The sequence below is a fragment of the Coloeus monedula genome (genome assembly GCF_965178545.1).
Source record: "Coloeus monedula genome assembly, chromosome: 4".
NCBI classification, from domain to species: domain Eukaryota; kingdom Metazoa; phylum Chordata; class Aves; order Passeriformes; family Corvidae; genus Coloeus; species Coloeus monedula.
Window position 1 is genome coordinate 41,288,491 of NC_138784.1, and position 128,712 is coordinate 41,417,202.

Sequence of the window (128,712 nt, forward strand, 5' to 3'; positions counted from 1 at the left end):
ATAAAGAGTGATTACTACTATGTCTCATCTGGGCTTGCCCTAAGGCATCCCCACTGCCACCCTGACACAAGCACGGTACTTAATGCACTTGAAGTCCTGGTCTGTACTGTTCTGTGAGTCCTATGTCTTTAAAGGCAATAGGCAAAGTGTTATAAAGCTGCTATAAATAAGACTCCATTTCACCGCTGGTCTGATTACAGTGCCAAAGAATATGCTTCAAATGACAGCAGTATTGGCTGGACCATGTACTTTCCTTGCTGTTAGTGCAGCTGAACTGAGCCGTGTGCTGCACGGTGAGAAACATGAGCAAAAAACTAAGGTAAACAAGACCTTGTCCCATTCATCAGTTAAGGAATCTAGGCCGCATTCCAGTCAATAATTGAAACTTTAATTATCCTGACAGCTTTCCACTGAATGTGAAAGAATCCTGTTTGGCCAGTCCTGCAGGACGTAGCCACAGACAAATAATGTTCTTTGTGGCACATTCCCCATGGCATCCACCAAGCGAGAAGTTAATTGAGAGCAAAATAATATGAGAAAGACGATGTCAGAAGGCAAATGTATCAATGCCGTTCGTCATAAAGTAAATACAGTACCTATAAATACTAATATCTTCTAAATTACTTTCCAGTATGTAAATCTACGCTGACTACAATGGGGTTTAGGCAGAAAAAACGGCTACAGAACATCATCATCTATGGCTTTTCTGGAAGCAATCTGAAAACCAAGAAACCATAGTGCAAAAAATGGAATATTCAAACAGCAGTATAACTTGAAATTGGTTGTAAAAAACCCAAAAGAGCAGAGATGTTCAGTTCAAGGAGCTCAAACTTTAAATTATTTAATTTGCTAATATTGACATGAAATAGAATCCAGGTGGTGCTATCAGAATGCAGGTTTGACAAATTAGAAGATGCATCAGAAAGTTTATTAAAAACAGGGTTGCAAAAGAGACATGACAAGTGGAATCAGAAGTTGAAAACAACCTATTAAGACATAGTAAACCAACAAGAGTCTATAATTAGGATCTGTAATCCTATAGTTCTTAATCCTGTACAATGACTGTGCTTGGCATGACAATCTGCTGTCTTAACCAGATTAGACATCTTGCATTTCAAGAAATAAAAGCAATACAGTTCCAAAGACATTTGACTGTGCTAAAATTAATCACCAACAGATTTATTTTGTCAAAGTACTCCTGTATTTTGCTGTGTGTAATACTTTAAAGAGTCAGGCAGCAACAAACCACAGAAAGCATCATTTACATGGTTAAAATTAAAAGCTAAAATAAATTGAATCAATAAATTGAATTAAATCTAGAGTAATAAATAAGAGAAAGGAACATTTTGCGAGGGGCAGGGGGAGAAGAAAAATATATTTGCTCCTTTAAAAGGCCTTTGCTCCTTCCCGAGCTGCACATCAGTGTAAGGGCAGAGCTACTCCTCCAGGCTTCATGAACTGAGAGCCAAGGTCACCAATGAGGACACAGTCAAGAGCAGGGCCTGGTGGCAATAGCAACCAGCTTTGTCATATACCAGTGACCATCACTCAAGGTGAGATGTCAAATCAAGCCCAGGATCCATTCAGGGAGTCTTGTCAGGAAGAGCAAGAGGCAGTATTGGAGACATACATGTATGACCTATGTGCAGACCTACACCTGTAATGTAGGTCTGAAGCTCATGCAAGGAAGGATCGTCCAACACAGACTCACACAAGACAAAGTACAGTTTGTCTGTTTGCTTTGAGCTCCCTAGTGTGGTTAAATGGCCCAGATCAGAAATTCCCGTTCTCCAGCTAGATAGAACACTGAATAGTACCTTGGCACAGACCTGGCTGGAGCAATCTGTATACTAAAAACTGAGTCTCACTTGCATAGCTTCTCTCCAGTCATACTGATGCAAGGTGTGATAAAAATCATTGCAAACAGTACCTGCACTGCACAGAACCCCCTGAACTGCAGCTCTGTCTGTCAATGTCTTCTGTCACATTTGAACCATCTGTCTGAGAGATTGTATCTTCAAATGTGGTTGGTTGCTTTCCTAATAGTTCACTCAACCTAAGAAACCTGTTTCAGGGAGGAGAAAACAGAAGAGACAAGGCTGTTTCACAGAAGGTAGTACCAGGCCATGGCAGGCCTCTCTGTTGAAGGCAAGAATGGCTGCTGGACTTTAAAAAAATCAAGTGCATAATTTTTCTTTGATCTGAATTTAGTTAAAGTTTCTCATTTCTACACAGAAGCATGAATGCCAGCTAATGTAATTTTCGCCCCTACAGGTTGGGAGGAATAAAAGAATGAGATGGTTGTTTCCTTTGAAGATGTTCAAGTGTTTGGTAGGGGAGGATGTCCCAACAATTTCATGGATAAATAAAGCAAATAAACTTTGAAATCTCATTTTCTACTTGCCTGTGGTACTTCTTACTTGTTTATTTTAATAATTTTTTTTATATTGAATAAACTGTAATTATTACCTGCCTTTTTGTGAAGATGTTATAAAACAATAAACTCAAGAAAACCAAGGGATGAATCTATTAATAGTAGTCACACATGCGTTGAAACCCCAGAGTACAGTGAAAAAAACCAAATAATGATCCACTATATACAAAAAAAGTTAGAGAGACTATAAATTTTATCTATTTTAGAAGTTTCCCCTCCCTTCTACTAGCTCAGTTGAACCAGTGCTAGCAATATTGGGAACTGTATTTCCCCATGCAGGCATATTTCTTCAATGTTCAGCTAAGCAAATGTTCAGGAAAGCAAATCCAATCAGTAAATTGGCATAAATAAGCTTCCAGCTTATTGGAGCCCTAAAACCTATCTCTATGCTGCCCTCCTTGTTCAACTAATAGAATGTTAAAACCGGTGAGGTCTGTGTTATTTTTCAAATCTACACGCTAAAAAAAGGCCCAGAATGACAGAAGATAAGCAGGATTGATATTAACTGCTCCTGAAGCTCTTTCTCAAAACTTCCAACTGTGAAAGACAGCACAGCCGCCCTAAACAGCGCATTCCAGTGCTGAACTAACCTTGGAGTTACAAATGTCTTCCAAAGTCTAACCTCATCTCCCTTGCTGCAGTGTAGAAGAGGTAATGAGCTTATCTTAGTGGATACCGGAAGCAGCAATCTTCAGGGCATTTGATAGCATCATCTATACACTCAATTTTGTCGAAGAATAAACAATTATTTTAAACTTTCCTCATAGGTGATGTTTTTTAGATCCCCAATTGTTTTTATTGTTCTCTCTGGGTTTCTTCTTGTGAGTCTTTATCAGAACAGTGCTCAGTTCCAGGCACATCACTCCAGATGAGGTCTGACCAGCACTGGCTTTAAAATATCACACATCTGCTTATACATCCCACCAAAGATCCTTTGCTTTTATGGGAGCAGAATGCTGCTTCACCAGTCCTTCTTCAGCTTGTGTACAACCTCACTTGTGAATTTTCTTCTGTGTCCATTTATTCTTACTGAATTCTAATCTTGTTCTGAAAAAAAAATGTTTAAGACCCTTGATATCTTGCAGATTTGGTAAGAGCATTGTCTATTCCATCAGCCAAGTAATTAATTAAAATACTGTATGTCATCAGATCCAGAATGATCCTCCGACCTGAGATGCTCTTGTTGAAAAACTTACCTTCTAAAACCATGGTTTGAGTGGGGTTTTCATACCCATCTTGTATTGTTTTTACAATAGCTTATGCTGGACAGCATGCCCCTCCCTTTCTTATGAGATGTCACAGGAGGGAATTTCAAAAGCCTTACCAAACTCTGTCTGTATCGCATATATTGATTCTTTCCTATTTGTCTTCAAAAGATATGCTCAAATCACAAAACAAATACATTGCAGCATCAAAACCTCAAACTGTTTCATAGTCTTCACCTCTGTTATCAATGTTATTACCTCTGTTGTCCATGCACTAAATCAATGTCAGAAACGAGCTTAAAATTATTTCCAAAAAGAGAATGCTCATTGAAGTCCTGTATTCATTAATTGAAAGTCAAGGCTTGAATACTAAAAAATATAAACTTGGCAAATAAATTCCTTTTATGCACAGCATATGTCTATACACAACCTGTAGAACTTACTGGCACAGTATTAAAAAAACGGTACACTCTTTACTGATTTTAAAAAAATAAAAACAACACTATTTCATAAATACACAGAACACAGCCTAACCAGGGAAAATACAAATTAATGAAGAATATGAATTCTTTGTTAACTATTAAAATGACAAGCATTAAAAAGAAATTTCCCCTTCAAGCGTGATAGATTACAATTGTTTGCTTTGACTGTAAGATTGATTCTGCAAACAAGCTGCCCAACTAGACCGATTCTACTGTTGAATATGAAATAAATAATGCCTCTAGATTGTTTTGGAGGTACTTATAAATGTAACAATACTAAGTAGAAGAAACACAAAAACTGAAACGGCCTTACCAACTTATGTAAGGACTGACATGTGGCTTTGTTTATCTTTAGAAGCAAGCCAGGAATGGATCCAGAGTGCGATTAAAAATAGTACAACATGTTCATCCCTAGCTGGAAAACAGCAGATACCAAACCTGAACTCAGAAAACAGAAAATAAAAATACAAAATACATTTTCACATGAAAGTTAACTCTCCAAAAATCCAAACAAACTTTGTAGCCCTGACAAATCTGTTGTTGAAACTCAAGAATTCTTTTACTTGATGAGACTCCAAAAACAGCTCCACCAAATACCAAAGATAAAACCAGTGAAAGGCATCACGTGAGAATTCAGGAATCCTGGGTTTTATTCACAAGCCTGCTTTGGACCTGGGTACCTTCCCTGTGCCCTAATTTTTCCATCTCTAAATGAAATCCATGAAACTTCTTCCTCCTTCCCCATAACATGTACAAAAATGATAAAGTTTAAATAAATAATTTTTCAAAGGTCTTCATTCTTTCAGACTGAAGTTGCTATGAAAATGGAATGTGTGGCTTTAATGGGCTATTTTTTCTTAATTTTTGCTCAGTGATGCAGAGATTCAAAATCAGACTTCAGTCAAGCCTACCGGTTATTGCTGAGTTCTGCCCTATAAGGTTAAGCTGATCTTACGGAGAAGTTTTTACAGGTACCAGGCATTTCCCTGTGTGATAGAAATACCATTTTGTTCACCTTCTGCTTAGCGTTACCTAGTTGGTACAGGCATCACTCCACTGGGCATAGGAATGCCTCCCAGTTTAGAGTGGCCTTTTCTTCTCCTTGTCTTCTTCTGTCTTCTCCAGATCAGCACACTCATGATGGCAAGTTCAGCGCAGCAGAGAGGCATTTCTGAAAAGTAATCTGAATTCTTTACTCAGTTGCATAGATGGTAAAAAATGCTTAAGTAGTATTGAAACCAGAGCAGTTTCAGTTGCACAAAATAGAGGGATTACTGTTACACTTCCCAAAGTGACCTTAAAAGTGCTAGGCCTCCCAGTAGTCTAGTCTCCAGTATCATATACATCTCTGTTACCTTGATTGGAAATGTTCTCTCACGCTCACCGTGGTAGGAAACATTTTCTGTCACCTCATTAAAATAGTCAAAGCATGGATTTACCCAGAGGAGAGTGAAGGATAAATTCCCCAGCTAGCATCATTCAATGCCTGGGCATGTTCTGGGCCACGCACTGGCTCAGCAGCAGCACAGCAAGCAGAAGGTTTGTTTCATCTGCTCTTGGCTAACAGATTGAACCTCATGTCTGGGGGAACAATGAGACTTTACATGCTGTTCAGGCATTTTTTTCTAAGTGAAAAGTTGCAGAGAGCAGAGAATGAGAGGGTTTGTTGAAATTCAGGTGGAAATGACCAGGCTCATTATTCATAGAAAAAGGTTTGTTGTTTATCTCTGTCGGTTCACTAAACTCAGTGTTCTTTTTCCTGCATGCTACTTGGTCTTTTTACACTCTTTTTGTTTTTTCTCCTCTTAAGCAATATCTGAAAAGTGGACAAATGAAGTTCTAAGGGAAATGTATAGCATTGAAGTATGCAAGAGAGTAAAGCCAGAGTTAGCTTTAATACAGGACTGGTAGGACCACCTGGCTGATGGAGTAAAGTCCTCAGTTTTATCCTTTTCGCATGTGTATTACTACTACTTTGAATACCAGAATGTATTATTAGGGTTCTTTGAATTAAAACTAGTTAAATAAGAAAAAACTCATGTGAGTTGTTCCCTTTAAAAAAAGGAAATTAATGGTGGTTAGCCATCTCAATGTAATCCTTTTTTAGCACAAATACCAATAATCCTATTCTCACAAATACAGCAACAACTATTCCAAATTCTTTCTAGACAATAACTAACTCAAAAGAACTCACCTTTTCTAGACATATTTCCCTGGAAATGCTCTTCTGTTCTTAGTTGCTATCTTGTTCTTGGAATCTCTTCTGTCTTATCTTTCCCTTTGTCTCTCATACAAGTAGAGACTCCAACAAACCTCTCTGCCCAAGAGACAACTCAAAAAAATCCTCCATCCTTACAGTCCTGTTTGCATTTGCTGGTACCACGAGTCTAAATTTTGGGTTGAGGTCCCCCTTAATTTGAATAGAGATAATGAAGGGTGTACTTTCTCCCACCAGTTGCAGCATGGTTTAATCATGCCTCTAGCAGTGTTATATATGGTGAATTGCTCCACAGTTTTGTATCGCTCATCACTGCATGGTGTTATTATCTTAAGTAGTGCACTAATCTGGATCATCATTCTTGTAGGTGGATTTTCATAGACACAAACCAAAATATAATCATATGAAGAATTTCTCCAAATAAGCAAAGCTGTCCTTATAAATTGTAAAGTGGGAGAAACAGAATGGCTCAGTTGTAGTGTTATGTGTATTGTCCATTTTTACACACTATTTTTATTATTGTTGTTGTTGTTGTTATTATATTTCCATACAGGGCACAGGGGTCATCATTTGCTGTTCTGAGATGTAACATCCCTCACTGAAAACCTAGGACATTAAGCTATAAAGAGCATGAATTTATGAGGCTTCCAGTGATACCTCAAAAATCTTGACTGAGAGCACAAACATGCCTGTTGTGCAAACAAAGATGCATTATTAACTCTAATACAGATGAATATTTTTTGGTGTAAAATAAACATTTAAATGGGAGAAAATATTTGTCTTTCTCTAATTTAACTCCCTAAGAAGTGCAGGAGACATTAGTATATATTATGAAGCACAGACTATCAATATTCTTCAATGTCAAGAACAATACAAAATTTTGTTAGTATGACTTATTCTTTAAAAAGGAAAGAAATTACAGTTTTGCAGCATCTGCATGTAAAAAAAAGAGAATTATAATGTAAATGGTTGCGCAATCAGCTGCATTTTTAGGTAAGTAAGGAAATTATCTAATATCTAACATTTGATAATGTGCAAGAAGTTTTGAAACTCTGGTCATATTGCAAAGCAGAATGATACTGACTTCAGAAAAGCCAGTCCATAGAGCAAAATCAAGCACCACTCCTGTGATTGCCTTTTAACCATTTAGCTTTCACTTAAGCTAGATAGCATATATTGAATAACCTACCCAGACTGTTTCAGATGAGCATGATAAGGAGCACTTTGGAGACATAAGCCATGAGAAAGCTCTCCCAGTCAATCTAGGCACTGGCTTTTGAATCTAGTTCCTGGACACCTTATTCCTGGATGCACTGTTGATCTGATCATCTGTCTGATAAGCCCCATGGTGACATTGTGTGTCTGTGCCTTTTGCCAATAAAAAGGATTGTTGAGGCTGATAAGAGTCACAGTAATAATAGTTCTAATAGCAAACTCAGCACTACTGCATAACAAATGATGTTTATTTCATTACAAGGAAGTTGCAAAGCATAGTGTTTCTGATTGCAGTTTTACAGTACTCAGAGAATTAATCTGTCAGGACAGCAGGCTTTATCCTGCAGACAAATTCATTTGTAATCCTCTCAAGTATTCTACCATGTGACTTCAGGAGATAAAAGAGCCTCCTTTAAAGTATATTTCCATAACCCACATTGAGTGATGCTAAGTACAGTGGTATCTCTCCCACTAGATTAACTTTTAATTATTGCAATTTCTCTCATGAAAGAGACTGTTAGATAGCACAGCAAGTCTCTACACATTCATTCTATGGGCAGAGGACATTTTATGTTAATTTACTGATTTATTGTAGACAGGAATTCCAGCAGCAAGTGACAGTAAGTAGGAAAGTATAACAAAACTCAATTTATTCTCATTTGAGAAAATCTGACAGCAGGTTCTTTAATACTGCTCTCTTCCCAACACTTAAATTATTCACTTCCTTCCAATAAGAAAGTTCTTTCATGTTGTTCAGACCACATTTTAACGTATTTTATGGCATTTCTTTGGATATTGGCATTGTGTGTTGTTGTTACAGATACTGAAGTGCTTGTTTGAAGCTTCACTAGCACACAATATGTATTAATGTCTCTTCCAGAAATCTCCCAGTATAAATGGGCTCAAAAATCCAGAGGAAAGAGAAGCTGGAAGCATAAATATATTAAATAACTTTTATTTGATGGATTTCTACTATCTGTTGCACTGAGCTGTCTTGTTAAACACCCATGGATGATACTAGCAGAAACCTGTCTTGTTACATCATGCTCTGGTTTTGTCTCTCATGTGTGTTCAAAGTACATCAAGAGAAAATGAATGCAAAATACACCATTATTGGTGATCATTAGTAGAACTGCATATAGAAAGGAACTTCTGAAAACTGTTTTTGTAGATGAAACCACATTTCCCTAGAAGGAAACAGAGGAAGAGAGGTAAAAACATTGCCTATCTTTGGAAATATCTGACAAGGAATTAGGGACACCTTAGTAATCAAAAAAGGAGTACTTCCTACAGAACCAGTCACAATGGAGCTACACAGCTGGAAACCTGTATTTATTTCTGCTTCTGAAAACATAGGAGCTCTAAATCTCATGCCTTCTGCAAAACAGCTCAGAGCCAGTAGAACAATCTCAGCCACTTCAATCTGCAGGACAACTGAAGAGCCACCAGGAAAACCACCTGATACCCACTGACACACAGAGGTGCTATTATTTACTGCTCAGTGAGACCAGTAAACGATTATGCTCAGCAAAGAAAAATGTTTTAGCTTTAAGTAATTATTTTACCAATGACCTTAAAATATCCCTGTTGTTAAGAATTTTCCCTTCACAGGGCAGTCTCTGTAATAGGATCAGGCAGTATGTTTCTTCATGCCAAGTCACTGAATGCTAAAATGATTTGTCATCTTTCGCCACAGGCCACTGCCTGACACACACATGCCAAAGTCTAATATCTCGCCTGCTTTGACATCAAAGTGTCTTCCTTCGGCCATTAACAACAAGAAGAAAGGCAGACAATTGCAGAAACTTCCATTCTTTCTGAGACAGTTTTAATTAAATAAGTGGCCTCAAATAGTTTAATGGGACTAAGGCGGGGGGAAAACCTTTCATCATAAAATGAATTAAATCTATAAATCTTGCTTATTCTCTTACCCTGCATTTTTTAAAATTTATTTCACAGTCACATTATTTCATTCTCTGTTGAAGTTTATGACAACATTATGTGATATCTCCTGGGCTTTCACAGTCTATCACCTTTTACAGCTCACTCTTAATGCCCTGTGTCATAAACGACAGAGTGCATCTCATTTTACAAAGGGGAAGAGGGAAAGAAGTCCTATGTAAAAACTCCAGTTGCAAAGGGTTTTCACATGCTGAAATATACAATTGTGAATAGGTCCACTGAGACTTTTGGTAGCAGCAGCTCTGCCTGTTTTGAGGCATGAGTGATTTCTACAGCATACCCCAGAGACCCTATTTCCCAAATCAAATTAGCAAAGCAGAAATGCAGCAACATCTGTGCTCCAGGGTGGGATCAAGGTGCAGATGGAGCACATATTCAGGTTTGGTGGGGTTGTCTCTGGTCTTCCTATTTAGATGTATTTATTCAGTGCTATTCACTGATGTGTCTTCACAGGACCGTGCTAGAGACATAACACTTTTCAAGAGAAGTCGCAGAACAAAATGCTCTCTTCTTGTCCATCCCATTTTGGAGGAAATAAAATGCAAAAAACTGTATGTGCCAGCCAAAACCATTGCAAGATTCTTCATTCAAATGAAAGAGGTCCTTCCGATGGCAAGTGGCGTTATAATTATAGACTAGAAAAGAGCAAGATCAGCAGCTGCTGCTGCTGCTGCTGCTTGCGTTTGTTCCCTGTGTAACTGACAGGACAGAGTACTTGGCAAAAACAGACTTCCAGAAGTGGAAAGACATTTTAACCCCTGTTCTTGTCAGTCCACTCCTCTTAGGGCTCAGCAGCAGCAACCCCTTGCTTCAGGTTAAGGGAAGAGCAAGGTGATTATTGCGGATCTGAAGGGGACTTGGTTTAGGACGTCTGAGAAAGAGGAAGGGTCCAGGATTTGCCTTTGGGCTTGGATTGCTGAATCAAAATAGCAGGTCAGTGAATACAACATAAGCTTAATATATTTTTATAGCTGGCTTAACTCAAATCTCTCTCACTCACTTTCTCTTCTATGCCATAAACTAAAAAATAAGGTAAACAATGATAAGGGGTAGGTCTGCCTTGAGGTACTATTTATTTATACATTCTGTAATGTGCCTTTCGTGGTCAGTTAGGAAACACTGATAGCTGTTATTTTTTACTGTGGTTTCTCTCTGAATCCTAATGCATCCTGAAATTCTCAGCCAGGCAAAAATCCCATTTACAGTTGGGTTCGATATTAATGGAGAGGACACACTTATATTTTAGCTGTTTATGCCTTAAGTCTTTTGATGATCTTAGCAAAAGTGGAGTAATATATAACTCAGCTTTCAGTCTGTGCTTGAGAAAGTTTCAGAAAGGAAATAAACACTGAGTAAAAAAAAAGCAGCATTGTAGATATGAGTCAAGGTCTCTACAGGCATCAAATGGGCATAACTTATGTTATGTCCTCAAAACTCACAAATCCATACCAGCAAAAAGCCTAGCCCTATAACTGCTGATGAATTTAAGGGCAATGTGATTAATAGGAACGTTTTTCATGACACCGGTGCCTGTGGTATCTGATCTAATGTACTCTGTCCTTCTTCTGCCCTGGCCAAAAGAGTGCTCAGGAAGGAATGTGCTGGGGGGCATCATTATGCTTTGCTCTTCCTGTCTGTCTCAATTTTAGCTTTTTAATTTCCTGTAGCCATAAGTAATGTAGGAAGGACTCTCTGCCAACATGCTCCCCGTGAACCAAGGGCTTGGGACCCACTGTGCAACAGCCAGAGTCAGTGCAAGGCTTTACACCAAAACTTGTCGTTGCAAAGGGAGGCCGTACCTAAATGGTTGTAGTTGTTCTCAGAGAAAAAAAACACGAATGCAGATATAAATTTGTGTTTGTTGTCTTGAGAAATCTAACCAGACAAACACATAGCTGTCTTTCATAGCTTTGTATAGGCTAAATTGTTCTATAATCACCTAATCTGACCTAATGTATATTTTAAGACATTGAATTATATTATCCTGAAGTCCCTATATGAACCCAATGGTAAATGTTAGGGAAAGCATTTGCTTAGCAGGAAGATAAAACAGAGTGTACCACAGGCAAGGCAAGGCAAAGAAACAAAGGCACCAAAACCTAAATTTGCTGTAACAGTCCCACTTTTCTTTGCCCCATTTCAGAGGCAGAAAGAAAAAGCAGGGGCAGCCAGTATCTTCCAAGAGTTTCTGTTCAGAGTCAAGGGCATTAAGTCCTAAGGGATGGCTGGAGTGTGATTAAGTGAAACATAATTGCTAGAATCAAGCAGACAAATTGCATTTCATGGATAAAACTCTCTTCTCCCAGTCTAATGTGTGGGGAAATATTCTTAATCCTGATTCCTGTTATCACCACAGCTCTGCATTTGTGCCCAAAGCCCATCCACTAGGCCTTGCAAGACAGGATTTGCTTCAGGTCTGTAGAGAAGGTAGACCCATTTTGTCCAGCTTAACTACTGGCTACTTAGTTTCTGGCTCTTTGCAGTCTCAGATACCTGGGAGGAATGAATCCTTCCTGAACCTCCTATGCAGAAACCAAGGGTCATGGTTTTGACACTAATCACTGCCTTCCTGCAGCGCTGCAGATTCTGCGAAGGTGCTGCAAGCAATCTTTTTTCATCTATGGCCCACAACACAAGAGACCTCATAGAAAGTTTAACAGATGCCCAGATACCAGGGAAGACCAGCAGAGCCCCTCAGCCCCTGTATGTCTCAGTTATGTGAATTTTTCCTGAAGGTCGTCTTCTGTCCTACGATTTGCCCTCAGCTTAAAGATCCTAAACAAGAGGGTGACTATCCAGTCCCCTGTTCTGATATTTGGCTGCCCCCACAGTTAGCAATGTATGTTTTGTTTCATCCTGCATTTGTCTAACTTCACCCTCTCGTTGTGGCCCTGTGTTGTGCTGAGGGTCCGGGTTCTTGCCAGGCTATAAACCCTCCCATTATCAGACATCTTTTCTAGATCTGAGTCCCTACACTCAGTCATTCCTACTGGAGATTTCCATTACAAAGTGGATATTAATGGGGAGATAGAGACACACTTGTTGGTGATATGGCTTAAACACATACTCCACAGCATCAATGTGCGAAGTCTAAAGGCTCCTACAGCAATTCCAGGAAGCACAGTGTATTTTTAAACATTTTTTTTACCCCATTCCTCCCCTATAGCCTACCCACAGATTTCTTTCATTGTTTATAAAGCCCCACTCTGCTGGAGAATGGAAATATTTGCCTCCATTTTCTTAAGCACTGCGTCCTGACCACAAGTTTTTTAGCAGACAGGACTGCATTTCCATGCCAGTCTGACAGGTTGGCTCTTGCATTGAACTTCTTGGAGTACAACAATGACAACAAAAAATTTAAAGGTCTGTGCCAAGGCTCAGGAAAAGAAAAACTATCATTTGGATTCTAAACACCAAAACCCATACTTCTTTAAAAAAAAACAAGCCCAAAATAATCTTCAGGCCCATGCTGGCAAATATCGAGTAGTCATTCTGCAGAGGAAAAGAGACAGTATGTCAGCAGTACAAGGCTTATGGTGTCTTTTCCCTGCTGATTTCCTTGGTGACTACAATAAAAAGTGGCACTTTTACAGCTGAATTTTAATGGCTTACTTTATGCTCTGCATCAGAGACACAGCCAAGATGCACAAAATACTACCAAGTTATCTGTTAACTAGGAGTTCAGATTTTTCTCCTCCCTCCCTCCAATAAATTTGCTACAGTGGCATCACAAAAATATAGACAAGAATCATATTTGTGATACACAGTAACTTTCTTGAGATTTTGAGCTTGTCTTAATTACTCTCTTTCTTGCATGCTGTATAAAACTTCTTCCATCCACATTTGGAGTTAGGATTTGTGTTGTAAGCACACAGAATTTCCTGTAGCATTTCCCTACGCTGGCTAAGCAAGTACCAAACCCAGCACAATTTACCTGTGTATTTTCAGTAGTACTTTAATTACACTGTGTCTCACCCTACCTACCCAAGAAGCCCTATGGCTTGTTTTGCATGGCCATGCAATGCTGAAGTCTTGACGAGTGAGTCTAGCTGCCAAGGAGAGAAATAACAGCATTCCTCAGCTGATTTCAGCTGCTGTCGTAACTGTTAATGAAAGAGGCAGTCTCCAAATCTCATTTGGTTTTGAAATGATTATAATTACTGTAGCCAGCTAAAAATACTGGCTGGAGATGTACATGCATTTGTGGAATTTAGCTTTACTTCTCTTACCAAGAAGCTGAAAAGTTTTGAAAAAAAATTTTAAGCAAATTTGCTTCCCATTCTTCATTCACGCTAGAGTGGAGCAAACTGAAAGTAAGCAGAGATTTCAGAGGTGTAACATGTCCCTGCCACTGCCACCCAGGAAGGTGGCCACATTCAGTGCTAACTGCTGGGTTTGGGTGGTCATTGACGTAAAGCCCAAATACAGCCTTGCATCAGTCGATCTCAACAGGGCTTGCAAGATTTTCATTTTTTCCCTCCCTTTCTATATATATATGAATACAAACACCATGTATTTGTGTACACATTCAATTATATATTTAAATTTACATGTATATCCATGTATCTATCTATACAAGGGTACATTCAGGTTAGGATATGCTGTCTAAAATGTTGTTGGTGTCCTGCTTCTCTTCTACCGTTTCTAGGCCCAGCCTACCAAGACGATGACAGTCACTTATTCCAGCAAAGTAGCAAATGCCACTTTCTTTGGATTTCACAGATTACTCCTAAGGTGGAAAGGCAGCATCTACAAATTGCTGTACAGAGAATTTATTGTTTTTGCTACTCTTTACACAGCGATAAGTGTATTATACAGGTACACTCTTTCCAATTCACATCTCATTAAATGTTATACTGAAGTTTCAGACCTCCTTGTGTTAGGCTGATGAATGATGGGGGGAGGTTACTATTTACTTATTGTCTTTTTCTTGAACATTTTCTAACGTGCTTACCTTTCCATGTTTACTTTAAGGTTCCAGAGGAAGTACCTAAGGTGTCAATACTGTTTATCATATTCAGCTGATTGTACTTTTAGCCTAGCATTGAGCAACCATCCTACTGAAGGACAAAAAACCTCAAAGCTATCCTAGGTTATACAGCTTTTGTCATTCTGACATTGTGACATGAGCATGCCTCCCTGCTTTAGGTCATAGGTATAAACCTTTTGTTCTCCCTGCAGAACTCTGTTTTGGTTGCTCGGTGGGAATATAACAACCTTGAGAGGTAATAATTTTAGAGTGAAGTTATATAGCCAGAAAAAGCAAAGTTTTGCTTAAAGCTAGGAAGGCATGCAAACTTGATTTTTAAGCTTGCAGAGAACCAAGGAAAACTGCCTGGAAGCCAGACGTGGTTATTATCTGTGTGTCATCCAGCACCCAGGAGGAACACAATAGAAGAAGAATTGCTTTTTCCACCAAGGTGTGAATTAAACACCTGTATGACAGATGCAATGCATCAATTAGTACAGTGAAACTTTTAATTGATGAAGTACATTACATAGAAGTATCAAAATTATGGTTCCATTCTTACCATGATCTGTAATTAGATCTCTGCTTTTTATTGGAAGCAAGGAGAAAATGAGCTTCAGTTTGTCTCTGATTAATCACTATTTTTTGTTCAGTAATCTATACCTGTAAACAAAGAAAGAAAATTATGGCATTAATATATAAAGAAATAACAGAATCTCACGGTTATTTAAATTAATCTAGTTTTACTGAAATGTCAGGCAATAGAAGACCATGGTAAATACACCACAGAAAGCTTTCTATATGTGCTCCAGTTTTTATTGCACAATTGTAAGCAAAACCCACCAAGTACTTGTTATATGTTCCTTTTATAAGAAATGAAAGAATAACTGTAATACCTACACAAATGAAAAAAAAATTATATTGAAGCTTGTATTTCACTAGGTATCTTTTCCCATGGGCAGAAGCTGCTATGGTCCATTTGCTATCATTTGGTGAATATTTTCCTCATTGCAAAATAAATACAGTTGTATTTTAATCTTGTGGAAAAGAAAAATTTCAGAGTAAGAATAAAAAAAAGTGTTGCAGCAATGTAGCATTTTCAAATCGGAGGAACTATATTGGTAACTTTTTGCAATTCAAGCAGACCTGAACGTTTCCATTAAGTACCACTCTGAAAAAGGAGAGTAAGCTCTACTTGAAGACTTAGACCTCTTTGGTCAGTATGGGACAGCAAACTGATTCTCCAGGCATATTGATCCAGTTAGTAGTGCCAGTCAAATTAGTCCTGAGAGAACTAAGAAGACTAGGGAAAAATACTGTTGTCTCCTCCAGGCTCCTTAATACATGCTAAAGTGTTCAGCCTTTACCTTTAAGAATTTGCTTGAAGACATTAGCCAAGGTTGCTCCCCAGTGCACATATCTGATTATTTATACATGTTTGCACTTAGTAGCTAGTGCCAGAATATTATGCAAGGACAGATACATTTTATTTTTGCTGCAGATTTTTTCTTACAGGTAGCCAAAAACGGTTCTTTGAAAAATTATCAATTTACTGTGACAAATATGCTGAACAAATCCCAGTAACTTTCGTGCTTGGTAAGTACCAGTTAAATGTGAAATTATTCTCCAACTCTGTTCAGGCATTTTGTGAATGTTGGTGCATGGAAGTGTTTCAGAGCTGAGGGGCTTGTGGGAGGTTAGAGGTTCACAATAAATCATCTGCTTCCAACAGGTCTCCTCAAGTTCAAGCTGCTTTTGTCACATCAACATTTATGCTCATGTTCTTAATATATATTCTTATATAGCGAAATAGATTTCCCTATATTTAGATCTAGACACATATATCTAGATCTAGATCATGCCCACTAACACTGATACCTTGTACCTGATCTTTTGATGAACTAAATCCACCCTAAGTTTTACTACAGAAGAGGAAATTTGGAAGTTCGTGGGTATGAGATACTCAGCTGGAATGTACTGTTACACTGCAATGTCTATTAAATAATTAGTATTTATTGTATCCTGGGTTTTGGCATTGCTTATTGCATTTATTCTGGGAAATGTAACAGCTTAGCTGTGTGAACAATAGTCTGCAAACTAAAATCAAAGTAACTGAAATCCTGATAGGCACTGGACGTTTTTTCCTTCTAACTCTCAGGTTTCTACGTTACTTTGGTGGTGAATCGCTGGTGGAACCAGTTTGTGAACTTGCCATGGCCAGATCGTCTGATGTTCCTCATCTCCAGCTGTGTCCAGGGCAGAGACGAGTATGGGCGCTTGCTAAGGAGGACTCTCATGCGTTATGTGAATTTAACATCTCTGCTGATCTTTCGCTCTGTGAGCACAGCTGTGTACAAAAGGTTCCCTACCATGGACCATGTGGTAGGAGCAGGTACTGGAGTTTGCCTCCCCACAATTGTTTTCCTTTCCCTCAGAGGTAGGGGCTCAGGGAGGGAAGGAGCCAGCCTCATTTTTCTTTCCTGTGGCCCCATGTGTGCCTCATACTAACCCACGTCAAAGCAATCACCTTTTAGTTAGTGACTTAAATGACGTAACCTTAAGAGTGCATCTTTAATGTTCTTAAAGTCTTCATCTAGCAACACTGTTGCAGAATTATTGAGGGATCAGGGGCATGGATCATTGATAGAATTATGGGATCAATAAAAGAACTATACAAGCAATAGGCCTGCAAGCAAAAGGCCTGTGTGTGAGAAAAACTCTGCATGAGGAAAATCCCTGTGAGAACCAAGCTGGGAACAAGAAGGGAGTCTTGAGAAGGTACAGCTGTGTAGATAAGACTGGGAGAGAAGGGAGGTGAACTCTGAATTCTTTTAATCATAACATAACTGTAGAAGCTTGCCAATGTAAGTCCAATTATGTAGAAGCAGAAATGCGCTTTGATAAGTTTTGGGCCACTTAAGAGTTAACAAGCTGGTATACTATATAAGTGCCTCTGGATTGCTAATAAACGGAGTTTGCTCTTATCAGCCACATTGGTTTTGGACTGCAATTTTCTCCCTCTGCCGGAGCCACCGGGCCTTTTTTCAATTCCAACACAACACCATAGAAATCAAACAAGTTTGGCACTCTTACATGAATCTGCTTTCAGACATCATGGAGGCAATAGGCCTGCCCCAAACATTCAGGTGTATGGAGCAGGTACAACATTCTCTAAAGCACAAATATAACAAAGTTGCGATATAGCATGATGCAGTAGGAATGGTGACTTGTTATATGGCTTTGTCTCAATGTCTGGGCTATAACCTGGTCTGGTGTATCAGAGACTGATCTCTGAAGGCACTTCACAAGTACAGCTTTATCTCAATTTTTTTAAGTAGACTGTATTTTAAATAGATTGCACATTTTAAGTGTTGTGATTTACTCAAAAAAACCCTCAACCCCAAGGGTTTTTTATTTAAATTGAACACCTTACCTTAAACTTAGTTTTTCAAGGATAAATATACTAAGTATTAAGTATGTCTTTGTTTTCTGTTTCTTTCAATAACACAGTGAGTGTGATGATGGTGAAGAGAGTTCAGTCATGTAACACTTTGATTGTCTATCAAAGACTGGCTGCTCAGTATTTAAAGGCAAGGTGTGACACTGTGCCTTCTGACTGGCATGGTCAGTGTCAGAAGTAGAATACCAATGCAAAGATAATAGGGATCTGTTCCAAATAGAAGTCATGTTTTCTACTGAATGTCTTGAATTTCTTACAATTATTCCTTTGGCAGAAATTAGTAAGCAAAGTTGTAGCAAGTTAAAATATGCAGTGTGTATATACATATACACATTTCAAATATGTGTGAGAAGCTTTGGATATTAAAAAAAAAATTCCAGGCAGAATGCACCGATCTTACTGAAAAAAGAAAAAACCAAACCATTTTTGTTGGATTCATTGAATTTTAAAGCTCTCTTCCTTGTGCTGTTCAACAAAACTGTTTACCTGAGCCTGTGAGAGGTCAAGGAAGCTTCTGTCACTCTCCCCAGCAATCTGCTTCTTCTGCACACTGGAAAATTACAACATTTCCAGGCAGCTAATCCAGCTCTGCCTCCCCATTGCTAAAGACAATCTGTTCCAAAGATACATAATGTCACAGTGTTGTACCAAAATTGTAGACTGGAAAGCAAGTTTTGATTGTTGGTTTTTTTAACAGTGAAAAATCTTCTACTATAAACTGTGTATATAAGTATTGGTAGTGTAGTCAGCTCTGTATTTCAGTACATAATTTGTAACTTTAATGCATATTGTGCTGCAGAATTTTTATTGATGCAGTACTGAGCGTTTGAGGGTATATTTTGCTCCTATTAACATCCAGTGACTTAGACAATACTCTGAAATCATTCCCTCCCTAGCTCCCTGTGGCATTGCATATCAGACTGCATGGGAGGGAGGCATTTAATATGAACATGAACAGCACAAATCTGATGCAGGACAGTCACCATTGAAACAACTTGTGACAATTTTGCATTTTTCTGTCAAACTGAAAACTGCCACAACATAACTATTGCTACATACTTCTTTTTTCAGCAAACAAACTGCTTAAATTCAATGATCTTAAATTTAAGAACAGTGCCATGATAATCTAGTCTGACTCATCTGTAACACAAGGCACAAAAGCTTGCTAGCAGCATCCTCTATCACGCTGCAATTTCTGACTGAGCTGTAACACCTTCTAGGAATATAATCAGCCCAGATTTAAAATTCAGATGGATATACTGGAGGCTACACTGCATCCTAGGTGAACAGACATTCACAACAGTGAACTTGCTGTTGAAGAGTGCCATTTTATTCTCAGTCTGAACTTGCACAGTGTTATTTTGTATTCACTGGATTTTGTAATAGGTTTGAGTTCTTCTTTTTTTAATTAGAAGGAAACGTAACTTTTCTCTCGATAGTTACCTGTTAGCAGACTGCATAAAGGCTTGAATGAAACTCAGGAGCTTCACCAACTGTAGTCAAGACTGTAGTCTTGAGTGCTGGACCTTCCTTCTGACTCTTTTTCATGTTTTAACACTTTTTATGGAACTGTAGACAGTAGATGCATGTAGATTCACTCCTTTATGATGCTGAGTGCTGGGGCACATATGCCGTGAGTGTCAAATGTCCAGCAGCCATTCTGAGCCTAGAAATCCCGTTGGCTGCAATGTGCAAGAGGGAAGTTGGATGCTGAAGAACACATCTCTTAAAAAACAGAGTAAAGAGTGAGCAGCTGAGCAGAGAGCAGCCCAAAAGAGCTGATGGGAAATGCTGAAGAGAAACATGAGGTGTGAGCTCAGCAACATGAATACCTACGGATGGCTGAAGTCTGCAGTCCCAAATCCTCTACTGGAAGGAGGCACCTAAATTAACCCTTTCCCACATAACACAGAACCAGAAAATGAAACGTCTATCTACTTGATCATTTTCCTTCTTCTCTTATCACTATACCAAAATATTTAGTGTGAATAACCTGAACCAGTCTTGTCTCAAACCACTGAGTTTCAACAGGAGAACTGAATACTCTTTGAATCACTTAAGGGAGAGCATGAGTGATTTTTTTCCATCCAGGCTTGTGTTCTCATCAATAATTTTCCTGTAAGGTCTCTTTGGCTGACACTGTTCACATTAGTGTCCTTTGATTATTTATTGATTGCACTCCATGTCACTCTTCTCATCCTTTCACAAGGATTCAGTGCCCTGTCATTCCTTAGATCATCCTTTTCAAGATCTTGGCACAATATTTGACAAGTATTTCCTGTTTTCTGGAGCTGCTCCAGTCTTCCAGTGCTTGTCAAAACCAGTGTACTTGTTTATAGAGTTTCTTGATTAATTCTTTGAATACTCCTAAATAAAAACAGCATGACCATATTAAGAAACCATGTAATTTTAATAGCTGAGGTTTGATATCCTCCCCTGTATTTGATGGAATATAAGGTGTTTCTTTACCACTGCAATAACAGCGAGTTATTCTCAACTGTATGTTGTCTGTATTGCCAGCAGTAAGAGCAATCCAGAATTAGTATTTTCTGCAATAAGAATACTAGGCATTATTAATATTCATCAAAGAGTATATTTAATCAATATTAACACAAAGACTTTAATGTCAATTTGAACTTTATAATTAAAAGCACCATACTTTGTTGGGCTTTCCTGAACAAAAAGTTCTCCGTTTCAGTGGAAAGTTGAACTGATCCTTGCTGTTCTTTGTCACCCCCTCAGGCTGTGTCTTTCCAGAGCCTCCAAGTGACTTGCATCCAGTGTTTACTCCAGATTCAATTTTTTGTTTTTCTATCTGTTGTTTCAGCCTGACAGAAACATCTTTTCCTGTCCTGTAATGAGCAGGCTGGCCAGACAAAAACTAAAGGCAGCCTGAAAGACTAACTTTCAGGAGTCAGGAGTCATGACTAGCAGGTTAATTTGTCTGGTTGCCTGATTATTTCTGTGAAGTTGATTATGAGAGATGGCTGTAAAATGCCCAGGAAACTTTTAAAAGCTTTATGTTATTCTGTTCTCAAATTCTATGATGCTGCATGAGTACTGTGCTGAATATTTCCTCTTCCACAGTATTTTCTGGCCAGTCCTTGCCTTCCTTCTCAGTAGTTACAGTATTTCATACCTCCTGTGTAGTGTTGTTCCAACTGTACAATAATGACATTTCCCTCAACAACAAAATATTTAAGATCACTGTGTTTAGCAAATCTCCTTTAACTTTATTCACATTTCTATGCAACACAACTGAGTTTCTATATATTTATTTGTCTGCTGCCTCATGTATCTTTAGCAATGTTAGCAATAATGGACATATCCTTAGTTACTAGTTGGAGTCTACTGTCAATTCCCTTACTGGATTTTCAGCATTCAAACTTGTAATTGATTGGCTGAGCTCTCTATTTTGAGGCTGTCATGTTACTAACTTTGTCCTGTTTCAGAGCTATGTCAACACAACAAAAGAAGCTTTATACCCACCCTGATAGATGTCACAGACGTGAGCAAAAACTAATATCCTCCAAACATGACGATTGCTCCAATATCAAAAAATCCAGGACTTGGAAAAAGGAAAATGTGAATTTTCTGAGGTTGTTTTTGTCAAAGCCTGGGTGGAAGGAGTACAGCAGAGCAGAGTTTTCTTCCCCAAGGGGAAGGAGGTGTTGCTTCAAAAGCCAGCTGCTCCCATGCCAGTCCCGGGCAGTGATTGGCTCTGGTGCAGGATTTGTCACACGCAGCCCTGGCTCCCGTGTTATGTGACCTTGGACTTGCTTGCAGCAGGGGGAAGCAGGGCTTCACGAGGCAGGGGAACTCTTCAGGAAACCTAATACCTTCCCAGCACCCCAGCAAGACAAGTTGCCAGGCGGAGAGCAGCTTCAGCCTGCAGCCCCACAGCATGTCACCTGGCCCAGTGTCCACTTAGCAGCGGGATTTCTGTGCATGATTCCCTCTTCATCTCTTTGCACGCCTTCATAACCCCAATGAAAACATGAAACAATCTGTCAGGAAAGTATTTCACTGGCAGAAGGCACACTCTCTGTTGGGCTCTGTTTCATGCATGCACTTGTATCCTCTGTTGCTTGCTCACTGCTTTGGAGATTTAACAGAAAATTATCAGATTCAGGTCATGTAATTGCCCTTACAATGTATGTCGAAATGCTTCTGAAAGCCATCATTGCTGAAAAGTGATTGTATCTTGACTGATATATCCAGTTCCTTATTTTTCTGAAAGTAGAATATGAAACTAGAGAGTAATTTGTACAATTCTCAGTATTCTATGTATCTACCATATGTCAGCAGTTACATATGAGAACACAGTGATAAAAATTATTGCTTGTATTGGTAAAGAGGAATTTAACGTAGGTAATTAATGCAAAAAGAAGTTGTTTCAAGAGAGACCTGTCCTGGAAAAAAAAAAAAAACTTAACAAAAAGAGGAGGTTACTAGTTAGAATTATAAGTTGTGTTTAGCAGGATTCTATGCAAACATTACATCAACAGATAGAAACATATTCCAAATTTATAGTATCAATAGCACTGAAGGCACAGAATAAATGAAGGTTGTTTTGATTTTTTGGTAAACAGGTTTTATGACAAGATATGAAAGAAAACTTTTTGATGACCTTAAGTCTCCACACCTGAAATACTGGGTCCCATTTGTCTGGTTTGGAAATTTGGCATCGAAGGCACGAAAAGAGGGAAGAATTCGAGACAGTGTGGATCTGCAGACACTGATGAACGTAAGTAGCAAAAGTAAATCTACAAAAAACGAATCCAAAATTGCTATGTGGTAGCTTTTCACTTACATAATTGATTCTATTTAGTGTGCACAAGTCTCCTGTGTCATCTAAATGACCTTACTCAGGATTTATCCCACTTTTCTTTGTGTACCAATGTACACACAAAGCAGCGTTCCCTGGGATTTTTTTTTAATATGACTAAGAAGGTATTGAAAGAAGCGACAAATTGATGGGTAAAAAATTGTTGTAACATCACTGTAAATTCATACTTGTTCCATTGCTGAGAATATGAGAAATGAGAATAATTTGGCATTCTGAAGATTTTATTATCAGTTTCAGAGACTATAATCTCCCTGAATATTTCATTAAGTGGTAAAACATCCTTTTTATGATATAATATATTCTCTTTCATGTATCACTAGACTACGGATAAGATGGAAACAGAAGATGAATTGTGAAGAAATACAAAGTATACTAAGCACTCCAACTCCATAAACCAAGTCAATATTCAAATGGGGTGCTGGGTACAGTTATAGTATCAATTTAATACTTTCTTTTCTCCCTGTCTTTTTATATGTGCAAAAATGAACTGTAACAAAATATTTATAATTCAGAATTGTACCCCCCACAATTTTATTTTGTTGTGGTTTCTTGCTGTTTGTGGTTTTTTTCCCCCTCTTAGGAGATGAATAAGTACCGGTCTTGGTGTAGTCTTTTGTTCGGTTATGACTGGGTTGGAATTCCACTGGTCTATACCCAGGTACTGAGCTATTATTCTGTAAAAAACTCAAAACACAATTTCCATAAAAGGGGGGGTTGGTACAAAACATTCATGGTATAAAACATTCATAGTCTTAACCAGAATCTCTGAGATATTGAGCATGGGTTCACTCATGCAGGATCGTGGAGGCCTGGCTAACTATTTAAGGCATATTTAATGCAGAGATGTTTTGAAGATCTTGCATGATTTGGAAGAGGGAAGCACTGAAATGTTTTTATGTTTGCTGAGTGTTCTTCCTGGTCATAATTATTCCTGTGGCCTCTGTATGTGCAATACCTCCTACAGATTTATAAATTACATGGCAAAAGGCAGTCAAAGGCCTTCGGGTATGTGTTGCCTTATGCATAAGACTGTATTATTCCATTATTTCAATGAAGTTCTGTTCTTTGCAGGTTGTTACTCTCGCAGTCTATACTTTTTTCTTTGCCTGCCTGATAGGGCGCCAATTTTTGGATACTGACCAAGGGTATCAGGGACATGACTTAGATATTTACATTCCAGTCTTCACACTGCTGCAGTTCTTCTTCTACGCAGGATGGCTCAAGGTAAATTAGCTTTCTGGACAAGTGATGGGGGAACCCTCCCTGGGGGTCTGGTCAAGGTGTCAAGATATATGACACACATGGAAAATCACCAGTGAGTACTGAAGTTACACCAGAGGTGAATTCAGCCTGAAGTATTCTGTAGTCATGTAGAAATATCATGCAATGCATTTTTAATTCCACCTGAGAGACTGTATGGTAAGAAATGGCCATGAATCTGAAAGAACCCATTTTAGTAGTACCAATGCAGCCACAAGTCCCCAAGGGAGTATTACTCCCACAAAAATCAGGTCTCAGGACTTGAACTATAAAGCGACAGAAAAGAGATTAAAAAAAACTTTCTCCCACTGCATCCTGCAATGGGAAAATATGGCTGCAGACCTGGCATCAGCTGAAAGGGACTGAATGATACTTTCCTCTTATGATCAAAGCCAGTAGTATCTGCTGTTAGCCTCATCAGATGCAGGTAATTAACGGTCCTCAGTTCCAGAGGGCTCTGAAAGAGTGACAGACAATATTGGCTAGAACTCCGCTGCATAAAAATGTTCATTACAAAGAAGAGTTATAGAGGAATTGGATGCTGTCCATCAGCCCATTGATGACTGCTAGGCTAACATATCACAATCAATCTGATAGTGGAGTAATTAAGCCACATACCTCAAGGTGGTTCTCTCCTCTGCAATAAACTAACTGGAAAACAGTTTCAAATAAAAAGCAAATTGTTACACTGGGGTCTATGCACATTAAGATTTCCTTTTGTGTTTATTAATCATGGCTGGAAATATACAGCTAACTTGTCTGTTAGAATATAAATTGAACAAAGTTGGCCAGTTTTAGAGACACCTTCCTGCAGCCAGCTCCAAAGGGCAGAGTAGAGAAGGCAGCACACCGAGCTGGCAGATTGTGAGGAAAAGTAAAGCACCTGCGGGACAAGCCCCTCTAGTCCTGTGTCCTAGGAAATTGGGGGAAAGGGATTTTGCTGCATAGGGACCAGCCTGAATGGGAGCAGAAGAGAGAGGAAGGGAGGCTGGTACAGTGAAGGTAGTAACTTCTCCTGGAGAAAAGTGAGGCTTTATCTCTAGGCAGTGTCTTCCAGGGTTATACTAGATGGTTAAAAACTGTAAGCTGTTCCTCTTGACTGCCCTGCTGGTGCTCCTGAGAGGAAATGGGTTTTCCTTCTTCAGCACCCAAGGATGTTAATAGCATCTCTTCCAGTTAGGCTCAGAGCTTCCAGCCAACTCCTGCCTGTGGCAGGTATGAGATGCCATTGTAACTGAAAAATCTTCTGCATAAGGAAATGAAAGGGAGGAGAAGAAGTTTTAAAAAGCTAATTTAATATCAGCAGTGTTTCCTCAGACTGAAGGTTTGTCCAAACCTTCAGTGCCCCAAGTCAGGAAATTTCTGTCTTGAAGGTTACAGCCAGTTTCCGGCTGAGTGTGTTGGACTTTGGCTGCCAGGCAGCAAAAAGGGCCCTGAGATATTGACTTCCAGTAACTTGGCAATTCCGCAGAAATAATGGGTAAACTGAGCTCATTCCTTGGCCTCAAGCCTGGTCTGTTATTCCTATAATACAGGGTCAAAGTTTCCCATTACATGAGACATTTCTAAATCCCCATTTTCATTACAGGGTCAGATGGACTGTCCAAATACAGAGTTTAGTTGTTCAGCACTATATTCCTTTCTGGAGAATAAAGTCATGTCTCACATGCCAGGACCAGGTCAGCCAAAAAAAGGCCACCATTGTTGTTTACTCCATCCCAGTCCTGTTCACATTTTTAAGCTGATGTGATAGGTTTTATGGTGGATTTTTCGGTGGTGATCTGCTGGTTTACATGAAGCTAATTCATGTCTTCCCTGGAAAGCCACAACACAGACTGTGTTCTGGTTCCTTCCTATTGCAGCTGTACCCAACATTTAATACCATGTCAATGAATGTGAGCAGAGGTGACCCCTGTCTCCTTTCACTCCTCCCACCTTACAGGTGTTTTTGTAGTGTTAGTCTACTCAGCCGTTCTTTTGTTGTGTGTCAGTGCTGGCCTGGGAAGTGGTGGCCTTGGACAGTCAGCAAGTGCTTATCCACAGATACAACCTAGAGGCATGTAGGAAAAATATCCAGGGAGCAACCACCTTACAGCTGTAAGTTATTTAGATCGTAGCTGTCCATAGTGAGGTTAATGAACAGGAGTGTTTAATCATACAGTTGCTTTACCCATATGCACATTAAACCAAGGACCTGACTCCTGCTCCTGTGCGTGGCCCTGATGACAACTAGGAAGGTTTGGAAGGGTTATCAAGAATGTGATCAGCTTCAAAACCAGGGATTAAAAATATAAACAGAAAGAGAAAAGCATGGAGGAGAAAGGAAATAGAGAAGCAGTCTGAATTTCCTAAAACTTTTTTTTTCTGTTTAATATTTTTTCCTCCCACAGCAGCTATGTGCTTACTCCCTGCAATGTACTTTAGTGATTGTGGGATGGGGGGCAGTCTTTCGGTTTTTTCCACTGGATGTGGGCAGCCAGAGAGGGTTCCCTTTACAGACTAGTTCCCAGACAAAGGTGCCTCACCATGAAGGTGTCTCAGCTCACTGTTTGATTGTGTCCTCCACAGGATGAACTTCTGCCCTGCAGTTTCAACCACTTCAGGTACAGAAACCCAAACCAGCAGGCTGAATTAGAGAACAGACTCGGATTCTGTCTCTTGGATTTGGCTGGCATGATGCACAGAGTTGACTTGAGTAAAGTTCTTTTGTAGGCTGCTTTTCCTCAAAAGCCTTGGAAGGTTGCCATCAGGGTTAACCCCAATAAAGAAGCAGGGGTTGAGGGCTGAGGTGGAGAGATGAGCTCTACTCCCTCCAGCAGAGTCCAACTGCAAGGCTTGGGAATACTGACCCCACGGGCTGGTGGACTATTGCAGACAATAGTGCAATAACAGCCTCTAGCTGCTAAACCATTCATTTTAATGAGCCAAAGACAACATTAAGGAAAGGTAATGACTATTGTATGTGACAATTACCTTGGTCCAGACATATCTCAGTTCCCAGTAGGCCAGTGCTGACGATTATGATTGACAGCACCAGCGAGGCACAGAGATATGAATCTATAGTGAAAGCAAGCTGTTCCTTTGCTAGGCTGGCAGAACCATCACACAGAGCTCAAGCTATGATTGCAAGTGACAGGCAGGGAGAGAGGGAAAAAACCAATCCTACTTTCTCTGCAGCAGTAGTTCTGACATGACATTCCAACCTCTCTTCACTGTCTCATTTTCTTTCCAGGTCGCTGAACAACTCATTAATCCGTTTGGAGAAGATGATGATGATTTTGAAACAAACTGGTGCATCGATAGAAATTTACAGGTTGCTGTTGTTATTTCTACTTCCAGCTCTACTCTACCATATGTTATCATTACATCTAATACAATGTCATATATAGAGGAACAAATTAGGGCAACAAGTGTCAGCAAAACATACTCTTTCCCTGAAGGTTTACCTATGGCTGTGATCCACAGAGTTTGTTTTTACAAGCTAATCCGTCTTGATTTTGGTATTTGGCATTTAAAATGCCTGAATAAGCATGCAAACAGCTGACCTTAAATTATAAGATCACTCTATGCCTGGAAAAACTTGTAATGTAGGTCAATCCTGCAAAATCCAGAAGCCATTCCCGCATAGATAAGAACATGTTTTGCTAATCTGAATGTCTTGAGATTAAAATATTGCACATGAACCTTCCTTTAAAAAGAAAGGCAGCAAAAATACTAAAAAAGACCAAGCAGGGCCCTGAACCAATAAGCAGGGCCAGTACCATGATTCATGTTCTGATGCTGCCACGCACGGCAGTATCCATGGTCAGCACAGGAGCCAGTGTCCCCAGTGGCAGGAGCTTTGAGATGACAAGGGCACGTGTTTATTGCAGGTACCCCTGATTCCCAAAGAGCCCTGTCTGTTGTGCTGTGAAGGAGCTCAGAGACATGAGGAGGTCTCACAGCACCTGCTGTTCCCCTTGCATAGAGCCAAGCATAGGGCTGGCTGAGCTGCTGTTGGACTCCACTTCAGCAAAGCAGAGCCCAGGAGTTAGGGGGAGCAAGGGCCAAACAAACCACCAAATTAAGCAAAATAACCAAAGTAATCAGTGCAGGTACATGCAAGAGTGGGAAAGGACTTCACACTGACAAAGATGCCCTCTGGCTTAGCACCACTTCAGGGTATTCATGCTACTGTGCCTTAGAGCCTGTTGTGTAAAACTTATTAGAAGAATATTCACATACTTGATTCAGAATGTCTTAAAATGGCAATGAAACCTATCAGAAAGATTCTTGACCTCTGGACATTTAAGGAACACGTGTAATACTTTACACAGACTTTCCATAGCACGTGAAGGATCACATTTAACTCATTATATATGTGGGAAGGACTTCAATCTGGCATAAATATCTTTGCAGTACAGAAGACTCAAGTTATGATAAAATTTATGCTTTCATAAGTATAGGCAGATATAGGGGGATTATTTTATCATACTGAGTCTCTTCCTAATGCCCAGGCCATCATACACAGCTTATGTTAAAGGGTTTCTGGAAGAAATGTTGACCCAGGGAGTATAAAGCAGACTATTTCTTATACTTCACTATGTTGAAAGTGACATGATTTATACAAAAAAAATCTAAGGTTTCACTTCTGGCGGTGGATGAGATGCACATGAACTTGCCGAGGATGGAGAAAGATATTTACTGGAATGATACCTCTGCCCGGCCACCCTACACAAAAGCAGCTGCTGATTACTGTATTCCTTCATTTCTTGGATCAACTATTGAAATGGGGTGAGTGGCACTAAGGGTCCTTAATGCCATCAGAAAGATCACCACCCCGACAGCCCACGCTGATTGGCAGACAGTCAGTGCAGGGATGCGGGCTCTGACAGTACTGCAAGAGGGCAAGATGGAAATGGAAAAAGAAATTAGGAGGGAGTGGACAGGCTGGTATTGGTGGGATGATGTCTCCAGCGGTCCATGTGTTCATCCAAATTGTGCATGCATATCTTAAATTGTATAACCAGTAAATAGAGCGTGTTTGCAGGGAGGGTTTGTTGATAGCCTCTGAGCACAGGATGATAGCTGAAGACAGTGACTGACTTCTCTTAATAGTGCTTTCTTTACTACAGCTTCTTCATGCATCCCCAGTTAGTAAAATAGCTATTTCTTTGACAGTTAAAATCAGTTCAGATTTTTGTGAAGATCAACAAGAAGTCATCTTAAATGTTGTATGACTTTTCATCTACTAATAATCTAGGCATGGAAGTTGAAATGGTCAGATTTTGTGAGGGTATGAAGAGGATTTATTTGCAGAGATCAGCAAAGAACAATGGTTAGAAAGAAACATAGAGGGTATAGGATTGCCCCCTGTTGTCAGGATCTATATGAGAAATCAGTGATAGGCAAGTTAGCTTAGAAGCTGTTAGTTTAAATACTTGTGACACGCTGTAATATAGGCGGGTCAATAAGTATAAAAATATCATGCCTGAAAAAATACCAGGCAAGTAGATGTTCTCGTCTGAAAATCTTTTTTAAAACTTTACAGAAGCCATTTTTTTAACTTTAAAAATTATCTCAAGATATTTACAATTTTCCCATTATTTCCCACCATTATCAAAATAAAATGTCTTTAATTTTTTGTTTCATTTGGCCTCAAAATTGTGGTTTTCTCGTTTTTGTTCCTCTTATTTTTTCATTTTTGCATGCATTCTACTACAAAGGACAGTGGTTTATATGAGTTCCTTTTATCACATACCGCCTTTTCAGAAGTTATTTCCTTGTGGAAAAACCATAAAATGGCAAAAAGAAAAGTAAAGAAGAAAGTAAAAAAGTAAAGAAGAAAAATTCATAGAATGTAATTCATTTTAAGGCAATTTCTAGGGGGAAAAGGTGGCAAAGAAGAAACATCATTAAGTCAGCAAACAATTTTTTAATAAGAAGTACTTCACACAAAAAAATTAAGGAAGGAGTGAATGAAAAGTAGCTCCCTGATAGCCCCTGTGGAATGCAAACAGCTCTGATGTGTGGATTTTTTTATTAATTATCTTCTCATCTGAACCGCTTCTCTGTTTGTATCTCTAAAAATAATGGGTAGATCTTATCAAACATCAAAAACAAGCTCTAAAAATTCTTCCAAGTCCAAAGCAAATATATAAAGCTTGAGCCCAAAACCAAAGTCTTCTCCAGTCACCTCAAGCTAACATCTGGAACAGGTTGCCCAAAGAAGTGGTAGATGTCCCATTCCTGGGAACATTCAAGGCCAGGTTGGATGGGGCAATGAGCAACCTGATCTAGTTGAAGATGTCCCCACTCATTGCAGGGGGTTGAATTAGATGCCTCTAAAGGTCCCTTCCAACACAAACTATTCCATGATCTTCACAAATGCTGGATGAAGATCCTCTGTCCCTCCAGGTTAGTGTTGCCTGCCTGTGCTCCTTGCCACAGATTTGGCCCAAGCCCCTTTGCTGTTCTTGTCCTTAGGACAGGTAACTGGGCCCGTTTGGCTTGTCCGGCCTGCACTGAGTCAGTGACATGTACTGAATTGACTGGCACGTGCAGCAGTAGTTGTTCTCATGAAGCAGCAAGGCTGTGCAGGAGAAGAGTACCGAGTACAGGTGAGACCTCCAGACACACTGTCATGCCCCAGAAGTAAGTGAGATTTGGCCATATGAGTAATTTCAACATTTTTTGAAACTGTTGTCCTCTGTTTCCAGCAGTTGCTTTTTCACTGTTGTTATTTTGCCTGTAGGATTCTCCTGAAAAAGTAACTACAGCACCGAGTTCCTACTCCTTTCTCCCCTTTCCCTTACCCTTAGCACAAGCTTAGTGATGTGGAGCTGCCTCAGAAGGCTGCAGCTCAAATATGAAATGGTGCTAGATGCCTGGTTGGACGCCCTCCCAGCCTGGTCCTTAGCAGAAGAGACACCTGGATGTAGAGAGTTCTCTGTGTGATCTGGCTGCATCAAAGGCACTGACACTCTTTCCTGGCACCCTCATCCTTTTCCTGCTTTTCTTTAGGGACACACTAGGGCGCCTTGGTTCCTGTGTCTTGGCTCCTATCTCTGAAACAGAGGGATATATATGTGCGCAGAAACCCAATGGTTCCTATATTTAAGTGACATCTACTACCTGGCTTTATTTGGCAGGCTGGCTGATACAGAATTCCTCTATGGGGAGGAGTGGCCTTGGGAAGAGGAGAAGCATCAGAGACAATATTCTGTTTTGAGAAGAGTCAAGAGGTTTCTCAGTGTCCATGAGGGTCCTTCGTACCCGACTCACCACCGCTACAGTCGGCAGACAAGTGAGAATTCGGTGTTTTTCCCAGCAGATGAAAAGGGGCACATCAGACGGCTGCAGGAAATGCACACAAGAGGGAGGCGCTCTACCTCAAGCTTCAAGAAGAAACATGAAGGAGTTAACAGAAGTAGCAGACTTCATGGTAGCCGAGAGCTTGGACCCATAACAGAAACCTCAAGGAACGAGGCACAGTTCGGTGACAGTGACACCTCATCCGAGACAAACAGGCCAGTTCCTGAGGTTATCATCTCTGAAGCCAAGGAGATTGCACCTGATATGCTGGACAAACCAGACCTGCCCACAGAGCGCTCTGCAAGCATGCCAGAAGAGAAGCTCCAAAGGATCCTATCTGAGGCAAATGTGGCCCTTCTGAACCAACACTTTTTCCCACCAGAAATGACTCCATACATCTCAAGTTCAGACGTGCATCAGTCACTTCCTAGTGTGATAGGAGAGCCCAAACATGAGCCCCAGGTTAGTAACATAGCTGGTCTCATAACAGATCATGAGAGAAGCCTTCAGAGATGGAGTTTACCAAGCTTCCATAGTCCTAGTACAGCATCAAATGCTGGTGCTGCACCGCCTTCAACAGATTCTGGGACAACTTCGCAACAAAGGACATTCAGTGATGAAAAAAATGTTACTTCTGCTTCTGCTGTGCAAACATTTGAGATGCAGGACTTATGGGAAAACCTGGACAGTAAAGAAACAGCCATAGTAGAATTTTCTCATGAGGAAAGTGAAAGAAAACTTTGACCATTCTTCCTCTGGGTTTGACTGAACTTCTTGTCTTCTCTTGTGCATGGTTCTCACACAAATTTGCTGAAAGTGCAGAAGGACAGACTCAATACTCAGACAAGTCACGAACAAGAACCAACAGAGGATTTGGGCACCTAAATAGGAGGTGACATACTTTAAGCCACTTGGTCACTGGCTTGAAATCTGTGACCCTGTGGGAAATACATTTACACAGAGAACTGGGAGCCTCAGGAGTGGGTGCAAATCCACTCAGCTGGTGTATATGGCAGCAAGCTGTGTAGGCTCAGCTAGAGGAAACACTAAGGTTATCAGAAGAGTGGGGGTGGTTCTGTCCACTTTGGATACACACTAAACTCTGCTGCCTTTGTCTGCTCCATCAGCTTGAAGTCCATGACATCCCTGTAAGATCCACCAACAGTTTTGGTTTCTGCTTATGTGGCTCAAAGAAAAGAAGCTGGGCTCAATTCCCTTCTCAGCCTGAAGAGATTCAGCCCACCATCTCTCACTGCCTGAAGGGACACTTGAAAAATCAGGCCCCTCATTTGTGTAGGACAGTATCCTGCCCTGCTCCTGATGAGGCTATGCCACTAAAGAGAAGAAAAATTAAAATTATTAAATATTTAATTTCATTTTTAAAAATGGAAGGTGCAAAACAGCTGATGAGCTGGGCATGGGATGTCTGAGCCTTGGAGCACATATGTGGCATATGCAGTGACAGTCTATTGTAAAAGGAGGCTCTCAGGCAGCCTCCCTAGTGATGACAGGGCTTCAGCACTCTATCAAGAGCTGATAGAGCTGCAGGTGCTACTAAGCTTAGGGCTCCACTCTTGTGGAGATCTCCAGCTGGAAGCGCACGGGCTGTGGTCATCCCAGGCAGAAAACAAAGTGGTCCATGGCTGCTAGCAAAATTGTTCTCCACTTCCTAAACCTCTCCCCCATTCCCATGCTTCCCAGATGTACTGCACACATACAAACCTGAGTCAGCATTAGGTGGCTCCTGCTACTCCAGGGGTGACCAAGCCACCTCCCTAAACCTCCTGGGAGTGACCTGGCCTTTCAGCTATGACTCCTGCAAGATGTCTCAAAGCAGGCCAGGAAAGCTGCCACAGCTCCTTGATTTTGCTCTCACCCACATTTACCAAAGTGCAGCCTGGAGCATGTTGCCAGCATTCTCCCATGAGTGAGTATCCAAGCAGAGGATCTCCCCAGACAAGGGAGAGACAAGGAAGCTCAGGGACTGGAACGAACAGAGAGAGGGGGAGACCAAAAGTTATGAGTCTGCTACAGCCAGCAAAGGCAGTATGGCTGCATGGACAGCAAGCCCTCTTGCTCAGAAGGGTGCACTTCAGAAAACAAACCAGCCTCTCTGCATGGGTAACTGCCAACACCAGTGGTTCCTGGGAGACTTTAGGACTCCCTGAAACTGGGAAGGGGATGAACAGACCTGCCTGCTCCTGCTCATATGGCCAACAACTTAGGTGAGAAGCCCTTCTAGCAGGCTATCACATACAGCAGGACTCCATGTCATCTGAGTAGGCTTTGAACAAAATCAACCACTCTCCTCACTTCTACTTCTTCCAGCTTTATTTCAGTCTGGGAATTGGCTCCTGCTGCTGTATATTAGGCAAGGTCTGAGCAGAGCCACACTCTCAAATCCTCCAAAGACACTAGACAAAAGCACATGTATCTCATTGGTTTAGGAAGCACAGGACACTTAGCCCAAGGAAGCACCATTTAAACCCACATTATGGGAATTCCAGATATGCAGAAAAGCCAAGCACAGATTTGTCAGGCACCAATGGACAGACTTCTTCACACCATGAGATGAGCTGACACTGGTGTCTGACAGCAGCTTATTGAAATTTGATCACAGCTTGGAGTCCAGTGTTCTGGTGCAACCTCACCCTTGCCACTCCGCAAGTCTTCAGGCAAATCAGGTTGCTATGTTCAGGTTTGACCAACAAAATGAGAAACTCTATGGAGTGAAATTATACTGAAATAAACAGCATCTCAGCCTAGGAGTCCAATTTTCTGAATGCCCCTTACCCAACTTCAGGAAGCATTCCCTTTTTTCTCCCAATTCCTTCTTTCTTCTTGTAGCTGAAGCCACAGTTTCCAATTAAATGTTTTCTCAATCTAATTGTATCTGCAATTGTCAAGGAACTTAATTTGCCAATGAGCTTAACTTAAATAAATGGCAAATTTTAAGTATCAACAGTACATTTTTAAGGATAGCCAGACAGCTCCAGTCACACAGCTAGAAACAAAGTAAAAGTAACTGCTGCTCCCCTCTATAGCACTTTTTTAAAGTCAGGAGAGCAATACAAATTCCTGGGGAGTTTGGCCGTACTCCTTCCAGCCGTGCATGTATAGGAAGAGCTTTCAGCAGCTGTGAAGGAAGCCTGGCCCATTATCTAGCTCTCTTCTCACAGTACATAAGCTTGAGGAGCTGTGCTTCACACTGTAAGGGAATTTAAGCCAGAAATTAGAGATGACTCTCAAGTGTCCACCACAAATCTGCACTGAGAGTCCTGTCCCACCACACCTCCTCATTCTATCCCACACAGCTTCCACCAGGGCTTAAGGTATTGGACCAAAGTGCTCTGTGTCCACAACCCAGACACCATTTGTTTCATTCCAGCACTGCTAAGCACCCCAGCTTCTCATCATCCAGCTCTGCTCATCTTCTTCTCAGCCTGGCCGCTGCCTAGGATGCACGCTGCTGCTTTACACCAGGACATTAGACATCTGATCAGCAATGATTTTGCTACCTCTCCCACTCACTCTGCCAGCACTCCCTGGCCCTGAAACTGTTCATTATTTGATGGAGGTGAAAGTGGCCACACAGCAGCCATTAGGTAGGTAAGAGCTTTAGTTAAGCCCCACAGAGGTGTCTATTAGACATGTAGATGCGTGCTAAGTTAGGAGTTACAGCTCTAAAGCCACACAATGCAATCTGTAATACACAACCAACATTTCACACAGTGGGCCAGCTCCACATTAGCTACAGTAATCTGTTAATTGCTTGTGAAGAAGCTAGTGCTGGGATGAGTTACCAGAAAAATTTCCTCTCCTTATTTACTCTGTTATCTCACTTTTTGCAAACATCTGTGGACTTTGATTTGTATTAAATTATCTTTTGGGATTATGGGTTCTCTTGGGCACTTCTCTCAGTAAACTATTTGCCATAGCATGGTAAATGGGTTATTTTAGCAAACCCAACAATCTACAATTCATGTTCACGGGTATAAGCAATGTTCAATAAAGGCACGTTGAGAAACACCATCGTCCTGGTTGTACTGAACTCTCAAGAAACACTTCTGGCAAAGGTTTGACCTGTCATGCAAATCAACTTGATGTCTACCAGGAACAGCAAGGCAGACTTACGGAAACTGGCAAAGCTGGAAAAGGATAGAACAGGGCCAGGATAGACAAGTAGGTCAGAGCAGCAATTTGCTCCCATCAGATGGTGTTAATCTTGAGCAGGATCAGATATATCAGAACAAAGAGAGGGCTAGTTCTTCTGCATGCTGCCTGACTTTCCACCTGTTTCTAGGATGTGTTCACACTCTGTGCTGGAATTCATAGAGCCAAGATGTTGGTTCTGGGACCAACTGGCTGTGGGGACATGTCCCAACACCCTTAGAATCTTCTGTTGTAAATAACGGATCTCTACCTCTGACTGCAAACTCATATTTGAGGAATATATGCATATTTTATACATAATGAAAATGTACCAGAGTGTTAAGTCTGCTGCATAGTAGAGAAAACAAAAATACCCTGCTGCTGTTAAATGAGGGATGGGGCTTTATAGATGTTTGCTTGCCTTGGTTCCTAACCAAACAAATGGCATTTTCTAGACAAATAAGTTAGCTCATGGTCAATCCATTCTTTAGGAGTGACATGGACAAAGGGCAATCAAGGCAAGATTGGCCTGAAATACACAGTAACTTCACACAGCTCAGTCTTGTCTGCAGAAAGAGACAGCTGGCAGCAAAGTCTCCTTTGCTAGAGGTTGATAGCCTGGATGCCAAATGTGTAACACAATGTGGCTGCAAACAGAATCATGAGAACAGGCACCAGAGAGAAGAAGTATTTCATACTGGAAGGCAAGAGCAGTATTTCAGAGATACCTACAGTAAACCATCCTGGTTTTGTAATACTTACTGAGAATTAAAACTGACAACTTAAAATCTAAGGGGCTGTGATTGTGATACCGCCAAGGCCAGCAATGAATGCTGCCTTTGGTCTGTGCCAGGTGCATCCAGAGAGACGGCAGCAGCAAGTCCCTGAGGGCCACCAACCCCTGTCCCAGCGACGCCACCATGGGGCCAGTCTCTGTCTCCCCATGGCTCTGCCGTGCTAGGAAGGTGCCCAGTGCACAGGCTGGGACTGCAGACTTTTTTGGCTTTAGGAAGATACAAGCAGCCCAAACACGCCAACACATCACATTTTCTTCCCTCCAGGACACAGAGCAACCTGAATTTCCAATTGGTTTTCCACCCCCAACTCCCCTTCCTCTCCAGTGCTGGAACCACTGTAAAAAACCATAAAATGTAACTGAAACAGTGCTAAGATCAAAGCAGATTTTGTTTGGTTAATTTTTATTCATGTGTATGGGGGCAGTATGTTTAGCAATCCAAACAAATACTCCAATGGGCATAATTTCAGTGAAACTTTTGCAGAATCAGCACAGCTACCTTTGGCTGTTTTGTTTGAAACTGCTGCCACTGCTGACAAGAACTGGCTGAGCAAGAGGCAGTAGATGTGTAGTGCTGGTGCATGGGTCCCACAACTCCTCCTCTGAGGAGGATCACTGTGGTATCTCTGCACGAGCTGCAGTCTGGGTTTTCTTATGTGAATAGATGCTGTTCCAGCTGCTCACAGCGCCGGGGGGCAGAGGAGTCAGGCGCTAATAGCAGCATGTGACCTAAGGCACAGATATCAAATGCTGAGACCCAAAAGAGGAGAATTATCAAGGGATAATGAGCCCAAGGGGAAAAGCAGGTTTGAGAGACTGCTGAGACCCAAAAGAGGAGAATTATCAAGGGATAATGAGCCCAAGGGAAAAAGCAGGTTTGAGAGACGGTGTAAGGAGCAGGAAATTGTGCAAGGAACAGTAGGCGAAATTAGTCACCCCACAGGCATCAGTCAAATTCCCTTTTATATAAGCTGGTTGGAGCAAGCTAATTTAAAGAGAATTTCCATGGCACTCAGGAAACAAAGTTGAACAAGACCCAAACCATGGAAAATAGTGACGAAAAGGAAATCTGTAGGAAATGAGGTGGAAACTAGCACGCAAGAAGAAAAAAAAAGGATAGCCAGACCAGACAGGACTAGAATTAGTTTTGCCCAGTAATAGCTGCTATCTTGTTAGCCTGGCACAGTTCAGCATTTTTATTCTTCCTGATCTTTTGCAAATCTGAGTGCTGAGCTGTTCTGCTGCTTTATCCTGGGAGCTGTAGTGTCCGTGAGTTACTCAGGAAAAATTGTTTCTCCGTTGTAAACATATAGATATTTAACCAAACTATATAATCTGGGACAAGGATCACTGCAAAGTCCTTAAAACCTGGAGAGAGAGAACACAATATGCATTTAGGTCCAGAGTTTCAGTAAAAGCTCTTCTTCACACGTGTTGAAGATCATTACATTAACATTTGAGTAAAGACAGAATAAATGCTATTACGGCTCAGTGGTAATCCTTCCTGTGAACAGCTTTTGCAAATCCCACTCTGTCATTCCCACGGTCAAAAATGCAGTAAAATGCAGACATGAAGACATCTCCTAAAATCCAGAGCGAGCCAGTGCGAGTGGGGATGTCGAGAGACTGAAAGCCGCTCATGCAGAAGGTTTGGTCATCAATAGACTCCTGGAAGAGAAAGCACCTGTCCCTGCAGCAGCCTGCTCCCTCCCCAGCTCAGGGAGTAGGGAACAGGGAGCGGGGAAGCTGCGGATACGCACCTTGATGATGTACTGCTCTGCAGTCAGCTTGTACTCGCGGTGTCCGATCGCGAAGCTTATGTGAGGCAAGCTCGACAATCTTCTGCAGTCTACGAGAAACTGGACACGATGCACTGACTGAGACGGGATCGCTTTGTCTTTCTTTAAGTATTGCCCTTTGAGTTCAAGGCTTTTGGAGTAGGTAATAGTGAATTTACTACAGAGAAACAGCATCGGGCTGACTAACAGCCTAACACTGCCCCCCAGCTTTCCAGTTCCTGTACTTGGTCAAACTAGCCCAGCAGCCCACACCACAGCACCCTAGGGACCCAGGGTTGATGAAAATCCTTGCAAGTCCCAAAAGGAAGGAGGTGAAGGGGGCTCTGATATCCTCCCTGTGCAACTCAAAGGCAAAACTAAGTGTGAGAGCCCCAGCGAGCCTACATCAGCAAGGTCTGCTGAGCAAAAGTCCTCCAGTGCTCCGACCTTGACAGGGTAGAGGGAGCTGCTCCAGCCACAGAGGGAGCACCCAATGGCTGCAGTTCACCCCTGGTCCTCCCATAATACCATCACATTAGGGGAAAAACAGCTAGTGAGGAATACAGCACTTTATGCTTACACTTTGCCCTGGAGTGGGATTTAAAGAGTAGAAGGACTAAACTCTGGCATGGTCATTAATTTCCATAAATAATACATTCAGTTACAGTAACAGAGAAGATAATTTCCTGTCCTTTCTAGTTATTTCATAAAACAACTGGTGTGTGAAATGGCATTGCAGAATGCTCCAAGTCCCAGAGCTGCTGTAAACTGTGTAGTGTTTAAAGCCATTGTTCTAGAGGCTTCCCAGAAGGAAGAATCTGCTTTTTGCTATTTTTCAATCTGTTTTATGAAAACATAACCTTACATCTTGTGTACACTTACCAACTGTCATACCATTAGAACAAAACAAAACATGGGATACAGAGGACAAGGGTAAAAAAAAGCCAGTAAAAGGATTTGTAGGATACAAGAAGCAAGATATAATTATTTTACATAGCTGTTACAGAATAGTACATCCAGAACAAATCAATCCTTGCTGAAAAGAGATGAAAATTCTGGTAAAATCCTGGATGGATACAGTCACTTTTACTGGGATAAATTTGAGCTGATATGTGCAGTCTGTCTTTGATTGCTAAAAATCAATCATAGAAAGTCTTATTTTCAGGCTGCTTTCTTGCGGAATCTGAGATGCCAGCTGAGTGTTCTTCCGTCAGCACTAGCGTATATGAACTTACACAGCAATGACCCATTCCTTGTTTGTATTAGGCTAGTATAAGCATATTGGAAATACGTATTTTATCTATATTCATTAGCATGAACCATTATAAAATCAACTTGTTATCAAAGCAGACTCTTCAGCATGTATCTAAAAATTTGAACAAAATCAAGATTAAAGGTTTAATTGAGAAAGAATCAGGAGCCTAAGGAGTTACAGATGTCACTCCAAGCCCTCCTATTACAAATGAAAGTGGATCAAGAGTCTACTTTTGTCTTTGCTCCTTGTCCAGTACACTGGGCACTTGTAATACTCTTAATTTTCTTCCAAGAGCAGTTTTGGGTCAGGATAAAGATGAATTAGTTAGAATATGGTGCTAATAACACCGAGGTCATGGTTTTGATCCCTGTATGAGCCATTCACCTGAGAGCTGGACTTGATGATCCTTGTTGGTCCCTTCCAATTCAGAATATTCTGTGAAATGCAAAGTTAACAAAAGCCATACACAGCAGCTTTCCTTGGGCACCGGAGCTGTGTAACAGGCTAGTGACCTGTGGGAGTCAGCCAAGGACCAGCAATAAGGCACGCTAGAACTAAGCTGGTCTTTCCCTGGAGGCAGGAACAGGAAAGAGTGGTGAGGAGTGTCTGCAAGGGAGATGTAGGAGACAGCAGCAGGGAAGAAAGGAAAACCAGCAAGGGACCAGAGGAATAAGGTTCAGGAGGAAGAGTAAGAGACAGCAAGCTTTGTCCTGTACCCTCTGACTCATCTGCAAGGAGACAGAATTGTGAGTGACACTGATGTTCCTCCCTCCCAGGAGCTCTGGCATGACACCAACTGCTCCACTGCAAGCTGACAGTGAGAGGTCCTGTCAGTGAAGCCACTGTGGGGTTGTCATTAAAATACCATTCCCTTTCCATTTGATGCTGACACAGCTGGCCATCAGCACCAAATCCCTCTTGGCCTGGGAGAGCCAACAGCTAGAGCTGGAGGCCTTGAAAATCCTCTGAGCTTCCAAAAGAAAATTCTCTCTCATGCAAGAGTACAGATCGATTCCTCAAACAGATGTGCCCATTATTTCCTTACACACCAGTATAGAAGAGGAGGTGAACATCTGGGAGGACAGCTGGGGTGAGGCATACAGGTCAAAAGCAGCTTGGCTCAGAGTTCAGTGCTGTCCTGGAAACAAGGCTTTCACTGGCACCTGTCTAAGCAATCATTTCGGTTATTTTCCAACTCTCTGCATCAAATACCAGTTTCTCTTCCTCTCTAGCTGTTTTCTGGCTGCACAGTTTTTACCTCTCCAGTATTTGATGGACTTGCCCCAATATATTCCTGCAGTCGCCTGATTTGTGAAGAGGGGCCAGTGATAAGAGAAGTGCCCGAGTCAACGATGGCTTCACAGCCATGGGAGCAAAACGCCACCCGGCCCTGGATCTTTATACTGTAAGTAAACAAAAAAGCAGCTTTAAGCAAACAGCATATACACTGTGACTGAAACACCATATTATTGCTAGCTAAAGTACCAGAGTACTGACCGAAGTTAAACCCAGACAACAAGTGACAGGACAAGAGAAAAAGGCCTCAAGTTGTGCCAGGGTAGATTTAGATTGGATATTAGGAAAAATTTCTTCACAGAAAGGGTTGTAAAGCATTGGAACAGGCTGCCCAGGAAAGTGGTAGGGTCACCATCTTTGGAAGTGTCCAAAAGATGTATGAATGTGGCACTTGAAGACATGGTTTAGTGGTGTACTTGGTGGTGGTGCTGGGTTTACAGTTGTGCTCAATGATCTTAAAGATCTTTTCCAACTGTAATGATTCTGTAATTCTATGATTAAAACTTGCTGCCAAGCTTTGCTTAAGATAAGAATGTCTGTGGACCCACTGCTCTCTCTCATGTCTCCTACAGCTCTAATCATGAGCTTTCATGCTCATAAGCCTCCTGCTTATGAATTTGTCCTCATCCCCAGGTATGTGTTCTCATGAATTTAAGCAGGGTGCTAGAGGTGGGACAAAGGAACACTGGCTACTTTGACCAAAGTTATCAGGACCGATGAGAGCAGGACCCAGAGCTGGATTCCTTTCCTGGGTACCTTAACCTCTTAAATGAACAGCCCACCAAGACTCGACCACTGGTGCATCATATTAAAACATACTAACATGCTCTCCCAGAAACCAGCTACCCACATCACAGCAGATTTAGAGAACTAACAAACCCCAATCTCATCCTGGAGAACCCCTCTTTGAGAGGCATGGAGGTACAACACTGCAGCTGAGTCCTCCTGCACCCATGTCACCAGATGCTTCTGTCTCTGGGAGTTTACCTACGGAGGTGAATTCCACCAGGTTTTTTATATATACATACATACTTGTTCATGTGTATTTGCCAGTAGCTTTTCTCTGTGACTGGGACCCAGTGGATTGAACCTTTGTAGAGAGAATGGTCTATTCCCCCCAGAATCAACTCACCACCATTCTCGGTGTCGTCTCCTCTGAAAGCAGAAAACAGTTTAACACAGGCATGGGAGTGTGCCAGCAGGCACCAGTGAGATTACACTTAAAAAGCAAAAGACAAATCACAGCCCTTTCTAAATTCAGATATGGATGGCTGAAAGGGATTGTTTCTAAATTATAACTGTATATACCCCAACTCAGACCCTCCAAACAACCTCTGAGAAGACTTACTGTAGACACCAAGGTGGGCATCAGGAGCAGGCTGAGACAGTTGCTACTCTCAGCTAAGAATAAACACAAGTGAAATAGGTGGAGTTGCAGCTAGGTCCAGATTAGAGAACAATATTTTTCTGAATTGTGGCTATTTGGGTGTAACACAGCATTTCTGTTCATCTCCATGGGCCAGAGGGAAACCTCTGGCAACAGACATGGAGAGTCTGAGCTGGGAACTTTTCTTTTCTTTATGACCAACTCCAAAAAGAATAAATCTCTGTCCGAAAAGTCATGATCCTCCCCATAACATTTTTTCTTTTCATGCCATAATCTTCAATGTCAAATTGAAAACAAAACAAAAAAAAAACCCACAAAGAATCTTTAAAAAGGGGGACATTTTCTAGGGTTGAAGCTTTATAGAGATGCACAGTTGTTTCTATCAACTCTTGAAAGAGATTTACTTCTTTTTTGGCAGTGTCATTTTAAAGACAGACCTTTTCAGATAGAAAGAGAAGACCGGCTCCTCTACCAGGTTCTGGTTCATGATGCTGTCAAACACGGGCAGAGCATTGCCCACTGCTAAGGAGGGGTAGCCTAAGCCCAGTACACCATCAAAATGGGCAAGGATAAAAGTTGTTCCTGGCTCAAACACTGACTCGCCGAAGTCCTGTCCCTTGATGGAGATGTTACTTATCTGTTGGGTAAAAAAACAAAGCAAAAAACAACCAAGCAAAGAACAACCACAACTGAAAGTAATGACACCATCGATATCAAGAAATTAGCCATATTTCTGATCCATATCAATGGATTCATTCAGTTTAAAAAGCCTCGGTATCTTTGTGCGACTTGCATCAATATAGCACGTGCCCATTTGGCAGGTAGGCTGCACTGATTCCTTAAAATTATTTATTATAGAATTATATTTAGTAGCCATAATTACGTGGGTGCTTTTTCATAAACCCAGGATAGGATCCAAGAAGACAAGCAGAAATGAAAAATAAAATCTGAGGCATTTCAGTTGGTAGCCCAAAGAGGTGTGGGTGTTGGAGCAGCACCCACACCTCTCAGAATCTGGCTTGGTGGGACCTCACCCTGCCCTTGCCTAAATGAGGCAAGGTTTTCCAGGACAAGGACAGTATCTGAACTGCCCTGAAAACAGCTGATGTGGAGGCTGACACCCATTTTAGGTGGGCACTCACCTGCAGTGTGTCTTTGCCAGCAATGCCCAGAAGCTGTCCTGAGCCGTACTGCAGGGAGAAGGCTTCCCCTCCGTGCTCGTATGAATCTGACTTGAAGGACTTAAATTTCTGATGCACCCCTACACAAAAAAAAATGACATCTCTATGCTGAGGGGAGGTCCTGGCATTGCACCCACTCCTCAATGCGGAACCAGATGAGATGTAGGAGAGCCAGATTTTTGCTTCTCTCATGAGAAAAGTGTTGAAGAAGTACTGCAGGTACCTCAGTTCCCCTGCAGGCATGCCAGTTTTTCTGTACCTGAGAGGTAATTTTGCATTTTAAAGAAAAATTAGAACAAAAATGGAAATTTCCACCTCTCTTGGTAGGTCTCCCAGGTCTGTTGTCATGCCTTTTACCTCATGGTGCAGAGGGACTCTGGGCAGTTGCAGCTGGCGCCTGCCCTGGCTGCAGCGTGACACGAGGGACAGAGACAGAGGAGCAAACTGGGGAGAGGAGAGCGGCCCTAAGGGATGCTCCAAATCCTCGCCTTGCAGATCCCTGCTGCCGACAAGCCTCTTGGGAAAGGAGAAGTGGGCAAGGTCTCTGGACCCAAGACACGAGAAGCATCAGGGGGAATAACATTTCTTACTGCAGGCCTCGCTGATGCAATAAGCGGAAGGGACCCAGAAGTTGGAGGAGCCAGTGTCAAACACGACGGTGAACCTCTGGGGCGGTGTCCCGACGCTCACAACCCCGTAGTACTGCGCCTGCAGGAGGAACAACCTGCTCAGCCCCGGGGCAGCCTCCAGCCAGCTATTCCTGAGGAAGAGGCCTGCTGGGGAGCATCACACAGCACTTCCTCAGGGGGTTCTGTGCAATTCCACTTAAACGTAAATGCACACCACACAAAGTGTGTCTGGTTCCAGTGGCTCCAGGCAGCAGGTTTCACTTCAGCTGAATGCATAACAGTGTGGCATTTTGAAAGCCTTTTGAGCAAACGTTCAGGTGGGCTCCCTATGGAGTCAACAAACCCACTTTCACTGGCTTCAGAGGTGGCAAGGTCATCTCCAAGATGAAACTCTCACATGACCACACAGACTTTCAGGCTGTTCCTTACTGATGTCAATAAAAAATCAGTGCAAAGTCAGCATGACCTGCCTCTGCCAGCTTCAGAGGGTTCCAACCGGTGGCACAAACACTGTCACATGTGGCTGCCCTTTTTCCTTTGTAATTATCAGGTATTATAGCAAGTCAAAAAGTATTGTGTTGCACAAACTGTTCCTGATGTACTGGACAAAGTTCATCCAGCAGATGAAGAAACTACTGACCATCCCTGGATACTGAGATAATCTGTGAACACGTGAATGCTGGAGTGAAGTGCTTATCCACATCCCATATACAAGTGTCTAAGTGCTCCTATCTGGCCCTGGAAGAGCACTTCAGCATTAAGAGGCCTATTTTTAGGAAGAGGCATTTCTGGAATTCAACCACAGATAAAGAAGCAATAGCTAGTGCCAAACTTTGTTCAGCACTACAAGTATTTGAATATGTACCTTCAAGTGCATACTTGTTAATTAATACATTGACATTTCTGACTCCAGAATTTACTGTCTGAGTGAGATACTCTTGAGAATGCAAGCAAGCATGCCATTTAAGAAAATATCCAATTGTACAGTAGGATTGTATTTCTTCCTGCATTAAATAAACCTAAGTGATGTTCATTTAAAAAAAAAAAAATTCCAAAAAACATACAACCAGAAAACCCACATACACACTGCAATAAAACCTCCTGACACACTGCAATGAAACCATTCCTGGTGCTACTTGAATATGATGGGGAAGTGGGTTTTGCTTTGTTGTTTTGAGATTTATGCCTCTTTGAAATAAGCTTTAAAGCAGGTTGAAATGCTTCAGTGTCCTTTGTTCTTCTTCACATACTTATTTCTTCATGGCCCTCAAGTGTCAGTAAGCTCTTGCGGAATGAATTTGGCCTTCCCTTCAATTCTGTTCCCTGTTCAGATGAAGACTTCACAACATTTCTGCAGCTTAGTTTTCCTTGAGATAAGCATAGCAGAAGAACCAAATAAAACAAAAATCAGAGACCATCCAAATGGACAAAATTCTAAACCCAGGAAAGACACCTTACAAAATGGTAGACCTGCTGACTTGCCTGTCTGAGATCCAGTGAAATTAATATTTTTCCTTTTTCAGTTTAGATGGTAGATCCTCCCAAGTCAGTCTCCAATATTTAATACATAAAAAAACTCCAGAGATAAAAGCAGAAAAATAAAAAACTCTACTTAGGTCTTTGTTATCACTGATTTATGGCTCCACCTGATCAAATAAATGAGATTTGGAGGATTTTTTTATAACACAGAAGCATCCATGTGTCTGGTAAATAGAATATGACTAAATGAAGTAATCAGATTCTGCTATGAAAAACCCTATGCTTCCCCAAGACTGATACAGGCAAAATTCCCATATTTCTTTGGGGACCCAATGGAGTCCAACACAGACCTATATAAAAATAAAACTTGTCACAGGACTACCACTGCTACTCTACATCAGCTTTCTACCCAGGTTCCATGCTATCCTAGATCTAGACATGCTCTATTTCACAGATTTCAACCTGGTTTTTTATGCTCTAATATTTATAGCATAAAGCGCAACGAGATACCTCAAGCCCTATAATTTCATTGACAGAATAGATTTGAAATGTGCTGGGAAAAAAAACCTGCCTTCAATAGAATGATGAGTCCTAATGATTGCATTACCAAAACTGTACTTACATTCATGTAATCATACAGCCTTTCTGAAGCAGTTCCTACTGATAAAGCAATATCTGCAGGGAAACAATGCAGATACCTCCGGGCAAAAACATCAGGGTGGTGATTCCTCCAAAATTCCTCTAATTCTCCCTTTTCCTTCAGCTGTTTCTTGATAGATTTGAATCGAATCAAGGGGATTCTATGCAGATAAAATAAACACACAAAAAAATAACAGACTGTCCTTTCTAGAACTGTCATATACTCAATTTTTTTTTAAAAAAGGCTTCTTTTTTGAGACCTCGAGTAGCAACAAGCACAGGTCACCCCATGAAGCCAGCTGAGATGTGTGCCAGCCAAGCCAGACATGTTTTCTTACCGTTCCACAGCCACGATGAATGGGATGTAAACCACAGCCAACAGTATCGCCCGCATGGCTCCAAGCGGTTCAGAGTCTAATGACACTCCTTTGCTCAGAAGTCCCTTTTTTATGGCCCGTTGTCAGCTGAGGGTCGTTTGCCAGGTCAATCAATCGCAGGAGGTCAGTGCTTTGGCAGAAAAGGGATTAATTTACTCTCAGACTAACCGCTGGTTTGTGCAAATAGTGGTGTCCAGTGGAGCTACTCAGGCACAGATAACCAGGGCACAGTCTAGACCAGACATTTCACTAACAATCCTAAATGTCTTTTACATAAATACAATCCATGGGGTGAGCTTGGCTCCTGTTAGCATGAGAAAGAGGAAGCAGTCCAAGGACTTGCTGCTTTTCAAGTTGCTTTAGTGAGATGTTGCTCAGAAGTGTTCAACGCAGAGAAAGAGGACATTATAACCATTTCCCTTTTGCATGGAGACATTTCAGCAGGGCTGAGCAGACAGACATTTGATGGGCTTGTGACAAGTCACCCCCTGACAGCTGAAGTTTAATTCCCTATTTATGGGAGAGCTCCAGTCTGAACATAAATGTGACTGCCACCCCATAAAATGGATCTTCAAAGTAAAAAACACAACAGTACAATACTGCAACACACAGTAAAAAACAGCAATAATTTTGCACACATTTCAGCAAGACATTTGGAAGAGTTCTTTTGGATTTATTTTCCTGCAAATTTCCTGAGGTTAGTGGCTCCCACCCCTGCCTAACACTTGGGTTCAAGTCAAGTCTGCGGAGAAATAATGGTGTCAAAAAGAGGCTGATTTGGCAGAGCACAACCCCAAAACCATCAGCTGCCTAGGAGGAAGCTGAGCACTGAGCCTGCAATTTACTTACAAGACTTTTTGAATCTTTCCTCTGCGCAAGAAAGTGCAGGAAGCAACCACGTACTGCAGCCTATATATTAAAGCTAACTTTGAATAATCAGCCATTTTTGTTCAAAAGGCTATGGTAGGATGCTGGGAAAAGAGCAACCACGTTTTTTTCCTTGCAACACACCACTTGTTTAAAATAAACTGCTCACTATGCAAAAGTGAACTGGAACTAAGTAATCCTCTCAAAAGAGAGCAGATGTGCAACAGCACAGTAAGGAATGAATGTCAAAGGACATGGAGGTGGCAGGAGTTGTCATCATCTGCCCTAGTAGCAATGTCAAGAAAACACAGCTGAAAAACCCAAACACACAGCATTTGTGAGCCAAGAAGGGGTCTAAACGCCTGTCACAGACTTTAAATAAATGCAAAGCAAACCAAAATTGTTCCTTTCAGTCACTTCCCTTGCTATGTCAAACTGATTGAGGAGGGGCATGAGAGCCATAAAATCAATAAATTTAGAGCTCTATTTATTAGTTTCCAGGGATTTTGAAATACATAGTTTGCTTTTGCCAGCGTACCTCCAAAATTGTAAGGGCTAAAAAAACTCAGCAAAGACTGAGTCTGGTGCCATCACACAGCTGCAGGCAGAGCTTTGGATCTGAAAAAGCACCAGCATCTCTATTATAATATGTTATTTCAAAAAATAATACAATCTCCAAAATGCATCTTCTATATTGATTTCTATTTTATTATTATTAGTTTTTTCAATTATCTAGCTCTGAATAATATTCCATATTTCTCCTGGACTCAGAGATTTTACACAAGTTATCAGCAAATGATCACATTTTCTGTCCCAGAGTCATCCCAGCCACTGAGCTGCAGGAGCTGGGTGCTGGAAATGAAAATGGTGAGCAAAATGTGGTCATATGCAAACTTCTAGAAAGCAAAGGCATTTCTCAAGGAGCCTCCACCTGTCATCTGATGCACAGCAGAGCAGATGTCATGCCCTTGGGTAAGGCAGTGTCACTTTGACAAGAGCAAGACAATGTCTGTGCTGAGTGCCTTTATCACTTGAACTTTTCCTCAAATGCTACAAATGTTTCTGGGAAGTCGCTAATGTTCATGTTGGAAGGCACCACGATAACTTTGAAGACATGAAGTGGCTTTCAAAACACTGCCTGGGTCTACTGTGGGGACTGCCTTTGCCTTGGTGACTCCACTGAGTGGCTGATTCTCAGAAAGAACATGATTGTTAATTTTATTGCAAGTGTAGTCCTTTATTAATCCACACACAAAGGTTATTCTTTCCCAAATTCTCTGATCTCACACTATGTTCCAAGCAGACATTAATTTAGCTAACAGAGGTACAAAATGCGGCAACAAAAGGTCATCGTGACTTTTTTTGATAAGCTGGAATAATGATTAAACTACAATGCAGAGCATCCCTAAGAAATAGTTATCTGCAGCTTAAAAGTTCCATTAAGTAGAAATAATTCAAGTAGAAAAAAAATACATCCATATCTGTATCTGCAGACACAAGGTACTTCGCAAAGTTATTTGTCTACATATGGATTATTGAGGAAAAATATGCCTAAACTAAATCATTACTATATTCTTACCTATGCTCTTATGTTGTTATGATTAGTAGGTTATCTGAAAAGATTTGTCTAAAAGACAAGGCTTTGCTGTGGATGTACATTCATTATTGATTATGTCAAATGTATTTGGTTTTCCACACCTGTAGCCTACAGTGCGTTAAGGGGAGGGACCCTTGCCTTCAGAAGGTGCCACGGTTGTTTAGAAATGAAAAACAAATACAACAACCTGCTGACACATTCCCCACAGTGGTCCTCTGACAGGACACAGAGTGTCAAAGCAGAAAGAAGTGTCTAGAGGGATATGCTCATGCAGTGCAAACCGGCCTCTTTCTGCTGGGGTGCCATGCACAGCACATCCTGCCATCAGAGAGGAAACTTTCAGGCCTTCTATTCCACAGCACCACCACAGATGACTGTGACATTATCTTTGTTCTCCAGGTGTGATACTCTGCCCAGCTTCTCCATTCAAACCCTATTTTATGGCACTCAGGTCTCAGCACTCACCATTCTCTGTCCTGCTGCAATACTGGTTCCCAGGTGTGCTCTCTGTTGTTCTCCTTCCAGAGGAAAGCCCTCCATACATTTCATAGCATCACTGCTGCATGGCACAGTCACTCATCTTGTGGGGAAAAGGCTCATAAACATCCTATACCAAACTGATAGCTAGTGATAGTAGAGAGCTCTGTATTACCAGATTTGACCAGAAATCTATAGGCCCCTTTAAGTGGTGCCTTTTCCTCAATCTTCTGTTTGCTCAGCCTTTTGTTTTTCAAGAGCATATGCCTCTCAGCAGTCATGGATTTTAGTATATCACCTAATACGCCTAAACCAATTGCTGATTGTTCAAAGAAAATATTCTCCCTAAATTATGGTAGAGTGTGGAAAATGACAGCAATGAGCTGTAGATATCAAAGCAAAGAGCCAGGTGATGAAAAGGTTCTTTTACCTTAAAACACTCTGCCAGCTTTAACGTCCAAAGTTCATGGTAGAGCCATGGCCAACACACAGGCAGGACAATCAGAGAATGGGTTGGGTTGGAAGGAATCCTAAAGATCATGTAATTCCAACCCCCCTGCCATGGGCAGGGATACATATGAGTCCCCAGGAAAGCTTGAAATAGCAGCAGCTCAACAAGTCAAACTATGCAGAGGTTCCTATACATGGGAATGCTCCTGGAAATTAGAACTGAATAGCAAAATGGGTGTTGATGAGAGGAGAACAGTTTATACTGTCACATCTAAATTAGCCGTAACTTTGCAACATTGGATTTATGTCAGTCATAACAAGTGAGAATCTTGATGGAATTAAATCCATGAGAGTTTCTTGAGAGGTTTTGGTACAGACACAGGAACTGCAGTAGCACAGTTGGAAGGTGAATGGAGAACAGCCTTGGCAGTTTGTGATAGCACATTACATTGGGATTCAGACAAGGAGTAAAACGTAATGTAATGAAAAAGGCCCTACACAGTCAAGAGTGCCACAGGCTATAATAAATACCATTAAACTAGGAATATAAATAGTAGAATGGCTCAAGATAGCAATTTGCCAAGTATTTGTGTTAAAGCTTTAAAATAGGTATTGGGTGGCAAGTTACACTCTGAAATCCAACTATTTGGCACCTTTCAAAATACATCCTGAAAGTGCCACTCATCTTGAAAGTCAGTCAAGTCTTGACAGTTATTTTAAATCACTATTTGATTATATCTGACATTTCTGCTGAAAGTTTCATGAAAGTTAAACATCTGAGCTTAAAAATTTGGTCTGCTGTGGTGTTTAGATTCCCAAGCCCATTCCTGCTGCCTGCATTGGCTACACAGACAGCACGGCTGCAAGCAAGAGGTGAGGGGCTGGGGCACTGGCGTGACCCTGATTTTGTTTGGGGCAAAATCAGAGAACATTTACAGTGGGCACGAAGAGGCAAGAAGGAATGTTTTGGGGAGGGGTGAGCAAGTGGGAGTGTGAGTGAGAGAGGGAGACCTGGGCCCTGAGTCGCCCTGTCTATAATCCCCGTCACCAAACACTCATTCAGTTATCAGAAACATTTCAGAGCCCTTGAGATTAAAGGCTGGTGCCATGTAAACAGAGCCTTATATTGGGAAGAATGAGTTACCAACAGGCCAGTGCACAGCAGGAGAAGAACAAGGCGGGCCTCTCCGTCCCTCGCAGTCCCGGCCATCCCAAAACAAAATCCCGAGATGGGCAACAGTCTGAAAGCCATAGCTGCTTTTGTGCCCTCTAACAAGTGCCAGAAGTACCTCCTAGAAGACCTAGAAGAGATGCCAGTGGATAAAATGGTGGATCTGAGTGGCAGGCAGATGAGGCAGCTGCCTGTGCATATTTGCTCTTTTAGGGAACTGGTTAAGCTGTACCTGAGTGACAACAACCTTAACCATCTGCCCCCAGAGCTGGAGCAGCTGCAAAACCTGCAGATCTTGGCACTGGACTTCAACAACTTCAAAGCACTGCCCCTAGTTGTGTGCACGCTGAAGCAGCTGTGTATCCTCTACCTGGGCAACAACAAGCTCTGCAGCCTGCCCCTCGAGCTCCGACTCCTGCAGAACCTCAAGACCCTCTGGATCGAGTCCAACTGCCTGCAGTACCTGCCCGAAGTGGTGTGTGAGCTCAGACTGCTCAAGACCCTGCATGCCGGCTCCAACGCCCTGCGCACGCTCCCTCCCCAGCTGCAGTGCCTGCAGGAGCTGCGCACCATCTGGCTGTCAGGAAACCTGCTGTCCGAGTTCCCTCCCGTGCTCCTGGACATGCCCTTCCTGGAGGTGATCGACGTGGATCGCAATTCCATCCGGTTCTTCCCCAGCCTAGCTCACCTCCCTGGCTTGAAGCTGGTGATCTACGACCACAACCCCTGCAGGAACGCACCCAAAGTGGCCAAAGGGGTGCGCAGGGTGGGGAGATGGTCAGAGGAGACCCCTGAGCCCCGCAAGCGATCCGGGGCGGTGATAGAAATCACACTCGACGAGAAACCATTGCTACCTCCTGCCGCCAAGACCGAGCCAGAAGCTGAGCCCTGCTGATGATCAATTGCCCCTTTTGCCCAAGGTGGCAGCGCACTCACGCCACTGCCCAACCTCTACCTCTCCCTTGCTTGCTGGTGTCCAGGGATCACCACACCACCTGGCAGTCATCAGGAGTATGTGCACCAGCTTGGAGATAATGTGACAGCAAAACTCTTGTACAGACCCATCTTGTACCTGTCTTTGTGCAGCACCCAGCACTCTTCCTAGAAGAGACTTCTTCCCTTTCCACCTCCCCCCATGCTGCGACCACTCAGAGTTCACAGCAGAGATGAAGACTCAGTCTAGCTGTTTTCTATGGGTAGATTGCATGGAGCACTTATGGACTTGCTGCTCTTCACCTGTGGGCTCACTCTTCTCCTTTCCACCTTGCTGAGGTGTCCCAGCTCAGCTGGAAGCTACTGCTCAAGATGGTCACTGCTGAGACCCACAGCTCTAAAGCAACCCACAGCATTTGTCTCAAATTACTTATCTGAAATGCAGCAACACCCTGAAGGTTTCCCTGTCTGACGCGTGCGAAGCGGTAGCAGAGTCCTGGCTGCGCTTCCAAGGAAACAGCATGTATGAAAAGGGGGCTCTCCTCCTTTGCTGCTGCCTTCTTCCTGCAATAGTTGTTGGTACTGTTTGAGTACTGCCAAACAGCATTTCAAATTATGGTGAGGAGAGCTGTAGGCTTTACTGCTGGGTTTTGTTACTGACAACACTGCCTCTAAGGGCAGCTGTACAGGACAAGTTTTCATGCAGGAGCAAAGAAGAAAATCAAAGCCTAACTGAAAAGGAAAAACTACAAGAATTGCAAAGGTAAACTTGCATGAATAAAATCCAGGGCTGTAAGCCTGTCACTACAGGCTTGCACATAATCTGAAGGTGAGGCAAACTTTACTCAACTGATTTCAGCTGCGTATTTCTCAAGCTTGCAGCTTGGACCAGCCCAGATCGCCCTAAAAATGCCCTTTTTTTTAAGCTTTGCTTTAATTGAGTAACAGAAATCTGTCTCAAAGTGACATTTTAAACTTCAGACTCCATAGCATGGTTGAATTAGATGAAAGACAGCTGTTTTAAAAGGGTGGAGAGCCGTGGCGGCACGCTCTTCTAGTAGAACTGTCTCAGCAGTGCAGCCTGCAGAAGCAGCAGTTGACTTCCCAGAAAAGGTTTGATTCCATGCCAGTTCATGACTGCTTAATGTCATCTACATGCTTGAAAAATTATCTGGGAATATATAGACTCTGCTAGCACATGTTGTCTTGTTAAATGAAGTCCAAATTTGGATCTGGCTGGCACCCATGTAGTGTGCTACTAGTCAAATTAAAGTATACTAGCATCTTGCCAAGTTAAACCATCCTACTTTGGAATTAACAGCAAATTCTTTATCTAGTCTTGTTCAAACAATTTCTTCCTACAAAAAGGAAAGTAGAACAAAGCTTTTTTAATATCCAAGGTCAATGTTTTATATCCCATAAAACTGAGCTGGTACTGTCTTCAGCTGAGGGGATGGGGAAGAGTGTACTTCACTTGCTTAGCAGTGGTTTGTGTTGCACTCAGCTCTCTCCAGTCTTGTCACTTCTGGAGAGCTGAAAAGTCTCTGTCAAGAGTTAAGGGGAGGATTCTCTAAGCAGATGCCCTTCATTTTATGAAATCTAAGGGAGAAAAATGTTTGCACATATACTTGGTTATTTCAATTTAATCTTTCTGCTTTGGCAGACTTGCCCTGGTGTTTGCCAGGTGCTTTACTATACTTGCAAGGGCCAGAAAGGTCACAAGGCCTTGCAGGCATCATTCTGGGCCCCCACACAGACAGGGCCCCTGCTTGTCTGTGCTTACAGTCATCATAAATCTGCATGCAGACTTCTGCAGGCATCAGAGGCTTCCTTACAACCTAAGTACAAAGAAACCAGTCCAGTTAAGAAACATGTTGCCTTTGCAGTAACTCCTAGAATGGGAAAGTGAATATAAAGACAGGCTACAACCGACATGAAAAGGGCAGGGCAGAAAGGGCAGGAAGTCAATGTTATGGAGCCTGGCACGTTTTCTGCTAAGTGCCCTCTACTGCTAAGTGCCCTCTATCGTAAGTGTTCGTAAAGTCAGCGCAGTACTTTAGAGATCAACACTCAGACTGTTTGGGCCACAATGTTGCTATCTCTCCAAAACTCCATGTTCCTCTCAACTCCCCTCAGCAGAATGTAGAATCTGTGGTGTAAAAAGCTGTAAAATCACTTAGTTGTAGTTCTGGGCATTGACTGAGGTTCCTCTTCCACTCTCTCTCTCCCATCATATTAAAAAAAAAAAAAAAAAAAAAAAAAAAAAAAAAAAAAAGAGTAATATTCCAGTATCCCTAGAAAAAGATATCATCTAACTTCAGAGCCTATTTCTAAAACCCCAACTCAAAACCTATGCAGCCAGGACTGGAATACACCACTTACACTAACACAGCAAGGCCAACATGAACCAGTGAGCAACGAGGGCTTAGTCACTCCCTGAAGCATCCAAGGCCTGAGGATGTGCACCGCAGCAGTCCTAATGGATCTGCCCTTCCTGGTTGTACAGAAAGAAATACAACTTTGGGGAATCTGAATTATTTATTTTTAGCTTTTTATTTCTGTGTATTTTAAGTGGAACCTGGAAGGAACAGAATGAATAGGGTTGTATAAAACCCCTGGTTTATACACCCCTGAAAGTGAATTCCTCCCCACAACACATAAAAGCTCCAGTAAGTAAAAACCAACTGAAGACAGTGCCATTGATGGAGACATTTATCTCAAGCTTCTGTTCCATAACCTCACAAAAACTAGACCATTAAAAAAATTTACTAGGTGAGATCTGGTCCACACATCCTCAGGAACTGAAGAAAATTTAACAGGGGCGATGGTCTGGTACACGTTTTCTGGGGAGAAAAAGAAAAATCAGAAAATTCCCACCACGCTGATGTCCACCAGCCCCTCCCCACCCACCCTTATTTTTTTTTTTAGCTGGTATTTTGCATTCAGTGACATCTTTATCTCACAGTACAAAAAGCAGTATCACCTCAAAGCTAACACACCACCTATGACCATGGTAAAAAAAATCCTGTGATTCAAAAAGCACTGAAAACTACCTGGTAGCAGGCACCCATGGGATAACCTGCCTAACAGCAGCAATTCTTCCCAAACCTTTTAACAAACGTGTTCCTGTTCCAGCTGCAGACTCTATCTCAGAAGCAGCTGGACATTTCACTACAACTCTTGCCAAAAGAAAAAAGAAAGCATGATCCCTTACATTTTGGTCAGCCACTTGTGCAGATGCTTGAGTGCTATACACAACACAAGCAGCTGGTGACCTAAGATTAACTAGGCATTACTCAGGCACAGCAATTTAAGTTTGCTCATGGCTCTAAAGGCCTGACAATACTGCTAGCTAATGCAGTAAAATTATCTAATATGAACATCAGCATGTCAGGTGTCAGGCTCCATTTCAAGTGAAGTATTTTTAGAACAAGACTTTTCTGCACCACTACTCTTCCACAGAAGGAGGTTTACTCTACACCACTGTGAGCGACCATGCAGATACTCTGGTCATACCTTGGTGCTGCTTTAATGATGTCATCTACACGAAGAATCATTTCTGCTGCTTCAGCTGCACTCAGCAAAACTTGTCTCTTGACCTGGAAACTTTCTGTTACTCCCAAAACTGACATGTCTCCAATGACACCCTCTTTCATATCTGGAAGAAGAAATACATTAAGAGGTGGTTTTTTCGGTTTTGTTTTTTTTTAACTTGGCTTTTTTTTTAAGGAAATTACAAGAAGCTGAGAGCATAGTAACTTACATGCTCAGATGAACTACACTGATAGTAAGGGAAGTATTAAATAAAGTCTTTTACCTCAAGACTCCTGATTTAAGCCTAATGTTGCAATTACATACAAACAATGATAAAAATTTTATACACCGTGATAAGGAGACAAGATCCCAACAGGACTCTCCACACTATTCCCTTAGATATATTAACTTCAAGGTTCTTCTCCACAATTCTGGTTGTTGTTTGGTTGTTTTGGGGGGGGGGGGGGGGGGGGGGGGGCGGGGGGGAAGAAAGGAGCAAGGGGAAGGATGTGTTCGGTTCTGCTGGGTTTTTAGCAGGTTGCTGGTTTTAAAACAATGTTTTCTTTTTAAGCTTCCTATAACTAGACTCAGTGTAAGGAAAGTGGTTTTTAGAGGTGTAAACCATCCACTTCAAAAACAAAGGTTTTCACTCCACTGTCAAAAGTCTGGTTGAACAGAAAAGGAACATAGTGCTGTACACCCAAGTTCTATGCAAAGCAAACAAATCAACATACTCAGTTCTCCCAGCTGATAATATGTGACAGACATATGTAAACAACTTTAATGAGCCTAATGGACCTGCCAAACAGAAATTCAAACACAGAAGTAAAACTGAGCCCCTTACCCAGTCCATAAGTAGTCTTCCCTTCACTATGAGCTGCTCTGAGCTGAGCAACCAAATCAGCACTGTCATAGCCAGCATTATCAGCTATTATTGTTGGGATCTAAGGGGATAAACACAGATTGTTTTTACTTAACACAGGGACTGATCCCTAGTAAACATGAAACATACTTCGATGTTTTAAGTTTACAACTGAATTTCAAAAAGATGCTTCAGAAACATGGCAGGTGATCTGTTACTGTGTTCAGAAGATATAGAAAAAGTAAAAAATCCAAACTACTTTTCCAAGAATTAATTTCAAGATCCTGGTGTAAGAAAGTATCTAAGAGGACAGAAGTATGTTAGCAGATTTATCAGTTCATTTTACATGGACAGAAGAAAAAAAAGAATCTTGTAGTTTATCATTTCAGACTACAACTAAAGAAATGTTTCCATTTAAACAGCACAAGCCTGCTGGTAAGCACATTAACCACCTGATCATTCTGTTCACTGTTTCCGTGACAGCAGTGCAAACTTGCATGTGCTGACTGAAGAGGTCACGTGTTAACTATGATCTTGAAATTAATTTTCTTAGGAGAAAGGTTTTGCCTAATTTAAATTGCAGAAAGTAAATTTCTTCTCAAATTGACAGCCTGTTAGCACAATTCTATTAATGTTTCTTGTGACATTCTTATTTCCTACTAAGATGCCATCTACAACCCAAGACTTGTAGATAGTACTGGAGTATGAATACACCCAAACAGCACTAGAGCATCAATGAACAGAAGGGCTGCTCTTTTCTAAATCAGTCATCAACTACATAAGGTGAGGTTTTTATGTACTATTTCTACAGCACTTTTAACTAGCAGGTAAGGTGAACAAGAACCAATTGGAGGAGGGCTAGCATATAAACCTCCACAATTCTGTAACATGCAGAATTATTAAAACACCAGTACTTTTTCCTAATACAAAAACCAAAATTCTCCCTTTGTTTATCCAAGATGTGTTGCTAAACTTCACTTTATTTCAGAAAACCAAAACTTTTAAAGTGAAGCAACTATCTGATGTCACAAGTTAGTAAACTTCATGAAGCTTTGTCTCTTAATCCAGCAAACTGATTAAATAAACCTACCATTCGTAAAGCCTTAGCAAAGGACTCCATTGCAACAGACTCTTTGCCAGGTGTTCTGACAGCAAGTTCTGCAACAGCATTAGCCATCAGCATCTCTGAACAACCTATTCATTGAAGACACACAAACGTTACATATCTGATGTACAGTAATACAAAATGTGTGTCATATACAAAGAATCTGATATTCACCTCCACCATACACAGTTCTTGTGTCCTTCACAGTCTGGGCCAGGACACAGAGAGCATCATGCAAAGACCTCTCTGCTTCATCTAGAATCTGCTGTGTGGCTCCACGCAAAACTATGGTGCAAGCTTCACCTGGAAAGCACAAATGCAAAAGGATTAAAAAGAGAATCCAGGACACAAAAATAGGCTATCACAAAACATTTTAAATGGTTTTGCTATCACTGCAGACAAGTTTTGTATTACTTAATTTTGGGAGCAAAAGCAAGCATGATGACATTTCAAAGATAGGATGAAATTATGTACACAGTGCTATTGCTTTGGTTCCACAACACCTTATTTAATTTAACAGAAAATTAATATCACCTCAAAACTCCTTGAAAACTTAAGAGAGTATTGGTATTTACTAGAACAAGCTCTCAAAGCTGTTTATGTATGATATATTGCTACTTTTCTTGTCAATTTAATCTCCCAAAGCAGAAGTCTTGGTTCCCATCTTTAAAAATGATTGTATGTTCATTTATGTAACATGAATCATAGACAGGATTTTTACTGAAAAGCAAGACTTCAATAAAAACAGTGACATGAATCATTACAAAATTCCTATGCCTCACTGGAAACTGAACAGCATTAGCAGAGGGTTACAGTAACGAACGTTACCATACACCATTAGTGACGAAACACTTACCCATTGCTACTCCAGAGAAATGAATGAGTTTATCTTCTCCAATCATGACTTCTTCAATAAGCTTGCAGCTTCCTAGTTTTACTAGCTCAGGGTGATCAAAGGTTGATGCAATTTCACCACCTACAAGTGTAAGATCATAAAGCAATCAGAGCTCACAACGAAAGCATCCTTTCAGGCAATGTCTTACCAAGAGGGGACAGGGAGGGGATGTGAAAAAAATCATCTTTGTAATTGCCCCAAAATAAATTCAAATTAACAATACTGATAAGCCAAGAATTTCTCATGTCAGCATATGGCACCAGAAACCTTTAACCAATGCTGATAAATCCCTAAAACACCTATGTTTTGTTTCACATCACAAGGACTACAATGCTTTCGAGTTTGTGTCTGATAGCAGAATAAACATTCATCTTTGCTAGCATTAAATTGTCAGTATGTTTCAAGTTTTCACAGTATTTACTAATTAAATATTTAGAAAATACTAAATGAAGTCTCTTATGCTTTAAAACTTGAGCTTGTGACAGTATTCACTTTGCCTGCCTGATGATGGCTGAGAACCAGTGGCCACCATTCTCCTGCATCACAAGTCTCATTCCATGCTGTAGCAGCAATACTGTGCGCAATTTGTGAACTGCCATATTGTCAACAAAATAGGTACTACAAAGACCAAAATGTCTTTGAACAGAACATTGGTCTAGTTCTTTCCTCTTCCTATTAGAAAACTCTTTGCATTACCAATGCATGCTCAGTTATTCCACAGTAGCTTGCAGCACTGTGTAGTTGCAGCACTATAAGGAAAACCAAGATACATAGCAGAGAGTTTGTGCATATTAAAAACTTGTCCTTTTTTCAGCTATACTATTCAAGCCAGTGTGGTCCGGTAAGGCCCATTTGCTCTGCCTAGAAAGCTTGCTTTGAATTCAGAATGAAAGCAATGCTCCTCTCAATCATGTATTTGCCTTTGTCAGTGTGCCTACTGACAGTTACATACAATTGCCACTTCAGTTTTGCTAAGATAAGTAAGTCAGTGTCTTTTCCTTTCTCCTGCAAAACTACTTCATCCTCCTGATCACTTTCAGAATCAACTATAATGCTCCAGTTAACTATCTCTAACTTCAACAACAAGAATTATCTGTAGCATTCTAGAGATTTCATTTTCATTAGTTACTAGAATCACATTTATGCTGACCACTACTCAGAATATCCAGGTTGTTCATGTCATTTGAGGTCCACCTCAAGTCGACAACTCAAGCCCTCATTTTTAACAAAGGATGGCTCTTTAGTCTTTTCTATCATTACAACTGAACAACAGCCATGTAGAACAAAGTGTTATTATCACAGAATCAAGAACTATTAGTATAAATTTGTGGAGTTCTTCTTTTATTGCTAAGTTTCATCTTTTCCTTAGAAAACAAACATTTCAAAATCTTATCCGTCAGGAACTTAACTAAAAATGTTTTTAAAATATGGAAGAAAATTACTAACTGGCACTAACTTGCTAAATTATATCCCACGTTTTCCATTATGATCCTTTATTCAAAGATGTTGGAGAAAAAGAAGCAATGTTCAAGGAAGTTTAATGTTTACTAACGATCAAACAAATAATGTGCCCCTCCAAGTTCCATACGAGATGGTACTCTACACACCTGTGACAAGAGCCAGACGTTCTACACCAGCAAAGTCTGCATGTTCAATAGCCATGACACCAGCAGCTCCAAAGAGCTGTTCAGGGTAGTTGTAGATCAGCTGCCTAAAATTAAAACACATCTCCCCATCACACACAGAACAAACCTTTGAAAATAACAGAGTAACAAAAGACACCAGATTCTCACTAGCATGGACACAGGACAGATTTCTGAAAGCTACTAAAGCAGTCAACGTATGAGGCACCTGCCACACATGGAATGTTACACAACACAGAAGCAAACACAGTGACAGGAAAACATAAAATGCTAAGAAAAAAAACCAATTCAACCTATGATGCTTTTTGAAATACCCTTCCTCTGAAGAAACACTATCACACTAAGCACAGGCAGCCATATGCTTTAAGTCCTTTGATCCTAAGTGCCTGCAGGGCACTTAACTGCCTATTCCAGCAGAGTGAACTAGAACAACGTGGGAAGCAACGTAACTCTCCCCTTTTCTCAAGAAATACATACCTGTTAATAAAGCAATTAATTCCGTGTTTAAGAATACGATCCACTTTCTCCTTCATTTTTTCTTTTTCTGCCTGCTCTATTTCTGCCACTTTTGCTGTGGAGTCCACTCTAACACGAGAACCAAAAATCTAAATGAAAGAAAAGAGAGATCACTCTCAAAACTCCATTTACAGAAACACTGTATCTCAACAGTAGTTCTGCCACATACCTTAATCTTGTCTGTATCCATACCAGTATTTGCAATAAGAATCTTTGCATTTTCAATTCTTTTTGGTTGATTTACACCAATCTTCTTGTCAAGTAAAAAGCCTATAGTAACAGAAAGGTCTTGTAAAACTTCCAATTAAAAAAGGAGTACAATTCATAATTGTAACAAAATCCCCTCATCTTTAGTATTCAATTTAATAATAACATAGTAATGTTTCCTATAACAAATTTACATAGATGTGTAACTGTCAGAAACTTTATTTCTCAAGTGCATATACAGTCAACACTCAAAAGACTTACCTTCATCTAAGTAGGAATCAGCCAAACTTCCACCAAGTTTCTTAATGACATGGATAGCCTCCAAGTTACCAGAACCTTTCAACCTAAGAACAGCTTCTACAGCTAGCTTGACAAAGTGATCCTTATGGTGAGTAAGTAATTTTGATGAAAGGGTTGTTCCTGCAATGTTCATCAAGTCTTCACGGAACTTCACTTCATCATTACTACAATAAAGACAGTTCAGTTAAAGTGGAAAGTCTGAAAGCCCTACCACTAGCTACCACCATGAGTCTTTGTTCACTTCCTCTAGCCTGTGCCTATATGTACCGTATTCTGTTTTGAGGAATGCTGCACAGAATCCCTCCACTGTCCTGGAACACAACCTTCTATTTGAAATACAGGTTTTGTTAGGAGAATTTTCACATTCAGCTTTAGAAAGTTTGTGCTCTCAAAGTGCCAGGCAAGGGAAATTGTTACATTTTAAATGTGAATGTGAAATCTGAAATAACACTTCAAATTTTTGTTCCAGGGAGCAAATTACTGTTTGTGTTTTGTTTCTGCACATCCTAAGTAATTCTGAGTATAAAAAGCTTCTGTAATTCACTTGAAATAAACCCCAGTATTTTTTTCTCAACTGTTAAAAATCATTAGCTCAGCCTTCACTATACTTTTAATATGAGTGAAGATTTTACCAATGGACTGTAATTCACACTGATGTTTTGATCTTGAGTAGTTTTTTGTGAAGAGCAAATGGACATTACTAACCCATGATCCACAGCTGCTTTCAAAAGTGCCTCTCTTGAAGCCTTTGTGGCTGCTCTCCAGCCTGCAATGATGGTCTGAGGATGAATCTTCCTCGCAATCAGTAATTCTGCCTCCTATTTAAATGAAATCAATATTATTTCCCCCCCAAACGCAGTTACACTAACTAGAAAAGACACGTTCATTTATGAATGCAACTTAAAGTGTACTTGAAAAATGACTATCTTCATTTTTCTGAGGGAACTTGGCAAGCTGATGGATCATCCCTTAAGATGCTCTTGATCCCAGTTCCTGGACTTGAGATGATCAAACTTTCTGACACAGCTCTGCTAGCAAGAATTACTCACTTCTCATGTCCCTTTCACAGTAATTTCAGGTTTAGAGTTTGGCAATGTAAAATTTTACATAAACAAAAAACCCATACAGAGTTTAAAGGAACACCATGAATTCAGGTCTTGAGCAAAGAATAGAATTTAGCAGCAATTTCCTCATTAATGTTATGGAAAAGGATTTCAGAGGACTGAGCCTCACAACTAAGCAGTGCTGCATGCTGCCCAGTGCAATAGCCAGGAAGCGACCTGTTAGAGTCAACTTAAAATACTTGAGAGTTTATAAAAAATAATGTAAGGAATTATAGTCTAAAATAATACCAAAAAAATGATGATGCAATACCTAAGGGTTGTTTTTTCCCCCTACCAATTTCAACAGCAAAAGAGCAAGCAAGCTATTCCTTCCTATGCTTTGGGAGCCCTTTTCAAAAGCGTAGGATAACACACCTCCTACTGGTGGTATCAGACAACTACACTGGCAAACAAGCATCTGAAAAAATGTAATACATCACCCTCAGTAATTCAGCTGCCAACACTGTGACAGACGTAGTTCCATCACCAACTTCATCATCTTGAACCTTTGACATATCTGAAGAAGGAAAACACAGTATTAATGCTATTTTTCTCATGCATTAGGAGGAGAGAAACAGATCTTACTCTTTGCGTAAAGAGGGAACTCCAAAAAACAACCACAGAAAAACACGACATGCAAATGAAATTCAGCATCCTTCAAATTCCTGCTCTTTATTTGCAACCTAGACACCAGTTTCAGCCTGGTGATGGTCAAGATGCTCCCCTCTGTTCCCAGTCCTAAAGATGCTTATCAAAAGGAAGTACAGGTGGATAGAAGCTCTAAGGTACAGATACAGGATCAGAGACTATAATAACCAGGTCTGCTGCATGAACTGCTGATAAACTGGGACCCAGCAAACATAAAATCATTAGGAAATCTGACACCCAACTCTTCAGGCTCCTGCTTGTCACCAGAACCGGACCACTGAAACAGTAAGACAGCTGATCACAGAGGTAAACTGTCCAGAAGTACAGTGCTCACTGAGTGACAGAGATTTAAACCTGGGAGAACCAGAGAACCTCTGTTGCCTCGTAGATTTCTGTTCTGGATTTTCCCACTGAAAAAAGAGGGGCACACAGCTGTCTTTTGTCCCTTCTGACTCCTGGGACAAACCATGGTTGCGGGAAAGAAGACATCAGAACAGTTCTGAAGAGCAGCATACACCTCCATTTTACTTTTTCAAAACTCCGCAACTCTTGCAGTACCCTGCCCTCCTTACTTCAGGACTTCTGCTCCCCCCCTTCAATTTTTCACAGTATTTCAAGAACAGTTTTCTAAGAACAAATAAAAACTCTGTAACAGAGTTACAAACTAACAAATATCAAGCCTTTAAGAACTCACCAACTAAGACCTTGGCAGCTGGATTGTCAACTCCAATAGCTTTCAGGATGGTTGCACCATCGTTGGTAACTGTCACAGAGCTGTCTCTTCCGGTACTTAAAAGAATCTTGTCCTACAAGACGTGAGATTTCAAACACTGCTTGAAAACGCACTGTAACTATTAAAGCCAAATTAACAGGTATGACTACTGAGAGCCTGCAGCTGTCTTACCATGCCTTTAGGGCCCAGCGTGCTCTTGACTAGGTCACCAATGGCGATGGCACCAACAAAGGACGACTGAAATGAAAATAAACATACCTCAGGGAACAGTTTATTTCTACTGTAATACAAGAATTATACACTATCACGTAGCTTTCAAGAGGACATTTCAACCAACCCTTCCACCTCTTTCAATGGAGGCTGTGTCCAAGTTTCTTTACTGTTATATTTTGATAACCAGAACAAATATACTTAATTCTCACAGAAACCGTAAGTCTGTCTCAAAGCCAGAAAAAATGCCTCCCAATAAAACACCAATCTTCTGAGCATCAGTAGTTACTTCGATTTTGACAATGAAGAGTTTCTCTAATTTTCAGTATGAACAACACTCCTCCTCTCTTCTGTTCACAAACGTGCAACAAGGAAAGCCAGTTAGAGACAGAAGTTCCACATCATGATATGGTGAAAGTATTTTTAGTAGTAGAAAAGACAAAAGTTTAATTACCTCAGGTACTACCAGTTTCTTAGAGAGTTAAACTTACCAACCGAGCTGTTTCTGCTTTCTCTTCATCTGCACCTGCCTTGAAAATGTTGACAGGAGCAAGGGAAATGGATGCCTGAAACACAGATATCATAAGGATATTATTCTAGCTTCAATAAAACAATGTGTTTTAAAAATCCCTGACACTAACAACCTAAACAACGTTTTTATTAATAAAATTACTTCCATACCCCATTTTGTTGTGATAAAAGATATATTTAAGAAATAGTCACAGTTCTTAAAAATCTGCCTGGCAGTCTCATAGTCCCGAGAAGGGGTTACGAGGCCGAGCGCAGCTGCGCGCACAGACGGCGGTGCACACGCCCCCGGGCCCCACCAGCACACCGCTCATGGCTGCGCCTGCACTGCTGCTCTGCCCGACGAACCGGCCTTCCATGCGACCCGAGGGCAGGCACAACCAGCAGGAACTAAAAAAACTCTATTTACTGACCATGCTGAAGCATTAGCATTTTAATACCTATGCTGATTTTTTTTGGTTATTGTTTTTTGCATATCAATGCAAATTAATTACAGCAGTTACCAATATACGCCTTTAAGGACCAACATTTGCAAAGCATCCAAGGCCTTAAAGCACACGGATCAAATAGCCAAACATCCCTATCGCGGCTCCCGGCACTCAAGGCGGGGCCGGGAGGGGTCGCCCCGCGCGCGCCCGGCCCCGCCCCGGCTCCAGAACCTTCGGGGCCCCCCGCCACCCGCGCGCGGGGTCGCGAGCGCCGCCCCCCCACCGCCGGCACAGCGCGGGGAAAGGAAGGGCGCGGCCTGCAGGCCTCGCACGCGCGCCCGCGCGGAGCGCGGCCCCGCCGCACCCCCGGCCCTGCCCTGCGCCAAGCCACCGCCGCCACCGCCGCCACCACCGCCCCGCCGCTCACCATGGTGCCGGTACCGCCGGGACCCGCCGTCCGCCGCCTCCTTCAGCAGAGAAACAGCGCCGCGCCGCAGCCCCCACGAGCTCCACCGGAACGGGCGTCAGAGCGGCCGCCCCTTCCGGCGGCGCCCGGCGCTCTGGGAGCCGCACTCCGGCCCCCGCGCCCGGCGCCCTCAGCGGCTGCGCGGCCCCGGGCTGGGTTCTGTGAATTGGAGACCTGCGGGGGAGAAATTCCTTACGGGGGTGCAGACGCACTGGAACAGGTTGCCCCAAGAAAGCGTGGGTGCCCCATTCCTGTCAGTGTCCAAGACCAGCGTGGATGGGGCTCTGAGCAACCCGGTCTAGTGGAAGGTGCCCCTGCCCATGGCAGGGGGTTTGGAGCTAAGTGACTTTTAAGGCCCCTTCCAACTCAAACTATTTTATGGTTTTGCGGTTCTGTGATATGCCTGGAGGTCAATTCTCAGACAGGTCAAAAGCATTTTTAGTTACTGCTTCTGGCCTCCAGTGCGCTTGACAGACCATCCCAGATGGCTGCTCATAGACCACGTCTGCAGTTAAATGCAGTGAACAGGAGCACAAACTACTCAGTACATTTTGCATTTCAGTACAGAAAAATGGGTAACTATGCCCCTGGTAATTTTGCCAGTGTGAGACAACACCCAAACCCTGCTTTGTCACAGCTTTTCCTCTACACAAAAAGCCCGTTACCTGGTCATATATAAAGAAAAGAGGACCAAAACATGTATTATTTTGTATGACTCATCCTCAAGAATTAATTCCAGCTGGTATCCCTCTTCTTGCTGCCAGATATTAAATTCTTGGGATATATGCAAAGTTGTTTGTTCTAGATTTAAATTGGCCTAAGACAGAAATCCATTCCAATAGCGACAGCAAAAAAAAAATCACTAAAACTCTGCCAACTACCTGTATTGCTAATTTTAAGTATCTCAATACTTAAAATTATGTGTTAGTATTATTTCTTGAGTAGATTAGGCTTTTTGTTCTATTTTCTTCACAGTTAGATACACTTCCTTCCACAACCCTGTTCCAAAAACTAGACTACTGATTTAATTTAAATATCTTTAGTTTTCCTCATAGTTATGCAGAAAACTATCTAAGTTTTGTCTAGGGCAAATAATCCAACTAAAACAATGTAAACAGCTTGTCTTTCAGAATCACAGCATTCATAAAGATTTGCACTGAGGTAATAATTCATTTTAATTCACATTTGCTGCTACTGTGGTGAGCTGGGAGAAAAAGGATTTTAAAGTGCCTCAGACTTATCCAAGTTAATGGCCTTTGAAAGATCCAATGCCCACAGCAAAACTACAGCAAATTAGTCGATTTGGTTTAAGGGGCTTTTGGCCACTGCTAGGCTATGATTTATAATGTGTAAAAAGTAGTGACACCAGAGTAGGAAGAACGCAGCAGCAGGGCTGGTTCTGGGCTCCTTCCTCTCTCAGCTGTGCAGTGCCCTCACCTCTGTTGTGCCAAGAGCCATTTCTCAAGTTGCACTGTATGTGAAGGGAAAAAGTGCCTTATTTAAAAAATCTCATTTAAAAAAAATCTCAATCTACATGCATGACAAAGATATGACAGAAAACCAGCAGAAATGAAACAAAATCTTGGAGACGAATTTACAGACTTCAGATCACCACGATCAGTTTGGGGGGAGTTTTTTTACTGTTGAGCAATGAGCTAAAGGAAAGCAAAAAAGATTATACAAACAAAACACAACACAGTGACACTAACACTGCAAACTACTGAAGTAATCCACAGACAACTTTTAATGTAAAATCAATAGTTTATTGCCATGCTACAATTTTTTTTTTTTTTTTCCAAATGAAGTTGGCACTGGTAAGGGGAAAAATGTTGTCATAATACATAACACATTTTTTTTTTTTAAATGCACATTTGGTAAGCTTTCTCAATAATGACAGCTTAAAAGAAGTGAAATTATTTTTTTAAGATTAATGTGGAATGGCATAAAAATACACTCTTTCTGCATAGTATAAGAAATATGGAATGTTTGTAAAAACAAATTCACTGAACAGGGAAAATTACTTGAAATTTTATAAACAATTTGGCAATGGTACTCCCACTGTTTAGACTTTTTTTATATAAAAGAAATAAAAATCTAGAAAGCTACCTTTATACAAAGTTGCTATATTTATGCCTTTAAGTAGGAAAAACATTTTATAATGCAAATTAGGACATACAATAATCTTACAATATGATACAATGTAATGACAAGAAAGGAACATACAACATAAGATTTTGGCCTTTGTAGAAATGTCTATTTCTGCATTTAATAAATGCATTTGTGGCACACTGGTGACTATTTTATCACTACTACCAGTCAGCTTTGACGCTAGCGCGGTGCGCAGCTGGCCTGCAGTTTGGCTGGACACACACTGCTTTCCAGGAGACCAAAGGTGATGCTGCAATGAAGTGAGATGTGGCAAAGGCAATGTGCCTGCTGGTCGAGCCATCTGGACTGTGGGACACCATATAACACTCTTTCCTCTCATACCAGAGTATTTCTCATACATTCAGTTATTAAGTACCAAAGTCTTACAAGTGAGAACATCTGTGTTCGCAATTTGGCAAAGTTTCAAAATACAACGTTAGTACCAAATATATAATATATTATATATAAAATGTGGGTGTATGATATACACACATATTCCAATGCAAAAAAACTGCATTATTATGGAGTTAAATTCGCTGACATCCATTCCTAAATAACATGACCATTAAAAAACAGGTGTAATCCTGATCTTTCACACATTTTAGAATCACTTCCTCTTTCATACACAATAGTTAAAGCAATATATATGCAAGTATGGCTAAGAAATCAAAATTCCCATAATTATCTGAACTCTGACCACAACAAATAGGATTTTTCAGTACATGTAATTAAATATATTTATATTTTTACATCTCTTTAGACCATTCCTGAAGAACTTGATCAACCAGGTCCTCTGGTGTAACAGAGCTGTTACGTCAGCAAAACTTATCTTGCAGGAGCTCATCCAGTGGCCCTTGAAGTCAACATGAATCATGTGATCGGCTTCAAAGGACACTGCATGCAGACCGAACAAGCTCTGAAAGGGTCACCCTGCTAACAAGGAAGACTTCCTGATGACATCAAAGCTCCTTGTCAGACTTCCTTTCCTACTGCCAAAGGGAAGGACCAGAGCAAAGGATACCTGGACTCTGGGCTCTCTGGGTCACTCAGCAGGTGGTGTTTGGAACAGCCATACACAGCACAACCCCAGCACAAGGGATTGGCAGGGTGAGCTTCAGGGCACCTTTTATACTAAGGCTTCTCTTGGAAAGCAGAGGAGCTGCTTCCCCCACGCTCCTCACTTGGCAATTCGGTCACTACAGGTCTCAGACTGGAGCTCTGGCTGGGACCTCAAGGCATTTAGTACTTTGCAGACACAGAGGAAGACGGTCCCTGTTCTGAAGGGCTGGAGCCTCTTTTTTTAATCGTAGTTTTTACATTTTTTCCTTTGTATATACACATATCTGCAACATAAAATAGCATTACACCGAAGAAACGGATATAGCAGAAAACACTGTCACAATATATGTATATTGCCACACTAAAGAATTACTAAAACTGCAAGAAAAATTTCAAAAATGCCCTTCATTATATATAAAAATATAGAAATGTCCAACACTTGTTTCATCAACCTTATTTCTCATGTTCTATTTCTATCTGTACACCTACATACTTCCAAACAAAATACTGCGTTAATCTGGAGTAAACACCGTGTTAGGAAAATATCCTCATAAGACATCTGATAGACTTAGTCACATACCTTACAGCACAGTACAAGAAATAATGTAGACATGGTCAGAGTTGCAGACGCTAAGTTGCTCCTTTTTTTCCTTCTGATTCACTTATCTTGTCCAAAAGAGGAAGTAATTCCTATAGATTGCGAAAGAACCTCCATATGACCTCCTTTTTCATACGCTTTGTAAGAAGGACATCAGCAAACCTGACTCCATCTTAACGCAGTTTTTTGTGGTGGAATTTCTTCTGGATTTTTTTTTTCTTGGAGTGTATATGAATTAAAAATAAAGATATAATAAATGAACTTAGGTTTATATTAAGTAAATACTGTCAAATATAAATGCCTGAATTGCTACCTCAAAGAAGAGATGGGAAAGATCATATCATTAAATTCCAAAAATACCTAACTCTATCTATCACGATGAAGGACCAAACTCCTTTAGGGGAAATAGGAGAATTTCAGCTTTAAGTCCACTACTAGTTCCTATTCCATTAGTTTCATCTTATTTGCAGCCATTAAATAAATTAGTACAGTGCAGAAATGGAATTTCACCATTGATCTCACCTTACATGAAGCGAGGAATACTGCTTAGGAATAGACGTCCAAATCAGATACATCATTATATGCTCAAAATAGTAACTGACATTAATCAGAATTTCCATTTTTACTTCACCAACAACGAATAAGAACAATCTGCTTTCTCCTGAATCTCTCTCATTGAGAAGTGGTTAAATATAAAACAAAAACAAGAATAGCCAGATTTTGAGCCAATACACAGTGTTATAAAACCAGCAAAATCAGCTGCTGGTCTGTCACCTATAAAAAGCAGCCCTGTTTTGACATTGGTTTGGACTTTGTACAGTTTACACATTTCCATGATCCTTTTTACACCCAAGCCCTAGTCAGGGGTGCAAACACACAAAAATATCCAAACATTGAGGGGGGGAGGGAGGGGGGGAGAACATGTTATCAATTCTTTATATGAAATTTCTACTTCAACACTTATATTTTCTATAAGAACTCTGAAGACTTTAATAGGAATAGTGCTTCAATGCACACCACCAGATTCAACCCCCTGTCACATGCAAAACATACTTATTGGGGGAAACAATAACATATTCTAATGACTATCAAGGTTTTCAGAATGGTCTTTATCAATATTGTTTTAGGAAGTCAGCAAAAACACCACAAAATTTAAAACAATTGGTCCTCCTTCTGACATAATTTTGAGGAAAAGATTCTTTTCCTGATATAACAATGGAATAAATTCTCACTCCCTGTATTCTAGCACAATCTTTATTATGTACTTTTGGTCACTTTTTTGTGTCCTTTAACAACTCAGTTTCCTTGTTTAAAAAATACGGTAATGTATGTCTTTCCCAAATCATTGCACTAAAGGAATACCTACAGTTGAAGGTTTCCCCTTGTCAAATGTGTTTGAAGGGCAGCAACTGACTGCACGTTACAGATGAAAAGTAGAATTGATGGAGATGCTACCATTTTTACAGGACCTAGTTTATGTAAACTTAACATGCCACATTTACTAAAGAAAATGGTTACATATTTCTAGTTTCTCTGTCTATACACCTGTGGCCCCAAAATAAATATGATCTAAATACCATGGAGAGATTTCAGCTGAAAACTGAATCCTAGATTACAGACACTAAATCTAACATCACAGCCTTTAAAAGAGACTGAATTGAAAAAATATTTACCAAGTCTCAAAGGGTAAAGTGCATTGCAACTGCATCTACTTCAAGGGGCAGAAAATAAGGAATGCTAAAGATGAGTCATGTGAGTGACAGGGACTACCCAGGATGTTTGCAGCGTACACAAAACGAGAAAGCATTATCCCACCTGTAAAACATAACAGGTTAAAAAAGTAGTCCTGGAAAATATGTCAGACTTGTTAATATAATTAAGGCTACAGACAGTTGAAATTTCAGTATGTTCTCAACTTTGGGGACCAGAGCTAAGAAAACATTGTGAAACTTGCAACAATGTGTAAAAATTGCTCAGACCATTCTTTTTATCTGAGACTATTCAGAATAAATGCATAGGACAGTGCACTGGAACTAAGGAGGGATATGGCTGGTTGCTGAAATTTCACCAGGTCATTTATGATCTACACAAAGCCTCTGCTTCCCTATTTAGCAGTTAAGAATATTATTACGTCCCTGCCTCACAGATGTGTTTTAAGGGTCCAGTTAATTAGTCCCAACTATACAGATGAGGACCATATATTTCTAAGCAACTAGCTAGATCAAACACAGTTGCCTCAAAACACATGCTGAAGCATTAGTTCAGCTCACAAATTTAAGTGAGCTATATGCTGAGAAGATGAATCACATCAATATTATTAACCCAGTAAGTATTTTGCAATACATGGTAATTTCTCTTCAGTACAGACCAGGAGGCCCAAAGCATAAGGTGAGGCAATGGCAGAGATCTGAGGGAGCAGTTACAGAATCAGTAGGCTTGGAAGAGACCTCTGAGATCACTGAGTTCAACTATGACTGAACATCACCTTGTCAACCAGTCTTTCCTTAAACATTTCCAGGGAGTTTGTGACACTACCACCTCCCTGGGCAGCCCATTCCAATGCAATTTCTTGCTAACATCTACCTGGCACAGCTTAAGCCTATGTCCTCTTGTCCTGTCACTGGTTGACTGGGAGAAGAGACCAACCCCCACCTGGCTACAACCTCCTGTCAGGTAGAGATTTCAGACCTTTAAAATGCCTACATCTAGGTAGTCTTTACCTTCTTGAGTACCAAGGTCTCCCCATAAGTCAGCGAGTCTATCACAAGAATATGCAGAGGCTGACCATGAAATCATTAGTAAGGGGGTTTTTAAAAATCTCTTTTAAGTTCCTCACAATGGTCTCAATGACTGCCATCTTTTACTTCTACAAATTATGTTCTTTGTCCATCTGGTATTTCAGTACCAGTCTGTAAAGAATTATGAAAGCCAGAGTGAAAAGGCTGCCTGATACCACCTAATGGTATGGCAAGAGACATATATTTCAGGTGCTACTACTGCTGCCGCTACTAAATGAGAGAAGACCAAAGAAAAAAGTTGGAGGAACAGAAATACACACCAATTCAAAAGACAGAAAATAATTGTAGTTTGGCTTTTGTAAAACTTCAATTCAAATATTGCATAGAGACCCTTAATGCTTTTTCAGATCTCCAAATGGCTTTTCTTGCATGTTTTTCCTCACAGTTCAAGGGTTATTTTACATCATACCAGTTCACACAAGTGTCAGTTCCTTTGCAATCACAGGCTCAAGAGCAATCTCTTCTGTTGCTAGTACCAAGGTGCACCTGCAATACTGCCAGAATTCTAAGATTATTCAGAGTATTATTAAACAAAACAGAACAAAATCTTCTGAGGGTGCCTCTGGCATATTCAATAAACAACATTCTACCTGGATGTACCTGTTACACTGAGCAGCCATTACTGTAACCAAATTCACCAACTGCAAAAGGAAAACAAGTATGCTCATAGATAATACTACCTTCAGATAATTTACTACCTATCTTTCTAAATTAAAGTATACTATCACCTATGGATGCACATTGCTAGAACGTACAACTTTCTATAAAGAACTATCAAGTCCAGTACCCTGCCTCCCGTGTAACCTGTGTTTGATGCTTTAGAGGAAGACAATAACTGCATAAAAAAATCTTTCCAGTTGTGCAATAATGCATGCTGCTGGAGAGCTGGGATATTTCTGTCAGGCATAAAAAAGTAGAACACTGGACAAAGACAACCATTTGACCTTCAAGAGTCTTTCTTTGTCAAATGCAGAGAGTAAGACAAATACATAGATGACCCTGAACAATTAAAGCTATGTACAAAATTTTGACTTTTAAACAAGACATTATGGAACAAATAAAAAGGAAACACACAAATGCAAAGAAAGGAAGGCACACTGAACTAAGAAATTACAAGAGAGCCTTAATTCATACAGCCCACCTGTGAATTCCTTCACAAAAACCCCAAAATTCTGATGAGATTAAAATTTTGTCAGATTTCAGAGGGAATCTGATAGGTCACTTGGAATTCTATTCCACTGGAAGGAGCTTAAGGCTGGTTTTTGATGTGTTTATAGCTCTGATCAACAGCAATGTGACCTCTCAAATATCACACAAGTTAAGGAAACTGTCAGGAATTAGAGGCCTTCTTGCCCACAGACAAAAAAGGTATGGTGTTTATATTCCTTGAGATGAACCAATATATCTTGTGTATGTCAAACTGAGTGAATTAACGCATTACATACGTTTCATTCTGGAGGAACCACTTCAATGAGGAATGAACGTCAGATATGTATATTGAAAGATTAGGTTTACCTGCTAATAATGCACATATCAAGAGGCTTTAAAAAGTGTTATAAATGCCATTAATGAGTATAGGCACCAGACCAGAATATTTATAAATTCAAAACTGGCATGTCACTCAGACTCTAATCAATTAAAGAGGCACTGTGAAAGGTGGTGATGCTGCTATGCAGTAATTACTTCTACTGTAGAATGAAATAGTGTTACCTAAAATGAATACTTGCTCTACATTAATTCCCTTTAGTTAGACAAGTACATGAAGTATGCAGAAAAAGTTCTATTAGTCTATAAAAGGCGTTAGTGTTAAGAAATGCAAAGTACTCGCATCTTCAATTTTAGAAACTTCACAAAAGGTGCAAATGATTCAATGCTCCCCAGGCTCACATAGGCAGGTCAGTACTGTTATGTCTAGTTTTCCTAGAAGTACCATCATCTCGGGGCAGTGCTTTTTGCAAGCTTGACATAGCAGCAGTTCTTTCAATGTCTATCACAGCATACAGCTCTGTGCGCCTGGTTGGAGTTTGCGGAAGTGGAGTGGTGGGGGTTTTTGGAGTCTGAGGGTTGTCAGAGTCACTGCCACCTTCCAAGTCAACCTGTATATAGTTGAGCTGCCTGTGTTCTAAACTTGGACGCCTAATGTCAAAGTTGAAGACTGTTGGGGTACAGTCCCGACGTCGTGGAAATTCTACTTTATGAGCACTTGCTGGTACTGTTACATTCTCTGTATTGACATAGTTATGCATTAGATCTAGGTTATTGTGGTAGCCATTCAGAGACGGGGTCTTTGGTCCTAAACTGTCATCTTCATCTCTGCTCAGCTTGCGGGCTTCCCAAACAGGAGGCAAGGATGGCAAGTTCTCGTAGTTCAGCAGCGCAGTTCTCCTCTGAGCAGAGTTGTTAATATTCTGGGTGTCTGAGGTACTGGTTGATGTCAAGCGACCTCTCCTGACCCCTGAGGCACTAGGGATTGATAACCTATTTATATTTTCATACACCAATTTGTTACCAGATGGTGTCTCTCTACGTTCATCACTGTCGTACCCAGTGTCCCATTCAGTGTTGTTTGTGCTGCTGCCGCTAACTTGATCTCTCCCAAGTTGTTCCAGTTTCTCTCTTTCCATTAACTGCCTTTGAACAGGTGTTGGTCCTAAAACAAACTTCACTCCTTCAGGCTCCAGGAGAACCTGAGCATCTCTGTCATCAGTACACATCTGATCTTCTTTCACTTTAGTTGTTTCAGTGTTTGAAAGCTTTGATTCCAGTGGCACATGCACACTTGATCGATTTTTTCTTTCCTCTTGTACTCCAGTAGTGTTTACGTAAGTGTGCACCTAAAAGGGAAAGAAAAAAGAGGAAATTCAAACACTGCTGTGCCCTTCCCTCCCCTCCTTCCATATTTATTAGCTTCTTAACTCCCCACTTTTCTAATCAAAATACCTGAAAAGAAAAACTTGTGATGGCAGGTGTTTAACAGCAAAAGTCACCTCTTGCATTTTGCTGAACTGTAGTCAGTTTTAGGTTTTTTCCTGAAATTTTGTTATTACACATTAATGTTTCTCTAACAAAAAACCAGAATTTATATCTTACACTGATAATTATTTTTATTTGATGTTTTATCTCAGTTGTGCTCTAGTTCTAGCTTTTCAGGGTCTATTATAGCTTGGCTCTGATCAAGGCAACCTTGGGTTTCTCCGACTTAGCTCATTACTTTACCTGGGAGAGCAATGAGAGCTCTACTTTGCTGTGCCTTACCAGTGACCAGCAATTACTTTGGCTAAGTTTATGTTCATAACTTCCACACTGCAAAGGAAATCTACTGTTCATAAAAGGGGAAATAAAAAAAAAAACTTCAACCAAAAAGAAAACCACAGAGACCTAAGACAACCGTCGGGCTCTTGCCTTGTGTACTACTCCAGCAACAAAAATAGAGTTTATGTCTATGGGAAGAACTGTCCATTCTTTCTTCAAGAGCCAACAGGAACTCCTAAAAACAGGAACTCAAGTAGAAAAATATACAATGCCATATGAAGTGTGGCACTCAGAATTAAAAAGAAGCAGGCCTTGGCACCATATAAGAACGGCAGAAATACTTTCCTAGGTTATCCCTCCAATTTCCACAGTGGATCAATACAAGGCTGAATGGGAAAGACTGTATTCCTTCTCTAAATTTTAATTCTCTGTATGGATACCCAAACAGCAAAAGTAGTATTTTACAGCAGCAGTCATGTAGCTTGGCCAACCTCTCTGTCAAGCTCTGCAAGCTGGAGTGTCATTTACCAGATCACTTGACTCCTACACGGATTTTTTTAAACTCATTTACTATTCAGTAACTCCAACAAGAATACCTGAGCTCTTCTGTGAGGGCTCCTAACAAATCCTTTCCCACAAGACAGTTCACTGCAGTCTGCTCTGGTTACCAACACTGTTTCTTGTCACACATGAAAGTCTTCTTAAACCACATTACATTATAAAACTTGACTATCATTTTCATCAGCAACCTGAATGATGAGAGAACATACCCTGAAAGCTTTCAGTCTATCCAGACTGGTAGGGTTTTCACTGAGAGGGATCTCAGTGGCCTGGAGAACCAACCTCATAGAAACCTTACCAAGTTCAGCCACAGCAAATACAAAGTCCAGTGCTTGGTATGAAACAGCATGTACAGTACAGGCTAGACACCAACTGATTGAAAACAGCTTTGCAGCAAAACTTCAGGGGTCCAGGTAAGTTGAACATGAGTGAGCAGTGTGCTCTTGCAGCAATGAAAACCAAACATGCACTGGTTTGTGTTAGATATAGCACAGCCAGTAAGTTAAGGAAAGTTACTGTTATCATCAATTCAGCTCTCATGAGCCTGAATCTGAGCTCCCCAGTACAAGACAGACATCACCATACTGAGGCAAGTCCAGAGGAGGGCCAAGACTAGAGAGGAGCTGGAGCATGTGACATACAAGGAGATGCTGAGGACACCATCCTTGTTCCATTTTAAGAGAAGGAGGAGGATCCACCTAATAGCTGTTTTACTACTACCTAACAGATAAAGCAAAGACAGAGCCAGACCCTTTGTGGAGATGTTCAGCAAAAGGCTAAGGGACAGATGACACCAGCTGTAACAGGCAAAAATCTGATTACATATTAGGGAGAAATGATTTCACAACAAAGGTGGTGAAACACTGAAACACATGGCTCAGATATCGTGGAGTCCCCTTGACTGTAGTATTCAAAACATGACCAGGACAAGGCTCTGTGCTACTCTCTAATTTAGAACTTTGATCTAGAGGACTAGAGGTCCCTTCTAGCCTAAATTATTCCATGATTTCTATTTGGCAAATAGAAGACTTACATACAAAAAAGGTTTTTGACCAGGATCTCTCATTATAACATACAATTACTCATGTTTAAAAATAATTACTGAAATTTTTGAAAAGAGTATTATGCAAACACACACATTCTTTATCTTTATTTGTATATAAATATGAATTCCTCGTCAAGCCATTCTAGCAAGTATCATTTTAAAGAGGCAAGGCAAACACTTTTCCGAGGTAGTTAAAATATTGTAGGAATACATTACACCTGATACTGAAAAACACAGGTGAAAGCCTACAGAACAATCATTAGAAAAATCTGAAGTAATGTATAACCTAAGCTGTATGAAGGGAAAAAAACACCCACTTGCTCCTCTGCTACAAGTAAAGGATGTGTTGATTCTTCACCGACAGAGGGGAGGCGTGCGCTGCCGACAGAAGGATGTCTGCTGGAAGGGTGTGATGAAGCATCTCCAAAAGATGGGTATCTGGGATAGCCATTAGGTAAACTTTGTGCATTGAACCCAGGAGCTGATTCAATTAGAAAACAAGCAAAACCATATTAAAATAGAACATTTTACTGTATATGAATAAGACACCTTATATCTTAAGTTTAAGTTTCAAAAGAGAAAGTAAAATATGTAAAACAGTATTAAATATTCACAAAGCTCAATTTTGCTCAGAGGAAGGAAATGGAAAACAGAACAGCATCCCGGTACTTACTGGAACACATTTCTGAAGCAACCACTAAAACCTAGGTGTATTACACACCCAGTAAACTCCCTATGCAACTTCTCCTTCTACAATTAGCATCTCTCCCCAGCAAACAGAGACTCATTTACGTAAGCTTCCATTTCTCTGAGATCATCAATAAACTGGAATTCCTACTTTCAAATATCAAGCCATCTGAGATTTCAAAAATACCAGAAGATTTTAGGTAAATACTTCACTCACCCATCCATCTACTCAGAGCAAAAGAAAGATTCCAAAGGCACTGCACGTGTGATTTTAGCAGTACCTTTTTTTCCCCCTAATAAAAAGTTTGAAACATTGCCCAACATTAACATTTCTCTGAAATGCTACAGGTAAAGCATGCTGATGTATCATAGTGCAATTCAATAGGTGGATTCATAAGTGTTCTTATGCAACAAATAAGGTCCCAAAACTTATTTCTTAAAGATAATCCTCAGCAAGTACCTCAAGAGAATGCATTACTAGTAATTAGCCTCTTAGCTTTAAATTAGCTTTCTTTTTAATTACTTAAAGATTAAATTCAAATCAAATGCTATTTTCAGCTAAGTACCACATTACATTCAGGTATGTCATCTGACAGTAGAACTATACTTACTGGTAGGTGTTCGAGGGGTTCTTGGTACTTCCAACTCAGTTTGATGATTATTCCTTTCTACTACTGGTTCTTCTACCACATTTATGCTATTATTCTGCATTATCTCTTGTAACATGTTAAATAGCTCTTCTGCCCGGGCACACTTAAAGGCAAAGATTCCTATAAATACACCAAAAGAAAAAAATCAAAATCCTAGAACTCAGAAATATGCCTTACAATATATGTAACTTTCAAGAAATAGAACTGGAATCCACATAATGAATACCTGTTAAAGAAGCAAAAGTGTTATGAAATTTTTAATTGCACCAAAACAGACAAAATTACTGTGACAACCTTTAGAGTGGTTATCTAATAGAAGAATAAGGTTCCCATGCACCAAAAGTTAAATTAGAACAGAAAACTGATTCAGTTAGGAGCAAAACTAAGTTTTGAGTGCTAAATGAGGGGGGAAAAAAACCAGCAAGATTTTTTTTTTCTTTTTTTTTTAAAGCTGATTAAAACGATACCTGTTAAATAAATATGTATTTAAAAAACATTAAATGAAACTATTGTGCTGCTACAAAGTCATATTTCCTAAATCAGATTTCTATTAAACTACCATAAAAATAAGATACCTGCACAACAGAAAAGGATTTAAACACTGGGTAAAAGTTTAGTTTCTTTAAGAAGACTAAAATGAAAAGCTAGTAAGACAAACTGTGTGAAACGGACAGTAACAAACTAATTGTTTTAGGCTAAAGGATAGACACAGAACACAAAGTTAGCAGCAATACCATGTATTTTGTGTGTGTATTGTGCCACTTTGCCTTTGAACAGCAGGGAGTGTCCCAACTTACCCTCACCAGCAAAGTCGCAGCTTTGGATTATTCTTCCATTGAAAGCATGAAGTTAAAGTTGACACGCTTGTTAAACGTGGGCGCAGGTACTCATTTTTTAAAGCGACTATTACAATCTAAAAACACTCTTTACTGAAAACTACCTACCTATATAGCTGCTTCTCTAAGTGCAGTCATGTGAATATGCTGGCACTCACTATCATCATATATTTATTTAGGGATGCAGAGCTGTGATAGATCAGAACCACCTTCACACAGCCCCAGCTGGGAATACACCGAATGGGCTACGAGGAATGATACTCAGCTATTAATATGCAGCTACTGCACTGAGTAAGCTTCATGTTTGCAACACTGCAGCTACAGTGCTTCTACTACTATATGTCCCTAATCCAGCCAAGTACAATAGCCCATGTTTAGTATTTTGTATATTTCTGAACATTTGCCTGGATATTTAAATCTTAACGGACAAAAACCAGAATTTTAAAAAAATCTAGGTTCACAAATTTTAAAAAGTTCCCAGTAGGTTTCTGGGAAATTCAGCCACCTTTAAATACATTCATATTAAATACAATGTGATCTGTCACACAACTGGTGACATACCAACTTTTCCAGGTTTCATATCCTGAATTATCTGTTAGATGTGCTCCCAAAACATGTCTTCAAGGTTTTTAATGCCTAGCACAAACTCAATGTTTCACCATAATTGCTTCACACAACTTATCAATAGAAATAACTGAATTTTAAAGAAAAAAAAACAGAAACAAGAATACTGACTAATGTAAGAAGCTGCTGGACAGTATTCAGGGAATTCTCAAATGAGAAACTTCTTGGTCATTCCATGAAGTGAAGTTTTGCAACTGCGCCCACAAAACCCACTGCAGGTCTCAGGAACAATGTTCCATTGCAAAAGGGCAGGAGAGAACATTTTCTGCCACATTTCTTTTTTCTCAATATTCACAGTATTTTAGTATTACATAAGGAAGGCAAGAAACAAAAGAGGGAAGAAAGGGTTGCTGCTTACACAGCCTGCTTAATCTTGTTTATAAAAAGAAAAAAAGAAAAATTAGAAGGAAAGCAGAGAAGTCAATTAGACTTGGTGTAAGATTTTGCAGACTTGCTAATAGACTGTAGAGAAGAACCTTCAGATTAGTATTTTCAATTAAATGTTATTAGTATCTGTTTTCAATGTTCAGATGAAGCAGTCAATTAAACCTGCAAAACCCATTAAAGTGATTATCTTCAAAACCAAGTTTATTACTTTAAGAGTTATGAAGATTTCTTTTAATATGGAGTATACTTCATTGTTTGAAAATATCTCCATTTCTCATTAGGAGATGAACTGATGCCTTTTAAACTCTCATTAAAAAAAACTTGTCTTCCTTTACCTCTGCTTGGACAATGAGTATTGACTAGGTTTATTTATGATCAAGTTCTTCCATCTTTCTGATTTTTTACCAGTGAAATTAAAAAAACAAAACCCGAAATTCCTCAGTGTCTAAAATTATTGATAAGAACACCAGTAAATGCTAAAAATCCAGAAAAACATTGGAACTTAATTTCACAACATATGAATGCATAAGAATTCCAACTACACACGGCTATCTCACGGTAGGAAGATGCAAAACCAGGCTGAGAGCTCAACTGAAACAGCTGTTCCCTTGGGGACTTCTCTAGGGAAGAGAGAAACACCTGACTGAATCTTCTCAGGTGGAGCCAACCTTGGCCAAGGCAGGCATGGTCTGGGTACTGGAAAGGTAACCATCTTTTTCCAGTGAAAGCCATACAAAAAAATAACTGAGCATAACTGAAGTATACACACTTCATAAAAAAACATATCAAAATTTGAGAATTATGTCATTGATATTAGTGAAAATAGTATTTGCTTTAGGAAGAGGATGACACAGAAGTTTATTACTGGAGACAATAATAAGGAGGGGACATCCAGTTCATGCTCCTGTCTTTTAAAATCTTAAAAATAGAGAACTCTTTGAATTCTGAGGAGATTCCTCCACAGTTTTAGATTCTACTGCCTCCCCCCTAAGTCAAGTCAACCTTTGAGGCCGGAGAATTTCCCTGTCAAATCCACCTCCTAAGTTGACCAAAAGAATACTCACATAGAAGCTTGAAGTCCTCTAGACCTACAATGCCAAAAACTATGTGCAACTCAAATCCTCAGAAGACCATTCTTCATAAGGTAATTTTTTTCCAGAAACCACATTCACATATAGAACTGTAGCCTGTATAACTCTTGTCAAAGGACTGGCAAATATCTTCCGACATCAAATAAATTTCCACAAAGCTTTATATACAACATTTGCACATACCTTGTCCAGTTTGACACCTTCGACCACTTTCAAAAGAGAAAAGATTTGAGTCATAGCCATAGCGACGGAGACAGAGGTAGTGCCATTTTACAGAGTCCCTTTTACGGGTGTACAAAATTAGTTCTGTATCTGTAAGTTCCATTATGCCAGAACCCAGTTCATTACCATCATCATCCACATTAATAACCTATAAAAAAGAAATTAAAAAGCATTAGGTAATTACTCTATTGAGAAACACCACCACATTTAATAATGTTAATGCCTGACTGGTAGACTCCATCTGCACTGTCGTATTAGTTACAATCCTTGAAGTCAACATTTAAAAAAAAGAAAAAAAGAACTCAACAAACTAGTTTCTTTGCTACCTTAACCCAGGATTTTAAAAATTAAAGTTATACTTATTTAAAAACAATACAAATGAGACTGCCTAACATTAGCGTAAAATCTGATGAGAAATTTAAAGTAGAAGAGATTTGTAAGCTAAATATTTTTTTTAACTGGCTTTATGTACATATTCTAGTATTCCCACATGGATAAGGCATACCTCAGATAATGGAATATTTCAAAACCCCATTTCTAAAAAAAAATAATATTTGCTTTGTCATATAACCCCACTTACAGTTGTGAAAAGGAATGAGAAAGAGTAAGTGGCTCCAAGATAAAGTTTCCTTCACATACACGTGCAGCCTTGCACTGTGCTGAATCACCTGACAGTTTTAGATATTTTGCTGCCTTTTTAAAGTCAACAAATAATTCAAATACCTTATAGTTATCTTGTGTGAAAAGATGCATATAAAGCTAAACTCTTGTTCTTTTTGCTTTTAAGCCTGTTTTGAGGTCATCTGCATCCTTTACAGAATTTGGACAATATATACTTCCTCCCTATTTTACCTTACAATGCTGCTTTTAGTGGGATTCTTTCTTAATCAACAAAAAAGCTACCAAAAAAAAATCCCTATGGAATTAATGTTAAACTTTAAAGAAACATTTTCAACTTGAAATCTAGTCAATTGAAAAGAAGTAGGAATAGTTTCATCTGCCCCTGAGGATTATGCCCATTTTCCTCATTTTGCAAATTGTATCTTTCATCTCTCTCCCCCTGCTGCTAAATCAGTGACCCACACAAACAATAGAAGACTTCTACATGGAGAAAAATAGGAACTAGTTACACAAAGTGATGCATAAAGAGCAAGAAAACAGAAAAATATTTTATCCTTCAGCTTTCTTAACTGATAATACTAAACATTTCCAGAAATTCCCATGGCTTTAAAGCTCGTTTCATTGTTGCCTTCAGGCAATACATCAATCATTTTTCACTATGGAAGCCTTACATTCCTTTGTCAACTTACAGATAACGGTTTGGAGCACAGAAGCAAATCTGACTTGTGTGACTATGCAAAGATATGTTTACTTACAGCCACTGACTTCAGATGCTTTATGCTTAGCAGGTTAAGCACATGAACGAGTGTTCACATGCTTATAAATTCCAGAGATATATGGGACAAAAGGCACTTAGAAGTAAAATTTCTCCATGTAAAGGACAAAAGTTTTCAAAATGTAGAGACCTTCAAGTAAAATCAGCAGTCTTAAAATTTTCCATTTCTGACCCCACATTCAGGTTCATAATCACACTTCTCCAAAAGCTATTTATTCCCTTATCCTAAGGACTCCTTCCCTAACTTGACCTTCTATAGCCTTCCAGAGGCAACACCACTTACTTGGACTCTACCAACTGAAATGGAGATTGATGAAAATCACAGGGCTTCATCTCTTTCCTGAAGATCAGAACTGTCCTAAAAAGCCTACCCTGTCTAGGGAATTCCTGTCACCACTGGTAAGAGAGGGTTTCTCAAAGGTGCAAGAGAAACCTGTAGCCACAGAGATCTGCAACTCTGCAATGCGTCAGCTGTTCAGAAATTTGCACTCTATTTTCTTTCTTTTTTTAATTTTTTTTTAAAAAAAGGTTTTTTTAAATCACAGGCCTAGTCTGCAAGAAAGCAACAAAACAGTTCACAGCACATCACACCAGTTGCATACCTTAAACTTGTTTCGGTGGTTATCTGGGACAGTTTCTTTATCTGGACAGCTACAACAGCTACCCATGACTTCTTTAGAAGACCATCTGATCTCTAAAGTGGGAAAAAAAACCCCACGCAACAAAATGATCACTTAGTTGAAGTTAAAGTAATATAAACAAAACAACCCAATGCAAATTACTCTCTGGCATACAATTCTTCATGATGAATCTTCCAGTCATATGTAATAAAAAAATCAACATAGATACTACAAATATAATAGTTAATTTAGATTTGACAGTAAGGAGTGGCAACACTGAGCTGTTAAAGTCCTGCCAATAACTCGAGGTTACTACCAAACAGACTCATTTGATTTGTCACCTTAATTCCCATGGTAACAGCTTGGGGGAAAGCAAAAGCTAAACACTTACCATGCGAGATTTTCATCTCCTAAACCAGGCTTTTACACAATGCTGCTATCAGGATTCCAGCTCCATCTGATTGAGCACTTCCCGGCCCAGAGCACAGCACTAGTGACGCCCCTAGAAGCCCTGGGCTGTAGCAGGTTACCAGGCACAGGCAACACAGAGCCCGTATGACAATCCTGAAAGGCTGCCCTGGCTTTGGCAGCTCCAGAGTGGAGGCATTCCAGGCCTGGAGGCAGCCCTGTGCTGGCAGTCATGCAGTGAGGCTCTGTGCTTCCAATTTTGAATACTTGCCATATTGCAGTGTGCATCAAACTATGTAATTGAAGTCAAGGGAAGGAAAAAAACCCACATTCAACACAAATATTTTAAAACTTGGGGTTTCTTTTATTTCTATTAAGTTCCATTTGGATTAAATTGTTTACACATTCGTTATAAAAAGCAGAATACTCAAGTAACGCTGAACAGCATGGCTAAAGTAATGAAACAAAAAAAAAATTGGTACTTTTGGTATTTTCATTTAAAGATTTTTGTGTGTATGGCAAAACTTTCACAAAACAATATGATAAAATGTGCACAGAATGAAGTCTCACAGCTTGCTGTTTCACCCTCTACCACCATGAAGAGGGGGTTAAGTCTCGTATTTCTTAAATACAAGAAAATACTTAACCCATTTACATCATCTTTTTATTGGATAAGAACTACAATTTCCACTACACAAATGAAAAATGGGGCAAAATCCTGGAAGAGAGCTGTTAGGTCAACAGGAGATATGACATTAGAAATCAAGGAGAAAGAAGACAGAATGGGTTGGTAAGTTTTCTTGACTAGAGGGGAAAAAAACTCCAATATCATCTTGAGAAAACCATGACTTGTTTTCTAGGCAGGCATTTCTATTAGCATGCAGCAGTAGTATCCATGTAGAACTTTAGTCTGCTAAGGAATAAGGTGCAAGGAATACAATGAAGAACAGCTAACTCTTCCGCTCTTTTTGATCAGAAAAGCCACTCAAAAGAGATACTCCTGCTCTAGAGACTGTATAAATCAGCCAAGAATCCCCTGCAGAGGGGACATGGCTCCAATTAATCCAGTCATAAAGAGGCAAAATACCAGACACCTCATCAAAATCATGGATTCATTTCTGGCCATAACATGAAAACATGCATTACATTGACAAAGTCTTTTCCCCAAATCAAGATAAAACTGGGGGGTTGCTTGCTTGCTTCTACTGCTGCAGAGAGAAGCTATGCTACAGACAACAATTTTTTTTTTTTTTTTTTTTTTTTTTTTTTTTTTTTTTTGCATAGTGAAGTTCTTAAATTTTTTTTTGTAGTAGTAGTAGTAGTTGTTCTTCCTCTTCCATTAAGCAAGGGAGATACAGGTAATAACACCCTGTTCCTGGCTTCCTGCCCTGGCACCCCACAGTGCCTCAGTACAGTAATGTTCAGATGTTGTTCTTGTCAGCTTACTCAGTGCCCTATTCACTCTGAGAATCCCCTGCTATGAAGGGCAACAGGTGACAACAGCCTCAATGCAGATTAACAGTGAATACTCTGGTCCATACAATGCAGTTGCATCTCCCTCTAGCTGCCTTCAGGGACAATGCATGCACTTAATAAAGCCTAGACTTAGACCTCCTCAAATGATTTGCAGTGCAAACAGAACTACACAGCTGCATGCTATTAGTATCATACTTTCTGTGCATTCAACATGAAATAACTGACCAAGTCTGTTGAAGACAGCTGCCTGCAAACTTTTTTAAAAACCCCAGAAGTGAAATGCAAAGCAGTTTGGGGGGGGGAAAAAAAATCACTAGTTTCAAGAAGAAAGCTGTAGTATGTGTTTGAAACACAGCTTCTGTATCTCAGGAACAACAAAGAAAGGGCATGTAATCAATTATCTTACAAGCTTGTTATTTGCTTCAATTATGTTCTAATATTAATATTTCAGAAAACCAAGAACTGCAATGCTGCTTCAAAAGAGATACATGAACCAAGACTATGAGGAAGAAATCAAACAGCTATGGAACTGGCAGGATTAAAAATCACTCACCTAGATTTGGCCATTAATATTCCCAGCCTCTGCTGCAGCATCAGGGCTTCTGTCATACTCAAAGTGTCATGCTGTCTTGTCACAGAACTAATCATTGGACCTAGAACTAGAAGGGTAAATAACAAGAAAAAAATTGACTTTTTTTTTTAAGATGCCAGTTAGTAAACTAACAAAAATATATGCTTTTGTTTATATTTTGTGAGTATTATGTCAAGCAAGGTCTTCACAATGTTTGAGATAAGACTGATCTCTGAGTTGCCCTGGCATTTCAGTGCCTTGGAAGAAAATAATCTGGCATTCCTGTCTGCAGTGTAGCCTGTCGCACTGGGGACTCCATTCATTCTCCACTGCGTACCCAGTGCAGTGTGGAAATGACAGATGTGAAGCTCCCATTATCCTCAGTGCATACCAAACCAAACCACAGCTGACAAACAGAAGAACACATATAACTAACTCTACTGAACTGCCTCTTGCTTATCCTACTGGACACAAACACAAATGCTGACTTGTATGGCTAACACATCACCCTTTCTCTGCTTCCCTCATGATTCTTGCTCCATGACATTAACCATAAATTGCTTGCTTTTACTTCCCCACCCCCCCGACTATTCTCACACTAGCTATCCACTCACATTTAACACTGAAAACTAACTGCTGCTTCCATCACACTACCAGCTGGCAGTCTCTGTTCTCTGCTTGTAAAATTGCCAAACAAGCACTTGATGTTTCCTTTGATGCTGCTTACTACACTCAACAGAAAGGCTAATTTCTCAAAATAATACTTTATTATTAGTCTTCCTTATCAGTCTTTCAGGATGTCTGTGCAAACTTCTTTGAGACCACTGCAGCTTTGCTCATAAATTTTTTGCTTCAATTCTTTGTATTCATCAGCTGTCCCCTGTGTTGCCCCTGGATTAAAATCATTTTGGGAAACCAAAGCACTCTGCTTTTCTGCATAGTATCAAGAGTAATGTAGTCCCAATTTCATCCCACATCCTAGGCATCATTATACCAGTTGCAGAACCCTCTCACTTGTGAAGGGATTGCACAAGAGAACACCAGAAATTCAACACTGGCAAATGCAAAAATAACATACCTAGCAAAGGAGTTCTATCTGTTAGGAAAGATCAGTCACATAGTCATGCAGTCCAATGGAAACTCTAGCTGGACAGATATCATAAAGCAAATGAAACGAAACTGAAAAGAACTAAAGTGCCAAACCAAAAATACTCTTCTATTGTATGAATCCATAGTGCACCCACAGATTTAGTAATGCATGCCATCAGGCCTCCCTGTCAAAAAAAAAAACAGATTAAAAGCAGAAATATGCTACTTAGATGGCTCAGCCTGAAAAAAGGGAGCACACAGAGCAGAAGAAATCAGTACAGAATTACAGGTGGCAAAGAGAAGATAAATAAAGCACAACTATTTTCCAAACGCAACCATTGGGGAACAGCAGTTGACATTATTAAGAGGGGGTTCAAAGAAACACACAGAAGTTCTTTTTTCGCACATGGTACATAGTTAAACTTTGTGATCTGCAATGTCTTGTGGGAATGAGTTCCAAATATTTAAAGATTCAGAAAGTAATTGGACAAATGAAAGCTCCATGAAGAGCTTTTAAACTCAAGGATGTCCCATCTGTCTCAAAAAGCCCCTACGGGGCAGATATTTAGAAGGGTCTTAAGGAATGATCATAAAATGTTCCTTCTTACTATTCCCTTCCCTATATATTTACTACTGGCTGTCAGAATTTACTATTTACTGTCAGAAACAGGATACTGGACAAACTGATACTTCAAGTGTGACCCAACAAAGCCATTCTAATTAACATATATGGATGACATCTACTCAGCATAAATTTGTGAATGCTCTGCTGTAAGACATTAAAAAAAGGAAATAATTAACAACTTATACTTAACTTGAAAATAAACCCTAGATTTCACAAAGGTACCTAAAGGTAAACTTATTGAACTGCTTGACAGATATGTACTTTTGCATATAGTTGTGTGCAGGACCTATCCCTCTGCAACAAGCACAAGCTTTGTTTATGTGATGGCTCTACCCAATCTAGTTGGTATTATTAAACTGTGATTTCAGTCAAGTTAGATTTTTGCTGGCTTAGCATACCAGACCAGCCAGCAGAAAGTCTAGCAAGTGCCAGAGCCAGCTGCAGACAGAATCACAGCCTTAGTTACCTCTACCCAGTTTTCAGAAAAACTAGCCACCTCACTAACTACTGGGATTGAAGTTTACCAAATTCCCTGCTAAAATTTTCAGAACAGGAGAATGGAAAGAGGGAGCAGAAAACCTGACCCACCCACTTTGGTGAAAACTTAGGAGGTAGTCATTAGAAATATAATTAAAATAAAAATATTCACAGGCAAGCTGTCCTAATGCAGGTATGTTTGCACTGGTTTTTACCTTGGTATTTTTCTAGCAAAGTTTTAAAGCTTTTACAGGGTTTGGCTACCTAAAGCAGACTAGCCTATTTCAGTTACCTAAGAATGATTCTTAAACAATCTAAACAGTTTCATAATGGATTAAAGCAAGCATACAAACTTGCTGCACCTAACTTCTTTTAAATGTAAAGCAATAACAGAATTCTCCGAACAGTTGCTTCCAATTACAAGTTCGCTGTTTACTCAGTTCGGGATTTTCTTAAATTTTCCCAGATTGCAAAATATTTACCCAAACTTAAACATACAAGAAGAAGTAGACATTTCCACAGTCACAACCCTAAGTTATGTCTACAATGTCAAATTTAGGAGCTGTAATTTCCCCATTCACAAAGCATCAGTGGTGGTTGGGTGCAGTCATGCAAGGAGGGGGAAAGGGATGGAGAATATTTTCTGCTTCTCCCTAACATTACTGCATTGCAAGGTAAAAATCCCAGGCAAGACAAACCAGGACCAGCATTCATCTAAACCTTGTTAATGGGAGGGAAAGGTAGGAACTGCCGTAACTTCACTAAGATTTATTACTTGGCTTTGTAAAGCAAAATGTAGCTCTTTCCCTCACAGACTAAGCAGGGCCGACAAATTATGCTAATCTCTCAGAAGTCAAGGAACACAAGGCATCAGTGTAAACAAGAGCAGATACTTTAAAAAGAACAACACAGTCAAAAGCTTGTATAAATTCTAACATTTGCAGTTCTACAGTCTCCCCAGGTGGGGAATGATCTGAACAAGGTGTGCATTCCCCTTCTGTAAGAAAGGCTACACGGACACACTGCTATCGTACTCCTCATTTTGCTCGTAGTCACCCCATTAAAGTCAGCTCATGGTTGCAAAGCTGATCTAAAAGCTGGTTTTAACTTAGCTCTGCATGCTCTGGTTACAGAATCAAACATTAACTTTGGGAGATATTTTCTGTACACCTAAATTCCTCTCACAAACCTCCTAAAAATCAGAAAAGGAAAAAAACCCAAACCATAGCACACCTCAGAAGAGGTAGGGAGAAGCAAAAGTGTCATGTCTGTAAACCCATCTTTTGCATAGTCTTTTCAAATGAAAAAGTGGCCTTCCAAACCACTAGCTGCCACAGTGCTAGGTCCTCTCTTATGTCTTTCCATTTAGTGTGTAAGAAACAGAGTCCAAATGTTGTTGTCTAAACTGCATCTAAACTAGACACTAGGAGTAAGTATCACAGATAATGTGCTAGACAATGGAACACACTGAAGGAGACAAAACTAATTTGGATAACTTCCTCCCAAAATCCCTGGCCCTCAAGAATTTGGATGTTTACATATACAGGGATTCAGAGGAGTATCCCCAATTTAGTATTACGATGACCATCAGGACACCTGCCCAGTACATCCTGCAATCTCACACACAAATTGGCCATACTTGAAGAAAACACAGCCAAATCCCTACAGATACATTATAACTAATTTTCTCATCTCAGTTTTAGAGCACTTGTTAATGTCAATGGTTCTTCTACAGCAGGGGGATAATTTCACCTGCAAAGTGTTACCTCAGAGATTAAATTGAAACGTAGAGTATAAATCTGAACATTTCAGGTTATACATAGAAATTTTCTAAGTAACTCATTACACCCTCTGCCCATCAACCAGAGCTGTCACTACAGCAAAGCAGCTTTCCAAACAAAACAAACTTTGTATGAAAGCGTAAGACAGCAAACAGACAAATAAGAGAAACCAATTTACCATGTAAGAAAAATATTATTGAGTAATATAAGGCCCGTTTTATTGGCATGTTATTCATTTCAGAATATAGGTGAAGGAGGCTGAATGGTACTGCAGTCAGTCCTCTGAATTTTGCTGGCAGCCAAATACTGCCCATCTCACAACTGGCTAATACAACGGATTAAACGAATAAACTCTGTATCTAATGTGGTATATCCTAAGTCTTTAGAGTCATGATGTAATCCATGTTGGCAAATTCTATATGATTTAAGAATCCTGGTATCCTACTTGGGACTTAAAAATAACCCATACTTTGACCTTCTGTTTATTTTGGCTGGTGTACCTTCACTGCCATGAAGCCAAGTTTTTCAACTGGAAAACAAAACTTCACGTTTCTGGTACATGGGACTCCCACATACCAGACCTCACATGCACGTAAGAGATGAAGCACAAAAATAAAGCTAGTAATTATTGAGTGTGGCCTTAAAATCCAAGAACCTTATTTCCCCAATGGTCAAAAAAGAAGACTTCTTCACTTTATAATTACCAAAAGGAAGAAAAAAAAAAATCTGTACATCAGCAAAGACTGACTTTAACATTTGGAGACACAACAGACAAAAGAGGTGCCAAAACTGGAATGTTCTCCCATGGAAACACAGGGGTTTAATGGGATATGAGTGTTCAAGAGAACAGGAAGAAATCCACACAAAATACAGCAAAAGAAGCACAAAATGCTCTCCTTGCCTGCCCACACCTGCTGCCATCACTCAAATCTACTCATCTTCTTTCAGGTGCCCTGGAAGGCTCTTGCCTTGCACAGTCTGACAAACAATAACATAACAATTCACACCCAAGAAGCAAATGCATTTTGGGAAGAAAGTTTGCTTTACTTTAATAGTAAAGCAAACTGAACTAAGGTCAGACATAGTCCTTGCCCTTCATCCACTTGGCAACAATTACTAAGAAAATTACTACTGAAGGTGCCTAAGTACCTTGGATGAAAAAAGCAGTACTAACAAACCATAATGGAGTTAAAAACTACAACGAAGGAGATCCAAAAAGAAACTAAACATGCTGAGAAAGAGTTTGGTGCCACTGGCTGCCATTAGCGAAAACAAAGTAGGAATGGTTGAGGTGAAGTTGCAGAATCTAGTTAATGACTTTGCTTATGCTAACAGGTGGAGTTTTCCCTCAAGATTTTTATTAAAGGAGCATGTTGTGAGGCTTATGATTAAAACGCAGTAATAAATGTACACTCCTTTTCTCTCTTTAGCCATTTCCAAAGCAAAAAAACAAAAACAAAACAACAAAACTGACAAAACCCAAGCTAAACTGTAAAAGCTTTCTGGCTCCAATGAAAACAAAATTATTGCAACCACATACCAGCTAAAGCACACTAGCTTGCCATTTCAGTGCAGTGCCCTCAGAGGCCTCTTTGAACACGCCTTGAGGAGGCTGATGCAGGATTGCACCAGAACTCACCCTCTCAGCAGCATTCCTTTGCCTGCACCTTCTGCTGCTGCCAACTGCCTGCTCGTCAAACTCACAGGAGGCTTTCTTTTTTTCTTACTCCTGCTTTTTAACAGTCAGATCACCTCACAACTCGACCTGTTTTGATATATATGTTTTCATATATTTGGATTCAAAATGAACAGCAACTTTTTATTTCATCCCACTTTAGTGCCATATAAAAATAGCCAATACCATTTAATAAAATTAAAATGAAATAAAATGAAACATGAGGAAAAGCAAACTTGGAGCCTTGTTGTTTGTTTAAATTCAGAACTAGCAACTGATCTTGAGGAGTCATTATGCAAAAATTTGAAATGGTATGCTACTATTAAATTAATTCTCTACCGTTCTCCTTAAAAGTGATCATTTCAGCAAAATACTCAAATTTAGGCGAGATAGTTAAACATTTGCAGGAACACTGTTCAACAGTAATTCCTTAAAAAAACATGCTCATTCAGACAGAAAAGCTCTTATATTCACCACAATTACAGTAGAAGTGAAGATTAAAGACCAGGTCAAACAGCTGAGCTAAGATGAGCAGAGGGAGAACTGCAGCAGGCAGCAATGTTGTGCCAACACTAAATACTTCATGATGTTTAAGACCAATTTATGTAACACCAATCCTACACCTCTCCACTTTGCTCTAGCATGACATTATAAGAACTGCATTCCCTTATCCTGAGATGTGGTACCCCCATACTTTGGCCTGCCCCAATGCAATATAAAGAGTAATCACACATTTCATTTCAGTAGTAGGTTGGTACAACTGTTCTATTCAACAAGTGCACATACACACACACACATACAGCATTAAACAGTTTCTAATTTTCACCTCAGTGCATTTTGAAAACTCTACATCTTTAATGAACATGAATCTTGAACAGGAGCACAAAAGCTGTTTGCTCCACGATCCCCATTAATCCTTCTGAGGATGTGGGACACTGTTTCTTGTTCTACTCTTTAATCACTCTCCAAAAAATGATCCTCTTACTCTAAACTTCCAGAGAAACAAGACTTATGTTTTACTTGGTATCATTTTTAAAACAACTTACACACATGCAAATATTTTTCAATTTCTTAGTAAAACAATTTCTCCAGATCCACACTACCATATTCTTTTCTGTGAATGTCTGCCAGATTAACTGCATCCTTTTAAAAGAAAACAGCCAGAACATCAAACTCCAAACCATGGCATTAGGTTAAACAAGCAAGCATTACTAAATTGCTTTATTCTTGGACAATCTGAATCACTTTTAAAACATCCTATAAGGAATAGCATATACTGAAAGCATCATTTTTACACAATAATAAACAGCAGAAATGGGACTGAAGTTTTAAGAGCTGTGCTATGGAAATGCTTTTTGGATTCAAGATAAAGGAGTAAGGCGAGGAGATGGGAAGATAAAGTGGAAGGCTACAATAATTAAATAATGGGGCCAAGGAAGAAAAAAGTATCTAGCTTAATTCTTGAAAAGGAAGCTTGACTTGAAATTGTTTGAATAGTGAGTCAGTTCTCCAATATTTAACCACAAATGCCTCCTAAAACTTGAGGTCTGCAGCTCTTGCCAAGTTTTCAAAGCCAGTGAAGTGCCAAATCTCGTAATTAAGTAAATGGCATTGAGTTTATATTTTGTAATATTTTAATCTTTGTAATATTGTCTGTTCAAACATTTCAGGAAGGGTTAAGTTCTGCTTTTAAGTTTTTGACATATTTTACACACAATCTTCTAATACATTAATAGAAACAACTCTGGAAAGCCTACAAGACTTTCTTACTGAAATGTTAAGCGGATTGAGTAAAAAATTATCAAAACTGGGACCATGCCACTGTATTTTATTAAAATAAATAAATAAACACAGTATGTCTATCATTTCAGTATGTATTCTCAATATGTGCCCTTTTTCATCTATCCATTGGTTCCACTATCAGCAAATTCTTAGCACTTTGATACAAAGAACCTGGCCTTACCTGAACATCAAGCTTTTATATATGGTTTTTATTTCTTGGAAAACCGGCAACCAAATCCTCCCAAGATCTCATTAAATCTGTGTTCTTTAAAAAAATAGCTTGCCTTCTGTATTTACCATTTTTCCATTTTCCACACAAAACTCTTTTTACCACTTTTGAAAGGTTCACAATTTTCTCGGTCCTGTTTACGTATCTCCTCATCTGCTTCTTGTACATTTTTTTCTTTCTACTTCAAGGAGAAACTCTAATAATCATTTAAACTTAGCTACCCCTGTGGCCCCAATTCGTTACATAAAAGGGAAAGATTAACAATAGCTAGTTACACCTCTAAATCAAAACTATGCCGATTGGTCACTGAAGTAAAATTCACAGTCTTAGGGTATCTTTTGTCACTACTGAACTGCGTCTGCCAAAAAGCAGGTTTAGGTTAAAATCATTTTCTTTGTATTCACAATGAAGAAGAGCATAAAAACATTCAGTTAATGCATCTGATTTGCTAAATTGTGGTAACCTGACTGCATAGATGTCTGTCTGTGCTTTGGGCTACACCAGCTCATTAAAATTCTGATTATTAGGATGTGCGCAGCAGATTTAAGTAAAACCCATTTATAATCCTATCTGTGCATCCAAACAACTATTTTCTTCTTTTCATTGCTGAATCTCTTACAGTCAACTTTATGTAATTAAAAAACTACATCTTCTATAGATTTGAGTACTACTTTGCTGGTGATTTACACCCTCCCCATTAGTCTAGTTGACCCATGCCCTAAAAAATATTTTCCAATTTCAGATGGAAGCTACTAAAAACTAGTTTGATCTACCCGTACAATGGAGAGCAAAGTTTCATTAAGCAAAAAATCCTTTATTCATAGTCCTTTATAATTAAAACAGCTAAAAGGTCCACTTCCTTATACTTCCATGTTTTAAAAAAGCTCCATTTAGGGTCTTATAAAATGTGTCCTTCTTGATCACTGCTGAAACAGTACAGAAATGTCTGTAGTAGCCTACAAAGCCTACAGAGCCTTACAAAGCATTATTCTGTTGTGGATGATTTACATCACATTAGACTACTGCTGTTCAAAGTTAACATCAGGCACCATTTTCTTTTAGCAAAGAATAAACATACCTTTTTATAGAATCCATACTGTCTGCTTTGTATAACTCTCCTTTTAGCATTTTAAAAAGCTATAAAAGTACTATTAGAAGACTATATGTCTATCAATAGAAATGTGGATGTCAGTGTGTGCATGTGTGTGCTGTATCTACACACCAGAACAAGGAGCAGGACAAAGATTAAAGCTTAGCTTGCCCTGATAAGGAAGAGCACCATTCCCACAGGAGTGCTCCCAGCAGTACTGCCTGATCAGAACACTCGCCAGCAGAACAGCCTGCAGCCTAACACAAAGTTGCATCTTACTGTGTATATTGTTCCTTTTCCTGTTACCGCATCCCCAAAACAGACTACTGACACATATTTAAGACATAATAAATAAATAAATAAAACAGAAAATTAACAGATGCCCCTTCTATGACTCATGGAAGCTGATGATTGAGAAAAACGCATCACATCATCTCATGATGATTAAAACACCTAAAAGATCATGCAAAAATCATTTTGACATTACCAGTCAATAAGGATCCCAGATATGTCATTAAGATTTTACACCTTTTTTCTTGTCCTGTGTCACTCACAAGGGATCCTGGCTAAACCACTTGGCCACAAGTCCGGCTGCATGGTGAGCAGGCGGACACAAGAGTGCAAGCAAATTAAACCTGTCAGAGAATGCATCTCGGGTAACTTGAAGATCAGAGAAACAAATATCACCTTGCCCTACCATAGGATCTTGCACTGAATTTTGTTATACCATTCTTCCTAAAAAGACAGAAATAAAACTAAATCTTTGATTCTTATTGTAAAAGAACTGTCATAGAACAACTGTTTTCATTACAAAGTTAGCCTGAGTAACCATTTGCTCTCTTCTACTTTACAACATAATGAATTGTAATGTAAGAATGAACATATGGCTTGTAAACCCAGCCAATACTTAAAATTCCTCAATACCATCAGTTGTGGATCTCATTATTTGCTACTATTTACAAAATTAATTTTTTTTGCCTGAGTCACCTTTTTGAATCTCTATTTCCAACTCTATTTCCTGGAAGAGTATGGCCTGGGATAACAAGATGTGAGATGGTGGGGAAAGGGGAAAAAGATCTGATTTTTGCCTTCTTTTTGTAAAATTTAACTCTTCCCAAGACATTACTGAAGCTTAATCTTCAGGCACTTTACTGTCCCATATTTTTAAATTGAAAGACTGTCTGTACAGTGAAGGTGCCCATTTTTGAAGAAAGGAAGTTTACAATGAAATTAAGCTTTCCTCACCAGACAGAAAAAAAAATAATACATTAGAAGTGTGTGTGTGTATATATATATGCATACTTCTGTTTAAACAAGTCCTTCCATAAGATTCTTTCTGTTAACAAGTCTGAATAGGTGTCATTTGGAAAATAATTCCTGTGGGAGGTTTTTAGGATTAAACTGTCAACTTTCTGCATCACATGACATTTAGAAGCACTGGTACATTCAACTACACAGAAAATATCATATTCACTTTCTTATACTGAAATTATCTCCTATTGTCATAAGTGGCAGGTATTTAAGGATAAATTTAAATTTAAGGATTTTCATTTTCCTAACAGATGCATGTTTTCTAAGCAACAACTATGATGCCTAAATACGTGCACTACAATCTCTCACAAAGCAGTCATATCCGAGATTTGGATTCACAAGTACTGTGAAGACTGAATAAGCAAGAGTGACACAACTCAGTTAAAAAAAAAAAACAAACTCCTAAGTGAAAGGCCTAAAGAAGTGCCCTGAACTTTCCTGGTGCAGGCACAGTAGCCTTAAGTTCCAGCCTCAGACAAACCTCACACACCTTCTCCTCTCCTTCTCCATGGGGAATTCCAAGCACTGCAGTGTCAAATATCACCTGAAACGCTGTAGCCCTCAAAGCCTCCACACAGATGTTTTGTTTCTCTACAGCTGGTTCAGTGGTAATCTCTACATATCAGTTCACACTGGCTACATGTTTCTGTATTATTTTGTGACTCAACCTTTTGCGCTGCAAACTTCTCTAACTTCTAGATAATAAGAAAGAGGTTGATGTAGTGCAGGAACTCATGCTTTCTGATCAACGAATCAATATGATTTCGCAGAAGCTTCTTATTGTTTAAAATACCCTCCACTCACACATCTCCCAACTTTGACATAATACCCTACTTACACACTTGCTTAGTTATACATTCTACCTACTTATCTTATACTACTTATACATATACATATCACTCTACTTATACATTTTCTTTCTTACTTATACTTTTTACAACTTCTGCGTAACACAGTACTTACGCATTTTACCTGCTTATACATCTTACAACCTTTACATGATACTCTACTTACACATTTTACAACTTATCCATAATACAGTATGTATACATTTTGCAACTGCTGTGCATGAGATTTCACACTGCTTGATTGATTTCTCTATTCTGTCCATGAGCTCCACACGCACTTTTCTGATAATACAATTGGTTTTAATCCAGTGCAGCACAGTCCTTTTCATCTATTCCTTGCTGTCTTGGTATTTAGTTTTTCAGCTTCTTCTTTCTCAATTCTTTTCCAATTCAGCACAGTTTACCTTTCAGTCCTTGATGAATTCCTGAGGGCTCTAACAGGTGGGGCTCCTGATCCAGGCAAGCAGCATTGAGATGATGACAGCAACAAAACCCATCCAGCGATCAGCAGCCAAGTTAGTCCAGGAAATCCAAACAACAAGACAGCAAAGGACAGGGAGCAGATATAAGTCTACCCCTCCTCTCCCGTCGAGCCTTCAGACTGGAGCTTAAAAACCCTCTTGGGGCTGATGTGCTGCAGCTGAAGGTGGAAAGGCCAGGTGAAGCCAGTGAGGGTAATTCCAGCCTGGTCCCACTCTGAGGGCTCTGATAAGAATAGCTAAAGATGGTTTGGCTGGGGCACACTATCAAGGTTAAAATACCTTACAACAACGTAGTTTAAAATACCACACAAACTCCAAATACTTTTGTCTATGGAAAATAAGTTGATTTGATTTATAGCTAGCATGAACAAGCTTACCCTTGCCCATCCATTTTGTTAGCATCTGATGGCTATATTGAATGCCCATTTTCTCTCATAAAGAATTAATTCTAGAAACTGCTGAAGATGCCAAAACTTTACTACCATTACTAACCATGACTACCTCAAAGCAGCACCCATAGCGCTCTTTTAAAATGATATTAATTCCACAACAGGGTCTTGTTGTGTTTACTTGGGACTGAAGTCTCCAAAATTTACCCTCCGCAGATACACAGTTTGAACTTCCACGGTGGAAAACATATACATTGAAGCCAGGGAGGCCAGCAGAATACAGAGTACACTACATTAATTCTTCATATTTATATGATACTCTCTTTCACACATAACTACTCAAACAGATCACACTCTCATTATTCTGTGCCAGCTGTGCTATTCAGTGGATAGTGAAGTAGTACCACTTGGCAGAGTCCATTAACTTATAAGGTCCAAACAGTAGCTCTTCTGTTAAATTTTTTATTATTCAACTTAAAAAAGGCCTTGCAAAGAAGAAACCAAAACAAATGGAATACTGATGCTTTGAAAATCCTGCAGACCTCCACGTGAGCTGCTGATTCTGAGGTATTATTGGCTGAAGCAGACAAGTTGTCTCCTTTATGAAGAGTCTCTAATCATAAGTCAGCCACCATGTCCTAAACCAGGAATCCTCACACCAAAGATGGCAAGCTTAAGGTTCATCTTCCCATCCTTCCTATTCTCCCCTGCAGTTCAAACAGCTCTTTGCAGAAGGCAATGGAGAATTGCAAGGGGATAAATTGACTTATGTTCCTCTTCCAGCTAATGCATTTCTACCTAAATGTATTTAAATAGCATTTATTGTTACTGAGAAATAAAATACAAACAAAAAATAATAATAAAACCCCATACACACCTGAATTTCAGCTATCTCAGGTTTTCCTTTCTAGAAATATTTTTTCAGTTACCCATCACTTCCAACATCAGCAGGTCACTCGTAACTCATATTTGCTCTGGGTTAAAAATAATCATTATTTTCCTTGCTCAGCTATTTTTTAACCTAGACCAGCTTCCTGATCAGGTTCCCCACATGAACACTCAAACACAAGCCTGGGGCTGGCACTGTTTACACCAACACCACCACAAAGAGAAATGCTCTTTGAAACCCTGCCTACAGATATATCTTTGTAGTTACTCTATTCCATGTTCCAGTTATCAGTCACATCCTACTCTCAGTGAAAAGTCACAGAAAACCTGAAAGGACAGAATAGAGAAGAATTTGGATTTAGGCCGGTTCTTTCTAATAGAACAATTAAAAGAAAGTTATGATTCTGACCCATCTATGGGACTTTTTAAATTTAATTTTAAAGCAGTTATAACAAGCAAAATGGATACCACTCCAATACAACAATTTTCTAGAAGAGTACAGATAGGTTTAGTCAAATAGTTCCATCAGCCAATTTGCTGCTTCAGAATATTAGAAGTCTGCCCAAAAAGGACAGAAAACCCAGTCATTTACAAATGCTGGAAGTACAGCCCTTTGTGGGTAAAAACTCTGCAGACTCTAGCAAACAGCACCACTTGTTTAAAAACATGAAATGTAATATGATATGGCACAAATCCCATTTAAATAACAAGACCATAAAGCTTGCTGGCACTTACTTAGCAAAGAGTGGAAAGAAAACAAAATCTATTCTAATTTGCTCAATTCTAAGAACTAGATATGTATTTTAAATGTAGTATTTATACATGACTCAGTATCTTAAACTAGACTTCAAGTACAGAGGAATTCAAGTTAAAAAACAAATCCAACAGATAACTGACTTACTAAGCCCCTTCTAGATTTACTCTCTAGGTGAAAACTCAAAGCAGTAACATAAATGAAGTACTGATTTCCCTTGTTATATTTCTCTACTCCAGCTTATTAGCATTTCTGCAGTGAACTATATATTTTACCAGCTTTTTTTGAAATAAGGGAAATTGCTTCTTACCACTTCTTACCAAACTCCCATAAAGTAGTTACAGGATTTTCTCACTCCCTATAGCACATTTCAACTGCTCAGCAAAGCCCAAGGAACAATATACAGAAAGTCAGAGCTAAACTGAACTACCACTGTCCACAGAGAGGACTGGCTTTTACTAGTTACCATAACAAAATATAGTAATTTAGAAGTAATTTCTGCTGAACACCCTGCCAGCTGAGACCCATGTGTTTTACTGTGTGAAGAAATGCAGTTATCTTTGAGGTGCTCTCTTGTGTATGAGAGACATGGGATATTACCAGATTCCTGAGCTGTTTTATCCTAAACAAGTTCTAGGATTAGAAGTTACAGTTAATAAATATTTACACACAAAAATTATTGGCTGCATGGAAAAAAAAAGTTTACACTTCAAGATGAGATAAGTTGATAGAATGTTTGAAAATGAAAAAAGCCTTGAAAATCCATTAATTACAAAAACTACCAAATAATTAAACACAGAATAAATACATGGTAATTAATGTCTGCAATAACATGACAAGAATACTGGTGGAGCTTTGATGTCTTGAAGAGCTCCAAGATCAAGGTCAAAAAATTTTCTGGCATACATAATTAGGTAGAAAGTTAACAGCTTGCAATAAATGGGATGTAGTGTCTTATCAGAACACAAATTTAACTTTCTTGACGTAGTCTTTCAATCATTCTGAATTTAAAAGTGAGGAGAAATCCCAAATAATTTTGCATTTTAATATATTCTGCAAATCCTAGGACAACACTTATCTAGGCAGAATGTACCCAAAAGTTCAATTATTTTGTAGGCAGCAACAAGTATTTAACCTGAAAAGGAAATAAAAAGGTTAAAAAAAAATGGGTGCCTTTTCTACTCCCATAAGCTCATGTTAGTAAGGGCCATGTTTTATGCCAGAGATTTGAACATTATAGCCAGACAGCTTTCAAACAGTTGAAACTGTGAAAGCTCTTTTGACCTTATTATCAAGACTAAAGCTAAAATTTTAAAAGCTTTGAGTTTCTTTCAAATATTCTCTTTCCTAATTTTAAAAAAACCATGTGACATTAAATGTGTCCCAGAAGCATATTTAAGTAGATGTGATACAGGAATGAATGGGAGGGAGGGAGAAGGATGTAAAAAAATTCTATAAACAGAAGAAATTCATTTGTATTCTACTCAATATAATTTTCCTTATAAGAAGTACCTGTGTACTTTAACCACAGTGTTTGATTTTAGTTACATAAAGGGAGTAACTTAAGATGACTGTACAACTTTAAAAAAAAAAAAAAAAGCCAAAACAGAATATTGAATATTGGTAATCAAAACAGTTGTGTAAAACTCACTAAAGATTAAGTTGGGCTGCTCCAAAAATCTTTACACTTCCAACCTCTGCTTGCTTGCCTGAAAAAAAACCCGAAACTAATTTCTTACCACTGTTGTGAAATCACAGGGAAGTCCAAATGACTCAATACTAATATGTACATACCTATGTCCTACTCCACTTGTTCTTCTTTATATGCTGACATTGAAGCCCAAAATTGCCAAAAATAATTATTTTTAAAAACTGTCATTTTCTCTACTGCAATTATGTCTACTAGAACTGACATAGTAAGAGGTAAGAGGTAATAAAAAAGCCATCTCTTTCAAAACCAAGCCTATGTTTCTGAGATAATACAAGGTCAGTTTATAACAAGGATGTATCATTTCCTCACACGTATAGAAAACAGCTGTATGTTTATCAAGTAGTGTGAAGCCTTCCTTTTGTGAATTAAAGAGTCATTGTGAAGTGGGATATTTTAAATTAACTGCTTTTCTTTCTCAGAATGCTATTTTGTGTTCCCCTCAGTTGACCTAAAGGTGACAGCAGCTGAAAGACATGATCTTTCCTGCTCTGGCCATGTCCTAATTAGCCACACAAGCTTCAAGCCCAACTACTGCACTGGTCTTGCAGATCAAATGACCACACCATGATCAGTGCCAACAAAACGAAAGCTGGACCATGATGCCTTGGGAGAAATCAGACCCTTCTTTTTTCACAGCAGGTCACATTTCAACGATCTTAAAGCTGTCATGAAAATAAAGCTTCATTACAATCTAAGATGATACTACAGGAGTTTGCTAAAATAAATTAACCTGCGTATCACTTCTACAGAACCCTATAGAAAATCTAACGGAAAAGAAACCAATCTGTAGACTCTGAAACTGCTTTCTTTTAACATACTTTATGCAAAGCTAAGTTAATATAAAGATGAAGTTATATGCAAAGTGTAAATCTGTTTAAAAGTTGGGAAGAGTTTTATACATACAAAGTACAGTATTTAAGTTGCAACATCAAAAATTGTATTGATAAGACTTATTAAATCTAGACTTATACATGCAGCTTCTTGGCATTCTACAACTTCAACAGTGTTATTTCTAACTTCCATTTCCACTGCAGTGTTAAAAATTCTGCACAAATACAGCTTCAAAAATTCCTCAATATTTAGGAACAGGATCGGTGACAACTTAACAGTACAAATTTTGTTTTCTTACAGAAGTGCACTTAATTTTGCATTTTGTTTAAAATAAGAACACAAAACCTCATTTAAGTGTACAAGGTAAGATTAAGCTCCTGACAGTTAAGCTGTTTCAGCTGACTGACAGAAGTCATTCCCATCATTTTTCAGAAAGTCAACTACAGACACCAAGCATCCTAACAAACTCCAGCTCAAACATTATCCAACCCAGTTTTAAATTATACTTTACATAAACACTCAGCATGAAACTTTTGGAAGTTTGTCATTTGCTAAACCTGATCACTAAAGTATTCAGTAAGTACAGCTACAAACTGAAAGGTTTTTGTCCTCCCGTCTGCAAAAGATAAATAGGAGAAAAATTAATTCAGAGCAAGAACATAAACTTTAAGCCTTCACATTAAGTAGCACATTTCACATCTGATTTCTAATGACAGTGCAAGATAAATTACTTGCTTTCACCTTACACTTACTGTCCTAGTTTACTGAATACCATTTTAAAAACTTACTACACTACTTAGCTTTTAACTTTCAAGTTAAAAGGGTATCTTTGAAATGATAAGTACGTATTGTCTGAAAATATTTTGGCACTGGCACAGAATCTGCAAAGAATAGCCCAAGCTTTAACTTAATTATCCTTTTACAAGAACTGTGGTTTGAGAAAATACAACAACTTCATAAACATAATAATCACTAAGAGTAATTGCCTTTGGCAGTAATATCCCAGAGCAAGTTTGGATATCCAAGATAAACCATGACTCCTATTCTTTCTCTCTGTACTTCTCAGTTAATATAAAAATTCAAAAGCAAATGAAAATGGTGTGTCTAACACTGTACAAGCAAACAAAAGTTTCTGTCAAAGCAACATATTACCATCAATAAATAATGAAATCAGTCAACAAGACTATGTTACAGAAACTGCAACCCAACAATAAAATCTGCAAAAGTTACATTATTTTCTAGAACAGGAATAGAAAGGAACTGACGAAAGTTTAGATGCAGTTACAGAAGCAGTGTGAAATAATCATTATGTTACTTATAGGGCACTTTAATTGCAGATACACTATCCACTTACTGCAACCCCTTTGTATATACTTGAAGACACTCAAAAGCACAGAAGCCACTTATCCCTACCTAAAAATATCGCAGATATTTTGAAAGTAATTTAGAATGAAGAAACATGATAATTAGCTAATGTTAAGACAGTAAAACACCATAATTCAAACTCTATATGTAATACGCAAGATTAGGATAAATTCAGTCAAGCACACAAAATTCAAAATATTCCCAAAATCAAGCTTCTTCCTAATTGATTCCAAGTCCCCTTTCTTTATCAGTTCCCATACAATTCCCTGTGTTAATTCACTGCCTTACCTTATCCTGCCCAGCTCCTACAACTTCTGTTTTAACCCACCAACCTTTAGGCTGCTCAACTATGTGAAACACTGTAAGTTTTCACAAGTCCAGTTCTACATCTGAATTGGATGAATTCTCTCTAACAGCCGATCATTAAAATAAGCAAATTATTAGTGTGCTTGTAAACACGTGCTTTGATACTGTTGTACAACTCCAAGTAAATTATTTAACTCTGAACATTTAAAATATTAGGAAACTAACGTCCCTATACTCCTTCATGAATTCCAACCCATTTATGTTGACTATCTGAATATGCAGATCAATTTCTGTACATTACCCCCTAAATTTTACAGCAGGAGAAAACTGCTGGGTTTAATCGGAAGTCAATACTGTTTAACAAGGAGGACTTTTAACAATATTTCAGTCACCCTATATACACCTTTAACATCTCAAGTGAGAGGGAAGCAAAGTGCAGTGCAGAAGGGAAAACAAGCAGTCAGAAAACTTTTAAATAATACATGATAGAACCACAGCAAGATTATATTCATACCTTGCTTCTGCTGTGCCAGCAAGTAAAAGCCTGTGGTATGATGCAAGGAGGGCTGCTCTCAAGCTCTGAAACCTGCCAGTGCTGCAGGCTGATACAAATTCTCCTACTGCAGCAAAGACTTTCACAGGCAGCCCTATCACACCTTCAAACAGGACCATGAGCATGTTAACTTTGCCCTTTCCAACAGCCCCACACAGCAGCAGCATGAACCAATTAGCCCCAGTGGTGTAGTATTTATATTATTCAACCTAAATTGCATTAATTCTTGACAGCTGAGGCAATACGTTTTGTCTATTATATTCACTGAACTATGACCAAACTGGATAGAACTAATTTGTATGGGTATGTTAATTTTGGCCATTTTTGTAACTTACTGTATATTGAAGCAAGAGCTGAGTTCTTTAACCTCCAGCACACCTAGGCTTCCTTGATGGTCATCAGATAGCCTAGGGAACAAGAAGCAATCACAGAATCCTAAGAACTCAGTCTGCTACTTGTGTGGTACTGTACATGACTGTACATGACACGTACATTTGAGAGTTTCCCTAGGGAATCTTCTAAAGTGGACACTTTTCAGAAGACTCATGACATTTGTGTTTAAAATCTCTGCCAAGTCACTACTATAGACTTACGCCATCAGTCGTGAAGTTTAATCTGAGTTGAAGCACATCTAGTAGCTTTGTTAAAAAAAGTACTAAAATAGATTTATAAATCATGCTTAAAATCTGTATGAAAAGCTGCAAGGCACCACAAAACCCACTAGTACAATTCATTACATCAGGCACAGGTCTAATGCGTGCCTGTGAATGCACACACTTCATAGAGAAGCATTTACAGTTTTCTTGGAAATAAAACGAAATTCTGGGAAGCAGCAACCACCATCCCCAAGAAACCAGCTGATAAATTCAATGTACTCACTAGGTGCCAGCCCCCAAAAAAATCTCCACCTTATTCAGAAGACAAACACTGAGCCACTCACAAATCAACTGCTAAATTGCTGCAGCGTATGTGGCCTTTTGAAGCAAACAAACAAAAATACACCATAAGGCATACTGTAAACCCATTCACAGATAGTTTAATCATGCATGTACAAGACAATTGCAAAACAAACTACAGAAAAAAGTGCACTACCTGCCCCAAGATATGCCGTCACTATTTCTGACTTAGAAAATCCAAACCTACTGACATCCAGTTTAACTGTTAACACTCCACCCAAGTGTACAGGAGCCGGGCTGAACTGTGCTGTTCAAACATACTAAAGTTAGAGGAAGTGGGAATGATCTACTCACTGTGCATCTGCACCAGCACAAAACTTTCAAGCATTGGTAATAAAGTGTTTCTATAAAAATATTTTTTTAAAAAAAGTAAAAGTCCCTGGTCCCACATTACACAATATTTAGCAAAGAAAAAAGGAAATTCAGCTTCTAAATTTCTAAGACTTTTGCCAAATTTCCATTTAATAATGGTTTTACTCTCACCACTAGCATAAGCATAATATATTCACAAATACAGATCTGAAGCCCAAAGAAATCCTTGCTATTAGGATTAGCCTATCAGTAACTTGGCAAATAGCTTTTAACATACAAAATTTAACATCGAACACTTTGGTTACAATTTTTGGTGACAATTTCAGCTGCATTTTAGTCACAACTCTAGACTTGTATTTCAAAGACAACACTCCCTTATTCTTTCTAGTTTTACATTCTTCTTACACGTCCCTATGTAGTTACAAAATTTCCTACAAGTACCCACTTCAAAACAGTTCACTCACAGTGAAACGTAATCAATGACACCTTTTGATGACTTCGCTGAGAGTTTGGTATTGGAATTAATTCACAGAAACCCTCTGCAATGAATGTAAACCAAGATCCCTCACAAACCACTGTCAGACCACAATATTTACTGTTCAAAGTACCACGTAAAACATTTCTACTGTTCACCACTGCTAGACTTTATTATTCCATCAGCAGAAGTATTCTTCTGTGATACTTCCCTGTTTGGTTTGAAGTCAAGATTACAGAAGGTACATTTCCCTGGTACAGCACACTCAAGAAACAGTATTTCATACAGAACAAACCTAAAGTGTAACTACTTTAAAAGCTCAGCAATACAGTATGATAGGACACTACGGATAAGAATCTAGTGCACCCTCCTTAATGTACTGCTCACTTTAGAAGTCAGCATCAGCATCAATGAAATAGTACCACTGCAACCAGTCATAATCAATACAAGAGCATTCTGACATATCACGTAACAACTGATTAATATCTCTACTTATCAGCATAAAGTTATCTCCTGGTAGTCAACATTTAATCATTTATTTAGAGCTTTCCCCAGAGTACACCACTTATCATTAAGTACTGTAGTCTGTCCTCAAGACCTCACATGAACAGGTCTCTTCTCTTCAGACATCATCCTACTCTGAACTTCAAAGAAAACATCCTTGCTATGGAGAGCTTATAACCAGTAATGCTAAACTGATGTGGTAATGGCACAATCGAAACTTCAGAAGAGTAGTTTTCATTTTACACTATTGACAATGTTAAACTGCTTTTCACTTTGACATGAAACTATTTTAAAACCATACCATTTACAATTAGTAAGTTACACCCATTTAACAAATAAAATTCTATATTACAGCTGACATAAGAAATAAAAACTCTTCAAGAGAAGTAAATTTAAATTTAGCAGACATAAACGAAGTTGTGCTCTATAGGACTAGTTAATAGGGACTTAACAGAATAAGGAACTCTGAAGCTGAAAGAAATAAATATTTATTAAGCAAATGTACTGACACTTGGGGACTAAAATCATCATAAAAGAAAACACATTTGTGAAAGTCAGATGATTCACATAACACTGTAGGCAGAGAAAATCCAAGACAAATAACTTGAACTTCAGATTTTAAAAAGGACTTTGTTGCACTTTACTGGTAGAAATATTTCAAGACCCTAAGTGGCCACAAGTATCTTAAAATAAGAGTCATAATGTACACTTAAACCCAAAGAGTCCTACAGAAACTACAAGCTTATCTAAGTTTCTGGTATATGTTGTACCTCTGAGAGACAACACACATTTCTCTAGAACTAAAGAGCCACAGGACAAGCTGGAAATACTCTCCCCAACCTCTGTTATCAGGAAAAGTTTTGGAACTTAGGGAGGGAGGATGTAAGTACTGTATAAGAAAGGTTCACCACTCTACTAAAACAAAGGAGAAGGGAAGAAAATATTTTAAAAAATAGTTTGTCTGAGGTCTATGTAGCACCTTCCCTTTTTCCTTTCCTGTACACCTTCTTTTCTACTCCAGCAATTTTTAGGAATGGAGCACTCTCTGGAGTAGCAGGACTGATAAACTGGCAGGTATTACTCAGAATTTCTCAAACTATACAGACAATAATATTGTTAATATAATACTAAATAAATACCACAGAGTTCAAGCTTAGAGAACAATTGATTTGATTGGATTTAATATTAGCTTGTTCATTACTTTTTAAGATCTAAAAAGTCTTAACTAAATGCCTTTTAATAACAAAGATTAACATAATGGTATGCTTCCTACCAAACTTGCAAGAGCAGAGGAAGCTCTTTCAGGAACTGAATACCATCACCTAAAACCTGTACAGCAAATGAAGAAAGAGATAGCTATCAGAGAGATAAGAAGGCAAGCATTTGCATTCACACTCACACTGAGATCTGAATATTTGCCAATTAAATGTTTCTTGGAACCCTAAAGTAGGAGACAATTATTTAAGAATTTAAGACTACCTCCAGTCTAGCTGCACAAATACTGTATAATCTGACAGGAAACATCCAGCTTGCTTTAGTATTAACATTGGTACACCTGCAAGAATTAATACTCTAACTACCACTGCTCTAGTCCTTTTACATTTATGGCAAGACAAATTGATGAGCAACACAAACATTGCATTCTCATTTCAAGCTATGAAAGTCTACTCAGCAGATTTTAAGAGAAGAAAACATAAGGCAGCTGCCATGACACAGAAGAGATTCACAATGATTTAACCATACTATCCTAGAACATGCCTAAGACACATACAGCTAGCTATATGTTAAAATCTATTATTTTATCTATTATAACTAGTTTACTTTTTCATTATATTACCAGCAAAAAAACCTCAGATTACAAGTAACCACAGCAGTTTACCTTTCTCCAAAATAAAACCCATAAAAATCACAAACAAAATGCAAAACACAAGCCACAGAAACCTTGGGACCCAAAGCTTTATGAAACATGAAAAAAAAATATTTAAGAGTCACTTGGCTTTCCTTAATAACAACAACAAAAAAAGTATTCTCTCTGTTAATAACAGTATTAGTTCTGCAATAAGTCAACTTTATGACATAGCACTTAATACTACTTTGATTGCCAGTTTAATTCAATTCTTATATCATTTCAATAAAAGCTGCAGATTACATCTGCCTCACCAAAGAAACCTGCCAAGTGCAGAAACCAGTATTTACTAACTGAAATCACATATGATACTAAAAGTCCGCAAAATATGACACTGTATTCACATAACAGATTTTAAAGTATGCCATTGGCACACTTTACTCCAAAGTAAATCACTGGAAAAATAAATCAGATTTCGAAGATATACAGCAACATACATTTCGTAAGTACCTATAAGAAAAGGTCCAAAGGTAACATGTATCCCTGTCTGCTTATGTAGTTTAAAACATAATTATCTGTATAAGCAAAGAGACAACAGGATACTCTAATACCCAAGAAGAAAGGTCAGAGGTGCAGTCATTTTCTCTTGTAATAGTATTAACATACATAACATAAAATTATTCTCAGAAGTTTTGTAAATCAAAGTAAAGAATATGACATGAAACATAAGTAAAGACATACAAGGGGGGGAGAAAAAAAGACAAATTCAAGTGCCAAAAGTAGCAAGGAAAACAAGACTATGATGCAGAAATACGAGACACCGGTCTTTGAATTCAAAGACAATAAGCGAGCTTTAACTTGATGAGGAAAGAGTAGTCAGACTACTGAAAAATCGTAGCAGCTGTATTTTGAACAGATTGCAGAGATAGGAATATCAGCAGAGGGAGAAGGTACTTGAAGTACTCCAGATGACAGATACAGAAACTACATTTGCAAAGCCAGAAAAAGTGGTCTTGAAAATGTCATTTGGACAAGGAAGGAGTATATGAATAAAACATGACTGTGGATTCAAGGAGAAGAAGAAAAAGAAAGGGCTACTCCCAAACAAGTGCCCTCCCTGGGTGAGGGAGGATTATACCACTGTCAGCAGCATTACAAATGGCAAGCAAATGAGTTAAGTTTGAGAGAGAAGACCAAGTGCTCTGAAACATTCCAAATGTTTTTGATGATAAAAAAAAAATTAAAGGAACTGCAAGACTGAATAAAGGCACACAAAGAGCCATGAAACTCTACGAAGAAATACGGCAACCTACATATAGGACATGCAGAGATTTCTATGAACGTTGCACACCTTGGGATTAGCGGGAAGAGGGTACAGAAGTGGGAAGATGCTTGCAGCAAGTAGTACCACAAAGGCAGGAGAGGGTCAAGACTGTGACAGCCAGGCAAGTTTCCCTACATCATACGTCCTCTCATTCCCACAAACCTAAAGCAGTTTAGTTATGTGTTTTATAACAAGCCCAACTACACTTTGAAAATTTAAATAATTTTTAAATTGTATTATTGTACCACCATTGTATTGTGACAGATGCACAACAGCAAATACTTTCAATTACAATTATTGCAGCAATTTAAAAGAGCATATTTTATTTAAACTAAAATTTGTATTCTAACTACATGATTCAATCAGTGTGGAGTTACTGAAAAACACAGACAGCTAGAAAGAAAGTATTCTAATACCCTCTACTTGTAATGATTGCCTGAAAAGGCTAAACTTGTTGAGTGACATCAAGGGGAAAGAAAAGTCCCCTTGGGTTTCAGTAAGATTTTTCTAAAAGAAAAATAACAACTGTGCTTTAAAGGAGTTATTCAAAGAGACTAAAAAAAAAGAACAAGCCCTACAACAAACGCTAAGATGTCAGAAGAATCTAACATACTTCCCCGAAGAAGTAGCCCTCCCTGTGTTTGCTTGGTATCTTAATTTGCCTTTGGTTTCAAAACCGTAGGCTTGCCAAGAGCTATTCCTTTCAAAACCTCAGGAATTCCATTACTAGTTTTAAGCTAAATTAAAGGAAAATAGAAGCATTCAACGCATGGCAAAAGTATGCACAAAGTGTTTGTTGATGCTCATAAATAGACTGAAAAATTTAGCCATGTCTGAAGGATAACGGCTGCATAGTCAACTCAGTTTTGCTCTGCTGTGCTGCTAAGCAAAAAGCTACTGCTGTCAGTTCAGAAAAGCTCAGCATAAGATTGATACATTGCTACAAAGATCAAACACAGCACTAGATCGTTCATTTCTCAATGCAAGTTTATATTTAAACTAAAGTTTGCATTTCTGCAGGAGAAAAAGAGGAAATAGAGTTCCCTCTTCAAAGTAACTGCTTCAACATCTCCATCAGGGAAAAATGTCTCACTGTCCTAAAGCATGGCAAAACCAGTCAACTCTCCACCCTGTCAAACATCTTGCAAGTATGATAAAAATAAAGATGAAATAAAGACATTTCATCTCAGAAATTCGCCTAGTATTGTGCTGATGAATATCTTTCCAATGTTCACACAATTGTGTCTCTTCCAAATCATGTTATTTTATGATTCTCAGCAAGCAGTATTACTACGATCACATTTGCCCACTAAATAACAGTAAGAATGAAATGCCCCCACGTGCATATTGTGCCAGGTGTCATACTATAACACAAGGTAACATCCCCGTGCAAAGCATTTAAGAAAATCTTTGTGAAAGCCAAATGCTTCATCTGCATTAAGGTGTGCAACCCCAGCAGATAAGAACTACTATGCAGATTAACTTCTTTGGCAGCAGCGACAGGAGAACAGTGAAAATATCAACACACTATTTTAAACTGCCGCTCTCGTGAGAGATCAAAGATCTGTATCTTGCATTAGAAACATGGGAATCCAGGGATATGGGATAGAGAGTTTTTTTACCCTTGGAAAAGCAGGAAATTAAAGCAACTTTTCATCATTGAGTCAGCAGCACCCAGTAGGGATCAGGGGCTTACAGTAACCAGCACCACTGTGTGGATGACAGCAGTGGCATCTCAACCCTGCCAGGACCAAAATCACTATGACGAAAAGCCAAGGAAAAGAGTCAGTTCTTCAGACTTAAAACATGGGGTCTCCAGTCTATCCTGACTTGGGCATACATACAGGAAAACGATCACTATCTAATATGCCAACTACCCTACAGTACTTGATATTTGCTACAAGCAAGACAATTAATTTCTGAACTAGATTTTTCTCAACAGAAAAGTAACAAACACATGTACAAGAAAAAGCTGAATAGTAAGATATATTTGAGTGCCTTTTCCATAAGATACACATCTGTCATAAATAAAGGAAAAGAAAAAGGATAAGCTTAAAACCTACATTTGGGGTATTTTTTAAAATCCTGGTCCAAAAATGTACCAACACAGACATGTTTCTATCAACAGCCAAAACAGAATCTAAACAGCTGCAAAAACAAAACCAAAACCAAACAACATAATAAAACAAATAAAAACAGTTCTGTGAAAAGAAACAGCAGGTCAAGTAACTGGCTGATTCTAGAGGCTGAAGTAAGTAAAGGCCAACCAGCATGGTCAGGTATGATTGCAATGACATGCAACACAATGATTTTACACTTGCAGTATTTGAGAGGAACACACCACTTAATACAGATACTAGTATTACTTTGTTGACTGAGATTCAAGCAAAAAGGTCAGGGATTACCCTGGACTGCCTGAGAAATCAGTGACAGATTACGTATCACTCCTGTGACAAGGAGCTTCTCATCTCACTACCCCCCATATGGATGTAAAAGCATTTTAGAAAAAGAACAAAATAAAACATGAAATTAAAGTACTCTAAGACATGAGAAGGAAACAGTCAGTAATCACAATGCCATTTCCACTAATTAGAAAAGAATGCATACAGTCAGTCCCAAGCATGCAATAAGCATGAATTTTTATTGTATAAACATCAGAAATAAGTTATTAGTTCTTTTTATTTAAGCCAAGAGGTAATTATTTCTGTTGTCATTTAAAGCTTGAGGGGAGAACTGAAATTGTGGAGAATCCCATGGTTGCAGGAAGAGGGAACTCAATAAAGAATGAACTAAATTTGCCATCATGATTGTTGCCACCCTGCCAGATGCGGTGAAGATGAAGCTTTGAAAAGTACACTATAGTTGGAGAATACATGGCATACATACTCAGACATTTGTATGCACACATACTTATATGAGAAAGCATCACACACCTGTTTATCACCAGCTCAAGTTTAAAAAGAATCGTCACATCTAGCACTGATTACACAGAAGGGCCAACAAGAAAAGATGATCCTTAAGAGCAGAAAACTGAAAGTCTGTTAGAACTGCTGCTCTACAACTCATACACAACAAAAATACCATCTGCATGCCCTACACGAAATTACACATCTCTGGACAACAGTTTTCAGCCAACAGCTCCTCGAACAGTTCTGATAAAAAAACAGTAGCAGACAAAAATAAAACCCATTACATTTTTACAGAAAATGTTACTTAAGAGCTGCAGATAGGTCATCTCTTCCAGCAGTACCTACTGCCCAGTTACTCATCACCACCGAGCAAAGAGGGACTACCACCCATACAGACTTGCAACAGGGTGAATCATGTAAGAGCACACTAAGCCACTATGGGAAAAATTAATCAAGGTAACTGACCAGAAAAGGTAGGCTGAGCTAATACTGTCCATTTAATGGCTGATTATGTCTAAAGCATGTAACACTGCATACGGCTTCTCTGGTGGAAAAGATTATTACACATGGTAATCTATGGCAGAGGAGGAGAGAAAAATGGATGGGGGACACTGTATCTACAATTTTCAGAGATCTTAGGGGAGGAAAAAAAAGATAAAAATCAATGCCTATCCATATCCTGAGACATTACCTACAACCTCTGTGATAGACTGAGTAAGACAGATTTTGAAAACCACTAACCATTACAGTTACTTAGGAAGAGAAGTCACAGACTGCCTCCCCAGAAACTGTCTGAAGTTATAATGGTATCTTACATCAGCCTCATAATTTTCATAGATTTGTTCTGTCTCTTTATCTACTCATTACTGCAAAATATCCTGCCATTTTCTTAGTGGACACACTGATCACTAACTTTCCGTATTTAAATTTAAAATTCAATATACATGCCAAACAAATTCATTTGTTGCAGTAACGTGATGAACACCAGTTGTATGAAACAACAGGTACCAAATAATTTTTTTTTAATTAGTTACTATACAAAAGGCCAGATTCTTCCCTCAAAATCCCTTCAAAGCACAGAATGAAATCAGACACACACTACCCTGGGTTTAAGGGGTCTTAGATGTAAATACCCCCATGAACCATAACCAAACGATGTTTTCAAAGCCTTAATGCCATACCACCTTACCTTCACAGAATTAGGCCAGTATCAAATATACTCTAAGCTGGCATAATGTGTCACTGTCACCAAAAGAAACAGACACACCCTGCTCCCCTTACTGCTTGCTTCCACCCCCATCTCTGAGCCAGCACAAATGTTTGTGCAGCAAACTGATCCAGCTCAAAGCGAACCCTTCCCTGCCTGCCCCTCCCCCAGGTTAGTTCAGTCCTCAGCCCGGCTCACCACACAACCATACAAGTATTTGCCTGCACAAAGGAGGAAGCAGCAGAGCAGAGTGGAAGCAAACAGGACCATGTTTTTCAATGGTGGAGCTGGTCTATGCCAGCTGTATGCCAAGGCAAAGCAAGAGTAGGTCGAAGGCTGGAGTCCTGCAACATCAACCTCATAGATCCAGGCCTATGGTGTGCCACTCTTACCCTTCCTTTCTGGGATCCCACCCCTTCGCTCACACAGCCACTGACAGGTATGCAACTGCCAGGTGAGTTGGTTCAGCATGCCGAGTCAATTGAAAACTAATTCTACCAAGAAAAAAAAAAAAATTGCTAATTTTCAGCCAGTATAGGTTCCTGAACCAGTTCCTAGTGCAATCCATACCAGCACAAGGAAGGAAGAGAAGGAAGGATGCTGGGAAGGTGGGAGGTCCAATTTTGATCAGCTTGGGATGCTGTGGAAACACTCAGACACTGCCACATTTTAAATTTCAACTTGCCTGCACAGCTGAAAGTAGCTATTTTAATCAACTTTTTCCTAAGATTAAACCTTATTCCAATCTTTGCAGGAACCTAAGCAGCCATAGTCTACTTGGGCATAAGAAGCAAGAAGTGAGGCCAGTTCACTACATTAACCACTTTCACCCTTCATATTCAATAAAACAGAGAGCATTAGCTTCTCTAACTCAATGATAGTTTTACCAGATAACTATTTTAAATATCACTGATTAAATCACCTCAGATATTTGCATAAGCAGAATATACATGGAATAAAACCATTGCAGCCATGTTAAGTATGATCTTAACCATAGTTTAGTACTTACAAGGAATTTAAATGGTTCTGGTGATTAAAGTCGTCTAACAAACCTCCCTACTCAGGAGTGAATTTCATCCATTATTCAAAAAGTTGTTTTGCTTAAACTGCATCTCAGTGATCACAGAAACGAACAAAATTAATTTCAATGAGGTCATAATCAGATGCCTAATAAACGTGGATGTAGCTACTTTCTCGTAAGTAGGTACAGACTGTTAGCAATAATCTTTTTAACTTACAAACAATGGGATTTATTACTGGATTGCTAAATTTAGCAGAGAACTATTTCCACGCAAAGTAAATGTATCTGCCTATGTTCATCCACTTAACAAAGGAAAGAAATATAATCATATCAATTCAAAAGATAACACATATCAACATTACAGTTCAAGAACTGAAGTGCAGAATCAGATGCACGTTTCTGAAAACCAGTCTTCCCAAGTGCCATGTATTATATTTTTCCAGTTAATGAAACCCTCATTTTCTTACAAAGCTAGATTCTTCCACAGACTACCACCTGCCTACAGCAGCATTTTAAGACAACTGATCTTCTCTTTAACAGAAATTTCTTGTATGACAAAAAAGTGTTCCGAAGTCCTCTGCCTGTAAAAATTACACAGAAATGAGAACAGTTTATTTTGACTACATTCACCACCAACACTTGAGACAAAACACTGAACTGGAAAGTGAGCAAAACCCTGAAAAGCCATTTAACCATATATTCATACAACTGCTGGGACACTGTTTCAACAAGCATTTTCAAAGCATTCTTGACATGGAAGTAAATAAACTCAGGGAATCTCAGTCAAGGAATAAAGTTCTTAATTTCTTCCCCTTTAGAGTGGACTTAGCAGTATTTGGACCTGAACTGGTGCTTTATACTGATACAGGTTTCTTTTCAAGCAGGCATAGACAGGTGTGCTGTTCAAATGCACTTGCTAACCAAGGAAAACAGACAATGGATTTCCCTGGCAGTTCTGCTGACTTCAACAGAAAAATCAGGATGCTTATTGGATCTGAACCTGTACATCTTAATACCAAGCCACTTTTAACAGAGCAATAAATCTTTAAAAATTAGGGGGTTTTTTTGCTAAATACAAATATACTGTAGAACTAGAAGAACAGATTTAATGACAGGTTCATTATATGGAATTACTGCTAATGTTAACACCATTGAGAGAACTTTTTTGCTCATTACACTAAATATCACTTTGTCACTAGGCCTTAGAGTAAAAAAAAAATTTTAAAAGTGGCTATTTAAAAGTCACAAATAAAACACTTGTTAAAAATATTGATAACAAACCACAGTTGGCAACTTTTTCAATACTTACTAAAATCTATCCTGATTTCTGCACTATGTCTTCAGTGCAACAACAGTATTGCTTTCAACTCACAGTACAACATTGCTAGTGATTTCTAATCATGATATGACATCTTATGCAATGACTTTGAACAAGATGCAGTGACCAGGAAGATGCAAAAACATGCATTCTTCTTCAGAAAGATTTCAAGTTTAGATGAGCACCCGAGCCAAATGAGTACTGAGACAACCTTTGACGCCTGTGTGTCTTCACATTAAGAAGACATTTAAGTCTAGCGATATGTCACAGGAAGAGTAGTTTAAAATGAGGAGGAAGTGAGCTAGGGACCGCTTTCATTCATACACACAGCACCCCTTTGAAGAGCCTGGAGGACCCCCTTCCCCTGGCAGGCTCTGTCTGCGGGTCCCAACCCACTGACCCGACAGAGCTCCCAATTAGTCTCAGGGCTCGCACCTCAAAGCCCCCCGAGTTTGCTCACCGACGTGGAATAGCAAACGCACTTGTCTTGGAGGCATGTGACGGACGCAGCTGACCTGGAGGAAGGCGCAAGCGCTTGACAGGCGACACGAGATGAGACACAACCATCAGACACGCCGAGCACCAAGGAGGCGGTCGGTCAAGGCAGCCGGGACCGCTCCCCGCGCCAGACCTGCCTCCAGCACAGCCACAGCCCGGACAAATTTATCGCCTCGTCTTTTGTTTTTAAACTCGCACTCCGCTCGTCCACCCCCGCTCCCGGCCCAGCCCCAGCCCCAGACTAAGGCAGCGATCCCCTCTCCGTCCCCGGCCTTCCCCGTCCAGAAACAGCCCCAGGCCGGAGTCCCCCGTGCCCGCGGGGGCGCAGCCGCCACTGAGCTCCCGCGCCCGGACCCACGGGGAAGGAAAAGCAGGTCCTATCGCGGGGCACGTCCCAGCCCGGCTCCCACGGGAGGAGGCCAGACAAGGGGGCTGCTCCGGGGCCCGGGAGGCTCCGCTGGGAGGGGGCGGCAGCGAAGCCGGCCAGGCACCCCGCGGGAAAGAGCTGGGGGAGGGGGCGAGGACCAGCACCCACCTGGGCCATGAGCCCCGCGCTGGCCGCCGGGCCGGGCCGCCTGTGACGGGCGAGACGGCGGCCCCGCGTCGGGCCGGGGCACGGCTGCGCCTCCGACCGCGGCAGCGACAGGGCCGCGCTCTGGGCCGGACCCTGCCCGGCTCCGCTTCCGGAGCGCGGCGCGATCGCCTTCCGGGGCAGCGCCCGGGGAGCAGCGGGGCGGGCGGGGCGGCGGGGACCCGGCACCGGCGCTGGCACCGCCCGGGTGACGGGGCGGCCGCGGGGTGACGCCGGAGCTGTGCGGGGGCCGGCGGCGAGGGAGGCGGCCGCGAAGCGTGTCTTACTGGTTCCTCAGGTTAAAAAAAAAAAAAAAAATATTAAAACTGTAATTGCGCGCACAGCTCTGGGAAGGATTGGCTCGGTTTGCTGTAACTTTTGTAACACTCGATGTCACGGTGTTACTTTAGATGCTGCCGCGGTGACTTCTCACCTACGGCTGTCGGAGTTGTGCTGCGTTCGTAAGGTTGCATTAACACGCGACTGAACGCAAAGGCAGGGGCTGTGCACGTTATAAACAAAGATACAGCGCAATTAATGTGGGAAACAAGAAGAACAGAGGAGGTCCACGCTTGTGGAAACTCTTAACACTCCTGTTAGCCAGTGCAAAAAACCCACACGTTTGTTCTGCTCTCGCTACCTGCGCGTCACCGTGTCTGTTCCCTCTTTACAGACCAATACGTGTGACAGGTCTTGGGCCAGAAGACATTGTGATCTACAATTAATCTTGAATGTGTAGGTCTTGTCCCAACATACACAGAAACACACTGCTCACAGTTAGAGCAGCCAGCAGCCTGCATAAAATTCAGCTTTGTCTCTTCTTGTTATCCACCTGCTTTGGCCATAATCTAACTTCTGAACGCTTCACCAAACAATGCCTTGCACCAAGTTGCTTCATAGAACAGGTCTGTCTATGTGACTTTCTCAGGAGTTGTGCAACTCCTCTTTTGTCTCTCTTTCAGTTACTTCATGATAAAGAGAATAGAAAATCTTGCTCTCACAGTTGCTCACTTTCTTCCCTTCCCTGGACAGTTACTGCTTTGTAGCAGAAATGTCAAAAGTAATGGATCACTATCTCAACATTCATTTAATCTGTATGTTGTGTGAGAGTGGAAAAAGCTGAAGTCCATGCAGAAATTTTCTTCAGATGGACATGCTAGAAGGGTGGTAATACCTAGAAGGAAAAGGATGGAGAGAGCACAACTGTGGTTTAGCATTTGTACCACCCCAGCTGTTGGCTCCTGTGCATGTGAGACCAGAGGACTAATGCACAGAGCAAATGGGATTTTCCTATATCTGAGTCATGTAATAGGTGAAGTCATGTAGCAAACGCTGTCATCTAATATACAGTATATGCTCGTATGCCATAAACATACTATACCAATGGGCTACAAAGCAATAGGCTGTTCTTAAGATAAACATCTACAGGATTCCTTGTGACCTTCAGGTCACAGGACTGGCCTTAAAGTCTGTTCAGTTGTTGATCCCGACCTGTGAGTGCACATTCAACTGAGTATTGTGCCTTGCAATTTTTCCCTAGTCTTTTTGGCAGTGTCTAGATGAGCAAGGAACAAAGTTTTGATGTATCTCTTCTTCTGGGTCATTTATTTATTTTCTCCTCCCTTTAGCTCTCACCATGCCTTCACCAGTTCATGTGAACGGTTGCACTTAAATTATGTCAGGATTTGTATTAAATTAGGAAAGCAGAGCATCTCTTTTACAGTCAAGTTCAACATCTTCATCAAAGGTGAAGTGCTGTTTTTGTTCATGTGTGAAATTGGTCATCCTTACTGTCTAACTGAGTGTTACCTCATCCAGGTCACCCAGATTTACTGACAGACCAATTCAGTATTTAGATAATGGAACTTTGCTGCACTTTGTGGCCGTCATAGATCTTTCTCTGGGGGATTTTCTTGCTTCTTGAGACCTTGTTGTGTTGCATTCTTGCTGGGAATTTCTGTTCTGTTGTTCCTTCTCTTTCTCACTTCATAGATGTTTTGGATCCATGACATACTTGTTGCTGCTCATATCTACAATCATTTCTGTCATCCCAAACTGAGATTATTGCAGCTCTGTCCAGATGCTGCATCAATTACAAGTCTTTCAAAGATTTCATAGCTGCCTACAGACTTTTGTAAATTATGAACTTCTATTGCTTTAAGTCCTTTGATGTCATCTTCATTTCTATTAGATCTTGCTAAACTTTCTTTATGTAAACTTTGAAGTCAAAAGCCTTCTCTGTTGTTTCACTATAGCTCACATTCTCTCTTTTTAAAAATTAGGTGCTGCTACCATCTTTAAAGCTTTTCCCTAAGTGTTTCACTCATAGATAAAATCTGTAAAATTATTATTTTAGTAACTAAACTTTTCAAATTGTTTGCTTTGGCATTTTTATGTGGTGTTATACCACTGCTGGGTGTGCTAAATATATGGCTTTTCTGAGGCAACAGACATAATCATACATTTCATAATTCTCTTGATTCATAAATGGTTTACCCAATTAAATGGTCATTTCAAAGGTGTTAAATTTTAGTACTATTTAAAATTTTCTCCTTTATTAGAAAACTTTCACTCCAAATGAAAATTTTCAGAGTTTAACACCTCCTTTTTATTTAAAAATGAGGTCATATAGATATTTTGGAAAGATTCTCAGTATTTTAGGAGGAAATAAAATTGAACTGCATCAGATATGTGGTAGATTGTATTTCCAGAAGTTCTCATTGCACTGCCCTAATGTATTTCAGTGTTGATTCATTCCAGGAACTCCTTTTCTACTTCCTGGATTCTTACAAGATGACACCAACATGTTTTGGTGGGTTTTATAATGAAATTTGGACTCTGCAGGTCAAGTGCTTTTGCCTTTGGCCTATGTTGATTTAGGCAGCATTCAATTCTGTAAGCAGGAGCGCAGTGCAGTCACATACATTTTAACAGCAGATTTTTTCCCCTGTACAGAGCACTGGTGAGGCCACACCTCGAGTCCTGTGTCACTTCTGGGCCCTTCACTACAAGAAAGGCATTGAGGTGCTGGAGCATGTCCAGAGAAGGGCAACAGAGCTGGGGAATGGTCTAGAGGGTAAGTCATATGAGGAGGGGCTGAGGGAGCTGAGGTTGTTTAGCCTGGGAAAAAGGAGGCTCAGGGGAGACCTTATACTCTCCACAACTATGTGAAAAGAGGTTGGAGTAAGGTAGGGGTCATCCTCTTTTCCCATGGAGCTAGCAACAGGACAAGAGGAAATGGCCTCAAGCTGCACCAGGGGAGGTTCAGGTTGGACATCAGGAAGAATTTCTTCATGGAAAGGGTTGCTAAGCATTGGAATGGACTGGCTGGGGATGATAGTGGAGTCACCATTGCTGGAGGTGTTCAAGAAGTGACTGCACTTTGTACTATGGTCTAGTTGACAAGAATCACAGAATCACAGAATCACCAGGCTGGAAGAGACCTTCAAAATCACTGAGTCCAACCTATGCCCTAACACCACCTCAACTAAACCATGGCCCTGAGTGCCACATCCAGTCTTTTTTTAAACACATCCAGGGATGGTGACTCCACCACCTCCCCAGGCAGACGATTCCAAAACTTTATCTCTCTTTCAGAAAAAAACCTCTTCCTAACATCCAACCTAAATTTCCCGTGGCACAGCTTGAGACGGTGTCCTCTTGTTCTGTCAGTTGCTGCCTGGAAAAAGAGACCAACCCCTACCTGACTACAACCACCTTTCAGGTAGTTGTAGAGAGTGAAAAGGTCACCTCTGAGTCTCCTTTTCTCCAGGCTAAACAACCCCAGCTCCCTCAGCCGTTCCTCACAGGGCTTGTGTCCCAAGCCCCTCACCAGCCTTGTTGCCCTCCTCTGGACGCGTTCAAGCATCTCAACGTCCTTCCTGAACTGAGGGGCCCAGAATTGGACACAGCACTCAAGGTGCAGCCTCACCAGTGAAGGTGGTGATTGGTCACAGGTTGGACTCAATGATCTTAGAGGTCTTTTCCAACCTAATTGAGTCTGTGATTTATCTGATTAAAACAGTGTTTTCTTATTTATTTTGTATTCTTTCTTAATATCTGGACCTGACAAAGACAGGACTACTGGGGAGTAGAATGCCAGATTCTGCATTGTGTGTCTGCAGTTTCCTTTCATATGCTGTTCAGAGATTCATGGCAACAAACTTCTCAGGGGCATGAAGTGAAGACTTGTATCTCTTTTTCTCAAGAATTTTGGAACCTTTTGCATGTCATGTATAGTTTGTCTTCTCATCAGGGAAGTCTTTTCTGACCGGTATGAGATATGTCTACCCCAGCATGAAGGCTGGATGTGTTTTTGGAGATGAACATGGACTCAGATCCTTAATGTTTCAACTATAACTTCTACTCTTGCAGAAGACATAGCAGAGTAAACAGTTTAGCTTAAAAATAGAATCATAGTAGCAGCCTCATGACAAATCACTGAACTTTGCAGTCACTTTGTTATGTAATACAGAAGGCCTTTGATACTCCTGTAGGCACCACCTAACACAGCTATAGGTGAGGGCTCTACTATAAACACTGTCTTTTCTGGTTTATGACTGCAGTGAAAGCATGTTTCTGGTTGAAATGCGGTGCAGAAGCTTGTGCGCTTTCTCTGCTATAGGAGGCTACCTAGAGTAATTGTATTCTAACCCACATTTTCCAAAATTCATTTGACACTAAAAAACCCTGCTTTTTAAAAATAAAAACCCACACATTCAGACTATGACAACATTTCAGGAGGTGGAAAACAGATTTACAAAGACAGAGAGCTGGAATTAATGTACTAGCTGAAAAGAATAACGCCAGTCACGTCACATTCTGCATCCCGTCATGTGTGGCATGTTTGATAGAATAACTCTTTGTATATCACATCAGGAAGTTTTTGTTTTCACAACCAAACAAACCTCCTGCATACAGTAGGGGCTGTACAGCAGCTACTTATGGCCAGATCCTGCCCTTCTTATGAAAGCACACCCCCCCCAGTACAGTTCATAGTATTTGGTTTTTGAGAAGGAAGTGCAAGATTGAGCTAGTTTAAACCAGTAGTTTATTGCTTCATTGAGAATTGTCATTAGCTGTGATTTCACTTAAAAGTGAAAAAGAAAGTTCAAATCCAATAGTAAATAAAGGTGTCTTGCAGCTGGACATTTTAATTCACATAGTGATTTTTTTCCTGAAATGACTGCTGGAATATGACAAACTTTCTGCTCTTACAGGAAAAAGTGGAGCAGACCTAGTCATTCAGAAATTCTTCTGATGGCTCTTTATATTGTAATTTGTTTTTCCTCAGTTGTATAAATTGTCTTGTCCTTGTACAAATAAACCACTGACAAGGTTAAAGGATCCATGAGTTCTAAGTAATACTCTATGAAGGACAGGGTACTTGTTGTGACAGTTGGTCAGTAAACTTTTAAAGATAATACAATGAGTTGCAAAAAGGTACTTTTAAACTTAGGTATTTCCTCTGACCTCATTTTAGTCTGAGCTTGCTGGCTGAGGTACTATGTCATTTATTCTTAGACATGCTAGATGTTTGCCTCTTTATCATTTGAATGTTGAAAGCCTGAAAAACATCATTGCAAATGAAGCTGCTTTTTGGGCCTCACAAGTATATATATTATTTCAGTTCTTCTCACAAGTTAATGTTCTGTATAACCAAATTGAACCGGTTTAATTTCCTTAAAAAGGCTGTCATATGCAGTTCCTGTAACTTCTTGGTGATTGTTTCCCTGGAGAACCACCAGTTTGTTGAATGTACACACGTCTGTTTCCAGGTTATTAAGCCTGTAATAAAGAAGTGGGATATGTCTAATTAAGGGCCTCAGAACTGCGTACACTTGACTATGTACTATGTACAAAACAGTGTCCAAAGAACAGCATCACAATGGCAGACTTTTAAAAATTAGGCAACTTGTGCAGCTGTGTTTTTGACTTCCTTGTGGGCACCAAGTATGATGGAATTACGTTGCCTATCATACAGCATTTTTCTATTTTGCGCCTTTGGGGGACAGAATAGAGGCCTCTCAGAGGAGGAAACAGCTGGTTATTTTAAATCTCTGCATGCAGCAAGTGCCCTTTGCCTTACTCATTTAGTGAATAAATACTTAGATATGCTTAGGGCAGTTGTCATTGTGTTAGTTGGTACTTCATTAGCATTAGTGGAATTATTTCTGTGCTTCTTGTGCAATAGAAGCAATATAATTTCATTTTGCTTACAAAGAAGTGTGGGTTAGGTCTGCAGCAGGTCTTGGTACTGCACAGCTCGGATTTGTGGCAGTTAACATTGCCTTGGTGGTGGGTGAATTCAGTTGCATCTAGTTCTCTGTCCAGGTTTCCTACATGGTATGTGGTGGAAGCAAGTGGACCAACAAGATCACTGGGATCTGCTCTGGAAAAGATGCTGGCTAAACTTTTCACTGTGAAATGACATTTATGTGACTGAAGTCACAGTGACTGGGGAATAGTGCTAAATAATCTTGACAGATGCTGGGCTCGTGTCAGTTGTGTCCCATGAGTCAGTATTATGACTGCTATTGGAAAACTTGTGGGTGGAATGTGCACCTTTGCCTCAGCCACTACAGTGCTAATCCAGGAATGTTCAGTTAAGTCCACGCTGCGAGTTCAGAACCAGGACACTGACAAATACTCTGTTTTAGCAACACAGCTACGTGGGAAGTGTTTCACTGCAGAGGCAGAACAGGCAGGCAAGTACAGATGCAAAACTTAAAAGTGTGTCCCTCAGAATCCTCAAAATAACAGTTGGAAGGAGCTGCTTGCTCCACTTGGAGTTCATGTCAGTCAACTTTTTTTCAAGACACCTAAGGGGGCCCTTTTATGCAGAATGTGCATATTCAAGGCTAGGAGAAGCCATCCTGTCCGTTTCCTGTAGTTCAGTGATTAGAAAGCCTGAAATTCAGTTGTGGGGGACGTGGGTTTCATTTTGTCCTCAATCTGTGAAGATATAAATTAATATTTTCCACATAGTCAGGGTGTGTTATAGCCATCATACAGTTATTACCGCTTCCTTAAGCTCTGAAATCAATACGCTGGAATTGTTTAATTGATCGTCTGAGCTGGACTTCTAGGAGTAGAACTATCTTGCTGGGAGGTGCATGTGAAAGTGGTCAGAGATGTTTTGGGAACCTCACTGAAGTAAGAATTTATGGAATGCAAGCACCTCCTCAGCTGGAAAACAACTGGATGAGATTTTTTAAGACAGTAATTTTGGATTTAAGGAATATAAATATTCATTTTCAGCATCTGAGCCCTCTTATTGGAATAGTCACCAAGATTTGTCTCGGGTCACACAAGCTAACCAGTGACAGAGTGGTGGGGTGAGGCTTTAGCATACAGACAAATACGTCAGACTGTGGAAAAATCAACATGGGTTTTTGTAGATAGAGAAGCTTTGTCATCATTATGAAGTTCTTTGACGAAATCAAGAAACTGATAAATCAGGGTGATACATTCATAGTAGTGATTTCAAAAGAGCCTCTGGAACAGTCTTTCAGCAGTCCTGCTAGAGAACACTGTTGGAGCAGCTGTCATAGGTTAGGAAGGAAGCCTCTCTTGTGAATTAGTAACTAGCTGAAAGAGGAGGGTTAACAAGGTAGCAATAAATAGTCATTTTTTACAATGTGGGAGGGTTAGATTGGATTCCCACAGGGATTCATGCTGGGACCTGCACTAGTTAGCATACTCAGAAGTGGTCTTGGAAAGAGACTTGAGTAAAAGCAGCAGCACAGTTTGCTGCTGATGCAAAATCCTGTGCAGTAGTGCACTACGAAGCTGACAGCAAGGAGTTTCAAAAGGATCTCCTTCTGCTGAACAGCATGGGTGTTAGACTAGAAGTGGAAATTCAGTCTCTAACTGTAAAGTAATGCAGGCAAAACCAATAAAGGAAATAAAAGCAAAGCAGTGCATTAGCAGCTAGTAAATTGAATGGAAGACAGTGGCCTTTGGTTCTGGTTTTCCCTAGCCAATGATTTACAGAAAACTGAATATATATCAAAAAGGACTGTGCTGTATCTGACCTGTTCTTTCTACCCTTGATGGTTTAGTTCTGGTCATTAAGTCCAGAAGCAAGTTAGGGATACTTGTGTAGTCTGATGCAGTATGGCCATTTGGCAGCTAGTATAGGACAGAGACACCAAGATGGTCAGGGGCTGGGAAAATGGTGTATTGGAGTAGTCTGAGAGAACTGATATTGTTCAACCTTAAGGAGACAGCTACAGGAAGATCTTACTGCTGTTGCCCACATGGAAAAATGTGCCAGATTCTTCTCAGATGTGCACTGAGACGTGCAGCTGAGAGGGAATGGACACATCCTGCTAAGTTCTGCTTAGATTCAGAGATTTATTTATTTCTCTTTCTTGATCTCTTTCTCTCAGTCTCTCTATCTCTCTTTCTGTCTCTTTCTGTCTTTCTTTCTATCATGAAGGTGGTCAAGTATCGTAAGAAGTTGCCAAGAGAGGCATGTGACCTCCTTCCAGGGAGATACCCAGTTTGCCTAAACATGGTCCTGAGCAGTCTGGACTGAGCAGTAGGCTGTCCTAGGTGGCCTCCAGAGGCATTGCATCCTATGGGTTCTGGCTTCTTAAAATGGGTTCTTACCACCTACTTGTGCCCTAACTATACATTATTTCACATGGTATATTCATGACAGAAGTGGAATATATTTGCTCCAGGTTAACAACTACATATTAAAACTCAATTCAGGAGCATTGTGGGGCTAAGACACTTCGGATTTGGCATAAACAAAGCAAGTCAGCTATGGTCCTTTCTGTCTATTGGCTTGACAGAGTATTAAAATACTTTGTAAAATGTCAAGAAGAGGAGTTGATTGTCAGGGTGCAGCTATAGCAGGAGTCAGTAAATGGTATTGTTGTCCATTCTTAAGGTTTTTGGTTTTTTACTTCCAATGTCTTCTTTAAACAAATGAGATATATTCATTTTTCAGACACTGAATGATGGGGAAGAGTATACCTAGCGTAGCATGTGCTGCCATGTCACGATGTGTTTGTGCAGGTGCATATTCTCTGCATCTGGATCAAACCTGTCTCCAACAAGGAGGTCAGTAAAAATATGTTCTTCACCCTGATATGTCTAACTAGGGTCAGTGCTTCTTAGTACTTGGGTTAAGATCTTTGAAAGGTAAGACAGTGCTATTTGTGGCTGACTGCGTCTGTTCAACACGTGGCACGCATGGCATGAACAAACAATTCAGACTACAGCAACACCCAAAACTGCCCATCACTCCATCACTGTTTTCTCCTGTAATAAGAACTTTTATTTGTAAGCTGAAGATCCTGCCACAGCTCAGCAACTTAACAACCATGTGTTCACCAGCAAAACTTATGGAATAAGCTGAGTCCTATAGTTTTAAAGAACAAATGTACTTCAACTTAATTACAGTCAGGCCTGAATAAAAATTAAAGGGTTTGCATGTCTGTTAGTCTGTATGTGGGTAGAAAGGCAGTGAGGTTAAGATAATAGGCTCAAAATGTATTCTCAGAAAACATTTAAAACCACAGCAGGGTGTGATTGTATGCAAATAAGTATTTTTGCAATAGCAGATTAAACACCTTATGGAATTTGTATGGAAAACTGCATGCTTGTACTTGATGCAAAGTATGGTTAAGCACCAGTGTGTGAAGTTTTTGCCTTTGGTCAAAAATTAAGGCAGATTTAAATCAATCAATGGTTTTCTCAGTCTTTTCACAGAGTATATTATAAGTTATGAATGGTGACTACTAGAGAGAAAACATAACTTTCTCCTTGGGTCTGCATTGTTACAGGAATGTGTCCTGCTATGGTTTCCAATCAGTAAATGCACGGCAGTAGTTGAAAGTCTGGTGATAACATGGGAACATGTAGGATCTGAGACAGTGAGGGAAGAAAATTGGCAAATTGATGTAAACTTTTACTAGAATAGCTGTTACTGTATGTATTTTGCATCAGTTTACAGACAGCTTTTTGTGAATGGGTGAATTAAGCATTTCAGGTTCCAGGACTACATTTAAATAAACTTTTTCATGTTCAAAGATGATGAAAATGACCCTCAGGCAACCCAGTCCTATAGGGGCAGCAGTACCTTCTCATAAAGCTATCCTTAGCAGTAGTGGAAAGACCTGCATTGTCACAGGCAGATAATCGTTGCTCTACTTGGCCATTTGCATAACTAAGGGACATTATGGTTGGCAGAATGACTTAACTGTCTTTGCAAAATAGTCTTCAATGTTAAATTCTAATCTACATTACATACCAGAGTTGTGTATCTGCCTTTCTGAAACTCCTTTCTCTTACACACAAGTTAGTGTGTCCTGTGCAGTGAGAGCAATACCATGGCTTTTCCTAGAAAATTGCCCTTTGGTATGCTCCGGAAGAAGTTTAAAGGAACATTTAAAGTTGCAATCTGAATTTTTTTCCCTTAGCAGTGATAGAACTTATTTAGCAAAATCAGATATAACGGTGACTGTTTTAATCCCGTATTTTTCTACTATCTGGAGTAGAAAAAATAAAATACATTACTTCTATATATACTTTACTATATAAATTAGCTTTTATATAAATAGTGACATAAATTGGACTCACAGTGATATGCAGTTTCTCTGGGATGGATATAGTACTTCATGAAAGACATAAGAGCTTCTCTGAAGAAGTCAGATTATCATGTTGAGAAACAGTAAAACACACTCTCTTTCTCTCTTCCAAAACAATTCTGCCTGCTCAGCAGTAAATCTACAGAGGGAACCCAAGCTTACACTGGCAGGATTACTCTTCTGCCTCTTAATCATAATTTGTTAGTGAAATCAGTGGTCAAAGGAAGTGCAAGGTCAGCTGTTCTGAACACTGGTAGAGCAGGCTTCACTCTCCTTCATTCATGTGCCATTGTCCCACGGACTCCCAAAATCCCATCTGGACATGAGTAGATAACTAAGCACTGTGATTTATACAGACAGATGGGAATTGGAGCACTCTGAAAGGTATCACCTACCCTCCCCTGGAAGGGTCTCACCGCTGCTTAGTGGAAGGCTCAGTTTATGAAGCTGTTGCTGAAGTACTGATCATAACCCGATGTTTTAAGAGAAGAAAAGCATAAATGCCAGGGTTTTTTCATTTCTCCCCAGCAAATAAGGAGTGGTCTTCTTCAGGAAAATAAGAACGTTATTACCATGTAGGCAGAAACAACCAAGTGAGGTGATGAACCACTCCCAGCCCTTGAAAAAAATAACTTCTAAACTTAGAGCTGAGACAGCCAACATAAAAGTCTGTGGAAATAACTTTGGGCATGTTCCCTTAGAAGTGGCATAGAAGAAGAAAAGGTGACTTATGACAAAGCAGAATTATTGGTAATGGAATGTAAAGCTGTTTTTACACTGCCTCATTTTGCAGCCAGCATATTATTTCTCACTTTTAGGACTGCCTAAGTTCACACACAAGCCAGTAGAACCAAACTACATAATTGCTTGAAACAAGGGAAATAAAAGCAGCCTTGTTAACGTAATGATATTTTAATAATTATTTCAAGCAGAAATCATTAGATTTCCCTTCAGTAGCATATAATAGTGTAGGGTATGCCCAGCCTCGGTCAGAGCTACTGACCCCTCACCAGCTGTAATATAATAGCTTATATTTTAAGGCAGTTTAGGGACAAAATCAAAATATATACCAACATTATTCACTCATGCAGAAGCAAGTATGGGGAAGAGTCTGAAGGATGGAGACCAAAGAAGTCTTGCTCATAGAATTTTTCCTGAAGCAGTTCGATTCAGGTGGGACTAACTGACTGTACTATACAGAGAGATTTGCCCAATTGTGTTTGTTATTCCCCACTGCCTCTTTGCAGGAGGAGGGAAAGATGACAGAACAGTTTTTGTTTTAATGAAGCATTTTTTAAAAAAGAACCCCAAAGAAACAGACCTTCAAGATGAAGGGAGAAAAGGTGAAGTTTATGAGCCTGCCTCCTGGGGAAGTTCATTCCACTGCTAAGAAAACTTCTGCCCCTCACGGCAGAGAGCTTCGTTATGGCAGGAGAGCCAAAGTGGTGACTGTGGACCACAGACAATCTTTGATGGGCTTTTCCTTCTCTCTCTGTCACACTCTTGGCCTTTCCTGAGATGTTCAGTCAGTTGCTATTAGTGTCAGAGCTCGGGATAGACTGC

At 39.9% G+C, this 128,712-nt stretch overlaps 5 protein-coding genes across 9 annotated transcripts; 2 read left to right on the forward strand and 3 right to left on the reverse strand.

Moving 5' to 3' along the window:
- Nucleotides 1-10,305: 10,305 nt before the first annotated feature.
- Nucleotides 10,306-35,242, forward strand: BEST3 (bestrophin 3). 5 transcript variants are annotated; one of them, XM_082281090.1, is made up of 10 exons: nucleotides 10,306-10,449; nucleotides 14,165-14,334; nucleotides 15,987-16,081; nucleotides 16,644-16,877; nucleotides 22,538-22,692; nucleotides 23,375-23,452; nucleotides 23,866-24,018; nucleotides 27,287-27,367; nucleotides 28,676-28,827; nucleotides 31,185-35,242. In XM_082281090.1, the coding sequence occupies exons 2-10, from the start codon at nucleotides 14,183-14,185 to the stop codon at nucleotides 32,089-32,091; spliced, it is 2,007 nt and encodes a 668-aa protein (XP_082137216.1). In that variant the 5' UTR covers nucleotides 10,306-10,449; nucleotides 14,165-14,182; the 3' UTR covers nucleotides 32,092-35,242. The 5 variants fall into 5 exon arrangements, with proteins under 5 accessions (XP_082137216.1, XP_082137217.1, XP_082137218.1 ...); XM_082281091.1 differs by lacking the exon at nucleotides 23,375-23,452; XM_082281092.1 differs by lacking the exon at nucleotides 14,165-14,334.
- Nucleotides 35,243-37,783: 2,541 nt separating this feature from the next.
- On the reverse strand, nucleotides 37,784-46,333 carry LOC309572225 (cathepsin E-like; the record flags this gene model as incomplete). Its single annotated transcript, XM_082280357.1, has 9 exons — nucleotides 37,784-37,963; nucleotides 38,056-38,154; nucleotides 40,587-40,731; nucleotides 41,657-41,779; nucleotides 42,449-42,648; nucleotides 43,154-43,272; nucleotides 43,783-43,900; nucleotides 45,923-46,100; nucleotides 46,278-46,333. 9 exons carry the CDS (start codon nucleotides 46,331-46,333, stop codon nucleotides 37,784-37,786), a joined length of 1,218 nt encoding a protein of 405 aa, XP_082136483.1.
- A 4,603-nt stretch (nucleotides 46,334-50,936) lies between these two features.
- On the forward strand, nucleotides 50,937-51,773 carry LRRC10 (leucine rich repeat containing 10; the record flags this gene model as incomplete). The annotated part of the gene is made up of 1 exon (XM_082280830.1): nucleotides 50,937-51,773. The coding sequence occupies one exon, from the start codon at nucleotides 50,937-50,939 to the stop codon at nucleotides 51,771-51,773; it is 837 nt and encodes a 278-aa protein (XP_082136956.1).
- A 2,567-nt stretch (nucleotides 51,774-54,340) lies between these two features.
- Nucleotides 54,341-65,058, reverse strand: CCT2 (chaperonin containing TCP1 subunit 2). Its single transcript, XM_082280612.1, has 16 exons — nucleotides 64,951-65,058; nucleotides 64,059-64,133; nucleotides 63,529-63,594; nucleotides 63,319-63,430; nucleotides 62,417-62,493; nucleotides 61,579-61,691; nucleotides 60,835-61,037; nucleotides 60,536-60,636; nucleotides 60,328-60,455; nucleotides 59,815-59,918; nucleotides 58,169-58,288; nucleotides 57,487-57,615; nucleotides 57,298-57,401; nucleotides 56,190-56,289; nucleotides 55,328-55,469; nucleotides 54,341-54,654 (listed from the first exon to the last, which is right to left on the reverse strand). The coding sequence occupies exons 1-16, from the start codon at nucleotides 64,951-64,953 to the stop codon at nucleotides 54,624-54,626; spliced, it is 1,608 nt and encodes a 535-aa protein (XP_082136738.1). The 5' UTR covers nucleotides 64,954-65,058; the 3' UTR covers nucleotides 54,341-54,623.
- Nucleotides 65,059-66,802: 1,744 nt separating this feature from the next.
- FRS2 (fibroblast growth factor receptor substrate 2) lies at nucleotides 66,803-116,650 on the reverse strand. Its single transcript, XM_082280774.1, has 7 exons — nucleotides 116,510-116,650; nucleotides 85,401-85,506; nucleotides 82,946-83,037; nucleotides 80,909-81,095; nucleotides 77,749-77,907; nucleotides 76,768-76,931; nucleotides 66,803-74,426 (listed from the first exon to the last, which is right to left on the reverse strand). Exons 3-7 carry the CDS (start codon nucleotides 83,009-83,011, stop codon nucleotides 73,476-73,478), a joined length of 1,527 nt encoding a protein of 508 aa, XP_082136900.1. The 5' UTR covers nucleotides 83,012-83,037; nucleotides 85,401-85,506; nucleotides 116,510-116,650; the 3' UTR covers nucleotides 66,803-73,475.
- Nucleotides 116,651-128,712: the final 12,062 nt, after the last annotated feature.

Bases quoted from the DNA above. Each gene is read 5' to 3' on its own strand.
- CCT2 (XM_082280612.1), bottom strand. The intron at 60,456-60,535 runs GTATGTGGCAGA...TCTTTCATTTAG, and splicing joins TGGATACAGACAAGATTAAG to ATTTTTGGTTCTCGTGTTAG. The intron at 59,919-60,327 runs GTATGTATTTCT...TTTTAATTTTAG, and splicing joins ATTAATTGCTTTATTAACAG to GCAGCTGATCTACAACTACC.
- BEST3 (XM_082281090.1), top strand. From the start codon at position 14,183: ATGACAGTCACTTATTCCAGCAAAGTAGCAAATGCCACTTTCTTTGGA. The intron at 24,019-27,286 runs GTAAATTAGCTT...TTTTCTTTCCAG, and splicing joins TCTACGCAGGATGGCTCAAG to GTCGCTGAACAACTCATTAA. The intron at 28,828-31,184 runs GTGAGTGGCACT...TTTATTTGGCAG, and splicing joins GGATCAACTATTGAAATGGG to GCTGGCTGATACAGAATTCC.
- FRS2 (XM_082280774.1), bottom strand. From the start codon at position 83,011: ATGGGTAGCTGTTGTAGCTGTCCAGATAAAGAAACTGTCCCAGATAAC. The intron at 81,096-82,945 runs GTATGCAACTGG...TCTTTTTTATAG, and splicing joins ACCACCGAAACAAGTTTAAG to GTTATTAATGTGGATGATGA. The intron at 77,908-80,908 runs GTATGTGCAAAT...GTGTATTTATAG, and splicing joins AAGGTGTCAAACTGGACAAG to GAATCTTTGCCTTTAAGTGT.